General features: G+C 39.6%; 4 protein-coding genes across 4 annotated transcripts; 2 read left to right on the plus strand and 2 right to left on the minus strand.

Moving 5' to 3' along the window:
- Window positions 1-60,677: 60,677 nt before the first annotated feature.
- LOC306774573 (beta-1,3-N-acetylglucosaminyltransferase lunatic fringe-like) lies at window positions 60,678-67,484 on the plus strand. The gene is made up of 8 exons (XM_079264668.1): window positions 60,678-61,142; window positions 63,610-63,658; window positions 64,061-64,163; window positions 64,253-64,406; window positions 64,627-64,712; window positions 64,795-64,954; window positions 65,056-65,141; window positions 66,061-67,484. The coding sequence occupies exons 1-8, from the start codon at window positions 60,783-60,785 to the stop codon at window positions 66,161-66,163; spliced, it is 1,101 nt and encodes a 366-aa protein (XP_079120794.1). The 5' UTR covers window positions 60,678-60,782; the 3' UTR covers window positions 66,164-67,484.
- A 4,043-nt stretch (window positions 67,485-71,527) lies between these two features.
- On the minus strand, window positions 71,528-93,516 carry LOC306774499 (protein tweety homolog 3-like). Its single transcript, XM_079264568.1, has 15 exons — window positions 93,181-93,516; window positions 91,971-92,156; window positions 85,053-85,249; window positions 81,187-81,298; window positions 80,866-81,086; window positions 80,461-80,556; window positions 80,269-80,341; window positions 80,070-80,145; window positions 79,182-79,237; window positions 78,947-79,039; window positions 78,269-78,361; window positions 78,040-78,176; window positions 75,630-75,803; window positions 73,964-74,039; window positions 71,528-72,412 (listed from the first exon to the last, which is right to left on the minus strand). Exons 2-15 carry the CDS (start codon window positions 92,094-92,096, stop codon window positions 72,278-72,280), a joined length of 1,665 nt encoding a protein of 554 aa, XP_079120694.1. The 5' UTR covers window positions 92,097-92,156; window positions 93,181-93,516; the 3' UTR covers window positions 71,528-72,277.
- Window positions 93,517-95,673: 2,157 nt separating this feature from the next.
- On the minus strand, window positions 95,674-106,943 carry iqce (IQ motif containing E; the record flags this gene model as incomplete). The annotated part of the gene is made up of 20 exons (XM_079264567.1): window positions 106,806-106,943; window positions 106,544-106,585; window positions 106,394-106,439; window positions 106,153-106,302; window positions 105,573-105,674; window positions 105,377-105,447; window positions 103,093-103,206; window positions 102,958-103,008; window positions 102,812-102,882; window positions 102,639-102,711; window positions 102,483-102,523; window positions 101,720-101,871; window positions 101,403-101,458; window positions 100,473-100,702; window positions 100,147-100,254; window positions 99,565-99,829; window positions 99,371-99,457; window positions 98,839-98,966; window positions 98,660-98,751; window positions 95,674-95,798 (listed from the first exon to the last, which is right to left on the minus strand). The coding sequence occupies exons 1-20, from the start codon at window positions 106,875-106,877 to the stop codon at window positions 95,674-95,676; spliced, it is 2,076 nt and encodes a 691-aa protein (XP_079120693.1). The 5' UTR covers window positions 106,878-106,943.
- Window positions 106,944-112,190: 5,247 nt separating this feature from the next.
- Window positions 112,191-119,254, plus strand: LOC306754219 (fascin-like). Its single transcript, XM_079238148.1, has 5 exons — window positions 112,191-113,168; window positions 115,375-115,531; window positions 115,621-115,742; window positions 116,751-116,921; window positions 117,939-119,254. The coding sequence occupies exons 1-5, from the start codon at window positions 112,346-112,348 to the stop codon at window positions 118,142-118,144; spliced, it is 1,479 nt and encodes a 492-aa protein (XP_079094274.1). The 5' UTR covers window positions 112,191-112,345; the 3' UTR covers window positions 118,145-119,254.
- The last annotated feature ends 12,479 nt before the right edge of the window (window positions 119,255-131,733 follow it).

A 131,733-nucleotide genomic window follows, 5' to 3' on the forward strand; every position in this document is an offset into this window, starting at 1 on the left:
TCAGGTCACTGTACAATCAGCTCTACCACCTGAGCCACTGTCACACCTTACAACTGGAGGTAACCTAAAAAACAGTCTTCACAGTAATTATACTGCTTTTTGCTACATTTTGCACAAACTTGTGTCATTAATAAATGACCCACAGCTGATCATCAGCAGTAATGCTTGCAAGCATCCACACTCAACACATCTCGGTACATAGCAGGGGTCAGTATTTAAATGACTGGTTGCATCTGTGTTTAGTAGCCTGTGTAGTTGTTCCCTGGAGAAACAGCCTCTTCTTTCAACACTTTCCCTGGATTGTGGCATCGCATTAAATTACCTGGTTAAAAGGCAGGCGTATTAAAGTTCCTGCCTTCGTCCAAAACATTAGTTTCATCCTAAACCGTGACAGGATGAGACAGGGGCATTTATCTATTTGCACTGTACTCAATGCAGGATATGGCCAAAATGGACACTGTGGTACTTTTAAGAGGAGATGGCAGAGATTTTTCAATTGTTCATGATTACCCTGGTAATGCCACTTAGTGATAAAAACAACGAAAAAAAAAAGAGACGTTACCTGTTTTTTTTTCTGTCTCGCAAAACACACACTCAACTATTACACATAATTGTAATAAGTTTAGAGTCAGCAATTATCCACAGCTAAATTAATTATAAAAAATATATATATAATTTAAATTGTGCCAGACAAACATCAGCATCCTTGGCTTAGCAGGGTAATTTGTCTGTTAATTTGGCTGAATTACATCTGGCAGAGCACTGACCTCCTGCAGGAGCTCTCCAGTGTGCCAACATGATTACATTCAGTTTTTGGAGACAACAAACAGGACTCTTTCGTTTTTTGGAAAGTATTAGACAGTGTTTTTAAGCTTGCGTTTGCTTTTACCCCCTGAGACACATCTTCTCTCTCCTGTTGGGTTTGTCCATCATCCAAAGTCTCTCAGGGATCAACGAGATTCCTCTGTATCTTTGGTACCTCTGATGTCTCTCTAAATCAATATCACAGCATTTCCTTTAGCGTTAGAGGGAAGGCAAGTTTTATTTCATTCATATAGAAATACTTCATATTTTAGAGTACAGTAGCTGGGACAAAGTGTAAATTGAAAGTAAAAATCATAAATGTTTAAATGGAAATTTCTTTTTTTCATGACAAAAAAGGTTCCCTAATTGATGCCAGCAGCACTTTAAAAACAAAGACAAACGGAGACAAGGTCATGTTTACCTCTGTGTTGCATCATCTCCTCTTTTAACAACACTGTGTGGACTTTTGGGAACTGAGAAGGACAGCTGGATTTTGAAAGCAAAATGTTTCCTATTTTTGACTGATGGAGGGTTCAAGCAGCTCCACCTTCTTCATCTGCCTGATTTATGTCAAAATCCGGGTAACAGGTCTGGACTGCAAACATCTCTGTTTAGCTCCAGGACTGTTTCACTACAGAGACATATTTTATAATTCAGTGTGATTGTCTGTTGTTTTCACTCATTCTCTCACATCTGATCTGAACCATGACCGTATTGCTGTAAGGTAATGGTGCTTTTTAATGAGTCGTTGTAAGTCCCAAATGAAAGTTGTGTGATGAGAACAAATTGCAGACAGCAGTACATATCTACCTTCTGCACAAAAAAGTACCCAATGCCATGTGAAGGAGCTAAGTCTATATTAAGCTACTGAGATCGCATGACCCAGGAGTAAGTTGACGTGTTGCTAAACTGTACGTTGTCTATTATGATTGATTTTCCACTTGGATTTGATTGTGCATAAAAGTGTCTTCATGGCAAACAAACAGTGTTAACTCACACCCTTAAGATGAAAAACTCTTTTCCCTTCCAGGCCAAACATCTGCTGTCCCAGGGACTTCTTCCGCTTATATACAGTACATATACAGGTCACCTGCCCTCCATGACGGCAACAAGGTGAATTATAATCAACTGGCTCTTATATAATGAATAATCAAAAGTAAAACAAATATATGTGGTTAATTCTGACTTCTATTTGAAAGAAAAACACTGATATTTGACATTTTAAAGAGATTTTAAATCACATCAAGTGTCAGTAACTCCTAAATTTAGAGTTGCAATAAAACTCCTTCATTTGAATCTGGATGGATACAATTTCAAGTTACTAGTTTTCGCTCCAGAAAACTGTTATTAATATCGCTATTCTATACATTTTTAAAAATGTAAAAATCTATAAATCAAGAAATTCTCCAATAATAATAAAAACACCATTTATGTCCCAACATTGCAGAAATAAGCACCTTGCTAGTCAAACTGCAACATAATCTGATACATGGTGAAATTTTGAGGTTAGCGTGTGGAAATTATAGCCTCCCCTCCAGCTTTAACAGCCTGCAGCCTGGGAGTCTGGCCAGTCATGCTGAAGCTTGTGTTTGCCTGTGAGCCTACTGTGCTCATGTGGCCTGGGGAAACAGGTTTTGCTCATCTATAGCTGCAATACTGCATTCAGCTTTAACAGTGAGACTAAATTTACAGTATCTAGGACAACTATTGATCCGAGCCGTCCACTTTTATATAGGAGCATGTAAGTAAAATCAGCACTAAACAACCAACAAACAAATTACTCTTTTTTTTGGAACTTTCTCATTTCTGTCATATCAGTGGCTAATGACGTGTCACTGTGCACGTCATTAACCACTGATAATGAAGAACCATGACCTATTCCACTGTGAAAAGTACAAGTGAACTATAACATCTATAATGGCTGGATTCCATTTAGCTTATTGAGACTCAGGGCCTTGGTCCTGTAAAAACATGCTCGCTGTCATTACCTAATCCATAATATTTCAACAGAGCCATTGTTGACATTAATACATGTCCTTATCTTACCACTCATTAATGCTATAAAGAATGGGTGTCTGTGATTCAGGTCCTGAAGTGAGATGTTTCCAAATCACAGGGATGAAGTTTAATCTCAAGCCTTTCAATGTCTGAAAATGCTCTACATACATGTTCTCTTTCACATTGTATATTTAAGTACAAATTTGAGTCAAACTACGTAACTTTCCAACTTAAAAACGTTATAAAAGGTTCCTGACTCACTTGATCACATTGAAATTGATTATGTATGTTTCTGGAGCCCCCCTCAGTGTCCAGAGGCTGAGAAACTGCATTTCACAGATTTTGTTTCTGGGACACAGCAAGACGTTGCTGCTGAGTTTTGTTTTACACACTGTATCACATGCTAGAAAGCGAATATAGATACACTGGCTGTTTTAAACATGGTCCATGGCTGATTCAGCGAAGACACATTAAAGGACAATATCAAAGGAAGAGAAAGGCAGACAAAGCAACAGATAAGTCAGGAGAGAGCAGCTTGAAAATGGTTTTTGATCAAGGCCGATCCAATAGGCTGAGGTGTTTATATGGCACATTTTTATTTTGATTGGGCGTTCAATCCAATCAAAAGTGTCTGTTGTTAGTACAGCTAATGCCACCCTGCCAACTTCTTTCTCACCTTTGCTGCCCCATTTAAATTTTTCTAGATCTTCCACTGGATCTATACCATGTCAATTTAAGTCAAAAACGGAAATGAAAAGACACGTCTGTGGTTAGAAAAGTTAAGATGGCAGTTTCAGAGGACTGCAAAGCACTGTGTGCTGATGGCTGCATGAACCAGGTAGACCCAACCTTAAAAAGAAAGTTGAAAGCTTCTTAATTCATTTCTAAGAACTAAACTAAAATACTATAATGAAGCAACATCGGCCATCAGTGCTTATTTTGTTCCTGAGATGATGAGATTTTTATATTTTCTGAAAAAGAGCATAATCTCTGTATGGAAACTTTTTATTCAACAGCTTCACAGATGGAAAAATCAGCAAATTTGGGCATTTCTAATGGCAAGTTGTCATTGAAAAGGTCTTGCCCTCATATACAGTGTAATGTCAGCAATTTTAATCTCATGTCCTTGTCTCCTTAGCATGGACTGCACCCCACTGTGTGCGCTCTTTAGTGTTAAAAGGACCTTGTGTTAATGGACCGTGAAAGGAAAAATGAGATTCTGAAGGAGGTGAGTGCAAAACATGCAATTGTTAGAATGATTTCTATCACTTGAAGAGCAATAATGCAAGAAGACTGGAAATTATGGAAATGGACGAGGAAGATAAAAAGGTGAAAAGGGGAAGGGGAGAAGGACAGGGAGAACATTCTTGAGAAACTGAACAAGAACAGATGTGAAGATGGGCTTCAAAGGATTAAAAGGCTACATGTCCAGATTAACTAAAGCACTCATTAAGTAATTCATCATGAGTCCTCAGGATATCTGAAATTGGCAAATGGGTCAAATTTAGGTCAAATACTACAGAACTTTAACATTGATTGTCACAGTTATGCAGATGATGGACGACTGTGTCTTTGTCACTAGGCAACGGCAGTCCAGCATTCTTACTCTGTCAGTGTTTGGAGCAAAAGAAAAAGAAACAAAACATCTGGATGAGAGAGAATTTTCTACAACAAACTTTATACTATACTATGTTAAAGTAAAAAGTTAACACGCACTGCCTTAATGGGAATTAACTCTGCTTTGGGCAAATTTTTCTTCCTCTTCCCTCCTTCCTTTGTTTTCTGTAGGCAGCACCTGACAGCTTGGAGAGTCTTTTCATTAATTTTTGTTGTTGGCAACACACAAAAAGGTGACGATCACGTCTTCCATTAGTATTATTATTATAAACCTGTATGCCCCTCCCCCACACTTCCTCACCTCGCCAGCCAACAGCAGCAACAGCAGCAGGTCAGGCAAGGCTGTCATCATTACAGAATATTGGAGCTTCTTTAAGTTTGTATAATATATGCCTTGGAGCTATTATTTTCAAGGACATGGAATGGATTTGATTTCCTTTTCTTTCTTCCTTTTCTTTTCTAACGGCAGTTTGGCGTCCCTTCCAGCAGTCAGCGTAGTTCTTACATCCAGATAAAGAAATTTCCTCCAGGTCTCTGCAGGAGAACTGAGACTATAAATCATTTTATATGAAATGTACCATCAAAAAAATAAAATACAAGAAAGGTCGGGTTCTATAGATTAATTTATATTTATTAGAGATAAATAGATATTTAGTAGTGACAGACACCTCTTTCAGAGGTTTTAAATACATCTGAAATGTACTTGAACAAGTCTTTGTTAGTTTGGGCAGGAGATTGACCTGGGGAACATCACTCCCTTCTTGTGTGGGAGGAAAGATCTTTTGGTTCAGATTTAGAGTTGAAAATCCAGACCAGTTTCTTTCTTTCTACTGGAATGCAACAATCCTTGTGAAGATGTAAGATAGTTCTCAGTTTACATGAACATTAATTATTCAGTGAGAGATCCATAATGTTGCCGATGCTCAAACGGTATCCTGTCAGGAAGGGTGAATCTCCTGGGGTCTGTGTACAATCCGATATCCACAAGAATGCTTTCCTAAAGGGTGAGTCTCTGCTTATCTGGGCCCTTTCATCTTCTGGATATGGTACATAAATCTCTCCATTATGAATACACATAGATGTTCTGATCACTTTATCTAGCGTCCATTTAAACAAGTCGCTGGAATCTCTAATCAGACTAATTTCAACTGGATAGATGACATATTTATTCAAGTCAACATAACAAATGATTGCCAATTTATTCAACTGCAGAGTTAATGCATTTATTGAATAAGCAAGTCAGTGATGCTTTCACTGAGACGCAGTTATAGTAATATGGTGGGCAGTGGTGCATACTTTGACAATTATAAGGCGATGAACTCATGTTGCCTCCTGCGCGGGCTGCTGTATGTCAACTCCCCTTTTGTGTGAACACAGACAACAGTCCATAACTTTGGTTTAATTAGACGAACAAGAGGAGATGAAGTGAGCTCTGCAGAACCATCGCACAAATCCTGGCTGCTCACTGGTGTTTCTTCAGAGGTAACCAGTAAAATCTTATTTAACCAGTTATCTGATGGCTGATAATTTGATAGCTGGAGAGAGATCAAACGACTTACTTCACTTATTGATGGCACTTGTCACCTCTTATATGCAACAGACAACTCGCCAAAAACAGCCTGTGTAACATTGATGTTTGACTGAAAAAAGTTTTATGATAGTCAAGTTAATGTTTTGATTTTTTTGTTTGTTTATTTGCTTGTTTTTTATTTTAAGAATGAGCAATTAAAATAACATTAAGAAATTAGACTCTAATTTCTGGAGTATTTCCTATAGCAAGGGTGCCCAAGTCCAGTCCTGGAGATCTACTTTCCTGGAACTTCTAGATGCATCCCTTCTCCAACGATCCAATGTTTCCATGATATATTCCTGTATATTTTATGACAGCATCAAAGATGAGGGATCCCAAAAAAAAAAAAAAATGCAAGTAAATACAAAGCTTTTTAGAATGATCTTTAAAGCCCTTTGCATGTAGTTTGTGAGCCTAATCATGACCTTAAACATAGAGATGAAAGGCCAGAGACTTGGGTATTATTGCAGCTGTAATCTGGAACAGTTTTAGATTGTACAAATCCTACAAACAGAATCATCATAATTAGGCAACACTTGTTTCCCAATAGCCCATTTTCATCATTTATGCATGCATTACTCACACATAGTTATAAATATCTAAGAAGGTCAGAAAGCTTGAATATCCATTGAAATCGGCATAAAAAGTGGTCTTTACCAGGAAAATTAAAACAATGCCAGAGTTGTTGTGTGTTTGACTGTTCCAGTCAAAGAGAAGTGATAATTCTCTTTTCTTCAGCTTTTTTAAATCCACTTCCAGAGATCTCCAAATCCGTTCCTCATTGGCCGGTATCCTTCGGGTATTGTCTGTTTCCCTGTAGCAACACCACATTCAGATGAAATGGTCCTTAACACATTTGTGCAGAACTTAAAACAAGCTGTGGAGATCAATTTTATTAGAATCAGGTGTGCTGCAGTGGGGAAACATTTAATACCAGAACAGCCCTTAAAAACCGGATTTGGAGATCCCTAATGTGAGCCATTTCACTGGAATTTTGAGAAATAATCTGCATTCATGGGAAAAACACAATGCAAACAAAGTCTTCTGGTCACCTTTAATAGTTACGAGCATGCTCATGTGACATATGCATAAATTATGAAAATGGATTCTCACCCTTTTTAAAATGCATGATATAACTTAGCTTTTTCTTTCTTTTACTAACTAAAGCATCTCCCTAATTATTAATCTCTCCCTCAAGTAACCTGTTGCTATCCTGATTAAATACAAATATTAACTGTGCACTCAAAGCATTTTTATACATGTCATGTTGCATTATATTGATATCAGCTAGCAGCATCAATGTTACATTCCTTCATCCATTTATTCCATCACTGTCACACAGAGCTTTATTAAACTTTCACAAAAATCTCATTTTTTTTCAAGTTAGAAAAATACTTTTTAAGGAGTCCAGTTTCCTGAGACTGGAGGGTGTGTAGTGACATTACTATATACAGTATATGGTTTATTCAGGAGATCAGAGTTTGTTTCACACCACAAGTTTGTTTGTTTGTTTGTTTGTTTGTTTGTTTGTTTTTTTGAGATTCCAGATCTTTTTTTTGGGGAAGAAAATAGATGTTTAGGCAGGAACAATTAGTCAAAGACATGGAAACATTATTACTAGCTTTTAGGTATTGTAGATGCTCTCACAGTGTCTGCTATACTGTGAGTGAATAATATCATCACTCATGTACCTGTATAGAGCTGCTGCTACACAGTTTGAAAGAAAAGGACATTAGCCTGAAGATAGCACAGATTTTAATCAAATTAGGTTTTGTTGCGGAAATCTGAAATATAGTCTTTTCACATAATTAACAAGTAAAATGATCATGTCAACCTTTTACCACAGTTACTAATCAAATTTATGAAGACCATAATTATGTGGCTCCTTCCTTTGACATTTTTGTAACTTTGACATTTTGTAACGTCAGATCCCATTAAGATGATGCATCCCATAAGCCTGAGAGAACACGTGAAACTTACTGAAAGCTTGTGGAACTTATATTTATCTACATCAGGCCATCTCCCATTATTCCTATCTTTGTTAGCTTCTAACAAGATGTACAGTCCTAAAATTGAGCTAAAGAACTGTTCTGCTGCCTTGCTATAGAAACGTAACCATCCTGCAGCATCTTGGTCGCAGTCACTCCGATTAAATAAATAGTTTTTTCCACCTTTGAACTGAACACACACAACTTAGTACACATCACAGAGCAAAACTGTGTATGACCCCTTTAAATTCTAAGGTTTATGTATGATTCTGCCTTTATAAAGGTGATTTCATTTGCTAATGATTACCTATTAAACATTTACATTTAAATAACAGTGGTTGCTACTTACCAATTAAATTCTCATGGAAACAAATTTAGTTTCCTGCATTTGTTCTTTTTTTTTCAAATGAAAATCAACAGGATACAGTATGTTATATTGCTTCTCTCAGGTGATATTTACTTTGTAATTAGACTGGCAGTGTTTGTGAGTATTCTATGCCCTGATATATAAAAGCTTTCCAGCTGAAAGTGAAAGTCAGCAAACCAGACATTCTTTTCCAGTCATTTATTGTCCAACTTGATGAACATGTTGTAGCTTCAGTTTCCTGTTCTTGGCTGGCAGGATTGGCACCCGATGTGATCTTCTTCTGCCCATCTGTTTCAATGTTTAACGTGTGGTACATTTAAACATTGTACTGTGTATAACTCGGTTATAACAACTGGTTACAAGTGCTGTTGCTCTTCCATCACGTCCAACCAGTCAGCCCTTTCACCTCTGACCTCTGAAATCAACAAGGCATTTTGTTTCAAACAGCTGCTCAATGAATATTTTCTCCTCTGTAAACCCTGCAGATGGCTTTGCAATAAAAATCCCTGTGGATCATCAGTTTCTCAAATAAAACTGAACAAGTACTTTCTTTTTTGGCACCAGCAACTGTGTCACGTCCAAAGATGCTTTAATCCCCTTTCTTCCCCATTCTGATGCTACCCTTAAACTTCCGTATGTCATCCTGACAATGTCTACATGCCCAAATACACTGTGTAGTTGCCATGTGATTGGCTGTTCAGTTTAGTTCTATTTAAATAAAATGGTCAGCGAAAATCAAACCTGTTCTTAAGAGTTAAGGTTCTTTAAAATACATTAAAATGCAGTAGCCTGTATTGGTGACATAAAACTCAGTTACATCACAGTTATTCTGTTCAAATCAAAAACAGTTTTCATGCACTGCATCATGTGCAGTAACTGGCATCTGCCAGTTATGTGAATGATTGTACAAACTGTCTCTGTGTGTCAGATTTCTATCAAAATAACATATATCCATAAAACTCAATGCTGTTTAGAGACTCGCAAAATTATTCCGCAGTGACAATGGGGAAAAAAATCCTCATTATTTTAATTTTTTTCCTGCTTAATTCAAACAGCAGTCACACATCTGGTTGCAGGTTTCCAAGTAGACATTTTCTTTTAATGTAAAGTTGTCACGGTTGAAGGGGTTCAGGATACTTGAGCTAGAAAAAAATACATTTTATTAAACTATATGTGATAAACAAGCTTAGCTGGTAGAAAAGATGTTTTCTGTTTTCTTGTGTTCTGTGTTTCAAATACTAATTCAGGAAAAAGAAGAAAAAATCCCAATCCTTCAAGTTGTTTTTTTTTTTACATGGGGAGCAGTGTTGGAAAGATCAACATGTTGTTTTGAATTATTACCAAACCAAGTGGTTTTCCTACTGAATAACTCTAAAAACTGTAACCAGAAATGCTATTAATGGCAGCAAATAGCAAATGAAAAAGAAGCTAAGCTGCTAAACAGCACAGAGAAAACTCAGCAAAAACTCCACAGGAGATCATATCTTTATAAAGCAATAAAAAACAAATTGTCATTAGTTTCAAGTTCTCAACTTACCTTCTGGTTTTATAATTTGATCTAAAACCTGATGCAGCTCTTCCCTTTGTATTCAAATGCTACTTAGTGCAGTGCACACACACAAAGCAGTCCATCTTGCAGCTTTTTTAAGACAGAATTCAAAAGCTTTTCCCCTAAATGAAAAAATTGTTTTGAGCATTGATTTATCTAAAGTTATCTATTTACAAATTCTAAAAAGAAGACAACAAATAATTTAGCTTTTTCCTTTGCAAATCACATAAAACCTGCTGAGCATGTTTCTTCCTGAACCGCTTTTATACCTTCCAGATCTTGTCTTGAAACTATATATTCAACGACTCCTGAGAAAACTAAATTAAATCAACATATTATAAAAGAGCCTTGTGTCAGCTATTTTTCTTCTTTATCCTTTTCTACGAGGACATACCGCATATGCATGTTCCGTTTCAAGGCCTACATTTGTTGAATGCTGAATATGATAAGTGTTCTTAAATTAACTACAAGGTACACATGTGACTGTACTTGGTCTTCTGAGTCATTTGGTTCTCTTAAAGTTGCAAAAGTCATATAATAGATACTTCATGCGTTGCCTTTGATGCCCGGAACTCGTTTCATTTGTACTACATTGCAAAGCAGACATCGATAGTTACAGTTCAACCCGTCAGAAACACAATGATACAACGTAGTTCTCATTTTGCACTGTAACAAAAGTTTTGACATTTTCTGTGAGCAGCAAACACAATCAAAACCATTAGCAAAGCAATGAGGAATGAAAATTAGAATCTACACTGAAAACTCATTAAACTGCTGCTGTGTTACTGTTTTTGCAGATTATAGGGACTGCTGCGAGTATGATATAAATCCCATGTTTTAGCAGACTGTTGTAATCTATCCTTCTTCCTGATAACTAGCTAAAACAACACCCCAGCTGTTCCCCTGCAGGGTTCCCTCAATCACTGCTTCCTCCACATGCTCTTTAAAAACCGAAAATACTGAGCAACTCTTACATTCAGAGGGAGGGAGAGTGCAGACCTCCTCAATTTATCCACAAGACAAACGGTTGTTTCTGCAACAGATTAATCCACCATCTCAACTATAAACCTTAAATTACGAGCTGCATGTTTTCACTCCCTGCAGGACAAACACACAAAATTCCTCCCTGCTGATATGACCGATAATCTGCAGCATTTATAAACTGGTCATATTTGATACCTCATCCGCCATGACCTCTTCATGAGAGAAGTTCTGTGACAACTTGCTTAGATCCTGATCAGTGTAATAGAATGCATCTCTGTCCACAGTAATGGCATTTCTCTTATCAGCCAGCAGACCATAAATTCTGTCTCCTGAATGCCTCCTCAGAGGTAGCAGGTCTATTTCCACAGGTTCAATTCGAAGAGGTAGCGGTAATGCAATCTCATTCACTGAGTGTCTTCTTGCTGGCAAGAATCCTGCCTTGGAGTGTTGGAGAGAAGGGAGCTGGCAAGGGAACAAGTAACTGTCGCACACATTGGGACTAGACCGACACCAGTCCGAAATACTGTGGTCCGATCCCGCTTGGCTGTCTGGACTGTCTCTGACCTTTTGCCCCAGTCCCTGGACTCTGGCTAAGTTCAATAGTCTAGGGATGGTAGCCATAGATGCAGATGCTGCCACAGCAGCTGCTATATGGTGGCGTTCAGCCGAAGTTACTTTGGTGTCTGTAATCACTGTGGCAGGAGACATCACTGCAGCTGAGCCGGAAAACGAGGAAGTGCTGAAGAGAGCGGCAACTTTCTGATAGTATCGCGTCCGTATGACCTTTGCTGAGCGATATAGATCTCCAATAAAACAATAACAAATAGGGTTAAGGCTGGAGTTTGTAAGGCCCAACCACTGAGCAAATGGCCGCGTCTGCAGGAGCCAAGATGGTAGCCTTTGTTCACAGTCAATCCAAAGGTCAGCTAAGTAGAGCGGCAGCCAGGACACTGCAAAGAGAAGCACCAGACACACCACCATTTTAGCAATCTTCTGTCTTGTCTTTAGGCGTGAGGTGTGAAGAGCTTGGCTGCGAGGATCAAGATCAGCAAAACTGGATTTCTTTCCTCCCCAAAGCTGTCTTCCAGTCAGGAAGCTGATGGTGATGTTAAATGTCACTGGCAAACAGTAGAGCATCACAAACAGCAGTACATTGTACCTGTGAAAGAAAAGTGACACAGTAGAAAGACATTAATTTCATTTAAGTTAATTTCAATTTAAGTTCCTTCCTGAAAACATTTATAGGTTTTTATTTTGTCATTACAATAAGGAGCAATAAGCAATTTAAAGAAATATTTATAACAGAATTTAGCCTTGAAGTTTAAACACTTCACTTCATTCTAGTTACTCATGGACTTTCTCAGGGCACAGTGCTGGACCCTAACTTTGCACCCTAAGCATACTCAATCTTTGCAAGAAACAAAACATAATTTCCTGCTTATTTTCACACCCTGCTATGATCATCCATAAAGACAGATTTAAAAAATCCTAAAGTTAAGTTGTAGACTTTCTGAACAACATTGGGACAATGTGACTCTCTGCCACCATCACCCTACTGTGTGTTGGTTTTGGGTTAGAGGATTTACTCTTCAGGGGAATTACATTTCAGGGACTGGGAACTGTTGGAACCCCCTCTAAACAAAAGTCTACAAAATTACATTTAAAAAATGTCAATTATAATTTGTTCATATGTTTGATTGGAAAAAAATCTGGGTCTTTGGTTACCAACTTCATTGTACTTTCAAAAGATACACAAATACAGAAATTGAAGCCAGCAACACACTAAAATCAAGAGGTTACTTTGGGTTACGTCACACTTTTTTTTTCTTGGAAACCGAAAATAATGATTATTAAAATTTGCAAGTGGACTCGTTTTTGTTCATTAAAAATATCTTAATAGCTTAATCTCTTAATAGTCCATAATATTTTGATAACTATTTATTTTTTTCTAATCGGCAATTCAGCAATGTTGACATATCACTGTGTCAACGTGTAGATCTATCTATCTATCTAGCTAGCTAGCTAGCTAGCTAGCTAGCTATCTAAGCACAAAACAAAGAGAAGAAGAAAAGAAAAAAACTCCTAATGGCTGTTTTCCTCCTGCTCATATGGGTGTAGTTCACTCTGCTCGCAAGATGACAAGGACTGGAGTGTTTACATTGTTGACAGGTTTCTCAATACTTACAATTTGTTTGTGAAAAAAACAAGAACAGCATTATAGTGAACTGTAAGTTGTGCTTACGTAATGCCAGAAGTGAAAGAACTCTTCCAGATATAAAGAGGCACTGAGCACAGCTCAGCTATGTAGCTAACACTGCTAGCATCACCTACAGCGACAGCAGCTGCTAGCTTTTAGTTTGGCTAAACTTTATTCAGGAAGGGACATCAGTGCTGCTTATATAGAGGTGATACTGTCTTTATCGACTAGATTCTAAGCTAAATCATTGCTAAAATCTCTACAACTTGTATTTGCATTGAGCTCCACATGCTTGCATTATTATTATCTGTTAAAATAATCATCAATAAAGCACTATAAAGGAACTTTGGCATCTGTCATTCCTGTTCATAGCCTTGCAGAGTATTGATTTATAAACCATAGAACAAACTATGCAATGAAGCAGAGTCAAATTCAGGGTGTGAGGCACTCTAATATACCAACTGACTTCAAGCTGCACTGCACATGGTGTGACAAATGGATATTTGGTCATCTAAAAGCACTTCACTGACTTATTTTTCTCAGCAAGTAACAGTCAGAAAACCAATTACTCTTTAATTAAAGTGATTGTGTAATCTAATGAGATACTGAAAATCCTACATATCCTTATCCTACATATGTTAAATGAGTGGTTTTTATGGCATACTTGAGCCCATGTTGGCACATTGACGGTGTTGGCTTAGTTTTTACACACATGACATTGTATTTCCCCAGTATTTTGCAACAAGTTGTAATGAGAGGAGCTTCAAGCGTGTTGATAAATCTGGGTTAATCTTTGTTCTGGTTTGCTCTTTGTAAAAGTTGGCAATTTGTTAAGAAGATAATATGCTTAAAAAAATGTGTCCTACTGCTATCATGATGTGGACTGTTTGATCTGTTTATAACTGGGAGTAACTTATACAGATTTTTCTGTTTATGTGTACAAATATGTAGCCTGGCACGCTAGACTGGAATGCTCTATATATTCAATACAGAGCGACTCAGTCTAGAGTCCCTCCCCTTCACAGAGATTTGCATCAGTCTTAAACAAACCGGCCACTCTGATTGGTGGATCTGAGGAGAGTCTTGCCTTTAGTGTCACTACGTATTCTTCAAAACATTACAGATGGCGCACGGACGTAGCTTGAGTTCATTTCTTTTTGCCATAAATGTTGTTTTAAATGACCAGGAAAACATCAAATCCTTAAAACCTCCCCCTCAACCTTTTTTTACAGCAAAAACGACACATGATTTATGTCTTCTGTACTGAACGCTATGTTTAATTTCTTCTGTTGCGTTCGCTCAACTGAACACTTCCAGATATTGAAGGCTTTACTGATGTCACGTCCGTCATTTTTCTGATTGGTTTACTCCGTGCTTGTTTGTCCCGCCCTAGAAATCCTTTGATGTGAATGAGTCCCCAGACTACGGTAGTACAGCGAGAGAGTCTGGCTTGCCAGACTAACAAATATTAGTCAGCATGAGGACATGGCAGATTTATTTAAAAACATTTTCTTCAAACAAATAAAATTGACATTTTCTTGAACATAGTCTCATATTTAAAGTAATTAATGGACTTGCCAGTATTAAACAACTATATTTATTAAAAATAAAAATAATTTTTAAAAGCCAAATCACCAGAGCATTGTATGTAACATTGTATGAGCTATACAGACAGATTTTAACCAGATAATTATGAAATGAAATGAATTGAAAAATACTTTATTAATCCCCAAAGGGAAATTCAATATTGTAGTATATAAAAATAATTAATTTGAGGAGGTCTTGTTCCGGAGGCTGATGGCTGATGGCAGGAATGATCTTCTGTATCTTTCAGTCTTGCATCAGACCTGAAGAAGCCTCTCGCTGAACACACTGTTGTTTCATCACTGTGTTTTGGAGAGGATGTGAAGAATCCTCCATCATCTTCATCAGCTTGTGCAGCATTCTTCTTTGGACAATCAGCTCCAGCGGCTCCAGAGTTACTCCAAGCACAGAACCAGCTTTCTTCATCAGTTTGTTGATTCTCTTCAAGTCTCTGGTTCTGATGCTACTACCCCAACAGATGCTGCAAAGCTGACTGCACTCTCCACAACAGACTTATAGAAGATATGCAACATCTTGGTGCAGACATTAAACAATCTCAGCTTTCTTAAGAAGTAGAGTCTGCTCTGACCTTTCTTGCAGATGTAGTCAGTGTTGCATTTCCAGTCCAATTTTATGTCCAGCTGAACTCCAAGATACTTGTATTCCTCCACCACCTCCACCTCCTCTCCCTGGATGGAAACAGTGCTTTGTTTATTCTTGTTCCTCCTGAAGTCAACAAGCATCTCTTTTGTTTTGCTGGTATTTAATATGACATGATTGTTACCGCACCATTTAACAAACTGACTGACCAGTTCTCTGTACTCTGCTTCTTGTCCATCACTGATACACCCCACAACTGCAGAGTCATCAGAGCATTTCTGCAGATGACAGGACTCAGAGTTGTTCTGGAAGTCTAAGGTGTACAGTGTAAATAGGAATTGTGAGAGTACAGTTCCTTGTGGTGCACCAGTGCTGCTGACCTCCATCTCAGACACACAACCATTCAGTCTCACAAACTGTGGTCTGTTTGTGAGGTAGTCATAGATCCAGGTGGTTGTGGAGCTATTCACCTGGAATTTAAGGAGCTTCTCACATAACAAAGCAGGCTGCATGATATTAAAAGCACTTGAGAAATCAAAGAACGTGACCCTCAGAGTGCTGCCTGAATGGTCCAGATGAGAGAGTGCTCTCTGGAGCAGGTATATGATGCCATCTTCAACCCCAAGTCCATTAAGATATGCAAACTGTAATGGGTCCTGAAAGGTGTTTACTTGCTTGTTGAGGTGAGCCAGTAAGAGTCTCTCCAGGACTTGCATGATGTGAGATGTCAGGGCAACTGGTCTGTAGTCACTTGATTCAGCTGGTTGTGTTTTTTTAGGCACTGGAACAAGGCAGGAGGTTTTCCACAGCACTGGGACTCTATTTTTTCTCAGACTGGTGTTGAAAAGGTGCTGGAGAATCAGACATAGTTGTTTTGAGCAGGTCTTGAGAACTCTGGGACTGACACCATCTGGACCTGCAGCCTTGTTCTGGTTCAGTTTCTCAAGTTGCTTCATAACCTGATTGCAGGACACAAACAAGGTGGAGGTCTCAGGATGTCCTGATGTGGAGGGAGATGAAGCTGTGTTCTGGTCCGTGACTGAGCTGCAGGGTGACAGATTGGAGGCGTGACAGGAAAGCAGTGAGCTTATGGAGGGTGTGTGGTGAGTTGGGCTGGAGGTAGGGGGTGAACTGAACCTGTTGAAGAATATGTTCAGCTCATTAGCTCTGTCCAGACCTCCATCAGGCTGATCCCCCTTTAACTTGAAGCCGGTGATCTTCTTTATTCCAGACCACACATCCCTCACGTTATTCTGCTGGAGCTGACTTTCTAACTTCCTCCTGTAGTCCTCCTTGCACTTCTTAGTTTGTATTTTAAGTTGTTTTGTGTTGCCCTCGATAACTCCTTGTCTCCATCCTTGAAAGCTTTCTTTTTGATGTTCAGCAAGTTTTTCAGGTCACTGGTGATCCAGGGTTTGTTATTGGTGAAGCACCTCACTGTTCTTGTTGGGACAATGCTGTCCACACAGAAGTTTATGTAATCTGTCACACACTCAGTCATGGCGTTGATATTGTCTCCAGGAGGTTCACAAAGGACGTTCCGGTCTGTAGCCTCAAAGCCTCCTCTAAGAGCATCTTCAGCTTCAGCAGACCAGATTTTGATAGTCTTCGTTATGACTGGTTGCTGCTGAATGATCTTCCTAAAGGGGGCAGGGCAGAATAACTGTATCCATTATTCATTTTTGCATAAAATAAGTCCAAGATCTTATTTTCTCTGGTGGAGCAGCTGACAAACTGCTGGAATGTTGGAAGAGTAGCAGAGAGGGAGACGTTATTGAAGTCTCCGGAGATCGCCATGAATGAGTTTGGACGCTGTGTTAGTAGCCGGGCACCAAACACAGGCTGTGTGTGGTGCGGTACCAGGTATTATATAAACCGCTACCAAAATAATACAGGTAAATTCTCTGGGTAAATAATATGGACGGAAGCTCACAGCTAACAGTTCGATGTCCCTTGTGCATATCTTCTCCTTGACAGTAACATGTCCAGGATGACACCAATGCTGGTTAACCAGCACTGCAATTCCACCACCCTTTAGCTTTCCGCTGTGTTATCTACTGCAGTCTGCACAGATCGTTTTAAAGCCCAGTACAGAAACATTACAGTCAGGGATGTGTTCATGCAGCAATTTCTCGGTGAAGCACATAATACTGCACTCTCTGTATTCTTTCTGAGATCTTGTTAGCATCTCGAGCTCATCCGTTTTGTTAGCTAGCGATCTCACATTACCCATGATGACTGTCGGGAGAAATGGTTTAAATCTCCATTGCCTTCTTCGTTCTCTGACTCCTGCTCTGCATCCTCTCCTCTTTCTTTTCAACTCCATCGGGATTTGATGTGTTGTTTCGCTGATAATCCTGATTTGGGAGAGGTTAATCAGTTGATCCCAATTGTAAACAAGTCTTTCGTTGCCATGGAGACTCATAACAAGAAAGAGCCTTGAAAGAGCAAAATATGCAGAAAAATCTTCCTTCCAACACACCCTCCGAACTGGCATAATATCCTCAGAAAAAAATACCTAATTTGAGGTAATATCTATGCGAGAAGACTTTGTACTTTAAAAAAAAATCAAGATAGCAAGTCAGAGCTACTACAATCTGCTGCCAACAGACGGCGCAATCTAGAATGGAATAAATAAATAAATAAATAATTTAAATTTAATTAAATAATTAAATAAATCTATAATTATTTATTAATGCAGCCATTTGATCTTATTAGTTTTTCTTTTTACAAATATTTGATATATCAATATTGTCCAGCTCTATTTCTGATACCAATATCAACCAATACCTATAGAGTATGTTGTTATAAAGGGTGGGACTTTAATGATAAATTAAGTACAGAAAAATTAACACATTAAAAAAAAATTAACTAATTTCAGGGCATGATTTCCTGGTACACCACTTATACTGTTGTGCATGTCAAAGCTCAGCTAATCACTCAGCAACTTTGACTTTTGCATTTAGTGAGTTTTGAGACCACTCTAGCAACTCTAAAGAAAAAGTGACGATCAAAAAGTCTAACGACTGTAGCTGCTCATCTCTGTGAGCAGCAGCAACTCCTGCACCCCCGTCTAAAAGAACATGCAGGAAGCTTAAAAGTACTGAAGAATGTGCCATTGTTAATCAATGTTAATTAATTAATTAATTCATTAGAAAGGCTGTAGTTATTTTTTTTAAACAAGCCTCAACTCTAGTTATTACATATAGTTGTCTATGTATTATAATATTGTACGTTTTTGTTTTTTGTTTTTTTTAAAATGTATTATTAAAATTGAAACTGATAGGTGACTTTCTTCACAAAATTTGGCACAGACAGGTGAAGAGTAGGTCATCCCTGCAGGGATACTTTTTTAATTCCCTATCCTAACACCTTCACCAGCTCTCAATTGATCTACTACTTGTATAATCCTCCATAACGGTGTTGTAGACTTTGTGCACTTTTTCTTCTTTTGTTTCCTCTCTCCTACTCCACACTCTCATTTAGCTGCCAACAAATTCAAGATTTTTTTTTCAAATATAATTAATTCAGTAAAGACTGAAAACTATTTCTTTTAACTTACATCTGTTGAACAAAAGTGTAAATGAGTTAGCAAATTACTACTTTGTTTTAAATGTTTTCAAGTTTTTTCTAATATGAAAATGTCACTTATTCTTAAGTATGTATACCCTCGCATTGCTCTGACAGTAAATATTCTCTTAGCATGGAAGAAATAATCAGCTACGTTTCTGTATTTTTATTTACTGCCAAGGGTGCAAGAAGAAAAGACCCTTAAAGGTATTTGCTTCTTAGGAGGAACTGCATACTTACTTCATGCTGTTCCTGGAGCTTTGATAATCTGAAAGTACTTTTGTGATGCTCCAAGTCAGGGGTGGCCAGCTCCGGTAAGCCCTTTATCCCTGCTCCAACACACTTGACTCAAATTAATCAGTCATTGTGCAGAACCTCTTCGGCTGTTGGACCCATTTAATGAAAGCCAGGTGTGTGGAACAGGGATACAATGAAAACCTGCAGGACAGCAGCCCCTAAAGACTGACTTTGGACACTCCTGCTCTAAGTGTTCTTTCCATCCTGCTGTCCTTTTACCCCAGCAGGTTGAGGCAACCTTCCCTGAGTCTGCCTCTGCCAAAGGTGATGCATTTTTCCTCCTGGGGAATTGTTGGGTTTTTCACTACTATAAAGTGTCTTGAGAGGAGCAGCCGTTTGGTGTTAAAGTACATGAAAAAAATATACCAGTAAAATGAAATGTGTACTTTCCAAAACATTCTATCAACCAGCACTTTTGGATAAAATAGAAAAATAAAACAAAAGTCACATTTTGCATCATATACACATTGTTGAACTGGTGATGTTTTTATTACATTGTTGTTTGAATTTCATCTATCCATCCATTTTCTATACCGCTTAGTCAAACTAAGGGCTGCGGGGGGCTGGAGCCTATCCCAGTAATCATAGGATGAGGCAGGATGCACCCCGGACATGTCACCAGTCCAGGTCTTAAACTGTATTGCCACTTAAATCTGGATTTCTTGGACTTCTCCTAAGACTATTAGATTTTCTTACTGTATATTAATTGAGTGCAAGGTAATATTATAACCAATGTTATATAGTCCTAGGTGTTGGGTTTACGGGTTTAACAATCAAGCTAAGCCAACTTAGGGCAATAAAGCTCTTAAAAAACAGCAGTAACTGCTGACCCAAGCGCTAAACATAGATATCAGTCTTTTGGGAACTGATTCCAATACAATTAGTCATAATAACAAAGCAGCTAAAAATATCCAAGAACAGATAAATCTGAGTTGTCTGGCCCATGAAAAACCAAGCCAAACTGTAATCACTGATAGGGGCAGAAATGGTGTGGACTTGACCAACTCAAGGCTATATGCCACATGTCAGACAGACATCAGTCACTTGCACTGCTAAGATTATAGATAAAGTTTATGCACTGAGAGACTGGCCTGAATATCCAGAGATCTATGCCAGACAGTCTCCCATAATTCTGTTTGCTCAGCTAAACATTAGGAGACATTTACTGGCAACCAACTGGACAACAAATGCAAGTGATGGATGCCCATTTTTCACGATAACCCTGCAGAATTCTTGGCTGCTTCTCAGCTCAGTTATGCACGACCCTTAAGCGCCATTTCATACATCAATGGATGGACTCAGTCTTAAACTTTTCATACAAATGAGATATTTCAACTTGAGTGTTTTATGTAATGTGTCACAGTACTTACCCCTGTTTAAGGCGGTGCTGAGGCCACTCCTCCTGACAGACCAAGATTGTAAAAGTCTCAAATGTAATCTCTCGCCTCCGATTCATCACTGCAATTGGAGCACACATCAGAGAGGACACTGTCCACACTACAGCAACGGTTGCCAAGATCCGGCGGCGGGTAAACATGGAGCGAGCTCTGAGAGGTGATCGAACACTGTAGTAACGATTCACACTGATCACAGTTAGTGTTAGCACACTGGCTGAGACGGAGACAGCCTGCGTGAAGGGAACGGCTCGACACAAGAGGTCACCGTAGACCCAGGCCGTGTAGATCTGGTTTCCCAGAGTGATGGGCATGCAAACACACACCACAGCCAGGTCACACACAGCCAAGTTCACCAGGAGACTGCGTGTAGCACTGACACCAGCTAGCCGCCGACTGCGCCTGCTGGTAAGCACTCGCAGGGACATCAAATTCCCAATAAATCCCAAAATGAAAGACAGACAATACATGATTGTTAAAGCAATGGTACTGGGTTCATGGAGGGTCCAGAGTAGCATACTCTCCAGGTCTGCCATATCATTAGCTGAGATGTTGGGCAGAGAAAAGGGAAAGGAAGAGGTGGATGTTACCCTTAAGGCTGAGGAAGGGGTCATAGAAAATGCAGGAAAAGGGAGGGAGGAGTATGGAATAAGGGAGGAGGGCAGCGGTGAGGGCAGAGGCTGATAGATAGGAACAGTAGGGGAACTAAAAGTGGACATCAACATTATGCTGTGGAAGCTGTAGGTGTGATTGGGATTTTCTTGCAGCAGTGGGAAGAAACTGGGCTGAGTGGTGCTCAAACCCAATGGTTGGTCTTGGGACTGATCCATCCTGCTTCCCAGCAGAAAAAAGAAAAAGAGAAAAAAGTAAAAGAAGTGCATATAAAAATGAGAAATCTCACTTTATTGGTTTCCTTTTGTCTCTCATTAAATCCAGCATAAAACTAGGGAAAAGTAAAACACTCCAAATCAAAATCATAAGCAAAAAGTCAAGAAATCCTCACCAAACGTGGCACATCAGGTTTCCATTTTAGTTTAGTGGGGTTGCAGGTCCTCCGTTTGCATGTGGGTAAAAGTCTCAGAAGAAAAAGGAAAATCATGGTCCCGCATCTTATGCCACATCCTGTGAGTCAGCTGGAGTCATGATGCTGCTCAGCTCTGGTCCCAGTGCGCTTCTTATGCAATATATGTTTTATCATTCCTCTAGGGAGTGGCTGTTTCAACCTGATAATCCCCCACAACACATTTATAGACTTTCTCACCTTCAAGGAGGGTAAACCTTATGCATACTTCCCACTTCCTCACTCACTTTTCCTCTTCGCACCTTTAATCCATCACACAGATGAGAACAGATCTGTTTAAAGAAGCATTATCAGTAGCAGAATGCAGCTCAAGCTGTATTACCAGCATCAACAGCCAACAATACATTCCTGGACACAAAATACACTGGAATGCCTTTAATATCTCTTTAGATTTGATTCAAAAGTATCTAAACTGTATTATTAGTCTGTTATTGATCCCAGAGATTATTATGTTATATGGAATTGATCTAATTATTCTATGATCTGAGATTTAATGGTAGAAATCAACATGATCAAATGTCAGAATCTTAAAAAAAAAAAAAAAAAAAAAAGACCAAGGCAAGAACATTACCTTTGTAAAGACATGATGCGAGGAAGAAAAATAAATCTATCAATAAAATAATATCGACTAATAATCAGTTAACCCATTAAAAAAAGGAAATATTTAACATTTTTGTTTATATTTACTGACCGTGCATGAGGGGATCCTCTGATGCTGAAAGCTTCGATGTGTTTAGGAAGCTGTGAGATGCTGACTGAGGATCTGCACCAAGAAAGAAAAGAAGGGGGGAAAAGAAGAGAAAGAATGGCAAAGTTGCTCCGTTTCGCTTACAGTCCGACTGTGCGGCTTTTGAACCACTTGCTCTTTTAACGCTGCGGTGAGTCTTGTTGAGAATCTCTCTGGGTCTCTGCAAGCTGCTTTCTTGCTCTTCGGGTTTCCGCGCTCCTCTCGACGGGAGCTCCAAGGACTGGAGGACTGTGCGAGATCTGAGAGAGGAATGCAGTCAGGGATGTGCACGCACACGCGCTCGCATCGTCGTGCACTTGTTCTCATCGCACCCACAGCTCTCTGAAACCCTAAAATCAATGAGAAGGTGGCAGTCAGTTGACTCTGCAGGCTCATCTGGGCTGAAGTCAGAATTCTTCCATTACAGTAGTAAAATTAGATGGTTGGGTAGTTGGCTGGTGGTCTGATGGGGGGAATGGACCATCTATTCCTCTGATTAAAGCCGAGACTTTACAAGATGATTATTTCCGTGACATATTCAGACTGAAAATGACAACTGAATTTTTTTGCGACGGGGTTTTTAAACATTTTCTTGCTCATATTTCCTTTAGAGCTATATTGTTGGGAATTAATGTCTTCATTTTTAAAAGCATCATTACATTTTTTTTCCCTTATACACACAAGGGTTAAATAGAAACATGCAGAGTGCTTTTCTTCTGTTGCATAAGAACAAAGACATTTAAAAACAGGTAAGAAAATTAAATTAAGGCGACAGTGATGCCATCCATCCATCCATCCATCCATCCATCTTCTGCCGCTTATCCGGGGTCGGGTCGCGGGGGCAGCAGCCTAAGCAGGGAAGCCCAGACTTCCCTCTCCCCAGCCACATTTTCCAACTCTGCGGGGGGGGATCCCGAGGCGTTCCCAGGCCAGCCGAGAGATGTAATCCCTCCAGCGTGTCCTGGGTCTTCCCCGGGGTCTCCTCCCCGAGGGACGTGCCTGGAACACCTCACCAGGGAGGCGTCCAGGAGGCATCCTGACCAGATGCCCGAGCCACCTCAACTGGTTCCTCTCGATGCGAAGGAGCAGCGGCTCTACTCTGAGCCCCTCCCGGATGACTGAGCTCCTCACCCTATCTCTAAGGGAGAGCCCGGCCACCCTGCGGAGGAAACTCATTTCAGCCGCCTGTATACAAGATCTCATTCTTTCGGTCACGACCCACAGCTCATGACCATAGGTGAGGGTAGGAACGTAGATCGACTGATAAATCGAGAGCTTCGCCTTCTGGCTCAGCTCCTTCGTCACCACGACAGACCGGCGCAGAGCCCGCATTACTGCAGACGCCGCACCGATCCGTCTGTCGATCTCACGCTCCATCCTTCCCTCACTCGTGAACAAGACCCCGAGATATTTAAACTCCTCCACTTGAGGCAGGACCTGACTCCCGACCCGGAGAGGGCAATCCACCCTATTCCGGCTGAGGACCATGGTCTCAGATTTTGAGGTGCTGATTCTCATCCCAGCCGCTTCACACTCGGCCGCGAATCGCTCAAGCGAGAGCTGGAGATCACGACCAGATGAAGCCAACAGGACCATGTCATCTGCAAAAAGCAGGGACCCAATCCTGAGGCCACCAAGTCAGATCCCCTCAGCACCTTGGCTGCGCCTAGAAATTCTGTCCATATACGTTATGAACAGAATCGGTGATAAAGGGCAGCCTTGGCGGAGTCCAACCCTCACCAGAAACGAATCCGACTTACTACCGGCAATGCGGACCAAGCTCTGACACCTGTCGTACAGGGACCGGACAGCTCGTACAAGGGGGTCCGGTACCCCATACTCCCGGAGTACCCCCCACAGGAGCCCCCGGGGGACACGGTCGAATGCCTTCTCCAGGTCCACAAAGCACATGTAGACTGGTTGGGCAAACTCCCATGCCCCCCCCAGGACCCCAGAGAGGGTATAGAGCTGGTCCACTGTTCCGCGACCAGGACGAAAACCACACTGCTCCTCCTCAATCCGGGATTCGACTATCCGGCAGACCCTCCTCTCCAGGACCCCTGAATAGACCTTACCAGGGAGGCTGAGGAGTGTGATTCCCCTGTAATTGGAACACACCCTCCGGTCCCCCTTCTTAAAAAGGGGGACCACCACCCCAGTCTGCCAATCCAGCGGTACTGCCCCCGATGTCCACGCGATGCTGCAGAGGCGTGTCAGCCAGGACAGCCCCATAGCATCCAGAGCCTTAAGGAACTCCGGGCGGATCTCATCCACCCCCGGGGCCTTGCCGCCAAGGAGCTTTTTGACCACCTCAGCGACTTCAGCCCCAGAGATAGGAGAGTCCACCCCTGAGTCCACCAGCTCTGCTCCCTCATGGGAAGACGTGTTGGTAGGATTGAGGAGGTCTTCGAAGTATTCCCTCCACCGACCCACAACGTCCCGAGTTGAGGTCAGCAGCACCCCATCTCCACTGTACACAGTATTGATGGAGCACTGCTTCCCCCCCCTGAGCCGCCGGATGGTGGACCAGAATCTCCTCGAAGCCGTCCGGAAGTCTTTCTCCATGGCCTCGCCGAACTCCTCCCATGCCCGAGTTTTTGCCTCGGCAACGGCCGAAGCCGCATGCCGCTTAGCCCACCGGTACCCATCAGCTGCCTCCAGAGTCCCACAGGCCAAGAAGGCCCGATAGGACTCCTTCTTCAGCTTGACGGCATCCCTCACTGCTGGTGTCCACCAACGAGTCCTGGGATTACCGCCACGACAGGCACCAATGACCTTGCAGCCACAGCTCCAGCTGGCCGCCTCAGCAATAGAGGCACGGAACACAGCCCATTCGGACTCAATGTCCCCCGCCTCACCCGGGACATGTTCGAAGCTCTGCTGAAGGTGGGAGTTGAAGCTCGGTCTGACAGGGGACTCAGCCAGACGTTCCCAGCAGACCCTCACAACACGTTTGGGCCTGCCAGCTCTGACCGGCTTCCTCCCCCACCATCTGAGCCAACTCACCACCAGGTGGTGATCAGTTGACAGCTCCGCCCCCCTCTTCACCCGAGTGTCCAAGGCATGTGGCCGCAGGTCCGACGATACGACTACAAAGTCGATCATTGAACTGCGGCCCAGGGAATCCTGATGCCAGGTGTACATATGGACACTCTTATGCTGGAACATGGTGTTCGTTATAGACAATCCATGACGAGCACAGAAGTCCAATAACAAAACACCATTTGGGTTCAGAGGGGGGGGACCATGCCTCCCAATCACTCCCCTCCAGGTCTCACTGTCATTGCCCACGTGAGCATTGAAGTCCCCCAGCAGAACAATGGAGTCCCCAGAAGGAGCACCCTCCAGCACTCCCTCCAAGGACCCCAGAAAGGGTGGGTACTCTGAACTGCTGTTCGGTGCATAAGCACAGACAACAGTCAGGACCCGTCCCCCCACCCGGAGGCGGAGGGAAACTACCCTTTCATCCATCGGGGTAAACCCCAACGTGCAGGCACCAAGCTGGGGGCTGATGAGAATGCCCACACCAGCTCGGCGCCTCTCACCATGAGCAACTCCAGAGTGGAAGAAGGTCCAGCCCCTCTCGAGGGTACTGGTTCCAGAGCCCAAGCCATGCGTCGAGGTGAGTCCAACTATATCTAGTCGGAACCGCTCAACCTCGCGCACCAGCTCAGGCTCCTTCCCCACCAGAGAGGTGACGTTCCACGTCCCTAGAGCCAGCTTCTGCAGCCGGGGATCGGACCGCCAGGGTCCCCGCCCCTTGCTGCCGCCCAGCTCACATTGCACCCGACCCCTACGGCTCCTCCCGCAGATGGTGAGCCCACGGGAGGCGGGGCCCATGTAATCCTTTCGGGCTGAGCCCGACCGGGCCCCATGGGCGAAGGCCCGGCCACCAGACGCTCGCTCTCGTACCCCGCCTCCAGGCCTGGCTCCAGAGGGGGGTCCCGGTAACCCGCGTCCGGGCAAGGGAACATTCATGCCCAGGTTGGTCGTCATCATAGGGGTCTATGAGCCGTGCTTGGTCTGGTCCCTCCCCTAGACACCTGTTTGCCATGGGTGACCCTACCAGGGGCATAAAGCCCCCGACAACATAGCTGCTAGGATCTTCGGGACGCACAAACCCCTCCACCACGATAAGGTGACGGCTCAGGGAGAGGAGAGGTTTGGTCATTATTTGTAGACAAATGCACATGTATCACATTACTCTGGTAGCCTGCAAACCTGAAACAGAAAACCATTTAAATAAAACAACTGCTTTACATCCATATTTTTAGGCATCCAGCACAGCTTAAAACATAATGGATGCCAGAAGAAGTTGTTTTTTGTTTTCCTTTGTTTGCTCTTGACCATGTTTGTTTTGCGAGAACTTGATATAAAAATTTTCAGAATACCAAATTTACTGCTTATAGACCGAACAGTGCCTGTATTCAAAGGTTATATGCAAGTTTCAGGTTTTTTTAAACTTACAAGATGGTTTTAGGAATCATGATTATGTCAAACGATCCTGTAGGCCTACACACTTAGCAGGCAAGCAAAATACACTGCAATATTTAGCATAAAGTAAGATTTGCTGAGCTCGTGGACCACATAAACCTTTAAATGATTCTTTTCGTGACTTCTACATTATTACTAAACCTGCACTCTGTTAGAAAGCTGCAGGGGGAAAAGAAAACCTTTTCTTTATGTATATATAAAAAAAAATAAAAAAAAACTTTTATTACACTATGTCTAACAATGTAACTGAAGAAAGAAAGAAAGAAAAAAAGAAACTCTTAAATTTTGGAAAAGTACCTGCAAGGCTAACCAAAGAATACTCATGAAATTCTAACCACATCACACAGAAAAGTGCACATTATATTTGTGCTTATGATTACAAAACTATGATTACAATAAACATTTATTTATTTATTTGTTTGTTTGTTTGTCTGTGTTCACCAGCACAATTTTCAAAGTATATATTTCAAAGTATATATACAAAGAGTGTGTCTGGTTCATCCTTTCTGAGGAAGTTGGCCTCAGGAAATTCAGAGAAAGGATATTAGGATTACATAAATTTGGCCTCTTACTTAAGATGCAAACGTTAATCCATGACATTTTCACAAAATGCTGTGAGAATTTGTTTCTCTGTGGAGTTGTTTTCATGCTGGGTGGCATGCAAATCATATCTGCAGACAGGTATGCGAATGAAAGCTTTTATTGCCAGAATTTGCATTTGTTGTTGGCAGAACATTTCAAACCAGAACCTATTACACTACATAGAGTTCAAGTAGCAAATACATGAGAAAACTTACAGCAGCAAATGAGACTTTGAAGTTTGAACCTCTGCAAAGAAACCTCATGATGAGGGGGTGTAGTAATAACAAGAAAACACCTTGAAGCCAGAAAAACAAAGACATTAAACTTGTGGAAGTATGGATGCAGAGAAGGTTAATGAATTATATCACGTGTGGCTCTTTGAAGAATGGAGAAGCGTGATTGCTGAGAGGTATTTTGTTAGTGTCACTGTTCCCCATTTATCCTGAATGCATAGCAACACTCTACAACATGGCTACCATAACATTTGACAGCGACACTGTCTGATCTGGTTTGAACTCAGTAGGAGCCAAAACACACCTCCAGGCTCTATAAAGGGCTATTTGACCAAGAAAAACAGATTTGAGTGTTCCATCAGATGACCTGGCCACAGTCTAGACCCAAGGGAGATGGCTGCACAGCTGAGTGAAAAGAGCAACCATTCAGTACTCTGCCCATGCGGTCACAAGTCTGCGAAAAGAGAAAAGTGGGATTTCTTCAGGTATAAATTGGCTACTTTATAATCTGACCAAAGCAAAAAAGACTGTTAAAGACTGTCTGGCTTTCTGTTCAGGATTTTTGTGGCAGGTCTAACAATACAAATACATAGTGCGTGTTTGTGTGTGTGTGTGGGGAGATACCTTACCTCAAGCTACCTTACATCTGCGACATGCTTTTGGGTTTTTCTATCAAAGCCATTTGCTTCATTTAAATGAACCCAGCTCTGATTTTCTTTTGTTTTACACTTTTATATAAAGTGGGGTTTGGTTCAGGTTCTTTATTAGATCACAACTGCTGATTGTGCCGCTTTCTGATGACGCAGCAATCGGATCTGGAGTTTTTTCTGATGAGCGAATCAAATCCCATCAACATGTAAAATATAACAATCAAGGAAAACATTCTTGGATCATCCCTGTTTTCCTTACAAATGTACCTTTTTTTTTACCAGGCACTAGAAATGAACATGAAAATTGGGTACACCAGGGTGGTCTAAAAAGGTTTCCTCGACTATAAAAACACCGCACATTTATTTGGCACATGAGTCGAACATGTATTCCTACATCATTTAGAAACTGACCTTTATTGTTTCATAATAGATGAATTACTCTGAGTTTTACAGAAGTGGACTTTCAATAAAAAGTCAGATACCTGTCAAATTTTCTAAAGATATTTTAGAGATTTAAAAAGTAACAACGTTGAAACACATAAATATGTGCAAATGAATTATAACTACAGGAAGACTGTGTTAAAGATAAACTTTGTCGGTTTCTTCAGAGATTAGAGTTGAGATTTGTTGAGTTTTTTTATGCTGTGGGTCATTTCAAACTGGGAAATGCAAAATTATAAGAATAAAGATCCACATTGTGTGAGTCTGTCTTCACTTTAATTAAGTGGGAAATAATAATTGAACAGGGCAGCAGTACTGGTCTCATCACAGCACGTTTTCTGCTAGTATTTAACAGAGCTGAGAGATTTCAATACTCTGATGCACCGGATAAGCAAATCATAGAAGAGTAACTCTCCCATTCTAATTATGAGATGATATGGGGAAAACACATAAGTTAATCTGATTAACATGGAATATTAAATTAAAATATCAGATGTGCATCAGTTGCCCTTTTTTCTCTTTTTTCCAGCCTAGTATCAGTGAATACATGATTCCTCATCATATAAAATGCTTAATAAATTAGCTGAGTTTCATTTTATCCTGATATCATTCTGTCCACAGTGAACTCATTTATATAGTCCCAGGTCGATAGGTTACATCTCTCATCCATTAATAAGCAGGAAGTTCATGGCTGACGGCAAAAAGCCCGTTCTCACACTTTAAATGTGGAGTCAACCAAGCAACACATTTTCTGTGGCACATCTGAGCATCAGTGATGGTAAATTTAACTTTAAATGTTACATGCATGATTTCATTTGCCTTATTGCACAGCACGTTTTTTTTATTAAGTTATTTTTTATAGTAACTTTGAAAGCTCTGATATATTTTGTGGGAGTTATTCTGTCTCTCACATAAAGAGTGAAGGAGAAGTTCTCTCCTTTGTCATGGTAAAGATATTCTCCATCACTGGATCTAAATATCCATCACAAATACAGACAGCCATAAAATGAAAAACTACTTCCAAAATGAACCAGCGACTGCTGACACAAGTTTGTGTTGAAAGTATGAGTCAGCCCCTCATATTCATTATTTAGATCCATCTTAAAAACTAAATCATTTATGTTTATTCCCTTACCAAAGTGAATGTCAGGTTTGTATCTTTGTGTCAGTCAGGAGCAGCCTCACATGGGATCATGTGATTCAATTCCTTCTTTCACTTTGGATTGTTCAAGAATAAGTAGGTTTATATTTGTTGTGATCTAAATCAGCAAAGAAAAGGAAACACTTCACTCAATATCTTCATATAGCCCCTTTAAAAAATGATGTTGTTTACGTATAATTCTGATTCAGTTTTGCAGATTAGAGCTAAATATACCGTTACTTTACAAGTAGCCTGAAGCAATGTAGAAACGCAAAGTTAATGTTGTGATATTGGAGTTTTAATTGGCAAAAGGTTAGCTGATTTTTGCATTTTCACTGAACTTCACATATTTATTTGTGTAAGCAAATAAGTAAAAAAGTTAAATGAGTAAAAACTATGACCCTACGCTGCTTCTTCTACCTTAAAAATATACCCAGATTTAGGTTACTTGCTTCTCATTTCGAACTGGAGATGATTATTCATGCCTTTATCTCCTCACATCTTGATTGTGTCATTAGACCACCTTTAGTTAATCCAGAATACCACTGCCAGTCTCCTGCTCAAACACCATAAACTTATATCATTCCAGTCTCCGCATTCCTGAACTGGCTTCCTGTAAATTCCAGGATCAATTATGAAATCCTCACATTTGCATACAGAGCCCTCAGTGGTTGAGCTCCTCCATATTTAGCTGATCTCCTCTCTTTGTTCCACTCTGTGAGGTCATTGCAGGTGGAAAAACCAAAGGTGATTGAGCCTTTCAGTCTGTTTCCCAACACTTGTGGAACTAACTTCCTCTTGAGCGAAGAGCATCCTCTTCTGCCGACAAAAAGCAATTAAAACATCTGTTTAGGCGGGAATTTGAATTAGCCTGATGCTGCCTTTTCAAATGATTTGTTGCGTTCCTTTGTCTTTTATCTGGTGCATTAATTATCTGATATTTGATGTATTTTTATGTTTTTTTTTCCTGCTAAGCACTTCATGAGTTTTGTCTGTGAGAAGAGCTATATAAATCATAAGTATTTATTTACTTTCGTTAAGCACAGGAAGTAGGAGTGTGCTTTTATTAAACTGGTTGAAAATATTGTGACCTTGGATGTACATTGCTCCCTAATATGAAGTGTGAAAAAGCCTATGCCAGGTATGATATTCCTTCCATTTATAGTCTATCTAATGATGACTGTTTTGTTTAGAAGCTCCACATCTATGTTTCAGGAGGAAAAGGGCAAAGAAAACAAAAGGTCAGCAGCTTTCTACCAACTACTCCCGAACACGTTCCAATGGACATGTTTTCTTGCGTCTTTTCTGTTTACGTCATTCTCAACGTGAAACTTCTGGGATATTTTCGTTCACCTCTGCAATAGTTTTTGATGCTTCCTTGAAATGAAGACCTTGATTTAAAGAGTTTATTTCAGAAACGTTGGTCACATTGAATAACTACTTTGATTTCCATTTAAGATGATACCTTACTTTATGCATCTTTTTATTCCCTTTGTTGGTCTTGTCTTGGGTTTTGGTAATTGACTCCGTCTATTATTCACTCTGGATTTTCTCTCTTTTTCTATTCAGTAGAAGTTTCCTGTGTTGTCTCTGTGCTAGTCTCCCGCTGTAAACAGCCATCTCCAGAGCTCACAGTCAACTCTCAATCCTTTCAGGCAATCCTCTTGCCTGATTACCCCCAGCAGTGCTTAGACTTCAAGCTTTCCTGAACTCAGTTGATTTTTTGCCCTCTCAGTGCAGCGTGCTCTGAGCAATTTCCTGCTGTCCAGATGAAAGATGACCAACATGAAAGAATCAAGGTAATAGTTTTAAAAAAAAGGGAAGAAAGCAGCTCTATTACAGAAAGTGACAAACAAAGGGGGGAAAAAAAAGAAGAAAAATAAAATATTTTCAGGGTCGTGTGACCAGATTTTATTTCATTGGATGCCTACCACATAAAGTGGCATTCAATAGGCTAAAAGCTTATTTATTTAGTTTGTTGCTGCCTTACATTCATTTTAGACAGGTGTCTGTGGGTGAGCGGATGAATGTGTGTTTAGTCAGTCTTTAGTAAATTAAGTGTCTTTTTTGTATGTTTTATTTATTTATTTCTATGTTTTTTATTTGTTTAATTTTCAACAACCACACATCCGGCTAGATGCAAAGACCTTCTTTAATTAAAATTCTCTTAAATCAAAACTTTAATGATTTCCTGCTGCAGATGGCATTGCTACGCTTTTGCACATTAATTTATTGCTTTGCTCACTCCTCACTTTTAATCACACTTTGTCATCTATATAAAAACAATTACACCTCAAACACGCATACCAGGCTTTGTGGGTTGGACCATGTGGTACATGGCGACGGAGTCTTTCAGGTAGGAGGATCTGTCCATCGGTTTGTCTCTAATGCTGTACAGTTGACAGCTCCTCAGTTTTAACCGCTTAACCAACCAATCGCTTAATACCCCAACCATCAGTGAGCGAAGGTGGTGAGGGTACGGGGTCTTCCTGTACCCCTGAGTGCTATCTGTGCTCAGTTGAGGTGTTTGGCCAGGGCTGTGAGGTTGTCACCAACACACTGCAGGTTGGTGTCTGGGATAGTCGGGCCTTGTGCGGTCCTTCCCTGGGGAAGTGGGTGGCTCTCAAGGCCCCTGGTCCAGCTCTCAAATCTGGCTCTCATGTCCGACATTCATGTTCAGGGAACCAGTTCCTACCAGGGCTGGCAGGCCACTAGTTCTCCGGGGTCCATTGCTATGGGTGCTCTGGTAATTCTGTGCCTCTTTTTGTGTGTGTGCACACACACACCCATTTACACACATACAAGAGTACACATACATGTTACTGTTGTTAATGTTTGCATGTTAGTCATGATTTTCACAGTGTGTCTTTCTGCAGGCTCTACTGATGAGGATTTCCTGCTTCTGTTTTCATGTAAGTGTCCGTGTTTTCTGCTTTAATTTTTTGTTTGTTTATTTTTTGGTTTTTGGGTTGTTGTTTTTTTTGTTGGTTTTTAATTGTCACTATCAGGTTCAATATTTATGTGTAAAATTAGAAAGAAAAAAAAAACTAAAAAAAACTATCTAAAACTAATTGAAATACTAAGTCTCAGGAGGAGCTGTACATCCATGAAGCTCCTCTTGGCAAAACAAATTTGTTGGGCACGACACAGCAGCCATCAGTCTGCTTGACACCATGCTGGACAGGACAAGTAAAAAAAGCACACACGAACAAAATGTATTGCTCTGCAACTCAATATTAGAATAAAAAAAATGTAAACTACTCCAACACCACAGCTTTGATCTTGATGAACACTGAGAACAAAATAACATAAGAATGACTCATAGAAAGCAAAGCCATCAACCCATGTAGGTCTGGACTCACAATCATACTTAAAACAGCAGATCATAGGCTGACCCATCTTCTGTGGAAATATCTCAAGACCATTTTAAAATGAGGTTTAGCTGTGTATGTGACCTCCATGTGCCTGTGCACTCCCTACAACATCTGGGCATGCTCCTAATGAGATGACTGATGTTCTCATGAGGGACCTCCTCCCAGAGCTGGATCAGTCAACCTCTGACAGTCTGTGAAGCGACATGACGGTGGTGGATGGAACAAGACATGATGCCCCAGAGGTGCTTAATTGGATTCAGGACTGATGAACAGCCAGGCCAGTCCACAGCATCAATGCCTGCATCATGCAGGAAGTGCTGACTCACTCAACACGAGATCGAGCACTGTCATACATCAGGAAGGACCCAGGTCCTGCTGCAGCAGCACATGGTCTGACAATGGGTCTGTGGATCTCTGTAGGGTCTCATTCAGATGCCTAATTGCAGTCAATTGCAAGACAACTGTAACATGTACTTCTGCAACACACAAATAACCAGTAAAAACATATATGAACTGTTGTACCTACTTTTTATTGTTAATTAAATACTGAAAAACTTGCATATCTCGCTTACAACCTAACCTTATTCTGTATTCTGGTAAACTAACAGAATTAAAGAAGAATTCACAAAACCACCTTATTAAAAGGTACAATGCAGATGTTGCACAAAGTTCATACACATAACTAACGATGTCCCAGTTTTCATCTCTCTGGGGCAATAGTATCTTCACACTTTCTAAGAATGATTAAGGATTTAAAATCTAGAGTGAAAAATGTGTTGGTAAACTGTAGATGTGTTTTATTTGACAAGAACACTTCTGTGTATTTCAGATTTGACCCTAACCTCCCTAACCTCGCCACCATTGGAGAAACATCCATAAAATGCCAAAAGGGGTTTAATATGCTATTTTTAAAAACATATTTAGAGCTAAATCTCAAGCTTTCTCAAAAAATAAAAAGACAGGTGTGGTGTGAGGCCAAATCTCTGTTAGAGCATGTTTGGAAGCCCAGAAACAGTTCAATTTCACTTCAGATTGATCCAATATTTATGGTTAATGAAAACTTATGTAGTACCTACTTTTTGAATAAACATAATTCTCATACCCTAGATCAGGGGTCGGCAACCCGCGGCTCTAGAGCCGCATGCGGCTCTTTGGCGCTGCCCTAGTGGCTCCCTGGAGCTTTTTCAAAAATCTTTTTTTTTTTTTTTTTTTTTTAAATGGAAAAAGATATATATTTTTGTTTTGATCTGTAGGAGGACAAACATTCTTAACGTTTTCAATGCTGTAAAAATGTGTAGAATAAATATTAAATTTCAACATTTCTGTCAAGGAAGATTTGCGTCATAGCCTGCGACACACGTAGCCTATCAATCAGCAGGGCGGGAGGAGGCAGGTGGCGTTGTAAACAAACCGGGGGTGTTTGATGCGCCATGGATCCCAAAGGGAAAAAGAGAAAAATAACCGAGGAGAACAGAGGATTCGACGTTTCTTGGACCGAATCATTTGCATTCATTGCCAACGCAGAAGGATTGCCTGAATGTTTGCTCTGTAGCGAGAAGTTGTCAAATAACAAAAAGAGTCATGTGGAAAGACATTTCCAGGGAAAGCATGCTACATTTGCAGCCAGTACCCAGTTAAAAAGTGCGATTGCATTACTTCTGGAGAAATTAGAGAAGTGCAAAAATAGATTTAAGTGGATTGCATTTCCAAACTCCACTGCTGCAAGTTTTGTTGCAACCCGAGAGATAAAGCGTAGAAAACCGTTCACAGATGATGACTACATGAAGGTGTCAGTCATCAACATATCAGCAGACGTATTTGCTAACTTCAAAAACAAAACCGAGATAATATAGAAAATCAAAGACATGCCCCTCTCATGAAGACAGTGAAGGAAAGGGCCATTAAAATGGCGGCAACATTACCGATCAGCAAATTAAGGACATTAATTCAGCACAACGTACATCTTACATGTTGAGAAGCTGACCAGTGATGTCCGAAAAACAGAAGTCACATTAAACGGGTAAGAACATAATCCTTCATACACACATACTGAGCAACAAAGTGGCTGTTTTTATAAAATTATTTCAGATTTCTGTCAGTATATATTTGGAATGACACTTGGTAATGGTGCTCAGGTCGGAGGATAGCTGCGTTGGTTGCGTGTCTAAAGAGAAGAGGATGCTGCTGCGTTTTACCCTTGCACTGACTTGCTTGGCATTTGCACAGTAATCAAACTGTATTAATTTGATTTATTGGTATATTTTTTATAAATGCAGGCTGCGTTTTATTGCGCTCTGTTTGTTGATTAGGGGCGCGTTATGCACAAGCCATTTTGTTGGGGTTTTTTTTTCGAATCCTCAAAATAAAAATTACATAAAAAAATCGGATTTCTATACTGCATTTTTTTAATTTCATCAAAGCAACGAAACATAACTCATTAATATAGTAATGAAGTAAACAAGAGACGGCATCGTAATACAGAGTAATCACGTGGTGCGTCATTCCCTACAGGATGCGCAGCGGGGAAAATAAACATTTTATCATTAAGGCTCATAATGTATTTGTAGCCAACTTAGTCATTTTGATAGTAGGCTAATATAGATACATAAAGCATTGTTGCCTTCATGATAAGGCTTATATAAGGCTTTTAATTTTTTGCGGACATATTTGTTTTTTGTTTTTTTGGTCCAATATGGCTCTTTCAACATTTTGGGTTGCCGACCCCTGCCCTAGATATATGCATTAAATGTGGAGATAAAAAGTTTAGACCACTGTCTATGGGAATATCCCCAAATGCCAACCTTCTGAACAGAAGTGCTAAATATGCTTTCATTCATCACAGGAGTGAAGTTAAAACTCCACTTGGGAATTATGTCTGTAAAATATGTACCGAATTAAAAAAAAAAAATCTGCTTATCACAAACAAAAAAACACAACAAAACTAAATCTTGAAAGTCAACTGATAAATTGAGCATTCAAGCCTGGTTGGCTTCATTATCAAACTCTTTGAGCTCCAGAAAACATTGTGTTATTTTACAAGTAAATATCACACATTTTAGAAGGTATGGGGGAAAAAAAGTTCTTCTCATTTTTAATAATGGAAATTCAAGGTATTTGTTACAATATATTATATGTGATTCTGTTTTGTTATTTTTTTATTGCCCGATACCAACTCTGGACTATCAGAAACAGGATGGCGTGTGACCCTGTTGCAATGATTTGTATTAGATGTGATTCATCTGCCCAGATATTTCTGAATGACACTTTACTTGTTTGGGTTTTTTTTTTAGTTTTGTTTTGTTTCATTTTTACTGTGTTTCTTGTATGTTCTGAAATATTCCAAACTTAAATAAGCAAATTTTTGTTTAAAAAAAAAAGTATATTGTATATGTAAAATTGTTTCCAGCTGCAGCCACAGACATACAGTTCTTTATGTCCTCAATGGTTTTATCGTTTCTATGATGTGAAAAGGTTTTTTAGTTTTTCTAGGATGAATTTCAAAGATGTGATGGCATAATGTCCTAAAAAACTGGCTTGGAAATTGTGGAATGATAAACATTATTTGAAAAGAAGGTAAAGGTCTTTTATACAAAACATGAATTTTATTTTGACTGAGTTTGAAAACCTGAAATCCTTCTTAGACACTTTGTCTGAAGACTTCTTTCCTACACAGAATGAAGTAGTGCTCAGTCTCTGCTCAGCTGAAACAAGATTAGTTCATTGCTTTTGTCAATAGCTTCCTTGCTCAGCAAAGCAAGCAGAAATAGAAAAATCCTGTTCCAAAAAGCAATTTACCATGTGACCTGTAGGGTTTGTGAAAGACACGATGACTTAAGTGTGCCTTCCGAAGAAGCTAAAATGCTGGTATTGTAATGTAAATGGCATATTTTCATTCAATCATATCACATGGATCTTCACACAAACACCATTTGCACCAAAACACACATTTTACCAACTGCTGCTTGCTAAAATGCAGAAGCTTTGAAATCAGTATCTGTCTCAAAGTGATAATCATCACAGCAACTTCAACATTAAACTTTAAATGAGATGTTAATTAGGAAATAGAAACTCTTGGTAAGCTTGTCAGCTTTGCTGGAAATGGGACATAATTGCTTCCTTAACTGAATCCTGTCTAAAAATCATGCAGTCATAAACAAAATTTTACAAAAGAAAGAAGTAAATAAGCTAAGAGACCGCAATGAGTTGTTCTATTTTGAGCACACTTTGACACTTTAACATTTCCATTTCCTCAAAGGTCAGCACTGTCAACACCACTGGCTGTTGGTCTACCGAATAAATTCATCTAAGATATTTTCATACATGTCCTTTGACACCGTGAGTAAATGCACTGACTGTAGTCATTTTATTCTTTTGTTTTTCCTCTATAAAGGAACATTGTTCTCTTCCCGTGGTTCTAGCCGTTTCGGGTCAGTATGTCCTTGACCGGAGAATCGGGCTGAAAACACATGCCGAGTTCAGTATAATACTTTTCTGTCTAAGCCGCTCCATAGATTCAGAGGAGGCTCTTTGCTGGTTTTGAGAGGTAAGGAGATTAAACTGTGAAGAAATTTGTTAGAAAGGTAAAGAAAAGAAGTTTTTAATTGGAAAATGTAAGTTATTGAATTTCTGAGTAAAAGTCTTCAGCAGTGATTCCAGTATGATGCACACGAGAGCAAACAGACTGTAAATTACAGATGTATGGAATGACGGAGAGGCTGTTGATCTCTATTTTAGGCTGATATGGACAGATAACCTCCCCCCACTCAGTCAACAACCAGAATACAATATTTATCGTGTGTTGGACCAGTGATCATTTCCAGATCTTATCATAAACTTTCATTAACCGACATTAAAATTGCATTGTTGAAGGAATATAAAGCTGACGGAGATGATTGATTTGACTCACATAGCAGCAGCAGGATCTTGTTCTGGTGGTCATTGTGCCTCTACTAGAGTAAAAAGCTAAACATTCTGTTCATTCAGTTTTATGAACACAAGAAGTTTGTGTCTGTACCAAAATGATTCTTGTTGATAGATATTGGTGATGGTTGGGGAAAAAAAACTACAGATTGCCTTCAAATAGCCATTCATTTTGAAATTATTCAGTAATCAATCAACCCAGGATTCCAGCATTGAGCAGGGGAAATGAAGTCACACACTTGATATAAATAAAGCATGCTATGCACAGCCCTGACCCAACACCCGCCCAGTTATAACTGCACCCCACCCTGTGGGATGATCTGCACGAAATCTAAAACTAATCAGACCCTTCACACACAAACAAACACATATACATTATTAAATATTGAAAAAACGTTACTAAACTCACCCAGGTTCTGAGCTTGGCGCTGGTCTGGCCCACCTACGGGGATCGTTCATGGTAATTGCCAGTCCAGCATTGTGAGGCCTCTACACAGACTGCAGGAGAGCCTCTTCCTCACACTGGAGGCTGGTAGGAACACAGTCATAATTCCCTTCTAACTAACCCACACTTAACCTGCCTATACTGCAGATCTAACCCTCTATCCCTGCTGGCCATCTTTGCCACCGGCAGCCCTACCCAGCTGCAATCAGCACTCTCCGGAAAGGACAGATTCCCTGAGCGCCTACAGTTTGCCCGGCGGGCTTTCAGTCGTTTCTCTGCATGATCCTCGTCCAAACTCACACAGCTCCTTCTCATACCATGCTTTACATTCGTAACCAGTGATCCTCTTCTGGTATCAAGGACGTCACATCTACTCAGTCTTCAGACACACTGCCCTCTCTACCTCCAGAGAGAGAGACAACACGTTTGTCATTAGTGGGAGACCGTAGTGGGAGGCAGCGGTTGGTTGGTTGGTTTCTTCAGCTGTGACTTCTGCTCTGGCTGAATTCTGCACCACTGTCACAAGTTTTCCACCAAAAGGGACCCCCTCAACACCTTTGCCTGTATGTGGAAATTCTGTACATGAAAGATATAAAACATATCAGTGATAAAGGACGATCTTTGTGGCGTCCAACCATTACTTAAAATTGATTACGCTTACCTCCAGCAAAGTGGCTGTGACATCGGTTATACAGGGACCAACCAAGCTGGTTTAAAGCGTCTTCACACCACCGTCGGCTCTGCTGAGGGTTTTAAATGATTTTCTTTCAGCTACATATTCTGGTGACTATGTGATCTTGGTTTTATTGGATTTAACAGCAGCCTTTAACACAGTGGATCGCAACATTTTAATGACACATGGTGCAAAATGCTGCAGCATGTCTGTCAAGTGGAACATGAAAAAAAGAGCACATTTATCCAATTTGAGCCAGTTGTCAGCACTGGTTGTCTGTTTTTTAAAGGTTCATTTAAAAATCTGTTTATTAGTTTTAATTCATTAAATGACCTTGCCCCACCTTACATCCCTTAACTACTACTCAGTCAGTCATATTAATTCTTCTAATGAACTTAACCAAAGAAACACTCACAATTATTTATTTAAAATAAATTAATCTGATTACCTTTTGTCAGAAAAAAAAACATATTTAAATAAATTAAACTTAAGATCCCATAATCCCATAAATAAAAAGAAACTTTTTTTTTTTTTTTTTTACTGTTTTGTTTTGAAGGTTTAAAAAGTTGAGAAAAGTAACTAAGTAGGATAAAATAACTTGGTTTTTCACTAAGTTCTTAACCATCATCAGGCACCCTTTCTGTCTGTCTCTCTGTATGGTCACAACCCCTCTTCTTCTGGTCCTGTCAATTCCTATTGAAATGTCATAATTTATGTCGCACTTCCTTTAGTCACAGGAAGTAATTATCATAAATCATAAGGGCTTCTCTCTGCACTAAAACTGGGATCTTTGCTGAAGGCACATATGAATCATGTTGCACATCACACATGCACTCACAATCTAATTTATTCAATGTTGGAAATTAATTGAATCTCCTGAAGTGTTTAACGAACCATTGCAGTCATCACGATGTGTATTAGAGGGCAACCAGTTTCCTCAGGCACCGTTAACCCCTGTGCTCCACACAGATACAGAAAAGTGCCCACCAACCTCTATCCTTCATGTCCTGTAACCATTTCTCATGTTGTTTTCAGCACTGTTGGCACTGCAAACAAACAAGCTTAAGCTCCAAAATGAAAACAACATTTACTGATTTCTTTCCTATTTTCTGCCTCCTACTGCTCAAAGTGCTATTTTTTATCTTTTATTACAGCAGCAATGACTGTCAAAGAAACTGCTAAAAGATCCTCTACTGAACAACATGTAAGCTGTGTATCACTGGCTGAAAACACACGTTTTCATTTTATTTCTGTATCATTAACATTCCAGATCTATTCCAGGCTTCCCATGACTATGTGCCAAAGTGTCCTTGAGCAAGACATTGAAGCCCAAGTTGCCCCCCTGATGTGCCTACCGCGGTATGTAAGTTGCTTTGGATAAAAGCGTCTGCTAAATGACTGTAGAACAGAATAGAACATGCCAAGTTGGAAAATCTAATACATCTTCTTATTAAGTGACATGTTTGGCCCTCAGGCACCACAAAGTGCCCATGAAGAATCTAAACTGGAAGAGTATGTTGATTACTGACAGTGTCCACTCCAGAAGTAATAGTTGATAGACAAAGTCTTTTTGATGTTTTATGTGAAACGTTTGACTCCTCAGATCAAAATGTTATCACTGCGATGGTCAGTCTTAGATAGCTGAACATAATAGTGAAAACTTCAATATCATTACTTAAAATGATGAACTAAATTATAATAACTGGTATTTCCAGAAGCGTCATGTGTTATTTGTGATCATTTTTCAGTCTGAGGAAGGGCTGTAGCCCGAAACGTCACTCACTTGTGTTTTGTTAATAAAACATGAGGAGCTAAGTGTGTGCGGACCTACTTTTCTCTTTTTGTCATCACTTGCCTTTAGATCCAGCACCTAGGTTTATCTTTAATGAAGATGTGCGTGATTTAATCTTTTTTCTTCTTGACATTTGTTATCATTTTCTCTTTTGTCGCCATCTGTGATCGCTCTTTCTGAACTGCACACTGGTCAGGTCATATAGTACTCGTACTGAGTAAGTTCACCTCATGCCAGAGCGTTGGACAGCAAACATTCAAGGCTGTCTGACAGTGTTCATTATCAAGACAAAATAAATCCTTTACTCTTTTGAACACATCAGATTCTTTGTTATGTTCCTTAAGCAGATTTGCAAACATTTTAAGGTGTCTCAGTTGTCAAAGTAATATTTGTGTGAATACCAAAATGCTCTGTAACAATCTGAGTTACTAATTTCAGCACTGAAACGCGCAATTATAAAATACCAAAGGAGACGTTTTTTAGATTTGATTAACATCATGAAATGTGAACACTCTGCAGGCACAGAATGATCATTTATTATATCAGATGAGAGGTGAATGGAGCAATAGAAAGAACTCCCTGTATCGTTAACCACTGGTTTGAATACAGCTTTTATATTTAGAGATAAGATTTAATCTAGGAAGCTCTACTGATAAAAAATTAATATATCCTGTAAAAAAAAACTTTTGGCACCCACAAAGATTTGAACCAAACCTTGAGTGTGACTTAATATTCAAAATTATGCAGCAAATCTGGCAGAATTCTTCTCACCAATGAGGATTGGAGGTGATTAAAATGGATTTGAAATGGAAATTTTTTGCTCATTTGAGCTTGGAGAGTCATAGTCAGTGGCTAAGGAGACTATGGATGATACTTACCCTGCACTAAAGGGCACACATATCACCTTGCAGCCGTAACTGCTTCTGTCTTCAGCTGTTATTGACAAATCCCTCCTGTACAAATCCAATTCTGCTGAATTCAGCTGACCTTTAAACTAAAGTTTATATGATAAATGTTCAGGCACACCATACCAAAAGTATTAATGAGGCACTTTCCTCATGCTCTTTAAAAAACATGTTCTAGGTCTGCAACTAAAGCCGAAACTACTCTTCGTCATGCTGACCAGTTTTGAACTGTACACTCATGTGAATGTAGTTTATTTATCAAAGTAGACACAATAAACATAAATATTGGAACTGAACATATTATCAGGATTATATGTTCTGTTTTTCAGCTATTGCTGACCAGATACAGGCTACATTGATTTGTACTGTTCCTGCCTTGATGGTAAATCAAGCCTGTTTCAAAAGATGGGAGTCATTTTAGGACCTCAGACATACATGCAGACATACAGACTCCCATGGATACACAGACACTAGTTTTTAGATAATTCGTCTATTTCAGATAAAATAAGGAAAAAAGAGGGTGCAGCCTGGACAGGTCACCAGTTTCTGGCAGGGCCAGCACAGAGAAAAGAAATACAAAGGAGCAACAGAAATATACAAACTCTAAAGAAAAGCCCCATCTGACACTCAACCCAGATTTCTTCTTGCTGTGAGGCAACAGTGCAAAACAACACACCAGCAGGGAACTTTTATTCATCTGTAAGTGTATGGATGGGTGTAAGGTGACTTGGGTGTTATGGCTTCTGTAAATATATTTTCTGTCAATTCATTTGCTGTTGTAAGGCATATTATGTGTCCCTTAGTCTGTTTTGCATCTGGAATCAGTTGGGTAGCGGGGATTAGCTTGATGGCTTTTGGGGAAAGCACCTTCTTTGGAATCTTTGCAGCTTCGCTGCAACATAAAGTCTAAATATCATTCAGCAGTCATGTCTGAGCCACAAGACGCCTCAATGCTGTTTATGCACGGACTTGCTGAAGCAGTTCCTCACTGGCATCACAAGTATTTCATTTCTCCTGAAGACACTTTGGCTCTTACCCCCAATTGTAGTGACTGTCGAAGAGAGACTGTAACTCTAAGACAACTGCATGCTTGTCTAATTGAATTAAAGTTCAGAAATGCAATTCACTAATATGCTAATATGGATGGTTGAACAGCAAAGCACCTACAGAAGTTTAGACAAACATGAAGTAACAGAGCTGTAAACATTATATTTACAAGTCTGCTGCTGATAAACAAAAGCTACATGGTCCAACTACACTTGTTGGTGTTAAGCTGATCGTTTCTCAGTTTGGCGATTATCCTCCTCCATCTGGCAGAGTCCCCCAGTAGAACTTTGCAGAAGTAACCCTTGTCTCCTTGAGGAAAGTTTCATCTCTTCCCCTCTTTCTGATTTGTATTTGACAAAAGTCCTATCAGTTTTTCACCCTTCCATTCACATGTTCAGGAGGAACTGAGTGGGTCACAGCTAGGAAAAAATTTAACCTGGAAGGATCCTGTGATTGTAAAATTCTTACCTTAGTCAAGTCATTGCAAGCCAGTGTCATGGAAGACTGCTGGAGTCAATAATAATGCTCGAGTTGATTGTCTCTCACAGCACAACAAGTCATTATGTTCTTCTGAGCCAATACCATGAAATTAAGTTTTTAATTCATTTCAAGTGATGATTTCTGAATGCGTCGTTGTCATCAATTCTCCCTCAGTTTATACATCTCTACAAATTCCTGTTTTATTAAAAGCCAAGTACCAAATGACAGCCTTTGCTCATCAGTGGTCCTGTATGACAATATAAAATGAACAAAAGGCTGCCACCTCATTCACTCTGCCAACTCAGTACTGTGGTTGCCACAGTAGCTGCATTTAGTCAATAGATGAAATACTTGTCATTTGGATACTTCTAAAGTTGTAAAAGTTTATGTGAACCTCGTCAGGTTGTTTGATTGTAGATGACTTTTCATATTTTATGTATCTATTCTTGCTATTAAATTGAACAGTAGCCTTTCTGGATTGAGTCTGCATGTTATCTTCGCGTATTTGTGGCTTCTTCCCACCATCCAAAGACGTGTGTTAGATTCACAGGCCACAGGAGTGAGTGTGAGCATGAGTGGTTGTTTGTCTCTGTGTGGTCCTGCGATGGACTGCCAAGCTGTCCAGGGTGTACCCTGCCTTTTGCCCAAATACTGCTGGGGTAGGCTCCAGCTTCCCCGCGACCCGTCATCGGATCAAGCGGTTAGGATAATGAATGAATAAGAATAAGAATGATCATTAATAAGAAGACTATAAGGATTTTAAAATCCTTTAAAAAAGAAATGATACTGTACCAATACTAATCCAATAAGGGAAAATCATATTTCTATAATCTGACTTTACATTTTGGTGTTTAATTGGACCGTACATAAATGGACTTATAACTTCTAATCATAACTACTGACACAGGTGTTTCTGTGTACATTACTATCTTTCACACTGAAATAACAAGGGTCATCTTCAGCAAACCTCATTATGTCTCGTTGTACATTAAAGGAGAAACCAGCAACATCCGAAAACAAGTACTGGCCCTTTCTGATCTGGTGGCTACTGGCTATACTCTTCCACCATCATTTAACCAGGCAGTTACTGGAGGAGCATTGACACAACAGCCAGGGGGCGTAGTTACAAGAGAAAGAATGGAGGGAGAACTGAAAGATCCAGGGTGAGAATATGGATGTGTATGCATGAACATGGAAGAGGAGGTGGGGGGTTATCAGACAAACTGCACCAGTGTAATCCCCCTGTGGCACAACAAGATAATATTTTTTCTCTTGATATTTTCTTGTACTCTGACACATCCATAAGTCTATGTTCATGTCACGGAGGCGATGTATGAGCCGCATGATGAGTAGATCACATCAACTCCCTCCCTGCTTGTGAAAAATGCACTGCTCCCTCCATGTAAAAAAGACTGAGCTCAGGGCAGCTTGAGGAGGCGCTTTTTGTATGGTTGAGTTTTCAGAGCAATAACAGTGGATCGAATGGAGTCCATTGTGCATTTTCTTTAGAATTTGTGTGTGAAATGGAGTGAAATAGATGATGAAATAAATTTAAATGGTCATTAAAAGGTTTTAACCTGGTTTTAGATTTAGGAATCAAATTAGGACCTTTTCTGATGTCACCATTATAAGTAGAAAATCCATTATGTCTGTAGATAGACACAACAAAGACATAGAAATAAGGGTTGTAGGTGTGTGTGTGTGTGTGTGTGTGTGTGCGCGAGTGCGTGTGAGTGGAGCGTGGCGCTCATAAGCGTAACATTTCCCTTGAGGATTTGTAGTCGTGACTGTGATGAAGAAAGAAGCTGTAGCATCATCTAGTGGTGACAACTGTTTTGTCATGTTTAATCTGTGCAACAGCTCCAAACTTTGAAACCAAGTGTCTCATTATATTTATATGCACAAGCTGGAATTATTTTCATGGAACCACATCTTACTCGTCTGAACTTAGTTGGAAGAAAACAGACTATATTTGCGGCAGAAATTAACTGTACTCACAAGGCAGGTCTTCCAAAAACTTCCTTAAAAAGGTGCATTTAGTACTTGTGTCAATTCATTCATATCTAGCCTGTTTCACAGAGAATGTAACATATGAATCATATGATTGTGCAGTAATAAGTTATTGTGTATAATACATCTTTATCAAGGCTGGTAATTCAGAAAGTAAAGAGGAGAAGTTTGTTGTCACACTGTTCATCTACACTGCTCACACTCAACTAGAGGCCTGTACAACAAAGCTGGATTTTCACTTATCAAGGTAACTTCAGGATTAACCCTGGGTTTTCCATACTACTATGCTGGTTCATTTCTTACGGAGGTACATCACACCAGCAACTTGATCTAGGCCAGGTTATGTTTTTGAAAAGAGATCAATGGCTGTAAAAGCCCCACCTCAAAGGAACTAAAAGGAAAATAGAAAGGAATTGAAGGAAGAAACAACTGTGCCATAATAATGTTAAAGTGAGTAATCAGAATGTTGTCTGTTTATGGTCTGAATGAACCTTTTTTTCTTTTTTTTTTTTTTTTGTATTGTCATGAATTTACACATTAAAAGTCAGCAATTTTCTGCCAGCATTCCTTCCTGGCTGTTGCTGTGGCAACATTGTTGTTTTTGGCCTGCATTGTATTTTAATCATTCATATTTCTAAGAGCAACTGTCTGCTTCTCCATGGTAAAGGGTTAGGGTTATGCTTGCAGTTGGCTACAAACTCCACCCCTTTTATGTGAGTGTGCATTGATGAAGTTGGGAAAACCTCATTATAGCACTGGTCATCCAGATCCTGAAGCCTGAGAGAGGTGAAGGAGATAAATAAATTACAGTCAGTGCAACTGAAAATAATCATTTTTAAAGTTTGAACCTTCATGAATTATGGCTTCAATTATTAAGGAAAGCAGGTTATTTCACTGGATCATCTTTTCTACGAGAACTGCAGCTGTTTTCACCAGCATATAGATAATTGAACCAGCTCTCATCGTAGCGGCCATGAGAATACATCTGGGTCATTTACTTAGTTAAATCAGACTACTCATTCAGTAGCTATTATGTCTCCTGTTGGAATATCACATTTTACTGCTAACAGCTCAGTTCATAGTGAAAATAGTATGCTTTACACAGCAAAACTTGGTTATACAGCATGCAACGAAAAAGGAGATGCTGCTTTTAGATCAAACTAGACGTCAGCTGAGGAAAATGTGTTCTCTGAGGCAATCACCCATAAAAAAGTTAATGCACGCGGTTTGAGAACAGTGAAGCAGCTTTTGTCTGCAGGACTGCAAAGAGCCTAAAACACACTCCTGATATGGTCATAGGGCCAGTCAGTCTGAACAGAGGTTGCCTGTGGATCAAAGTTTGCACCGATTCTTCTCTTATTATTTTTAAGTCATGAGAAGAATGAACCCCAAAGATGGCTACATCTAGACAGCTTACACTGAATGCGTGACTTGCAGGAAAACTTTTAATTGTTAATGTATGAAGGTTTGTCATTATACTGTGTACATGTGTGAATTTACAGCTCATCAAACAGACAGGCAGTGAATGCTAAAGCAGGGCTACAAATGCTTCTGTGTCCCACGGTTTGTTTGCTTATCAGTGCCTGTGGAAAGTATCGCTCTGTAGGGGCAGCTGATCTTGTACGTGAGTGTGTGACTGTGTGTGAGAAAGTCGGTCTTCTCACGCTACGATGACTCGATGGTGACAGGTACTCGTCACACTTATTATGTTATCACTTGTCCTTAATTTAGTCTCTTTGGGAGATTATACATGCACACACAGGGAGTCATATTTCACACTCACACCTCTTGAACAAGAGGACACCCAATGCTTCCATCAAGGTTTCAAGCTCGCTCTGTCTTTTTGTCTGTGACCAAAACATGTTGCAGTTTGAGGGCGATAAGTTGCCAATATGCAAGATGAGATTTATGGAATCACAACATTGTCCAAACATATTGATTTTTTTTTGTTTGTAAACTAAACATATATGATAGAAAGCAAGCATGTCATTTCTCAAATGACTTTTACTCAATTTCAGTCTGCAGATAAGACAGTGATAACTGCTCACTCTCAGAGTTAAAGGTCGCAGTAAAGAGATGTTTGATCCCTCATTAATAACAAGAGCTTAAAGGATTTCTGTGGTGTCATATTGATGCAGTAAACAAATCAAGGGAAATATAACAAACCATCCATTCACTCGTTCAGAATATTTGGTGAATGGTAATACTTTCGGGGCTGATTGGACAATAATATTTTTACATTGTGTATTTTTCTGTATGAGCGAATAATTTAAGATTTTTTATGATGTTTTGATTCATCTTTTGGATTATACAAACAAACAGCACTGCTTTAGGATAGAGAGTCTCTGGGATATCTTGTATTTTCATATAGTTTCCATCCTGCTGTTGAACAGCTTCGCGTGTGTTATCTCCCTGTGTGTTGCTTCAGAGCAGAGTGTTGTTCCAAACTTTTATTATTATGCGGTTTGGCTATTTTATTCTCTCTACTTACAGACTAAATACTAACTTAAACTACCTCTTTCCCATCTAGAGTTGTGCACCTCTTTGCAAAGCAGTTTATTTAATTGTTGAATAATATATATTACTCTAAAAGCTATTCTGTAGTTTTGATGGTTTTTCCTGCATTTAAAATGTAACTACCTTTTATCACCATTTTTCTATTGAAAAAGATTTATAACACACAGTGACAACAGGCAATCCATAATAAATTGACCCAACCTTATCAAATGCACTGTTTGTTTTTAGTCTAACTAACAAAGATGTAAATTAGTTGCATGCCAATTGATGCTGGTATAAACAGCTGCAACGTGGGGATTAAAATAGAGAGAACAAATATTGGTAGGATGTAATGCATGTCTTTGTGATGGCTTCGTCAATAATGTGGATGTAATTGGCAGTGTCTGAGAGGAGATTTGCAGGTGTCAGACTAATGCAACACACCTGAGAGGCAGGCCTGCATGTTCTATACTGATAAGATAAGACTCTGTCACTATTATATTCACAGGAACTGAGAAGTGTCACTTCCTTTCATCCTGACAGATTAATGCCTTGCCATATTTGAGGCATCATTATCAAACTCACACCTCACATACACCAGGCACGTAACCTAGATTTTTTTTTTTCTACCCTTGAGTTTTGTTCTTCAGCTTTTCTCATTTAAATGTAAACAATGCGGTGAGATTCAACAGTGCTAAACTCACTTCTGGATTTAAAGATTATCATGATTATTTGTGAAAGTTAAATCATTTTCAGGACTTAGTTTTTAGAACAAATGTTGGTGTATGAGGCATTTAATGGCTTTCAGTCAGTACAGTTGCATGCCCAGTGAAGTTAAGCTACAGTTATAGTTCAGTCTAGCCATTTATCATACAAAGTGTGTCCAGTGCTCAAGACACACAGATGTGCAGGTTTACTCTGTTGGTGAAGACTTATTTGTACATGTAAGCATGTTTGACAAGAGACTTGACTTTGTTCAAGCCACTGCAATATGACACACGGCTTAAATGTGAAACAAAAAGAAAATAATAAAGTTAGTTTTGTTGAAAATTAGGTTAGGTTAATATGCACTTCTTGTACATTTTATTGTTTATGCGAAGAGATTGAGTTTTTTTTAGGAGTACCATAAGGTAAGTTAGTATTCATCTAAATTGATTAACGTTGGATCAGATTAAACTCTACGAAACATAATCAATAAGAAAACTAATATACCGAATGTCGAGCTGAAACACACAGGGGGAATCAAAACCATTTCCTCCAATCTCTGATGGGAAATCTGAGGTCGCTACCAAGCTAAGTGGATGAGCTTAAAGTGCTAACAAGGACATAGCACTATTATGTGTTTTACCTTGACATGACCAGAGAAACAAATTTTCCAGCTATTGCACTGAATAATGAGCAAATCAATACAGCAAAAGTTAGTGGAAAGCTAAATTTAGCAAATCCTTACTTTAGCAAAAGCAAAAAGCTTTTCTAACCTGAGCATGTCATGGTAAAGGAAACAAACTTCACATTAAACTGTTAGTTAGAGTTTTTAGGCATTTTATCTTTTGAAATTTCAGACCAAGAAGGCTGTTTCTGTGCTGGGGACAGAGGTAGAACGGGTGAAGCTAATTATTCTCATAAAAACGCTGCAAAAGCAGCTCACACCCATTAACACAATACAGTACGAAAAGTCATGTGTTCAGTCAGAGGCTACTTCTCTGTCTGAATAATCATGGACTATGCTTGGAACGTCAGAACAGGGATTGATGTTATAGCCAAGTTCAGTGTGTTCACATGGACAAAGTCAGAAAACTTGGAAAACCAAAATTAGCAACAGCTCCTAATGTTAGCAGATAGACTACATCCAGCTTTTATTTAGCGTTTTGGACATTTTGTAAACTCAGTTTAGAAGGTACAAAACACTACCTTTAACTCCAATTTATATACAATTAAATGAGCATATTCAGACATAAATGTATATTTGAAATTTGGGTTTCACTCACAGTTTGCTGGGTAGCCATCTTTACTGTGTAACCTTGTGATAAGTGGGTCTGCTTCGCTTTTCCGAGTCGGATTTTTTTAAACTTCACTTGGCGTTCACGTTGTATTTCTGACTCAGAAATCAGAAAATCCAACTTCCAAATCTGACAAATCGCACTCAGCAATTCACAGCTCTTACAACCCTCATTTACCACTGGCATCCAGTTAGGCCATTAATAAATTTGTTTTAAAGCCATTATCATTTACTAAAATATCATACAAACATCAATCAAACTAAAGTTTAGGACCATTTTCAGTCATAGACCACCAGAATTCGCCACGTAGGAATAAAGTCAGCTGTTTATAAAACTGGACAGAAGATAAAATTAATCCAGGGTGATTTTTGTGTACAAAGCCCAAGACTCAAAACTAGTATTACCTGTAATCTTCAAATCCTCAAAGTTCTGCATTTATCAACAAAAATATTAGAATTATCTAGAACTACTGTGTAAAACATTTTTTTATAAACAGCCCATGGGTATATCCACGAATAAAAGGTTAAATGCAACCTCTGCACATGAACATAAAGCAGGAAAGCCAGCAACTGGCTGTGGGTGCAAGCTTATTTCATGAGGACAGAAGTGAATCTCTGAGGCAATGCAAAAGATATCTGTGTTCAAAGAGGTCGAACTTGACACCATCTGCTACAAGTTTAAATGGTGTGTTTTTCAGACAGTATATTGTGGGTAATGTGTTTTTAAATACTTACTTTGTCATTTCTGGCAGGAGGGCTTATGGACCACATTTTTACAGCATGACATAATATAGATTTATTTAATTTAAAAGTCCCATGTGGCCACATATAAACACAAGGAGGTCAACAGTTGCCACTAGCATCATGTGCTGTAAAATACAATGTATATTTTACTGTAAAACACAGCTCATACACACTCTATCAGACAGTTTTACCAGATGTATGTGTTTACAACTGAATAAAATGAATCATAGTGAGACAAAACCTTATCTTCCCTTTTGTCTTCTTCTTTTCTTCCCCCATCATCCTGTCCTGCTCTGCAGTAACATCAAATGTTTCCATAAAGAATTAAAAGCTTTGTTAGATATATGTTCTGTTGCCAGAGGCAAAACATCACTTTGAAAATGAATACGTTTATTTTAGGTTCTATTTTTCTTGAACTTGGGTGAAGAAAAGCATAGTATACATAATGTCTATGAAAGCTGAATGAGGTTTGTTGTGTTCTTGGAGTCCAAATCACTGAAAGGTTAAATTTCCAGAAAATGATGCTGACAGTGTGATGAGGCTGGGGACTGGCAAACAGACTGGTGGCTCCTGGGCATTGGTCATGGCTTAGAGTTGGTTTCATAATGCCTGAAATTGGTGTTAAGTTGGTTGAATGTGTGTGTGAAGATCTGTGTGTGTGTGTGTGCGTGTGCGTGTGCGTGTGTGTGTGTGTGCTGAAGGAGGTTAGGGCAAATAGTATGGATTTCAGAGAGCAGGAAGGTGAGAGCTTAGACTAAATCACCAGGGGACAGTGAGTATAATCAGGCATTTCACAGGTCAAAGGGGAAACACAAAGGGCATCGGCTGCCTAAGGTGAAGCTTACAGGGTTGAAATGTTTTAGCAGTGGGAGACAAAAACTGCTTTAAGTTAACAACCCCATTATGTTTCACATTTTAGAGCAAATCTCTCAGGATCTTGAAGAAGTGCTGTATAGGGTTTTCAGTCTTTGATTAGAATTCAATTGTCCCACCAGCATTAATGTATATGTATAGAAAGTCACACAGCAAAGCAGCACAAAATTATATATATATATATATATATATATATACATATATATATATATATATATATATATATATATATATATATATATATATATATATATATATATATATATATTAATTTCTGGACTTCATCATTGTTATAACATTTTTTTAAACATCAAACAGTCAGGGAAGATTTGACAATAACTAAAATAACATTTTTAAAAATATGCTGACATAACAGTTAATCATATTGTAACAACAGTGAAATGGTAAAAACTTGAAATAGTTATGGGATATGAGACAGACACTGATATAATGCCAGTGTCTTGATTGAAGACAGAATCATTTACGGAGAACACATATAAATTAACTCATGGCTGCTATAACAATGGCTGACAGCCAATGAGTTCATTATTAATCCTGAATTCATCAAAGATTTTACTATTATTATTTAATATAAATGGATTCCTTGTGACTGCATCTATCAGCCTCATATCAAGTCTGTCCTAGATGCTAGGGATGAAGTAGTGTGAAGTAAAGGCTGCTCTGAAGGTAGTGAGGAGGTGAAGGAGAGGAAAAAAACTGAACAGAAAATAGAGAGGCTGAGCAATGCTGAAAAGTGGCATAAGACCAAGAAGCATGGATAAACTAAGATCATGTTTACTATATTTGTCATATAACGTGGGAAAAGTATGTTTGACAACTATTGATGAAGTTTGCATAGTCCTACCAAGAAGGCTTCTACATAGGGCCCCGAATTTTGTGCCAATATATTGTGATTATAGTCACTGAAAATTTTGCCCTGTCAAACTAAAAAGCAGGAAGTGAAAGATAAGGACCACCATCAGCACCCAGTTAAAAAAAAAAAAACATGCATCTTTGTTGTCTGGCAGGGCAAAATAAACTCCCATGGCGTAGTCTTAAACAATGCTAAACCTCATACTGGATCCGTTACAGCAGTGTACCAGTCTTTGGGGAATTTGGGGTGTTGAGAGTGATGTTGACTTTGCATGTTTCACTGTTGACAAGGGGAGCATGATTCCTTCAAATGCTGAACTTTTCTTTTGAAGTCTTCCTTTGTTTTATTCTTTGAGTCCCCAGAAAACAGTTTGAACTCTAAATCTCCTATATCTCTCTCTTCCCTGTTCATGTTTTCTATTAATTCTTTTTTTTTCACCATTTCTATGTGTATGTCATGTGTATCAACGTTAATCCAGACTGATGATTTGCCTTTTGGCTTTGGATCAAATGAAACATCACTCGGTTTTCCTCTTCCTCCCCACAGTATTTTTCTTCTGTAGTGCTGTTTCTCTCAGGCGACGCTCAACCACACACACACACACACACACATACACACACTCGCACTCTCAGTGGCCAATATGATCAGGCTGCTGTCTTTGATGTAAGAGATAATGTGGAGTAAATGGTGGGAGTCTTGCGAAGCCTGCGGTGCAGACGTGGGAGAGGTGACGACTCTCTCTGGTGTCATGTTTTGCACAGACAAGGTCAAAAGTCTTGCTTTCCATAAACACGTCAGTGGATGAATCAAATGTGTCTGCACAAAACTTCACAGCTCATCTAAAGCTTCTCTGACTTAGTGGTTCCCCAGTCTCTCACAAGACGGTTTTATTAGATTGCAAATTCACAGTTCTCATAAAGCACCCATTCATTATTTGTATGACATTTGTAAATCAATCCTTTTTTTTTTTAACATACGTTTTACAGTGCCTCAATATATCTTAGAATTGGGGTTTATTTTGGTAGGGTTACAGTTTCAGTGAAGTTGTTATGTTCCACAAAAAACTTTGAACACTGATACTTTTTCATGAAAATGAGGCGAAACTAATCAAGCAAACTGTGAAAAATTAAAGCTCACAGTTGTCTTCAACCATCAGCTAACTTGTTAGTCTGTCAGTCTCTCACATTTGCTTCCCTCTAAATTTGTGTTACAAGGGCGCATATTCACAATATAATACACTATGCAGTCTACACACAGTGTACACAGCAGACTTGTTAAGGGGACTGCTGTGAAATCTTGTGATCAGGGATCCTGCACTTCAAATCCCTGCAGATCATACTTAGCCTCCAACAGCTCCAGGGAGGCGCCTTTGACTCACACAAACAGATGCAATGGCACACAGAAACACACACATGCTGGGTGGTATGTGGAGTTGCAATATCATTTAATGGGCTCACATGGTTAAAGTTAATCAGCTTTTCATAAGTAGCTACCAGGTCATCCATGAAGATTTATTTCTGTTTTTCATTAATCATATGATTATCACTCGCATTTTTCTCATGTGACTTTGAGCCATTCGTTAGCAGCTGCAGCAAATAGCAACTATCCAAATACCCTTTTGTCTGCCGGGTAATGCCATCCAAGTTTGAGTCCGATACAGTTCAACCCTTTCCACATTAAACTTTTTATTGATTTTAACTGTATAACAGTAACAGCAGACCACAAGCACAAACTCGAGGATAAGCACAAGTTGCGCATTAAGCTGATTTCCTAGAACCTAAAGTCAATTTAACCATTAGTACTCCATAACTTATAATCATATCATCTTTGAACAGAAGGTGCATTTTGACTGCACTGGAAAGGTGGACTCCTACATACAGTATAAGTTTTTATCAGCATATTGACTGCACAGCATCAGTCCTCTTATCCGAAACTGAGGGAAATATTTTAATGAGAAGCACATGACTGTACAATCCTTGTTAAGATGACAAGACCTCTTGTTTTAGCTGCGCACACACATGGTATGCAGAGACACCTCATATCTGGAAAAAACAGCCTGAAAAGTTAAAGGGAAATTATTTTCTCAGACTTTATCTATCAAGGAAAAGAAAGAGACAGACTAAGAGAAAATAAAATAGACATGTCCCACTGGTAATATGGTTTTAATTGCATTACACTAAACTAGCAAATTGTGTGAAACACAAGCAGCGAACAAAGAGCTTCTGGCATGATCCCTCAGTCATCTCTATTTCTGCTCCACTGAGATGCTCACACTGAGAATGACAAACATTAAATATATGAGGAGTCACAGACAGCAGATGAGATAATGGGAGTAAAGTAAGATGTACTGTAAAGGTTTTCAAAAAAAAAAAAAGGTCAAAAATAGCAGAAAGACAATAAAAGTCCTGTGATGACTTAGCTTCAGGCAAAAGCTGAAAGTGTTTTATATTGCCTGTCCTTAAAGCAAAAACAAACAAAACAGATATTGTTTTCAGTGACTATATGTGCAACACTTTTAGCTATGGCTCTTTGTAATATGTCAAGTTGAAAATAACTTCCATTACTTCACAAACAAAACACTTTGTACACTTTCTTTTAAAAAAAAATTCTACTTTCCCAGTAGAATTAGAAAACATCCATGGTCTAAACTATATAAATACAGCAGGTTAATTTACAACCTTCATTGTTATGAATATGACCATAGAGGTTGCCATAGATACATGCAAATGCTACATGCTATAACAAAACATTTGTGATTTAGGCTGCAATGTGACTTGTTTCGGGTGCATGGTGGCATAGTGATCAGCAAGAAGGTTGCTGGTTCACCCCTCGGCTGGTGGGAGGCTCAATCAGCGGCCTTTCTATGTGGAGTTTGCATGTTTTCCCCAGGTACTCCGGCTTCATCCCACCATCCAAAGACATGCATGTTTGGTTTACTCAGTGTTTCTAAACTCCAGTCCTCAGGTCCCCTGCCCTGCATGTTTTATAGGCAACCCTACTTTAACACACTTGAATGAAACAAAAAGCTTGTTAACAGGCTGCAAATAACTTGATGAGGAAGTTCAATAATCTGACTCAGGCGCTTTGAAGGAGGATCATGTCTAAAACAGGCAGGGCAGAGGGGGCCTGAGGACCAAATCTGAGAAACACTGGGTCAACTGGTTACTCTAACTTGTCCCTGGGAGTAAGTGTGAGCATGAATGGTTGTTTGTCTCTTTGTGTTCTTTGTGCTAGCCCTGCAATGGACTGGCGACCTGTCCATGGGTGTACCCTGCCTCTCGCCCAAAGACGGCTGGGATAAGCTCCAGCTCTCCATTCCCTTAATCGGACTAATTATCTTTGTAATCATATAAATAAAAATATCCAAGACTCAGCAATCTGGCTTTATTCAGTTATCTGATGACATGAAAATACACCTAGACACAAAAAATGACATTGTTAGAGAGGAAATTGTATATCACTCTTAAACCAACGAAATGATGATGAAGATGTTTTTATCTGAATTTCCTGCCTTTTTTGTTGTTGTTCCTTTGGAGACAGAAAAATTCTGATGTCAGTATTTGATGTGAGTCATGCATGAGTAGGAATAAACTATTTCACAGAATCAAATGTGTATTATTTGTATAGCCAGCTGGAAAATGAGCTGGAGATGGATATGTTGTACATAACATCATCTCTTTATATGGGATTTACCAAATCAAACTAAAAATATATGGCACCACAAGCCTGCCAGATTTACACCAGACAGTTTCTCACATGGAGTGATGACATGGATTATGTTTTTATAAATCATAATATCTGGTTACTTTCCTGTTACTAAACCAACAATACCTTACTTTAACTGAGACAGCATTGTAAGTCACAGAGGGTACAGTATTGCTTCCTTATCCTTTTATCAATTAACATCTTCTCTCTTTACCTTCACATTTGTCCCTACCTGTTCCTGGAACACTTAAGTTTACGTCCAACCCTGTTCACAAAAAACTGGATCAAAAGGGGAGAATTATTCAGCTGAAGAGTTGGAAAGGCCTCTACAGATAGAAAAATTCAGATTCCTTCTATATCCATTCTGTCTGTCTTTCTCTCTCTGTAAAAAGGAAACCTTTAACTCATTGGCTGCCATTGATATAGCAGACTTATTTTGCACGCAGTGAGTTAATCAGGATCACTTTATGAATCAGCATCCCTTGAACCTCAAATGATGCCACAAAGCTTTGTTGCAAACTAGGGCCTGGGACACAGCTGCATTCCCCGTCTCCTTATCTTCCTACATCCGATCACTTGCTTTCATCATCACTAACCTCCCCCTCACCACTCTCCATCTACTCCACTAGATGTGGTCAGAGAACAATCTATTGCTCTGGCAAGAAAAAAAATAAATAAAGCACTGGGCTTTATTGCTGCTGGGATTTATATGTTCTCCCTCTCACTGGTATTAATAATGACCCACAGTTTTGTCTCAGTCAAAAACCACATTCAAGCTGCAGTTGAGTTGCTTCAAATGAAACAATCAAACAGACTTTAAAAGTTCAAGAATGTGTGGTTTATTTTTTTCTTTTTCCTTTTTTTCCTCTTTGTGTTCCTGGAGTAAGTTGAGTGAGAGGAAACTGGGGAAAAAGTCCCAACTTGAAGCTTGGAAAACATTGACTTTGCACTCTAAATTCTGCAACATATTGACAAAAAGGAGAAACAAGAGAGGAGAAAGGAAGCGGAGAGGAAAAGAGAAAGAAGATGAGATGAGAGAGTGGGATTAAACCAGGTGGAAAACACAGCAGGATTCCTACAGATGAAAGAGAAACAGATGGAAAAACAGCATGAAGTTTGGTTTCTATTTTATTTATGAAACACGTTTTATCACTTTAAAGGACTGCTCTTTTTCTCTACAAACACAGACAAAGAAAAACTGCAACACATATAAAGAGGGAAGTCTGGGCAGCTGCCCCCACCCTGGATAAGTGGTGAAAAAATGAATGGATATATAGACAGATAAACACAGTTTCTGTCAAAATTATAAATTCTGATTCCTAAATTCACACTTTAGCTCACACTGCTTTAGCTTTAGCTTGAGAGGAAACTAGTCATCATATAGAGTGTGTGATTTTGTCTTGCTTTTTTCTTTGATAGGAAGGGAAAAAAGAGGACTTCATGACAAGCAGACAGGCACACAAGGACAGAGAGATGGGTGATAGTGATGGTGATGAAGATGGTTTCTTTCTTTCTACACCTACTGATTCTATCAGTCTGTGTCAGTTAGCTGTTTGCTCTAAATATTGATCAAAACCAGACACTTACTTGACATCAGATCATGAAATACAAAGACATAAGCTTTTTGGGACACTTGCCACTAACGCCAACAGCAACATCTTCCAGCAGGACAGCAACGGGACTTGCAAAAACTGCAATAGAGCTCAAAGAATGAAGAATCTGAGATTGGATATGATGGCTTCTGGCAAGCAGAGAGACCTCACTACACAACCCAAAGGTTGTGCAATATAATCTTTGTAAGTCAAAGACTGCAGGAGACCCTCAGATTTTCTATGTTCACACCTGGTCTGGAGAGCCTGTTTGGCAGTATGAGAATATATGAAACATTTGTTAAATCCGTGTAAAACAGAATACATAATTGGTAGGTTTTCTCTCTCCTGGGGTTTTTTTTTTTCATGGTATTTCTGCTTCTTCCCAAAGATATGGCTCAGAAGATACATAATATTTATAAGAGCTACAAGTGAATGAGCCACAAAAACAGTTCCAGTTTATCATCTGAGGCAGAGGATTTATTCAGAAATACACACTGCTAAAAACACTTTCCAATTGGAATATCCCCTGGAAAAGAAAGCTTGAAAACCCAAACTTCTTGGATGGACCTTTTTTTTTAAACATACCTAGGCCTACTTCTTCCCCATCAGAAGTAAGTCTGGGCTGTGGGAGGGCATGTACACTGTGGATAATTTACCAGTAGCCTACACCACAGGGTATCCCAACAATATGATGTGAGAAAGAAAGAGGTAAGATTAAGAAATATTATATGACAAACAACATTAAGAGAAAATGAAAGCTGTGTTTGACTGTCTCCTGCGAGGTGTTGTAGTAACATACAGGTGAGATAGGCAAGCCCAAGTATCTTCATAGTCTTAATGTCATGCAATTTTTCACAAATGAAAACATAAATATGAATGTTGCACTTCTGCCAACAGATCACAAACATACTTGATAACCAATACAAAATATATTGTGCTTTTGTCTCAGAGAATTGAGTCAATAAAACTGCAAAGATTTAATGAAAGTCATCTTTCATAGTGATGTTAAAATATCTTTAAATTTAAATTCCAGCAGCTTAAACGTAAAATTCAGTTTTCACGGTGGAGCTGAAGTGAAATTCCTACATTACTTTTTTTTTTTCTAACATCCTCTGGATAACTGAATAGTATTCATCCACTCGTGAAAGATGTGTAATGTGGCCGGAAGCTAAGGGGTTTTGTGGGAGAATTCATGATTATTCTTCATTGTGTGTGGGGACTGACTGTGTGCTGTTCTGTTTTATGATGAGACTTTTATGTCCTTATCATACTTCATGACAGTAATTTTCTCTGTACAGCTGTCAGAGACAGGCTCATAGCTTTGTGTACTATTTGAAATGTAATATACACTGACTGTTCCTGAGGGATCAGCACTGATATGCTGCACAGACAAACTGCACATTATTAGAGAGGAAACATTCCTCAGATTGTTGGCGGATCTGGAAACCTGGCTGCTTGGCACGTTTGTCTTCTGCGTGTGGAGTTGGCAGCACTACACACAATCCAGTGTCACGGTATTTTTCAACATCTGTCCACCATGAGAATGACCCACCAGGCCTCCACACACAAGAACTCTCAAAGCAGATGGCTCTCACAGGAGAGCAAAGGACAGCTCCTACTTGTATCTGAAAACGTGTGTTATGAGCTAATTAAGCATCACTTTGCAAATGAAAAACAAGAGATGTAGTCCTCTTGTCACCATTAGGAAGGTTGCATATCTTTTGTGGAGTAATTTTACAGAATTAGCACAGCGTATTATCACAGATTTTCTAAGATGAGTTAAAATGATAAATCAAAATAACGTTACAAAACCCTTCCACTGGAAACACAAGGACCCGGTGAATGAGTAATGACACAGATGCCAGGCATTGGCCTTCACAGTCATTATTACACAGTATTACATTTTTAATATCTTTGGGAGATGTTGTTGGGCTGTATTCAACACCACTGCAGAAATACTATGAAAACCATGAAATTTTGAATGAGCATATTTTTCCTTAATATACAATTTCTCAGTTTAAACTATTGACCTGTGATTTATGTTGTATTCTGAATAAAATATTAGAAGTTGGCACCTCCACATCATTGCATTCAGTTTTTATTCACAATTTCTAAAGTGTCCCAACTTTTTTGGAATCCGGTTGTACCTGCAGATGAAAACCAGCTCTAAAATCTTGGGTTGGCACCCCAGGAGCCCCTCCAAGATTAGACAATACAATTCTGACAAATATTCAATATAAACTGATAGAGGTGGGAAAATCTCATCGAAAAATCAAAAATTGGGATTTTTTGCGTCACAATGTTAAAATAAATTTTTGGGTAAAAAATTGATTTTTTTTTTTTTTTTTTTTTTTTTCAAATAAATAAAAATAATCCAAAGATCTTTTTACTTGTCTTCTTGGGCATTATAGCAGCAGAATGATGTTTTTTGTTTTTTTCCCTAATTGAAATAAAGTAAAATGACGAGCAAAAATAAATAAATAAATAAAATATTTTTTTGTTTGTTTTTAACCTTCACTATGGTGAACTTCAGATGTCCGAGTGTCAGTGAATGCAGCATGTACTGCTGTATGTTGTTCTACATCAACACTTAATGTTTTTGACCATAATGAAGCATTCATACAGTATCATGTCACCAACCTCCTATTTGAATGATGTTTTGCATTATGTTGAGCTAATAGTCACATGTGGCGACCTTGCAAAGTAAAACGAGCAACAAAGCTGATTAAAAAAAAAAAACAAAAAAAAAAACCTGTGATGTAGCTTAAAGTATGTTTGGCCAGCGGTGGATGAAGGTTGTCCGGCAGCCCGCCCACTGGTGGAGCTTACAATAAATACAGCCGAGAGGTGTTCAGTGGGAACTTCTCCACAGGCTGAAACTGCAGTTACCGTAACAAGTCTCTGTATGGCGGTGCAGCCTGGACGGAAGTATTTTTGAAACTTTCTTTCCATGAACGAAGCTGTGAACTCCTCCACGCAGCCAGAATGTGGAAGCCCACCGGTGGACCGAGGCTCTCCTTCAGCTCACCGGGACCTCGCGCTGTTGGCGCCGCGGTCACCTGTCTGCTGGTGACTGGGATGCTGGCGGTCAGTGGTGGCAAACCGGGAAGCAGACACCTGGAGGAGAGCGCAGGAACGGGCACAGATGTTTTCTCTACCTATTTCAGGAGACTGGCCCGGGACAGGAGAGAGGTGAGCGCCACTCCACGGAGCGGCGCTCCGCCTCGACCGGTGGAGCATCTCACCCCGGCTGACCTGTTCATAGCCGTGAAAACCACCGGGAGGTATCACCGGCAGAGACTGGAGCTGCTGCTGGACACCTGGATCTCCAGGAACATTCCACAGGTGAGTCAGAGGCTCACCTGAGGTCAGTGCTCATAACAAGAACACAGGTCAGATGTAGGCTATTTAAAGTAAATGCGCTACACAGTTGCCATAAAATCATTGTAACTAGATTTGCAGATTCTTTGTTTTGAGAAACTGACAGACACTTTTTGCAGTGGAAATGCATGTTAGAAGAGACCGTGTAGGCTTATGGATGATGTTAGACTCATGGATGAATGAGGAGCCCATAAAGTGGGTTTAGAAAGATGCAAATTTGTTTTACAACTCCAAATTCAACAACACATTTGTTCAGATCAACAATATCCAAAGTATTTTCCTGATGATGGAAAAAAATAATTACAAATCAAGCAACATTGACATGATTCTTTCAGTTTAATGGAGACTTAATCCAATAAACTCAGTAATGTCACTATGAACTAAAGAAATCTGATCAGAGTTGCAAGTAAAAGTGATTTTAACATTTATTTAATTAGATTAATAAAAATCTTGTCAATGAATGGATCACAGATGAGGAAAAAAAATAGCTGCCACAAGATCATAGCAACAGAATGATCTTTTTGCATAACATTTGTTTTAGTTTCTTGAGGGATTAGAAATGAAAGTTTATTCCATTTGTGCTTCTGGCATATAAATTCTTGATTTAACTCTTCAAGGCCAGTCACACTTTTAAAAAAAAAAAAAAAAAAGAGAGAGATCTTTATTACCTCTAAACGAATAGCTGGTTGAAGAGGAGTTTCCCCAGATAAATATTTAACATCAAAACATGGTGGACAGAAAGTTTTTGGGTCTAAACCGCGAGGATGAGTGAGTCAAAGATGCATCTGTTGCAGTAAAACATATGGGACTGTGGTAAACTGCACCCATCAGCTTCAAAGCTTATAATCAGAGACAGACATGACTGCGGATTACACAGCGAGCTTTCTGACTTCCATTAAAACCTCAGTGTTTGAAGAGGAACCCGGTGGAGAAATCTGCTGCTGCGCTGCCCCCAGGCTGTTGACATGTAAATATAGTTTATGGTGTGATGTGTGTGTGTGTGTGTGTGTGTGTGTGTGTGTGTGAGTGTGTGTGTGTGTGTGTGTGTGAGTGAATGTGTGGGGGAGTGATGACACATTCTCAGTCAGGTGTTTGTAACTTTACCTGATTCCCAGACACACCTCTTCACCATAAGACTGCTGAGTAATGGAAATACAACACACACACACACACACACACACACACAAATCCAAGTTACCTTCACAAAAACAGCCTGGGAACTTTTTGGGTTTCACACACACACACACACACACGCACACTTGTCACTTTCTCCTATCTTAGTTGTTACCATCGCCAGCATTTCCTGCGTTGTAAAGCTCAGCTCCTGACATAGCGCTGCCCTTCTTAAAGCCAGATTTTCTCCTCCCCCTCCTCCGTCCACACTGCTTGGCTCAGTCACACAGTGGAACGACATGCATACTCTCACACATGTACAGATGCGGAAGCTGAAAAAAAAAAAAAAACACTGATAGAAACTCACAGCTGGCTGGACTTTGGGTCTTGAGTCTCTTTTTTTTTTCTCTCTCACTCTCTCTTACTCTCAACCACAGGCGGTAATCACATAGTAATTGAAGCGCAGATTTATTACATTTGGCCTGCTTGGCAGGCGGGATGAGAAGTGGATTCTCTGTGAGTCTGATGTTTCCACTGGGACAGTCTGTGCAGTGATGTCAAAGTATTTTTGCACTGTTGTTCCTGGACTCAAGAACATAGTGTCTGAATTCATGTAATGCGGTGACCATTTCTGCATAGTCAAATAAAACCTTCACACATCAAAGTATTACTTTAAAAACACACACCACACATGCGAGCGCCCCACAGTATTGAACAGTAGATGGATCAAATGAGGGTCCAGATGCATCCCTCGGGTCCTCAGTCAGGTCTTTCTTAGATTGTTTTCTGTTTCTTCTTCATTGCTTTGAGATGTTGTTTTTCTGCTACAGACCATCTTTACAGCTGTCACTTCTTTTGCCCTTCGCTTGTCCCGTTTTCCTACACTCATTAACTTCATCTTCATTGTTTTATTTAAACTCTATTGTCCTGGAATACAAAGCCAAAAACCACATACTATTTACAGCACCCAGGGTGTGTGTTCACTTCCTGTGGAAAATAATGGGTCCACACAGCTTCCTGTATGCACGGTGACCCTCATCCCCTATCACTCGTCACAGAACCGGTCACAGTCACCCATTGCTGCAACCGGCTGCTGTGCTGCCGATAGACAGGAGGCTCACCTTTGACTTGGCTTCCATCCAGGATCAGCATTGCTTGCTGCTGGTTTGTGGAAACGAGGTGGGGGGGGGTATCACCTGAAATCACAAACTGTGATCCACAAACAATGGCAGTGGAGCTGTGAGAGCGGCTGTGTGGAGGTGTTTTTCTTCTCCTGGCCAGTAGAAATGATATGAACAGTTGTTTTTCTCTCCCGCAGACGTACGTGTTCACGGATGGAGAAGATGAAAAGCTGAGGAAAAGAATGGGTGAGCTGCGCGCACACAGATGAGTTTCGCTGAGTAGCTGCAGTATTATCTGTCGCATCAGAGGCAGGAAAGCAGGCTGCTGACTGGGCAAAGCTGGTTCCACGAACCGCAGGAAACCACTTAGTTTAATCAACACACGTTTTCCTCTTCTGACTTGTGTAGTCGTTCCACTTTCAATGAAATCTTCTTCTTTTGTCAATGACAAAAAGTGCCGTTAGGTCATTCATTAAGTCTTTCAGTCTGTTGTAATATAATGTCATTACATATTTAATGGCTATCCTGCCGCACATTCAACAACATAGTCAAATGTTTGCTTTTTAGACAGAAAAATGTATTTTCTTTGACTCGTGTTCCTGTTGATAAGCTTATTCCTCAGCTATTTGTTGTTCTATTGATCATCAGGAGCTCATCTGATCAACACCAACTGCTCAGCCGCACACAATCGGCAGGCCCTCTCCTGTAAAATGGCTCTGGAGTACGACACTTTTTTAAACTCTGGAAAGAAGTGAGTCATCATCCACACCACACAGTGCAGCACATGCTGTAAACACACAGAAGATGCTGCTTACTAACCGCCAGTTTCCTGTGCTCCAGGTGGTTCTGCCATGTTGATGACGATAACTACCTGAACGTGGGCTCGCTCCTGAAACTCTTGTCGCAGTTCAGTCATGTGCAGGATATTTACGTCGGCAGGCCCAGCCTCGAACGGCCAATAGAGGCTACAGAGACGCTCGGCACCAGTGAAACGGTGATTTGATGTGGTTTTCTAACTTTGCCTTGAAACTAAAATCCTTCATGTTGCAGTCACGCTGCAAGGAGGCTCCTATCATTTGCTCTATGTGAAATTTCAAAACATTAGTCTGGATGCAACTGTGAAGTTGCTTCTTCAAAGTTTGCACTGCTTTACTATGATCAGTTTCTCAAGACTGATGCATATGCTCATGCTGCGTATGTGTACTTGTGTGCAGAAGCAGGTGCGATTCTGGTTCGCCACAGGAGGAGCCGGGTTTTGTCTGAGCCGTGGCCTTGCTCTAAAGATGAAACCGTGGGCAAGGTAAGTCTTCATGTATCAGTTCTCTTTTCACTGCGAGATTTATTCTCCCGTTCACTGTGCTTTTTTGTCTCTTCCTGCCCAGCGATGGCGCTTTCATGGCCACAGCTGAGCACATTCGCCTGCCTGATGACTGTACTGTTGGTTACATAGTGGAGGCGCTGCTTGGCAGGAGCCTCACGCGCTCGCCATTGTTCCACTCCCACCTGGAGAACCTGGAACTGGTGTCAGACATACACAAACAGGTTCAGACAATCACACAAATAGACTCTTCGTTCTTCATGTAAGCCAGGATGAAGTGGAGATCAGTCTAAGTAACGTTGTGTTTGTGTTGTCCTCCCATCAGGTCACTCTGAGCTATGGGACTGTGGAAAACAGCAGGAACACTGTAAATGTGAAGGGACCATTTTCAATTTATGAAGATCCCACTAGGTAAGCTAAATAATTACATGGGGAATAATTAAGTCATTTTAATCTGTCATAAAAGTTTCTCATTTAATCAGATAGTTATCATCGTTCCTGCTGCCGAGTGATTTTTTTTTTAACTAAGTAACTGTTTAAGCTCCAATCGTTATTGGAAATTACTTTCTCAGTTATGAGACAATTTCTTGGAATCAGCTACGAGGCTAATACTAAATGAATGAAGGAAACACATTAGTGCAAAGAATAATATCCTTTAGTGTCAGAAGTTTTGATCTCTGCAATAAAATCCCAGATAGTCTAACACAAGATGTTCAGGTGGATATTGAAAGTAAATGAACCATAACGCAGCACATCCAAGCTGACATCGTGCAGCCAAACACAACGGATTCTGTCTGTCTGACTTGTACCAAAACACCCCCCCACCCACCAACCCTTTTTTTTCTGTTGATCACTTTTGTTCCTTCAGTCAGAAACTCTTGTTTTTCCTTCAGTCTTTATCTCACACTAATAACAACAGAGATAAGTATGTTACAGCCTAACGGCCATAAGGTCTTATAGATTAAATCATTATCACTATTATATACAACTACTTTGGATTTTTCTTTTTTGCATTCAATGCATCTAGTAGAAGCTTAGAGCAGCTTTGGAGGTGTGTTTCAGGGGAAGATTTAGTTTTACAAAATATGTGCGCTGCTGTTGTGCTTTATGTAAGCACCTCTTTTTGTGCATGTTCAACTACTACAAGTTTCCTGGCTTTGTTCATTGTATGTGTGTGTGTGTGTGTGTGTGTGTGTGTGTGTGTGTGTGTGTGTGTGTGTGTGTGTGTGTGTGTGTGTGTGTGTGTACTAATTGTATTTACGGCTTCATTTTGAAACCTCCAGTTGGTAGCTTCCAGGCATTGTGACACTTGTTTCCCTTGCTCTCCCAGATTCAGGTCTGTCCATTGTCTGCTGTACCCAGACACCCTTTGGTGCCCCCGCGCCTGGCGACTTCATGACCCTTCCAGAGACAAAGACGGGGGAATGAAATAATGAAATAAGGAGGATGAAAATGTCTTAAGGAGAATACTGTTGCAGACCTCTGTTACCTGCTACAACAGCAGACAGACTTGAAAAGCCTGACTGGAAAGGCCTTTAAGGAGGAGTCGCTGCTGAATTGATTTGAAAGCCATGTTGTTTTGTTTTAAACCTCCTAAAAAAGACAACAGCAGCAGGAAAACCAAAGGTCTTGTAGTGAAAGACAAACAGAGAGAAAATGTGGGAAAAAATCTTAAGGATTGAGGCTGAAGATCAAGTTGCGATAGGACATCTCAGCAGGGCACTCGCTCTCACCACACCCTGCCATTTGCTGCCCCATTGTTTAACTTGATCAATAATCTTGCTCAGAAGTTCACCGAGCTAAATGCAACATAATCCTGTGAGGATGGAACTTGGTATTGACAATTGCAACTTCTTTCTTTTTGATTTGGACTAATTGTTTTATCCGTTGTGATGACATTTCACTTAAACAGCTGATATTTAATGTAGCCCACAGGATGTTTCCACAACCTTGCACATTTCCAGCATCTTCATCCCATTTCTTCATCTGTGGAAATCATCCTGTGTAACATGGGACTGTTGCGGAGTGGGTGAATATGAAGGAAACTATCCCAGAAAGAGGATTCATTTATCTGTTGTGTTTTAGTATTACCAGGCAAAAAAAAAAATCCTTCTCATGTAGTCAATGAAGAGATACTCTTTATCTCACCTGTGTTCAGTGTTAATCTCTCTCTAAATTATGTAACATAACTTTAGCACTTTGATGTTTCGTTTCTGGTTGTTATTGACACTTTGATAAGAACACATTGCTGAAATGGTCTGATATTTGGGGACATATGCTTAGTTGCTGGTCTTGTTTTTGTGTTAATGTTAATTAGAGATGAACTGGGAACAGATTGTTTGTAGTCAATGGGTGAAGATCTGTACATCTTCCTAATTTACATACCAGAGTGAAATCTCTTTTATATGATTCCCCCAAATGTCAGGCTTTGTAACAATTCTGCAGTAACTAACTCTATATTTCCAACTCATCCAGTGAAGCTTTTAATCCAAAATACTTTTCAGGAAAAATGGATGTCTTGCATTTGTACTCTGAGTTGATGGATGGATTTTGACGGCACAATTTTGGCTGCTTTTGAGAAGTTGCAGCAGTGTAGCATCAACATCCACGTTGACGTCTTTATTGAGAAATGACTCATGTTGAGTCGTCGTCTTTCTTTCTGTGCAGTGAAAGTAGCTTTTGCTACCGTGCTGCAAGTTACGCTGAACCGTGGTGTCAGAAGCAAACCGGCTCTCTCCAGTATCTGGATTGTATGTGGACACTGTGGTTAATAAAGTTGTTTGAATTTCTTTGTGTACCTAATGTGTGCTATTTTGAACTTTACAGAGTTGTTATTGGACTATAAGCTTGTTTAGGAGCTGTTGTGCTCACTGAATGAACATGTTACTGCTGCACATATCCCCTAACTGAAAGATAAACATTTCTCTTTATTAACAGTGGCAACATTTACTTGCAAAAATGCCCCTTCACAGTGTTTCATGTTGCCTATTGGTGTGTTGACAATGACACCTGCTGGCAGCAAGTGTTACAGAACAAGGTAAAAACACTCCAACTGCTGAGTGTGCACACAAAAATTTGTTAAATGCAAAATAATTCCTATCATAATTTACCAGTGTATCACCATTAGTCTTCTACTATGGATATAATATTTTCCACCTGTTCCTTAACATTATATTTATTCCATACATTAGCATCGACAGAATAAAGAGAAGAGCCTTGACTGCTGACTTGCAGCCTGCAAGCAGACAACTCAGCCGTTTAAGTCAGGAATTTTCTCCTAAAGCATCAGTGACACGTTGTTATTGACAGTGATTTTTTGTTATTTATTTATTTTTGCGGGATTTTGTTGTCATTGAAAGCTCAGCATATATAGCGTGTTGAGAGTAAAACTGAATCTTCTCTGCATATTCATGGTAGCAGATTTTCAGGCCGTGAGAGACTAAAATCTTCTTAAAAGCTTTACCTTTAAAGATGATAATGTGACTTTGTGTGGGTTCAGCCCAGGAAACAGCAACATGAAAAATGAAAGCCCCCTGCATCACCTGAATTCCTGAACACATTAAACCACCCGTCTGGGGGGCTGCATGGTGCTATGTGGTAGTTAGCACTGTCATCTTTCTGAAAGATTTCTGATTCAAACCTCTGATATGGCCATGTAGGGTGAAGTTTGCATGTTCTCTCTATGCATGTGTGAGTTCTCTGGCTAAACCATGCCTACGAGCTTAATTGGTGTTTCTAAAATCTCCCTAGTTATGAAATGTGGTTGTTGTCTCTCCGTGTCGGACCTGTGACAGACTGGGAGAGACCCTGCCTATTTCCTGATAGTGGCTGGAAAATTAAGACGGTATGGCCGATGGATAGACGGGTGGGCAAACCTTCTGATGAGGACCACTAGGTGGAGATATCACTACAAATATTACCTCCTCCAAGGCTGAGTTCATGTATGGTGTCGGTCCGTTTGTCACCAAGATAAAATCCTTAATAATTTTCTGAGTTGACTAAATTTTCAGGCAATCTCAGAAAAGGATGAAGGAACGGATTATTACATTTTGGGGGTGATCTGGATTACCACCAGTATCCAGGAACATGTTTAATAGGATTTTTTACTAGGGGGAGATAGGGACAATTTTGACAGAGCTTCTGCCCACAATCAAGGGCAAAAAAATACAGTGGCAGGGTAGAGGTCTGCGCTCTGAATGCATCACATAAACATAATGTGGCGTTATGAAATGCTTAGAAACATATCAGGAGGAGTTAAAGCATTAGACATGAACATCTTGTATTGCATTTTTACCAATCAATTGATGTTATGTCTCTGCTTGAAGTTACTGGTTGATTTCAATGAAAGGGTAACAATAATTAGTTTGCATGATGGCAAACTGGTAGTAGGTACTGGTAGCTTAATGGTTGTTAAGTTTAACAATAAATATTCAAGTTCAGGACTGAAAATGTTTGTTTTCTGTACTAGCACACAGAGCTGGAAATTAAGACATGCTACATTATATATAAAGTGTGGTTTTTCCTCATATTTATGACACTCGGTAGGAGTTTGATCAAATTCAAGCTGGTGTTACAAATTAAAAGAAGCAAAGTCTTGCTCAGTAAGTTAAGGTTGCTTTAATTTCTTTTCTTAAACATTTATTCCAGGCTGAATATCATTACCACAGTTTTGACATGTATATCATTAATATCTTAGTTAAACCATCAGAAAATAAAAACAGCCATAGAAAACATTGTTTGTCTGTCACAACTAGACACGGCTGTATTTGAAGTCCTGCAAGTACCATGCATACACACGCACACGCACACACACACACACGTACACACACATATTACTGACCCTTTGTGCTCCTTGAGCATTTTTTTCTTTTCTTTTTTTCATCAAGATGTGATTCAACAGATTGATAAAAATGATTTTACAGAACTTCAAATACAGCTTTAAGTCAGGTGTGCAGACCACACTGGAATAGTCTTATTAAAACATTGCAAGACAGAGTCATTCACCATTAATAAGAGAGGAAGAAGTCGCTCTTGCCTTTATTCTCCTACAAAAACAGCTAGCTATTATGTTATCTTTAAAGTTGGACTTTTATTTTACAAGACAGAGAAAAAGAAAAGAACGTGTTGGGATATGAAGTGTTTTAAGAGCTTAAAAACATTATGAAAGGCCACTAATCAGTGACTAGTCCCACAGATCTGAACACTGTTTGCATCCATGGTGCAAGAAAACACTGTAAAGTACTAGACCATAGGTAGCATTGTTACCATAACATGGACATTTCCTTTCTAGTAAAATCACACATGTAAGATTGTCTCGCTAATACGAGAAGTGGTCATTGGTTAATCGTATAATACTAAAATGCTGTACAGGAACGGTGGTTTTGAGCAGTTTTTTGAACGCTAGAGCTCTGCTCACTCAGCCAACTACAAGATCCTGGTCTTCTGTGAAATGCAGTCACTACCTACTACATCACGCACAATGCAAATCAGTGTGGGGAGCGAGTGCAGCGACTACAGCTGGATGTGAATGTAAACAGGCAAAAGTATGGAAAGACAGAGTCTGAATGATGAGTGCATATACTGTATACGTGTGCGTTACTGTGTGCGCAGCGGCAATGTAGACATGACTTAGGCTATATAGGCTGACCCTCACTAGCAGCCAGTCAGAAACACTGATCAACTGTACTCACATAGAGTAACACTGAGATAGAGCAATAGCCAATCAGGTTACAGTGATGTCACACACACACGGGTTCACAACTGCTTTTTTGATTTGTTTTTGTTTTTTTTTTACACTGTATACATTTTCAAAGCAGAAAGAAAAGCATCTGGCAGTGTCCCAGGCAGTGAGGTTCACTTCTCCATCTTGTAGTCATTTTAAACAGAAATTGTGCTTGTATGTGGCAGAAAAAAAAAAAAGGGAATAAAGATTTATTCTTGATGTTGCAATCCAGATCCCCCGCAAAAAAAACCTAAGAGGGACACACAACAGTATAGTAGGAGGAGCTAAATACTATGGTTGGTCACAGTTTCATATCCTGAAAATCAACTTACCATTGAAAAAGACAAAAAAAAAACAAAGAAAAACATTTTCCTTGACACATTTTTACCATAATTTTTCAGGTTTCAAGACACATATTTCATTCAGTCATGAAGGAAAGCTGCTTTTTTAAGCTTATTTCCATATTCCTGAATGGGGGGGGGGAAAAAAAATTCCTGTCCCTCTCAGTCCTGATCTTCTTCTGAGACCTTGACAGCTTTACATAGCACCTGACAAACGGTAAGTCACAATTATCTTTCTCTTGCTTCCTTTTCAAGTCTTTCCTGTTCCCTTATCGTCGCCAGTCAGAGGGAAAACGATTCCAGTTTTGTTTGAGTTTAATTTTCCCTTTTTGTCAGACCGGAGGCAGTGGGAGATGAGGACAGAATCAGGCATCTTTCGTTAATAGTTTTCAGTTTTTTGGCACAGGTCGAGCCTTCTTTCATCCATCCTCTCTGACTGCGTTTTCCAAAACCCCAAGAGTTAACGTCACGGCAGCATTCCTGGACCGTGTGCAGAAATGCATGAATCAATGCGCACGCTGCATGTGCACGTAAACAAGTATGGAAAGAGACGTGTACACTTTTTTTTTTTTTTTTGTGAGTTCACATTTCAAGTCTGAGACAACAATGTTAAGTTAAAGAAAGGAATGTGGTGGCACAGTTCACTTCCTATCTAAACATGGCTTTTCTGATTCACTGGCTTGCTATTTTTATGCAGGAGTATTCGGTTAGTCTATCCGCAAGTTTGTGTTTGTTGTGTGAGTGTGTGTGTGTGTGTGTGTGTGTGTGTGTGTGTGTGTGTGTGTGTGTGTGTGTGTTTGTTTGTTTGAGAGATACAGCAAATAATTTCCATGATAAACACGCAGAACACCACATAACCAGTTAAGGATTCAACAGTCTACTTTTCATTAAATCAGAGTAAAGCACATGTTCACTATTTACAGCTCTGTACAGTGCATGTGTGCGTTTGTGTATGCACTTGTGTGTGTGTGTGTATGGTCTGAATGTTAAAGTGTCCTGAAGTTGAGAGATTGGCGTTACCCAGATGCCTCCATGGGAAGGCAGCATACAGATCCCGGCGGAGAGGGAGACGTTCGAGAAATAGATTCAGAAATGTGATGTGTCAAGGTGCTTCTGTTGCTGTGCATTGTGGGAACATGAGCAGATCCATCACAGCAGCGGTGGAACAAATAGCTGAGTGCGTGTGTCCATGAAGAAGAGGAGTGGAAATAATGTTGTTCTAGGGTGATTTTTTTAAGACAAATGGAGACGAGAAGTTGACTTGGAAAGTGCAGTCATTTGCTGTGGTGCCTAGCTAATGAGTTCCAACTTGCTGTGTTGTTTCTGATGAACTGGTGGTAAAATTCTGTGGAACTTGACAAACTGGGGACCTGTTGGTGCTTAAATGCACTCAGCGCTGGTTTGAGCCCTGGCGTGAGCGCTGTGTCGGGTCTTGCTATTGGCTGTGAGAACTGGATTGAGGCAGCACTGGGTTAAACTGGTCTTTAGTGAACTGAGGACTGTGGTCGGGCGGCAGCATGAGGTCGACTAGCTGGATCGAGTTGGTCATTGGGAACGGAGCGCCGATTTTGGTCTGGTCGGTTGGTGGCCAGGTACTTTGCCCTCATACTGGAGGTGTACTATGGGAGGAAGAGATAGACACAGGAAAAAGGAAGAAAAAAGACAAGGAAACCAGCAACAGGAAATGATTAAGCCTTATTACAAGATAGACAGATAGATAGACAGAAAGACAGAAAGATAGACAGATAGACAGATAGACAGATAGATAGATAGATAGATAGATAGATAGATAGATAGATAGATAGATAGATAGATAGATAGAATGGTGACGGGATGCAAACACAGACACACAGAGGTCAGCAGGAATACTGTGACCAGTCATTTGGACAGCCGGGGTTCAATAACGACACTCATTCATCAATTAACAGCTGATTAGGTTTGGATGATGTTACTGTGAATTAGCGGATGTGGTTCATTTATAGTTAGTGCTCTACTTCTGATGTAGGAGGTTAGCCTGGTGTGAGTTAGCGGTCTCGTGTGAGCACCTAGGTAGTCACAGTTGCAGGTCTTTGGTTTCCAAATCTATGCAGGAGACAAAAGAGCAGCTCTGCACAGAAAGAGGTCCAAAACAGCTGCCCTGTCTAAGAATAAAAAAATTTTTTAAAAATCATGGCCATATTACTGGTTGCTAAACAACAGTGGAGGTGGGAAATAAGTACTATTGTGCTTGTTCAATGGTGAAAAGTGAGGGAGCACAGAAACAGAGGACACATACACCTCAACCAGAAGATGCACACATAGACAAAGTGTGGGAACAGGAGGGAGGGGAGCCAGGAGCTTTAGAGGTGTGGGTTTGAGTTGCTCAGGGGCAAAATAGTCGATTATCACCAAGCTCAACCGTTCAATGTTCGGACAGACGGCATAGAGCGAATTATGCATCTTAAAAGGTGCAAAAAATATTCATGCTAGGTTTTTTTTTTTTTCAGTCCACAGCATTGTAATGCATGATGTGTACAGTTGATACAAGTTGATGGGAAACAGTCACAGCTACAAGCCCAGCAGCACCTTTGTGAAACTACAACAATCAGTTCTTTTTTTTTTCTTTTTAGAAAAGGGGTGTCTGTGATTCCACAGTCTCTCTTTTTTCTTCATCTTTTTTTTTCTGGTCAGCAGCAAAAAATGAAATGTTAGCTGGTCTACATTCTCCGCAAACAGCTCTGACAGCTACGGTGAAACCAACCAGACTCTTTACATCAGAAATAGAGGCCAACTTTGAGCCCGTAACACAGCAATAACTCCCTCTTTTTGATGCAAGTGCAAATCTCTCTGACAACAGGCTTCTTTTCCAACTTCCACTAATCCCAGGCTGCCAAAATGACGTTCATGAAGGAAATCCATGACCACGGTCTAGTTTGAGCACATAGGACACTTGCAGTGGTGCGGGGACTGGGGGGGGGGGGGGGGGGGGGGGGGGGGGGGGCCTGGCTACCTTCCAATATCCACAGATAGCAGGCCGTGAGAGATCAGAAGTCGGATGGTTGATGCATCACACCATGTTTCGTTGTTAAATAACGACACCATCCTCTGTGGGGTTTTAGATGTTCTCTAGCTGCACTGTGGGTATTGGAAGATAGCTGAGGGAGAGTGTGTTCTAGAAAAAGTGCACTTACAGAGGGTGGAGGGGACTCCCTGCCAATCAAGGGGGTGTTCTCACACCGAGGGTTCTGAAAGTTTGCGTTCTGGCTCCTGCATTATAGAATAAGAGGTTACTGCATGCGGTCACCCTGCCACTGTGCTCGTTAGCTTTTGTTGATTTGCTCTTCATGACTCTGATAAATGCCCTTTGATAAATGACCTACCGGTACACAACACAAGAATCATATTGGAGGGACCTAAGCTTGTCACAATATCACACGAAAAAATATTCACTGTAACAATGAGACAGTGACTCAGAATAATAATGTCTTTTCAGTGTGGGGTGTCACAGAAAACATGTTCTAAGTATGTAAGTGCATATGGTTATTTACAAGGAAAACGTTACAGTTTCTAAAGGACTGAAAGGGCCAATTAGACATTATTGTCTAATTGTCTGGGAACAACAAAAAAAACTTAAATGTGGTTCATCTTATGAACGCAAGAAAAAGCTGGGTAATATCTATGCTCTAACAGAAAATAGTTCATGTAACTGTTCTGTTTGTGTGTGCTACACTAATGCCTGTCAGTTTTATGCAAACAAATACAACTCAGAAGACATTTGTCCTTTTTTAGCAAATGAAGCTTTATAAGTAATGAAGTCCACAACAGTTTACAGGCAAATTAGTAATGTTGCCTGGTTTGGCTCCTTAACTAGAAATAAATCATTTAAAACACGTAGAAAGCTGTTTGTAAAGTTTGTAATTATAACACACTTAAAAGGATTTCTCCGAATTATGTTAATCAGGTTCTGAGCTGGTAGTTTTGTTGCTGGTAGCTCTACCATATCCTTTAGAGTCAAATCAACAACACACTAAGGGGAGAAAATATATGACACTGCAGAATCAGACTCAGCTTTGATAGAGAAGTAAAACAGGTGTAATACCTATAGCAAGAGACTGTCATAATCAGGCTAATTTTCATACTTCTCTGGAATAAACCAGAACTGACAGTTTCAAAACTATGAAAGGGAAATGTCCTTCGTTTGTATGATGTGCTTTTAATGTAGTCATGCAGATTGTTCAATTGTAAAGCCTTTTATGTCGACAGTCCAAAACATGAACAACGTGGTCCTTTAGCGTTCCAACATCTTTACAATAATACAGCACAGTTACTTTCTGCTTTCTGATTTAAGACATCACAGTCACTATATTGTGCTTGATTAACTTTAGGTCTAAATAGAAGTGTCAGAAGCCATATGTGCTAACATGCATGCTGTATTTTTTTATTGGTGTTGTTATTTTCAGAGCAAGCAATGCAATCCTGTGGCAACAACACGGAGCAAGCGAGGTGAAATTATTTCCTTATTCTGTGCGAGTGAGACTGCATTTGCATTTCTTAAAGCTTTTCTGCAAATACTGTGGGCATGAAGTAGCAGGCTGGCTGATGCAGGGAGCAGCTATTTCTCTATTCACACTAATAGGAAATCTAGTGACGGGTTCTAAATCACTTTGTGACCAATATTACTGACACGCGTGTCACGATGGACATGTGAGCCATACAGAAAAATCAAACTACTCTAATATACTGTGTAATAAGCAGTGAATGCTGCAGGTCTGGGTCACAAGGGGCAAGTATCAGCTACCTATCACAGGCAGTGTATTGATCCTGCTAGCCTCCAGCTAGCGGTGGGTGCTAACTCACATGTATTCAGTGACGGGGGCATTGCTGACAGTGTGGGCGGTGGCGGGCAGGCTAGCTTCGCTACCGTAGCTGGAGCCACAGCTGTAGAGACTGGGCATGTGAACGCGGTACAGGTTATCGTGCACACCGCCCCGTGAGGCACCCGACTCGTCCTCTCCGTCCTCCTCATCCGTCCTTCGTTTGGTCAGGTTAAGGGCAAGGGCAGGGCACGAGAGGACATGATGCAAAGGAGGGGAAAAGGTAGAAGGGAGGGAAATCCAAGAGAGACAACAAGAGTGTAAACAAGTGACTGAAGAGGAGATTAGGAGAGGGAGGTGTACTTATAATACCGAGAGAGCTCCCCAGAGACAAAAGACTGGGTAAGGCATTGTCTCCAGCCCCGAAGTAGCTGAACGAGAAGAAATGGAAAATGGGCAGCATACTTCTACAAAACAGATTCACTAGAAGTACAGAGGAGTCGAAACTGAACACATGAAGTTGTTTTTCTTTTAGGTGTGTATATTGTTTAATAATGTCATAGTGGTAGACTCTCTAATATCCTCAAAATAATTAGAATACTTAAAAACATGCAGTCATTTTCCTCATGCAGTCATCCTCTATTGGCATAGAGGATTCGCAATGTCTGGTACTTTCCAAATCCAAGTGTCATAAATAAATGTCAAGAATTTCTTCTCTTAAATAGAGCCCGTGCAACTCTGTGTGCTCTATGAGAGTCAAAGCAAAAACATCAGGCAAAAATAAAAATAAAAAGACAATATGACTGAATTGAGCAAACCATTTTCAGACATAAAATGGTCAGAAATGTAAAACAGCCGGCAACGTAACAAACTGAGGCATTAAATAAGATGTGTGCTGATTTGGAAGTTGGATCTCTGCAAACGGATAAGTTGATTAATTGCGTAGTGCATGCTCAAGGTTTGAAAGTTGATCCTGTTATAAAACCTGTTATGCTATCCACACACATAATACCACTTTCTAGAATAAATGTTTTAAATAGGTAAAGAGGGAGGAAGCTGTGTAGAAGATTTTAGCCTGGTTCTGTGTTTACAGAGACAATAAGCAAGTGGAGCCGCTGCTACTCTGACTGACCACCAGATGGCGGTGTTTCGCTTCGCAAACAAAAATGAAGTTAAAGTGTGCAGTCCATCAAACAGCTGAAGCTGCTGCAGCACATTCAGTTTAAGAGAAAATGACCTAGTAAGTAATATTCTTAAATTCAGGGAGATCACAAATTACTTCAAATCTGCTTCAAATCATATTCTTGAATGACTTTTGATCCAAACCCAATGGACAGTGGGAATTATGGCACAGCTGTGTTTTATAATTCACATTATTCATCAGAGTTAAAAGGATTACTGTATGCGTGATCTACACTTATTGCATTGGTTTTACCACTGAATGTTTTGGTTGCTGGGAAGGCTTTTTGCTTGGACTGATTATTTGACCAAAGGGTCGCTTAATTTCATCTATATCTACCAACATTCGCTGATGCCCCAAGCATTTCCAAATCAGGACAGGGAGAGAGAAGGAAAGGAAAGAACAGAAGGAGGAAGTGGGGCACAGAAAAAAAATGTGTGGTGACATACTGTCTAACACAACAGTGGTGCTCCGAGTCGACAGAGGAGAAAAGAAAATGAGAGATATGTACAAACACAAAGAAATCATCAGCTGGGCTGGCAGAGCGAAAGGCAGACAATAAAATAAACAAGAAACTGCATGGATGCAAAGACAGGCAGGGAGACGACAGATACAACAGTTTGGGAGGTGAATACACCCAAAGTAATGACATGCATGGGCAGCAGGTAGATTCTTTACAGGTCTTTCCACTGTTTTCTGGTCCTTGAGGTGGATTCAGTTAGACAAATACAGTAGCAAGTTCAAGCTAGCACTGTCAGTTAGTGAACAGGTTAGCTGTAGACATTCAGGTTAGGGATGTCAAGAAGGGTGTGGCAGGTATATGGCTGTTTTTCCATTGCATGGTTCAACTCGACTCTACTTAACTTTTAACTATAGAAAATGTACCCTTAGCCTTGATGGAATCTGCAGCTTATTATCTGTGGTTCATTGTGAAATTGCCACAGGGACAGGATAGACAACCCTGCTGCCACATGCAAACACAGCATTTGAATTACTTCCACTTTTTATTCCTGGGTCAGTCTTAAGCGGCTTAGCAAACAAAAAAAGCAGTCAATGTCTGAAGAAAAACAGTTGAAAACTGCTGCGTAAACGGCACAGAGATCGCCACATGACTGTTGTAAAAAACAAGTAAGTCGGCTGTGTGTTCGGAACGTAAAGCCGCCTGCAGAAACTGGAGTTGAGTAGAGTTGAGTTGAGCCATACTCTGCCATGATAAAAGGATGAAATGTAAAATGTGAATATGAGAAGTTATGTGTGTGTGTGTGTATGTTACCTCTTCCTAGGCCAGGTATGTGGCACACTGCACACAATAGAGGAAAACATCAAAGCAGTGACAAAGGAGAACAGAACCAGGTAGATGAGACCCTCCACTCCATCATAACACAGCCCAGTCAAAGCTTGGACGTAGTCCTGCAAGGAGAGGAGAGACAAACATCCGCTGCTATGAGAGGCTAAGACTTGAGGACTTTTTGTTTTTTCAAACAAGGCACAAAGTGACTCACCATATGTAGGCTGCGGCAGTCAACCAGAGCTGTCAGCTGGTGAAGACCAACCTCGGTGGAATTCAGCACAGACTGGATTTTTTCAAGACTCTCCTGCACACACAAAGCAAAGGCTTTGCAGGTTCTCACAAATATAAATAGACAACCTTCATGTGCATGCCTAAACACGCAAGACGTACAAATGTGTGCTGGTATTTTGCAAATGACATTTTAAATACACACAGCAGAACTTTTGCATTTTCCCCAACATGCGTCCCTTATCGACGGTTATATCGGCATCCATCTTGCGTCCCACCTGACCTGTTAGCTCTCTCCAGCCAGTCTTACGATGACTCGTTTTGTTCCTTTCCTTCTTTTAATCTTCTCGCGTTTCTTTGCTGAGTCAGCAACGGTGCGCGTTCAAAACAGCCAGTGAATTTTCTGGCGTGAAGCGAAACTCTGCTGCAACATTACGCAGGGTCCCGGATCAAAAAGTTCTATTGTGCAGTTTCTCAGCCTTTGGATGCTGCTGGACAGCGGCGGCAACAGAAATACACGATATGTCACTATGTCATCCAGAATGCAGAGTTTTAGGGCCAGAAAGTTACATAATGCGTTTTTAATGTTGCTCCAAATGTTTCAAATGCTTTCATCTGCAAAAAAAAAAAGGACCTAGAGATCAGTGTGCATAACACACACCTTGGTGTTGGCATAGTCACGTGTTGCTGATCTGAGAAGCTCTGCCACATCATCCTGCATCTCCACCAATGCCTTGTGACTTCCCGACAATCTCTATAAAAATATGCAAGAACACATGAGAAGCACGCAAAACGAAATAAACAAATGCACATTTTGTATATTAAACTGATTCCTTTAAATCTCAAATAAAGACGACAATGATGTTTGGTAAAATGACAAAGATCTGCAAAGTTACCTGCTGGAAGGGGTTAATTTGTCCAGAGCTGCACCTCAAGTAATACTGCAGGATATCTGGGAATGTACCAATACATACACATCAGTATATCCTTCCACTTGGAGTGTGAAGTTTCATTTATAAAAAGTAAACTCTGCATGTAGAAATATTTCTTGCTACTGAGGCATGCTTGCGGTTTTATTCAGGCATAATGAAGTGTGCATATGTGTCTTTTTATCTGTGTGGTCACGAAGGCTACATCTGTGCGGTACAGCGAGCAGATAGAGCGGAAACTGCTGACAGACAACAGGACTCATTAGTTGTGTGGTGAGGAGGATGGGAACCCGGCAGAAGAAGAGACGAGTCAACTGAGCAATGCAAAATGGTGAAGAGAGAACATATAAGATGAGGATAATGATTTTTTAAAAAAAGAAGAAGAAAAAAAGCTTCCAATTTGTTTTTTGGGGATGTTTCCGAGGTACAGAGGAAGAAAAGTGAGCTGGGAGTCCAGGGTTGCTGATGCATTGCAGTTAGCAGAGAGGAAGGCTTTTATATACCCGAGTGTCAATCAAACACAATCCTGCTGGATACACACTTGCGCGCACATAAACATGCACCCTTGTTTCCAAAAATAGCAACCACAATGTTGGGGTGAGATTCAGTTGTCAGTGCAGAAAATGGAGCCTAGTTTGGATGTTTTTGCTTATTTGTCAACCAAAAGTACTCACATATGAAAGAGCCTGATGTTAAATATCATTTTACAGATTTACAAACATTTAATAATTTATTAAATTTACATATAATCAAAAGTTTTTTATTTAAGTAGACTAAATGATCTGCTTTTTAATTAAGATCTGGTAACAAAGTCTAAAAATCTTGCTCCTCTGTTGCATTGTTTTGTCTGCATACCTTGGTTGATGACAGCATTTTCTTTGGTTACCCTGGTGATGTAGGTATCCGGGGAAACGCAGAAATCGCTGGCAGACTGTAAGAGGGTATGCATACATGACACATCAGGCTACAGTCAACACACTCACTCAAGCAGTGGGTAGAGATTACATCATTGCAGAGCCAGAGAGCTCAGTAATGTTGCCATGGTTACACTTACAGCAGAGACAGCCAGTTCCAGGCCTAGAGACCCCCAGCTGATTATTAGAGTCAGAACCCCAAGCAGACATACGCTGAAAGAAAAGAAAAAAAATCCTTTAAAGGTCAAGATTCATCTCTCTGACATGACATGCATGTAACAGTCTAATGAATGCAGATCAATGAGCTTTTGGAAAAAGATGATGTAAAATACCCAATCAGAGTGCTTCTAGAGTTACGTATCAGCCCAAAGAGCACCAGAAGACAAATAAGAACGTCAAACAGAAGCAGACCAAGGTACCCCAACCACCTGTAAATATGCAAATGACCACAAAGTTGTATAAAACAGGCTTTTTACCACCACATTTCACTTTTACCAGTAACCGTTAGATCACTCACTTGTTGCACATTATTACCATTTGCCATTACAGTCAGATGAGTGTGGCTGAGTTATTTAATATTGTATCCAAACCTAAATGCAGTATTCACCAAATCCTTATTGATATACAATGTTATTAAACAAAGGAAGGCTATATAACACTTATTGTGTGCAAGAATTCATGAGTAGTTTTTATGTTATCTGGCAAATATTCTTGTAATTCCAAACATTAATACAGACCTGTAAAAGTCAAAAGTCTCCGTTTTTCGGGCCAAGTCCTCCAGAGAGATGTCAGTGTTGGACCAAAAAGGAACATCAGCCACCAGTCTCACCAGCTCATCCAGTTGTCCCTGCAGCTTTTGGACAATGGACACATAGTCTGTTTGATCCTGGAAGGCCGTTTCTAACTGGTTCAAATTCTCCTCAACTGTCTGGTTTAAGGCTAATGCATTGTCAGACACCTGGAGACAAAAAAACAAACAAAAAGAAAGTAATCAGTCACAAATTATATTGTGTGTTCTGTTTTTCATATTTAGTTTAGTGCTGTAGTAGATTGCTGACCAGTTTTTCCACTCCGGATACAGTGCGGTTGGCATGACGAAGGGAGTATGCCAAACGATTGGCTCCATCGCTCGACTCTCCATTTCCATAGAAACCTACAGCGATGCCAGCGCTGGGAGGTAGGAAACAGGAAGAGCCTAATGTTAACTCTGTAAGTAATTCAGTTTTTAAATACACTGCAATCATGTTTGTATTTTGCCGCTTACATACTTGAGATAAACTAAACTAGCATTGGTAGTTAACTAGTTGGGTGTAGTTCCTTTGTTAACCAGCAACAGGCAGCACTGAGTTCTCAGATTTTTGCTATGGTGTCACCCTAAAGCCTGGGGCAAACACAGGACTACCAGAGATGATTCACACAGAGTCTACACAATAATTGGGTCACCAGACCGCAAATAATAAGAACCTTCTGCAGCTCTAAACTCACAATCACACACTGCTCATGCTACAATATTTGGGGTTTTTTGTCCCTGCATCCATTGTTCCAAAACCAAGTACTCCTTAACCTTCATATGCAACAACAAACGCCACAGTAGACATTTTTTTCCCTCAATCTGTGTCATCCAATCTAATCCATTACCCCCTACACACCCCACCACAGTGCGCTTTCATTTTCTCCTGCACCCTATAAAAGCCTGCGTGCCCCCCTGCCCTCCTTTTGTGTGCTCTGTCTGTGCATGTGTATAACTGTATGCTCCGTATTGACGTGGCTGTCTGCATTTGTATTGAGAGAGATTTGTAGCCACTGTTAAGACAATTCACTCTAGCCCATTAGATCTTGAATGGGCCTGTGTTTTAACTGGGTTTCCATTGTGTGGATTTGTGTGAGTGTGTGTGTAGAAGCTTTATGATGTACATGGGCCATAAAACAACAAATACAAAAGAGGCAGACAGTAAATATGATTTTAAAAAAAAGCCCTTGGACATGCGCTGTGTTGAAGCACACATCAGCTCTTTGATTTGTTCGTTTCTCCACCCATTCCTGCCTCCTAATATCACACTCCACCATCTCTGCAATCCCACTTTATATAGTAAATCATCCTTCTCTTCACTCATCTCTTTCCTGTCCCATTCTTTTCACTTCCCAGTATCCCATTCCTCATTTTTCCTCCATTAGTAAGTCCTAAAAGGGGATTTCACAACTTTATTAAGCAAAAGATTAGACACAAATTTTTGCTTCAGAGATGGAATGACTGAGAAAATGTCTGCCAGCTTAGTCCAAACAGAACAAATTTTCACACAAATACATGGCAGATATACATGTGTTTGGGGAACAGTAAGGCGTTCTGAACAATGCTTGCTCAGACAGACTGAGATGTTTTATTCTCTGCATCGGTGCACTTTTACATGAACTGAAATCATAAACTAAAAATTCTTTACAGTTCTTAAATGAGTGCACAAAAGGGAATCCAGCTGGAGCTCAGCAGACAAGACAGTAATTTCTGAACTCAGTCATGTGAGTTCACAGTGAATTCAAGTCTAAAACAAGCGGTTTCAACTGAATCCTAAATATGCGATTACTTCTAACATTTCTATTTTAACAAGGCGTCCACAAGCTGCTTTTTTCAAGCAAACAGAAGGCAATACATATTCACCATTGTCCATAATTATAGTTTTGATTCCAGTTTCTTAGTCACTGCAAGATAAACACAATTGTAGCATTTTCAGTCATAACCAGCCTTAGTTTTCTCATCCAGCAGCATCCCATCCTTCATATTATATTACTTATAAATCATACTGTGATTTATAAGAACTGTAGCTTAGTTTATACAGCACACAAGAAGAACATTGTGGTACACTCAGTTAAGATACTGCAGGGAGCATTGGTCAAGAAATGCCTAAATATCATATATAAAAAGCTCCTACCGCTGATTGTGACAGAGTATAACTATGTATCTTATTCCATTCATTTATTCTGGGTTGGAATTTTCTTTAATGATAGTACATAAGAATCCCTTTTCTCAGTACAACTACAGACTAATTTACAACATAGTCATGAGTATCTTCTGCCCAAAGACGCTGCACCTGCACAGTATTGTCCACTATCCACAGGCAAAAATAGATATGACATCGTGTTAGATTGTGACTAAGAGTTGAACAAACACATGGAAGCGCACACAATCACAGATAACGGCATGCAAGTATGCTCAGATCCATATCAAATATTTAATAGGAATATTATAGCCAATTATAAAATATTTAAAACCTACAAAAAAGCTTCTTCAGCCTGGAGTCACACTCACTCACACACGCAGAGAGCTTTCCCTGACTGTATAATTCATTTCTCGTCTCTGCATCAAATCTGCTTCTGTCTCCATGGCAACCTTTCTAGGCCAGGGAGAAGGCCATACAGAGAGAAATAATAAAGACAGAGATGGAGCTGTGGCAATGGAAGTCATACGAAGAGCATATAACCAACAAGAAGAAAAGAAAAAAGGAAGAGTTTGTGTGTTCATGAGCATGATTGTATCATTTTAGGTACCTTTGTGTGCCAAGAAGAGCACACAATCCTTCATCTGTGATGTAAATACACTTTGCTCTGCTACTGCGTCACTTGGGTGAAGGACCTCAGTGTTTATCAGAGATAAGCAAACCAGCTTGGTCCCATCAGGCAGAAAGAGACGTGGATGTGAACATTAAAACAGTCAAATTTCCACCCATAAAATATCTGCAGCTGAGTAATAATTGCGCAATTGTGTAAAATAGAATTTACTATACACTAATATAAGGTTTTTCATGATACATTGGGACTTACACGCTGAACAATCCAGGCATTCACACTTCTTCTGTCTTTAATTTTAAGAGCTTTCTTATAAAAATGGAATAAAAAGCAATTTAAATCTTTTTCTGAAGAAACAAAGTGTAATCCAGTCTCATCATACTAAAGGAAAACTGGATGACCATATTCCTTCAGTCTTTGAGTCAGCATTTTTTCAGGGATTATTAAAGTATTTCTGATTCTTATTTATATTTCCAAGAACAAATATATTATTCAATCAGAGAAACCAATGTTTTTGCATTTTCCATGTTCCTGATAGCTTTGTCCATGGGCAACTTTAAAATAAGCATTAAAATAACACACAATAAGCATTAAAACATAAGCAGTACATTTGTCACTGTGGTATCAGGGTGGCCGGACACTGTATTGCATAGGGATGGGCAGCTGGCTGTGATGTTGTCTCATCTGACAAAGTTAACATCAATAAAAAGTAAGTTTGTCTGTGGCAACAGTTTGGTTCCTCCTGGATAACTATTTGTGCCGTCTTCTTTCTGTCTGTCTTCCATGTGTTTATGAATGAGAGGCCCTACCTGTAATTATGCAGTTAAAACAAATTCAAGATTACTAACATATAATAAAGAGAGGTCTAAATGATAAATATTTCTAAAGTCAGCTGTCAGTAATTACAGCCAATACCTAAATATGCATGAACCTCACTGAAACACAGCCAACTAAGACAGTAGTGCAAAGAAAAAAACTTAACTGTACTGCGTCAGATAGAAATAAAAGCACACACTTGAAGCTCTAAATTGAGGTTCAGAAGCACTTGTTGACACTGATCGCAGATTTAAATAGATCTGCAGGGGAAAGTGAGGAGATTCAACCTACAGGGCAATTCCTTAATCAGGGAGTAGGATGAACTGAATAAAGCCTTACTAATTCAGGCTTCCCAAAAAAAAAAAAAAAAAAACACATTTTCTAACCCTTGCTATGGATTCAGAGATAGAGTCTATGATTGATGGTCCAAGGTTGGCCCTGCTTCTTTCCTCATAGCAGCTGGGACAGGTTACCCCCTTTCAACCCTGCATTGGAATCAGTGGGTATCAAAAATTGATGGATGGACAAACTTTCTCGTATAGCCTCTCACCTGCAGACGAGCGTAGCAATGATGACGCACCAAGCGGTGCAGCAGCAGTCAGCACTAGGCTGCTGGGAGTGTGTATGGGAGTGCGAGGACTCATCACTCTTGCGTCTTCTGCAGCAAAGCCAGAAGGAGTAGAAGAGGAGGAAGAGGAGGTCCAAGCCCAAACACACCAAAGCCACAGAACCAATGAGCAAAACAGACTAGAGAGAAGAGAAATGGGGAAAAGAATCATTAAAACAATCATGACTTCATAATACACTTTACATTTTTCCCATTATAGAGTAAAATATTTTATTTTTTGGCTTAATTAAGTCAGTAAACAAAAGGATTGCGTTTAAAATTTATCATGCAGGAAGTGGACAATTTAGGATGTAGGATAATGACACAGGAAGCAACTTAGCTGATATAAGCAGAAACCAGATAACCAGACAGCCCATATGATTTAGATGCACACAGAAAGTGACCCTCTCCTCAGCAGTTTGATGCCAAAAAAATAGTGGCTCTCCAGTGGATGTTTGATGTTAGTGATGCATTGTGCTGTATTTGTTCAACATCAAGCACACACACCTCCATAGAAGGAGCGGAAGTGCTGCTGGTGGGGAGCTGTGTACACCAGAGACCTACCACAAAGATCATTCAACCACCAAAAGCTTTGAAGTGTAAACTAAGGGAGGGGTGGCAGGGGCAGACAGAAGGAAGAATGATAGGGAGTAAACTTGGAACAAAAGAAAGACAGACAGACTGGAAATGCATACGAGGAAGATGATGTGAAACATGATGACTGAACTGAACACAGAAAAAGGAGAAGCAGTTAAAGACAGAAACTGAGGGATCTTGCAGCAATCGGGGAAAGAAACTGATGAAATATCGTCACGCACACACAGACACAGAGAAAATGACAAGTTGATTTTCTTTCCCATCTGAGGCTGCCTGACAAAATCATTGTGGTGCAGAAACATGCAGAGACACACACATGTTCCTGGAAATCTTCATTTTCCACCTGCAAGACTACTTAAAATGCAGAAAGGAATCCTGCAGAAAACCCTAATCCTTAGTAGCAGCAACGGTTCAGCCCTGGGAAACCATGGACACATGGACACAAAGATCGTCTCACTACAACTTCCAAGTTCCTTCCAGACCCCATGGCTTCCCAGGACCTCTAAAAACATTGCCTTTTGTTTCCCATTCAAACATTGATTTGCATATATTTGTTTGATGATTAGAATATCCTGGCAACAATCAACATAAATTCTCAGACAACTAAACCACAGAAGAGACAATCCATCCAGATGTTTTTAGGATATTGTATTCTAGCATACCAACATGACCATCAACATGACTTGCATGACTAAATCATCACCACTGAGACTACTAAAAAGAATATTGCCTGAACATTGTACATGACCATTCACAATAACTGGTCACACTAAAACCAAGAGAGGTGCCATCTTTACCTTGTTTTTGTAGGCACAAGTCTTTTCACATTGTGATAAGTCAGTATTTCCCAGTGAAATCCGATCTGTGACAGATGTGTAACTAGGACAGCAAAAGGCATTTTACCAACATCTGTAGGGGTGTGGCCAATCTTGGCAGGTTAAGAGGTCAGTAAACACTACAGTAGATGTTATAAAGGATGTGATCTGCAGAAACATACAGTAAGATGACTCTAAACCACAAAACCTCAGAGTGAGCTGAAAGTATGAGTGTAAATCTATTGTTTGAGGTCTGCCTGGTGTGGTTATGTCATTCTCCTGAGTGCTAAAGGGATGTATGCCCTAACAAGTTTGTATTTGTGTCAGTTCAGTGGTTACCTTGGCTATATCGTTATATTCTCCAGAGAAGCAGCCGCTAAGGTATAGGACTGGATCGACTGGAAAGGATCCAGATGGGTGAAAAGGGGAACATAAGCTCTACAGATTCCTGGTCTCCTCTAATATCCCCTCTTATTATCTATAGGATTAGTCTTCGAGAATTTGGGTTTTGGTAAACCCAAACTGTGCACCACTAATGCCCCTACTGGACATAAATGAACTTTTCTAAACAAAAAACTGCAAAGGACATGCGTGCACTAAGAGGACATCATTAAAACTGTATAAATTCTCAGTCACTGAGCTTGATTAAATGATGTGGAAATATGGACATTTATTTTTGTCAGCTGCTTTCAAAAAGGTGCCTGAAAACAGCATGTGGCGATTACCACGTCAACCGTGTTAAAAAAAAATAGATAACAAGACACCATCCTAAAACATCATACCAAACAGACTACAGTGTGTGAGACAGAAAGGTTGTGTGTCAAAGATAGTAGTCAGCAATACCACACAGGAGTGTACTCTCACAATTTCTCTTCACAATGTACGCCTTAGACTTCTAATACACCTCTGAGTTCTGTCCTCTGCAGAAACACTCTGACAACGCTGCTGTTGTAGGGTGGACCAATAATGGACAAGAAGCTGAGTTCAGACTGGTCAGTCGGTTTGTGAGCTGGCGTGTAAACAATCACTTAAATCTACTCTGGTTCTGGAGGGCTGCCATGTTAGAGCTTTCCCTGCTGCAAAACACCTGAGACCAGACGTTGCCCACCCCTGGTCTACATCCTCAGAGTTCAGCTGGACAACAGACTGGACAACAGACTAGACTGGAAATGCAACACAGAAACTGTTTAATAGAAAGAACAGAGTAGACTCTGAGATCAATCATTCAACATCTGCACTAAAATGTTGCACGTCTTGCTATCATATATCTATAAGTCTGTTGTAGAAAGTGCAATCAGCTTTGCAGCATCTGTTGGAGCGGCAGCATCAGAGTCAGAGACTGCAAGGCTGGACAAACTGATCAAGAAAGCTGGTTCGGTGCTGGGGGATAACTCTGGAGCCGATTGTCCAGGGAAGAATTCTGCACAAGTGACTGAAGACCATTTGTGATTCCTCACACAGTGAAGAAACAACAAAGTGTGTTCAGTGTGAGGCTTTGTCAAGTCCAAAGCAAGACAGAAAGGTACAGAGATTCCTGCCAGCAGCCATCACCCTCTGAAACAAGGCACTTTCTTCTTGTGATTATTTGAAAAAAATTTTCAAAAAAACCTACTACAAAATTAATTTTCCTCTACGGATTAATAAAGTATTTTTCATTTCAATTCAAGATTACAATGATCTCAGTGAACAAAAGAAAACAACTACATGATTTGACCGCTAGCTGTGAAAGCCGTAATGGGACCTCAAACTGTGTTGGAGTGGAATGAGTGGCACTTTGCAGATTTACAAACAAGTGATAATAAGTGGAAAGTTGTCAACATGAAAGTACTCTGTTCTTGCAATGCACAATAGAGACATAGGTCATGGCAACATCGACACAGCGAGAAGCAGGATCACATCATGCCATGAGTTTTGTCTTCTGTCTGGGCTTTATTTCAATCTGCCTGCAGCTACCTCAGGTCTTTCTAGTGAGTTTGGTCGTTTCTAGATTAACTATCAGGCCTAGAAACCATTAGAGCAGATTAAGAGTGGCTCAATTAGCTACTAATAGGCATGGGGGAGCTCGGCTATACATGAGTGTGTCTGTGTGCATTCGTATCCACCCAACTGAAGATCAGCTTGCAGGCTGGAGGAGGGGCAGAAGCATTAAACACCCAGCCACACTGATCTACTTTCAATCTGCCCATTTAAGTGTGTGTGTATGTGTGTACCCCATGAATGTGTGGCGGTGAGTCTGAACTGACAGGATCAATCACTTCTACTTCTGTGAGTTGTCCTTGCTCTCCCTGCCTATGTGTTACTTTCTGTTGTCTGGCCTTGTTTACTACTGGGCTGTAACTTGCTTTCCTGAGGCAGTCGCTGACCTCAGGTTCACCGAGCTAATATTTACCTTCTCTCTGCTGGGTGCAACCATTGCACCACATCTAGGATTTAAACAAAGACCTTTGAAGATTGGATCAGTAGGTTGTTTTTTTTTCTTTTTCACCAGAACTAAAGAAAGAAAGTCGTCTTTGTCTGTCCTCTGCAAACTGTGATGAGAACATTTCTTCCACGATGCAAACTGTAGTATATTATCCAAAATGACAATTACTGACTTGCTCTCCGCAGCTGGGGATACGTGTTATTATGGGTCACATGATTTTTCTAATGTTCTGCAGCTGTTTTAACTGCGGATGGAAGCTGACTCTGCATTTCTACCGGAATACAAACAGATGAATGCACAGCGTACACGGACATGCGTACGGCACGCATATTCCAATGGCTGCAGAGCTTTACATGATAAGAACTCTTATTTCAGCTCTCCAGGAAAAAAAAAAAAAAAAGAGGGAAACACTTTTCCCCACAAAGCCTTGGAGTCAGCATCCCCGATAAAGTCAGAGTCATCACACGGATGCTGTTCTCTTAGACAAATATTAAACAGTTTTCTTTTCAAGAGTGTGCGAGAGAAGAAGTTTTGCCTTACGAGAGAACAATGAATGAATGTGTTGAGTGGAGAGTTGGAGCAGCTTCGGAGCTCAAGAACTGAATGCAAATGAACCTGAGCCAAATCACATCAGAAAGAAAAACACTACACAGAAGAATCTCTCTCTATTGTGAGAGAGTGTGTGTGTGTAATGTTGCGGTGACGGACACAGTGCACTGAAGGACACTGTGTAGGGCCTTGTTTGTATGTGTGTGTGTTTATGCGTTTCTCAGCTGGATGAGTGGATGCATGAAAGCCTTTGAGACAGATATACTGAGCCTGTCTAAAGATGGGCCTCAGTGAAAGAGTAAAAGAAAGAAAGAGAGCATTCTTTCGCAACAGACTACAGCCCTCCCTTTCCCACCCCCTTCCCTCCCAACTCCCTCTTTCCACACTCCCTCCTTCCCTCCCCCGGTCCGATTCAACCTCCGTCTTCTTGTGCTTCTCACCCTCTATCACTCGTCTAGCCAGAATTAATGATTTCACCCTGAATAGAACTCCTATATTCATTCACACACACACACAACCCGAGGGAGTTTTGTGACCTCACCTCGACAAACAACACCTAAATATGCACTGACACAGAAAGCGAGCATACTGTATGTGACATATATACACACACAGCATCGTATGCACAACAACTGTACACACACATAATGTACAAGCGTATGATCAAAGGGCAAAATGATCACTGGCATAGAAACGGACTCATTTGCTGAAATATGTCAGTATGTAATTAGTCTAAAAAGGGGGTCCTTAAAATTCCAGTGGGCACACACACAGTGACACACACATACACAAAGGTCCTTAGTTTAAACACTGAATAGCTCGCAGGAAGTGGCTATTTGGCAATTTAGAAGCACCTCCCATGGCTCACTGAACCCTCTTTCTCTCTTCTCGCCTCCAATCAGTCTTTTTATCTTTCTCACTCCTCCTCCTCTCTCCCTTCTTCTCCCTCTACTTCTCGTCTTCCTCTGCTATTCGTGACTGTGGGTGCCTTCCCACGCTCAGTTCTTGAACTTGCATCCCCCCAATGCAAGGGTGTAAGCGAACTACGTTAAGGGGTGACTGCAGCATATGAGATGGGGGACTCTAAATGATGCGTTTCGGCTTGGTGAAAGCTGCAAACGCTGAGCTTTCTGCTGCAGAGACCTGGAGGTCACTTTGTTTGAAGATCCAAATGAAATGCAGTAAAAGTGGGCCACATGCTCACATGGAGTTGGAGTTGCTCTCAGATGCAACACTGTCAACTCATTAAGTGATTCATCAAAGAGCAACTGAAAATAGTTTCATGCTTTTAACTAATTCTGGCAACGCTTATCTTTAATTAATAATTTATCTTAAGCCAATCAAAGTCTGGAAATTTGTGACATAACTAAAAAGAGAGAGAATAAACCAGAATGAGAGATAGTTTGATATTTTGCTGCAATTAACCACCTAGAAAGTTAATTGATTATTAGATTGTGTAATTATGGAAGTGTACTGGCAACGCTCATTATGTGCTTACACACCACTACAAATAGCAGATTTCATATACTGTGAGTTGCAAGGAAATTATCCGAAAGTGCCATTCACTTTAAAAGATTTAAAAACATAATAGACTAGGTCAATATGTATGTTTTTTCTGATTTGTCATTCAACAATTAAATCAAACAGGAACCTTGTGGTTTGAATATTAAGTCAATGTGGATGTACCGGAAACTGCAACTCCATTGGCTCCAAAAAAGTGTCATCTGCTTTGAGTCACACCTCACAGCTGCTGTCAATGTGGACCGGTAAAGTTAAGAAATGCAGCTACCTGCTACTTGATGCACAAAAATTCATCAGTTTTTTTTTTGTTTTTTTAATTTGAGTTTTCCAATCAGTAGTCCACAACTCAGTGGGCTATCATACCACATGTTCTCATATTCTCAACTCGCATGTGCTTCTGCCCATCTGTTGTCAATCAACAGGAGAACTGTTCTGCAACCGTACATCGCCCATTATCCTTCTGATGCAGTAAGGGACGCACTAACAGCAGGCTGTGTAGTTTCATAGAGTTGTTATCAACATGGTTTGTTTCAGGTCGTCAAAGGGGAAGAGGAGGGCAGTAAAAGTCTGTATGTTCAACTCTGGTTTAGATCCTTCACATTAATATGACAACAATTTGGTATCTTAACTTTCCAATCAAGAAGCAGCTAACCTGAGCACTGCATTTTTCAACTAACACTTTGCATGTATTATTTCTCCAGGCAGTGGTTAACTGGGAACACTTCCAGGTTAACTGTCTTGACTCAAAGACATTTATGTGCTTCTGCACTGATTAGTGCACTGAAGGAACCCACGACTTTGTGGATGTAGGACAGCCTGAGTAACAACTTGGCCAATCTGCTGTGAAATTACAGTGTGTGCAGGTGACAGGGTGGTAGGGTGAGGCAATGTTGCATGGTGAAGAAGAGGATGATGAATACTGAGTGGGAGGTAATTATTCCCCCATACTTTTCTTACCTTCTGGTACTCTGAGTCCTCTGGTCTGAAGTCACTGCTCACTACTTGAAATTCCAGGTTGAAATGAGGCAACCGGTGGAGGAGATTAACCCACCAAGGGGGAGAATAGTTTACAACGGCCGCCATCCTGATGCAGCTGCCTGCTGGCCGATGCTTCACTCTCTAACCTGATTCTTCACGGGAATACTGTAAAGAAATTCACAACCAGCTGTCATGGCTTTGACAATGCCAGAAAACATCCATTCACCACAAAAGTCAGATGAAGAAGTGGAGTATGTGCTTGCTTTTAATAGCCTACTACCAAAACCTGATACTATAATAGTAATTACAACGGATTACCATTACAACAAGGCTAATATGATAACTTGTTGGAGATCAGAAACAAAGGAGGGACAGAAATGCCAATCAACATTGTAACATACAAAATACTCTCACATATCTTCAGATCATTTGGCTTTTCATCAATTTTCATTATCATAAATTCTGTAAAACATCAAACCGTGACTTTGACTTCTGACACACTTGTACACACTGACTGAAGACAGTCACTTAACATCAGCAAAACCTTTCACTTAAACATGAAGCAGATAAATGATTGTTGTTCATTTAAAGGGTTTGTCTGGCTTCCCTCAGAGTGATGTATGGTGGGTTATTTGGTATCATTATCATCTGTGCCAGAGCCACGATAAATGCATGTAGTCGGCTGATAAAATCAATCAATGAGCCACCAAATGCAATTAAAGAGACACTTTATTTTGTATTTTTTTCCCCCAAATAAAACAGCAATTTTACAGTCGTGCACGTTTGATAGGAAACCCGCATCGCCCAATTTATGCCAGGTATGAGCCAAAAAAAAAAAAACACGGGCTTCGTGAGATGAATGTGGTCAGGAAGGGAGAAACTGATTATAAATGAAGCCCCACGCACCCACGACTGTATATCGCACACAATTTACTGTCCCAACACATGTAGGTCAGCTCAGACGATTTCGCCCTCGCATACTCAGGATACAAGCTTATTCTTTGTCACAGTGAATAAAATGTTAGCAAACCCGGATTAGCTAGCTTTATCCTGCTTTGTCCGTTCAAACTACCGCAGTCCCGCCGTCAAGGCAGCAAGGACGAGAAAAGACGTTCAGTCTCTTCAGGTCTGTGTGTCTGTCAGACATCAAAGCCCCGAAATGGGAAATGGGAGCCGTGTTTTTACCTACCTTGAGCAGCCACAGCGAATGCAGACCTCGTTCGGTGTGGTCGTGGGAGTCCACAGCGCCGTGTATTTCACCTATTGTCTTCCCTGCTCCGGTGGTGGATTTGAACACGAACACCGATCGCTGCTGCATCAACGCGGCTGAACCGAGCTAGCTGCAACGAGCGAGTCGACCGCAGTCGCAACCACATTGAAAACCACGGAAAACGGTCACCAACCTGGTCCGCTCACATTTCACCAAGACGCCTCGCCGCTCGGACTGCCTTCCCCAATGGCAGATTAGGGGTTAAACTCTTTGACCCGCAACCCAGCGTCTATTTATTGTTACAGTTAGGCGACTCCGTCGTTATCCTCCTTGTCTTGCTGATGATTTGCAGTCGCTCCCACGGTGCCCTGCCCGTCGGTTCAGTGCGTTTAGCTGTGTGGCTTTTCAATTGGATGATATAGTTGGAGGCAAACACGGTATTTTAAAAGCCAGGGAGGAGGATGGGGCTTTGCGGCATCTCTCCTGCTCTGCTTTGTGTGTATGTGCGCGCGATAGTGCAGTGCAAATAGTGCGCAAAAAGGCCTCCCCCTGATGTTATAATTATGGTGGTACAAGTTGTGTGGGGTCTAAAAATCTGGATGATTTAAACAGGGGCGGGTCTGTGTTTTTTTTTTTTTGTTTGTTTGTTTGGTTTTTTTTAGGGGGTTGGTATCGGTCAGGACTACATTAAAATAAAAATAAAAAAGTATATTTTAGGAAATAATTAACTGAAATATTGTAAAAGAAAATTATATTTTTTTTAAATCATGAATTATTTTATCTACGATGCTCCTGCACTTTGTTTTTAACCATTTTTAACCAATCATGCATGCTGTAATGTTTGGGGTTCAATTTTTGAGAAAAAAAAAAACAAAACTTTTTTTTAATGTTCACCACAAAAATCAGCCCCCAATGAGGCCCAAGATGCATAAATGCTATTAGATAAAAATACAATTTCGTTCTAAAATTTGAGAAAAACAATTTATCTAAATATGTTCAATATGCATTAACAACCAAAGTGATGGCCAGATTTAGAGGGGAAAAATGCCTAAATAGACAAATATGTCCTCAATTACGCAAAATTTAGTTTTGTTTAGTGCTCAAAGTAAAGTTCCAGATGTAGCGGGTACCATTACCCTGTCACAAAGTCACTCCATAGATTTTGTAACATGATTTTTATGTGCATAAAGAAGACAAAGCAAGTCAGTATGGGCAGATGTTACAGCTGTGAGCAGCTCATAGCAGAGCTATGCCATATGCTGAGCCATAAATGCCCCTTCGGTAAAAAAATATTGACATTTTTAAAAAATATGCGATGATGTCAATTGATGCATCATTATATACGCAGAATTTTACTGATAGCGGGACATGACTGAGACCAATTTAACTATTTCCAGGAAGCATTTGTGTTCATACAACAAATAAGCCCCTCCAAGAGCATTATAAACATGTGATGCCATGAGATGAAGTAGAAATACAATTAAAAAAATACAATGTACAAACCACAACTATAGATTAAGGTAAGGTAAAAGTGCTGCATAAGGAAAATCATTAGATAAATGTTTTACTTGAAAAAAAAAACAAAAAAAACAGCATTTTATTGAGTATTATAAAAAAAAAAAAAAAAACATAAGTTACACACACGTTGAGAAAAACTATACTCATTCATTGTTTTGTTAACCCTTCTATAAATTATTTGCCTATTTTAAAATACATTTATTATTGACATTGAGCATATTCCCTATGTATCCTACATTGTACTGACTGTTCAGTATTGCAGTAGAGTGATCTATAATTTATTCACAGTTTGGCTCAATAGTGCATCAGTCGAGTTTTGGCTCCCATTCACACCTCAGAAATCAGCCATAATTTATTATGCATATGAGAGATTGTTAAGATGACATGTATAGGTTTCAAATCACGTATATTGAAATGTGACCAGAGAAACTATAAGCAAGGCTGCCTCCTATGGCCTCTCTGGTTAGCAGAATTTACTACATTTAAGTGTAATATGAATCCATATGCAGTAGGCACTTCAGCACAGGAAACAACCAAGAGAAAAGTTTACCCAAATTAAAGAGACATATCTGGCGTAAAAGATTAAATTAACTCAAGCTGTTTCTTTTATGTATGCATTACTGCTCTTACCTCCATTTATAAAAGAACAACTTTGCATCAATGCCAGAACAAAATTGCATTTTGTATGTGTCATAATATTAAGTAAAATACTGGCATAATTACAGTATATATATATATATATATATATATATATATATATATATATATATATATATATATGCCACGTTCTGTATTTTCACCTTGTAAAAATATACAAATTGAGGGAGGGAGTCTGTTTATACCAACTTAATAAACATGTTTTGGTAAGTAAAGTATGTGCAAGCCTGTGACATACAAGCATTGAGTAGAAATCTCCATAGATATGCTTTCATATATTGACACACAAATCACAGTCTATAACATTAAGACCTCCCTGCTTCTCAGTGGGCGTGATGGAGACACAATGATGTCGTCAGAATCATCAGAATCATCGGCAGCATCTCCATCAAACTCTGGTGTCGAATGGACTTCTGTTTGGGCTGAATAACACATATATGTGTATCAGTGTCATTCTCTCCACTACAATAATTACAGTGCTATGCAAAAGTCATGAGCCATCATTCACTCCTTTATAGAATGCCAGGAGTACAGAAAAAGAGGTGCAGTAAGGTATTTAAAGCAGTAAAAACAGAAAGGAAATACAACATCTGAGGCAAAGAGAGTTTAAAGAATTCAAAGGACTGAAATGTGGGTATTTGGTACAATCATTATTATTCTTCAGCACAGCCTGATCCCTCATAGATATTAGACAAGCTTTATTCTATCCAGGAATATTTCTCATGACTTTTTGAATGACATTTCAAAGCTCTTCTTTAGATGCTGGATGTTTTGGGTTCTGCCAAAATGATCCCCATGTGCACTGGGGAGGATTCATTACTCTATAAAAACCTATTGCCAAGGATTTTCAGATGAGCTTGTGTGTACTTCGGCACACCTAAGCCATTTCACTTCCTTAAGAATGTCTTTTTGACAATCACTCTTCTACAGATTCCTTAGGTAAAAAGTAGATGGATAAACCAAAGGTACAGATGCAAATCGTATGTCCTGTGCCAAGTCTTTGTTGGACTTTTTACGATTTCTTCTCAGAAAATTATTTATAGTTACTGTTCAGTAGCTCAGATTTTAGGCCCCACAGTTTTTTTTTGTCCTCAACTGTTCCAGTTTTCTCAAACTGCTTAAGGACACAAGAACACCTGAGATGTGTCAAGTTTTCAGTAAATAGCTCTTTGGTAATCACCTTGTTGGAGGGAAAATACAGTAATCTGTCTGTGTGTTATCTTTGATTTTTTTTTTTTTTTTTTGCAGAAACAACTAAATAAATAAAGCCAAATCATGTCCATGTCAGGCTGCTAATAAAGTTATAACTGAGACTTTTACTTTTGAAGGTTGGAGAAAAACAAAGGCCATGTTAACACTTTCAAAAGACCAGTGAAAAAAACATATCTACAGTCAAATCAGAGTGACTTAAATGCTATTTTTTTATTTCTATTTCTAGTTTCTGAAACAGTGAAAAGTTTTAAGTGTTCTGTTCATCTCTGATTTAAGAAATCTGCTTTAAGTCTAACATCTAAATAGGTTAAAACATGTTCTTCTCAAGTTGTCATGAGAAAAAAACAACACTAGTTCACCCCCATCCTAGGGTATGAAAAGTGCCTTTTGTAAATTTAAATGATTAAATGATAAACAATTTTCTAAAAAATGATCCAGTACAGGGGCTGTAAACGCTGATAAAGAAGCCAATGTCCAAAGAAAGACTGAACAACATTCAGAAAATAATTGGATTTATATGGAGCTTTTCATTCACTCTACATTCAAACAATAGTGATTACCTATATGAGTAGCCAGAGCTGCCCTGGGCCAGACTGATAGAAACGTAGCTACCAACCTGCGTCAACAGCCTGTCAAACCACCACCAAACATTTACTCCCAGTAAAACACCTGTACTGTTAACAGTGGAAAAGAAGTAGATAAAGTATCTTGTCCAAGGATACAACAGTAGAACTATAGAGGCTGGAGAACAGCAGATTGGATAAAGAGGTCAAGGCTCTATTAGCACTGTCAATCCACCAGTTACTGGACTTCCCACACTACTGCATGAGTCACTCAGGTATTGCTCGAAAAGAATACAAGTAAGTCTGGTTTCATTGAAGGCAAAATATTAAAAAATGAGAAGTTACGTTACTGTATTCAAACCAAATTTCTCCTAGATATCATTAAAGATGCTCAAAATAAATGCATGAAAACCACATTTGTACAGTTAACGCCATGAGATATAGACATTATTGTTCTCTCTTCAACTCTAAGTGCTTGCCCTTTTGGAGATTTAAGTACTAGAGAAAGTAATTACGTTACTTCCTTAGCATAATTATTTATAAATGAAGCATCTTAAAGACCAATCACCACATTGCACCTAGTTAACTAGGAACTATTGAGATACACCCTCAGAGAGACAAGTAAATAATTTAGTTCATGGTCCTTTTAACAGGATACAGTTTAAAGTATGGATGATTTCAGTCATATTTAATCCAAAGTCTATTTACACTCTGCCACAAACAGTACAAATATTTTTTATCCTGTAAAAAAATTAGATGTTCCTACCTGAACGGAGGAACACTACAATTAAGAAAGATGTCTGCCTTTAAAATCTTTAATAGCACATTCACAGCTACAAAACAAGTTAATATGATGGAGTCTAAACTCTCTGAACAGAAGCCTATTATGCACCCAACAGACGGGCAGCCTGTAGGCATGCAGGATAAATTATGACATTGCAGTTTTTTGCACACATCTTGATTAAAACTCAGGCAGTTGGCATATAAAATTTTGGGTATATAGAGGGCTCTGGATTCTCACAGTCACATTGGTCACGGCAATAACAATAGATCTTTAAAGTTCTAAAGAGATCATACCATTACCAGCCAGTAGGTCTGCTAAGTGCTCTCATCAGTCTTTGATAAAAGGCTGTCAAAGTTCTGGCTGGTGTAGATTACACAGTCATCAGAAAATTAAATCAGCATGTCAACTAGATCCATCACAACTCATAAAGTTGTCAGTGGGGAAATTATAAGTGATTTTGAGGTTCAAAGCAGGGTAATGCAGATGAGTATGTATCAATCCAGAAACCTGGTGTACAGTATGTGCTTATTTGTATTACCTGTATGTTACACCATTAAACCTAACATGAGAAGGAAAAGCTATCTTTAATAAATAAATAAATAATGAGCATTTTATCCAATTTTTTCTTGTTTTCCTGTTAGATAAAGTTTTTTGGCATTTGCATTATACTTTGTTTACTGCTTTTGTTTTAAGCATAAACAGCACACAATTACAGGAAGCTTACATGTTCTGGTGGTATTGTGTGTCAAGCCAGTTCCTTGCAGTACCGGAGTGGGTGGATTGCTTTCCACTGAAGAAAACACAGCAAACTCTGAACTAAGACAGAAACATACACATAATTCAGCAATTTGTAGTATTGTTCCTACATCATATTTTATTTTATTCTGTGTAGAAATTAGTGACCTCTTTATTGCAAAACTATTACGAGCCAGATGTCCCCTGAAAGCAGACTGTATCATCGTCAAGGCAACCAGATCCAGCTCTCCACTGACTGAGTCAGCAACATCACTGCAGTTGAAGGACACTACAGCCTAAAAACATGAGATGAAGATGGCACAGGGTGATGTGGTGCTTTCAGTGGGTGAGACAGAAACTAGACTCACTTTAAATGACTATGGGAGCCATCTAGTGGTTCTCTACATAAACTGAACCAGATTTATTTTTACACAACACTATCTATGATATTCTCTTTGGTGTTGTCTTTAAAGTGAATTATGGCAGTGTTTCACATAGTCTGGCATCAAAAAATACTAATTAGTGTGCAGAATTAAAGACAAAATCCCACAAATAACTATTTCTATTACTACTGGCTTGAGGTACAAATTTTGAAATACTGATGACCGTGACAACGAACTCCTCAGAAGGACAGATTTAAAATGCAACCTCATTTTTGTTCCTTTATTTAGAATGATAAGTTCAAGTGTTAGTGGAAAACCTTATTCTGTGCGTCTTTCAGCAGGTCATTGAGCTGGGATTCTCTGAGGAGATGGCCTCTTAACGCTGACTGCAACCTCACAAGGTCCTGAAGAGAGACAGAGGAATTGGAAACTGTGTTTTGGACATTTCTTATGTAATTGTTTCAATCACACATCAGTGCCTTCCTTAACATAAGAGTGATATGTCACATACCCTCTGTCTGTGCCACCTCCAGTTTGTCTGAATGATCAAAGCTGCTTTTTCTCTTTTTTTCATCTCCGCATCAATCTGAGATTCTTCTCCATCAATCCCGTTCTCTTTGCATCCAGTGTCCTTTTTCTCTCCCTCTTCCTGACCTGCACTGTGTTGAGCTTCCTCATAACTCTTTGTAGGTGGGGGAAAGGAGAACTCAGTCTGTGCAAGTTTGCGTCTGTCCTCCAGAGTATGAATCCTCGCCCACGACTGCTCCAGCTCCTGTCTGGGAAACATAAAAGTAGTATATAAACAGATTTGTAAATGTCTTGGAGAGACACCGTAGATGTTCTCTTACAGATCTTAATTTTGGCTGAGTTATACATTTTCTAACAGAATTTGGAAACTGAGCAATGACAACATGTAAGCAAACAGTCAAAATGAGCTGATCATATCAAACAGTTTCTTTGCAGTAACAAAATATCTAACAAAAGCCCAATCTTATGAAGTTTATTTACATATGTACAGGAAAGTTAAACAAAAAAAAATCAATAAATTACACATTATATTCTGAAATGAGGTATAGAAAAAGTAAAAACATACCTATGCAACTCTCGCTCCTTGTGAAATTGTTCTTCCTGCTCAGCTTTCCATCGTTCTGTCTCCTTCTGCTGTTCTTCCCTTTCTGTCCTGAGCTGTGTCAATTCATCACTGAAAACACAAACAGGTTGATTCAGAATTATGAACAAACTGGGATTTTATACCTGTAACTGATTATCTGTTGTAATGCAGCTCCATACGTCCAATAAACTCTTTTAAGCATTTCTTTCATGGGTCTGTCATTCATTTAGGATAATTACATTCATTTGGATAAAAACAGATATATTGCATGTTTGACATATTTTACTTTGATCTGATTGGTAACTCACTCTTTTCTTGCCAAAGTCTCCTGAAACTCCACCCTCTCTTTCTCCAATTGGCAGAGACGTTCTCTCAGATCAGAAATATCTTGTCTTTCCTCAGTGATCGTTCCCACAGAGACTACTGCCTTTGTTGCCATGGTAATCCCCAGAATCTCTGTGGGTGTGGCCTGGACCTCCTGGTCCAATCTACTGCTGCTCTTTGCTGATTGGGTGTGTCTTTTTCTGTCCTCCAGCCTCTGATAGGACAACATAGGAGCCCGTCTGTGATGAAGTCTTTGAGCCAGAAGTCTGACACAGAGAACTGCATGTATTTTCATAACCAACTATTTATTTATTTTTATTCTATTTAGCACTTAAGAGCAACAAAAATACCTATATATATATATATATATATATATATATATATATATATATATATATATATATATATTTTTTTTTTTTTTTTTTTTTTTTTTTTTTAAATCAAAAAATGTAAAATACCAAACAGCTTTTCAAATATGGTATATAAATGCAATTTAATTAATCCTTCCAACTCAATTGTCAATTAAAACTCCTAAAAACACTCAAAATTACTTCATTATTAATGCAACTTTTTATTTGATAACTAAGATTTTTTTTTATTTCCATCAAATACTACAATACTACATTTTTTAACATTAAATGACAACCGATTTGCTTTGAAACATTCAAAATAAATGAGATTCTTATTTGGGCATTTGTTAAGAACAATTATATAATATACAAGGGTACAACTTGGCATATGTTTTAACTGAGAAGATACTAGGCCCGTTTTTAAAGATAATGCAAAAATATAAGTGAGTAAATCAGTCATTTTAGATATAACATGTTTTACAATAGAAGCACTCATGCCTTCATAACCAGGGGCAGATGTTTTAGTTTGTTGATGTAACAGAAACTAGTAACAGTTTCTCTTACCTTTTCCACCTCTAACAGCCTTCTGAACAGCCTCTGTTTACTCCACTCTCTGTAACCTAGGAGACACAATCACACACAGACATTTTTATCAACCTTATCGTCCAGGATATGAAATATAGGACAGTGCTGTTGCATTCTTCAACGCAGGGTTGGGATTAATAAGCGTTTGTTTACAGAAATTTACTTATGTTTGATCAATATTGTCAATCAGTTCATCAGCTATCAGGCAGGACCCAACAGAGGAAAAAAAATAATTCAACCAAAAGATATGTTGGCTCTAGTACTACTTTGAAATGTGGTGATGAGTGAACAAAGACCTTTAATTCCACCAGCAGGGCTGTCAGTGTTTAGCTCTTCTCTGAGGGCTGCATTTTCCTGTTCAAGCTGCTTCAGGTTCTCCGAAAGGCGATGAACTGTTGAGCTTAAAGCTTTCTGCTGCCTCTGAGAACATTTACTTTCGGCTCGGCTACTGCAAACACAGATAAAGGCTATAAGTAGGTATGATAGTATTTTATGTTTTGATCACTATGCATCGTACATTAATTTACCTTACATGGCCACACTTCAACATCTGGAAATTTAGAAATTAGAAAGAAACTTTGAAGTCTTATTAACAACAATTGGGAGATTTTTATTGAAACAAGTTCATGACGATGATGATGAAACAAAGTGGTAAACATGCCTCTGTCCCAGCTTTTTGGAACATGTCGCAGGAATATTCAAGGTATTCGAAATAAGTGAATATTAGAAAAAAATAGCATAAAGGTTTTCAATTTGAGCATTAAATATTCTGTCTTTGCAGGTTTTTAATTAAATACAGGTTAAAATAAATTTGTAAATTGTATTCTGTTATTTTATTTTTATGTTTTACCGAACATCCCTACTTCATCAGAACTGGGGATGTACTTTGTGTCTTTCTTTCTGAGTTTGGCTGAATGGTTATTAACACATTTTTCTGTCATGTAAAAAACTGATAAAGATGCTTTACTCAGATTTTAAAAGGGCTTATTTTCACTTAACCTTGTAAAATTGTATGACTTTAAATGACTGGTTTTGTGTATTAATAATGCACATCTTTACCTTTTCTCTGAAGCCTCTAGAAGCACCCTCAGTCTCTGGATCTGAGAGACATGATAACACTGGCTCAGTTTGCAAGTTTCTTTTTCCATAACCAAAATAAATGCTATAAATGTAACTGTAACAGAAAGACCAAACATATTCATATTCATATTCTACCTCTTCATAATATGTTTCTACTGTGATCTTCAGCTCCTCCAAGTTGGTTGTCCTCAGTTCACTCTGGAGTTTACTGGATTTTTTTTTTTTTTTTTTAAAAAGGAGAAAGCTGAACATGATGCTGCTTTACAACCAAAACAAATGGACGACCAGAAAGTGAAAGAGGGTGTTACCTTAAGGCATTTTCTTTCTCTCGACACTGCTGCTCTAGTTTCAGGATCCTTTGCTTCAGCCCATTGATAACCTGGACATATATAGCATGTTAGATGGGATTCCTACTGTGATTTCTCATACGCTGATCGCCACACTGAATACTCACCACACTTCCTTCTTTTTTCTTATCTACCAAACTGCGAGTATATTCAGATCCCTAAAGGGATTAAAAAAGAAAAAATCAGATTACAAAATTTCAAGTTTGATTTTAAAAAAGCAAGGGATGATTGTGTGATTGTACCTTTGTGGGGTCCAAAAGTTCCTCAATCTGTTTCTCCCTTTTAGCATTATCTTCCTCCAGACGCCTCAGCTTTGCTTTCATTTGCTGATTGTCCAACTTCTGAGCCTGAAGGTTCTGTGGATAACAGACTAATTAAACATTGTGTTCAATACCTAAAGAATAAACTAAATTTTTTTTATTGTATGGTATTGTTATGGTATAGTATAGTATGGTGTTGTTAGGGTATGGTATGGTATGGTATGGCACATATTAATGCAATGCAATGCAATTTTATTTATAACGCACTTTAAAAACAACGTTGAACAAAGTGCCACATTGTGGGGGTTAAAATTAAAAACAGAATAACTAACATACAAAAGGGCATTGAAAATGTAAAATATTACAACTAAAAGTAAAACCATTACAATCAAGTAATAAAAAAATCGAAATCAAATCAGATAAAAATGTCAACTTATCATTGCGTATAGAAAGCCAGCGTAAATCAATGGGTCTTCAGCGAAGATTTAAAAACAGATATAGAGGAGGCCTGTCTAATAAATAAAGGCAGCTAATTCCATAGTTCAGGTGTTGCCACCGCAAAGGCCCGGTCTCCCCTGAGCTTCCATTTAGTCCTTAAGTATTTAGTATTAAACACATATGCATTCTATGAAGAAATCACACATGGACTGGCAGAAGACCAGCTCTGCTAAACTGTTCCCTGCCAATTATGACTGAACCATAACAGCAGATAGGTGCAACTTTCTCAAAAACATGGAAACGAAAATACACAACATCCAGGTTTGCTGCTTGTGTTGCTTTGTTTTGGTTCCCTGTGAGTTCCAGAGAGGGTTGTCAGCGTGAGCCATGACAATAGAGGGAGAATTATTCTTTCTAAACAAAAACATTAAGTCCTTTCTTGTCACACTTTTCTTTATCATGTCATTTGCTATTTCATAATTATGTTTGACCAGGTTGTTCTCCCAGTGCAACATGACATATTCACTGAATGTGATATTATACAGTTGAGAGAAAGAAACTAAACTGTTGGGGTTTTTTTTAGGTTCAAACAATCTACACGACATGAGGGCTGTGGCTTTTAGTCATCAGTATGAAACGGTCATTGTCTATAAAACAACATGTTTAATTCCGTTTAATTAATTCCAGTTTAATTGATTTCTGTGAGAAAAATCCATAGTTAACATGTTAGGTGTTTACACAGCAGAGGGGAGTTTACTTTATTGGTTATATGGTGGTTATTTTATTGTTATGTTGGGATCAAAAGAAAGAAAGAAATAAAACTTAAAGGGGTCCTATAATGGTATTTCGAGTTTTCTGAGCTTTCTACAGTGTTACAGTGTTGAATCCTCATCAGACATGTGAACGGCACCGTTTTTTTATCACCTAAACGCATGTTTGAGTTTGAGTTCCAGCACTCTCTCCATTCGGTTTCCATGGCGACGAAAAACGCGTCGTTTTAGAGAGTTTTTTCTACTTGGAAATCCTTGTGACGTCCCGGGGGATAAGGTTCGGTGATTGGTTACCTTCTACTGGTTAACAAGGGCATGTACAAATACATCAGGCGGGTGGAAAATGTCAGATAAAGTTATTTCCAACGATGGCTGGTGAGTTTACCAAAGAGAGACATCCTGCTGCATTCGTTGCTGTGGGTTGCTGTTTTCCACTTTGTTTTCAGGGTCTGATTCAGGTTCCAACATGTAGGGCTGTATGCTATGTGTTGACATTGTATTTTGTTTTGTTTTTTTATTGAGTTCATATGAGCCTAATCCTTCTGTTTATGAGATGTTACAATGACGGCGAAAGCAGGTGCGGTGCGCGCTCCCGATGTAGTGCAGTGGCGGGAGGCGGGGCTTAATGCAGAAGAGTCTCAATCCACTCGTTTTGCCCACAGGCTGATCTGACAGCCTACGGAGAGGGTCGGTCTGAAGTAAATAAAGCGATTTGTGACAATAACTGGATCAATCCCAGCCCTTCTGGTCTCAGAAATAAAAATAAATTAGCCTGAAATGCACATAATAGTTCCACTTTAAAGACCTATAAGGAGTGTCCAGTGCTTTTACACATTTATAGTGTTGGGAAATTAATTAATGCCGCGATAATTCTAAAATCCTGATTATAGCTTTGAAAATAATCACATCTAAAAAAAAAATTTTTAAAAAATCGATAATTATGGCATCCCTAATTGAGCTATTTTAACAGATAATACAGAAAGAGCACACTTGGAGATAGAAAATGTCAAACTTGAATACAAAACACACAATATTTGAGTGTACTCTAAATCTTTTACCTTCTTGAGGCGAATGATCTCATCATACATATCCTCCTTATCTCTGTAGTCACTTGTACCTGAAGTAAAACCTGCAAAACATGGGGAACACCATGGAGATGATGCATAAGTACTAGAATTTACCCATATTCCCAATAAGCCATTAAGAAATAAATTAAATGATGTGGCACTGTAACACACCCACAGATTCTCTCACCATTAGATGCAAAGCGGAGATGTTTGTATTTCCTAATGCTAAAGCTCTGTTTGAGAAGCTGTGGACTGTCATCACACTCTGATCTAAGCATCTGAGATACATCTGAAAAATAGTCAGGAAAAAAAGTGACTCGAGAAGCCTTTTATACTTCTTAATCAACTCAATCCTTTCAATTGTTTGAAGACCTTTATCAGATGTCATTTGCAAAAAAAGTAGTGTAGTTTTTACATAGATCCAGCGTATCTTAACTCATAACAGTTTGTTTTTTCCCTTGACATGGCAACAGTGTTATCAAAAGTCTTGTTTGATTTGGAGAAATAAAGAAGTGAAATTAAAAGAAATTGTGTGACATATTGTGGTAATGTTTGCTTTCAATTATTACACTGATTAGCCAGTCAGTGAGTTCTCTCATCAACAGACCATCTGATTGAATTTGTTTACATCAGCCAGAGAGATAGATGCTGCAGACATGCCAGGTGTGCCCTTTGGCCAATGGTCAGCTTCTTGTACAAGGGTCTTTAGTCATAGCCGTACAGCTTCTAAACGAATGAAGCGTAAGTTGTGTTTTAATGGAGCCTACCATGGCCGTTGCTGAGGGATGCAAGTTGAGCCGAGCATGTCTCACCACAGGTGTCCCCTCCGGTGTCTCCCAAAGAGGCCCTAGGCAGTCTCCAGGCTCCCACTGCAGCTCTCCGGGAGTTAATATTCAGACTGGAGAGGTATGGAGACTCTACAAATTCATAAGCAATGACTAAATCTGTTTAGTGGGTTTGTTGCAATGTCTGCAAATGTTTCCAACATAGCAGCTCAGCGGGTCTTACTTGGGGAAGGAGGAGGCTTGCCAGAAGATTTTTTCCTTCTTGTTCTCTGACAAACGCAACACACATACATTTTTATTTTTATAAAGAACTAAAATATAGAAGAAAAAAAGACTAAAGCTATAGATGAAATTTACGACCCAATTCTCTTACCTTTTCTGAAATATCAGCAGGAAGAGAGAAACCATCCTCAACCTGGGTTGAAAAAGAAAATACACTTTATGAAACCTGGTTTTACTGAAAACAAAGTTAGAAAACAATGAGAACAGCAGCTGTTTTGCGTTGAAGGCTCGAAACTCTGGTGTGATGGCCTATTTGAATACGATTAAAGTGTAAAATGGAGGGAAGGGCTTTAAAAACGTCATATTTTGAACTTATGAGCAAAGTGGATAACTGTCTAAAGCCAAGGACTCACCAGATCCTCGCAGTCTTCATCTGTTTGAACGTCACTTGCGTCCAGAGACATCTTAGCAGCTGAGCTAAACATTGCTTATAAGCGAACCTTATGTTAAGCTGAAAAACTTGACTTTTTCTTCATGTAATCCTCTCATTTTTCCAGTAAAAAAAAAAAAAAGAAAAGAAAAGAAAAGAAAAGAGGCTCACCTCACCTTGCCTCTTCCTAGTAGTAAAAACATGGGACAACAAAAGAGACGCTAGCTATGCTACGAGTCAAATTTTTCGTCAAGGAAACTCCAAGCCATCTCAGGGTAAACACTATTCATGCAGTAATAATGACTGTAAACCATTCTCCTTCAAATGAGCGTAAATGTCGTCGTCTTTCCGAGCACAGGTTATGATTTTCACTTTGGTGTTGCGGACTGAGTCGTCTAGCAACCAGGCAGTTATTAATGAGCTGCGTCAAGTTAGCTAAGGAAAGGCAGAGCAGCACCAGAAGTCATAAGCATGCAGTTTCACATTTAAAGCATGAACCAGATAAATGAGAGAAAAATCACATCAAATAGCATCTAGCTCTTAAATGTCTAAAAGTAATAGAAATATATCATACAGTATATGTACGATTTTTACAAATGAAAGCGTGTTTTAGTGAAAAAGCAGATTTTTATTCACAACTCACTATAAATTTGAAAATCAAAACCGGATATCTGCGTTTAACTAGGTGTTGTTTGATGGAGCAGATCTTTACTGTACACTCCTGCCTCTCAGCGGACTGCTGAAAGTTTTCCTGTTTCTCTCGCTTCTTGTCACCCAGACCTGCAGAGGTCTTGAATGGAGGGTCTTAAAGCGAAAAGACGACGAGGAAATTTTCAGGTTCAGGGATTTTTGGAAGTTGTCTTCGTCAAGCTTAACTTAGTTTAGCACATCAAAATTCTTACATTTTAGAAATATTTCAAGTCCCAAAGGCATTCAATCCAGCCTGAAAATATACTTTACTTTTTGTTTATTTATCAGGGCATTCCCATTGTTGCATTACATAGATTGTTGTTCCCTGAAACTTATACAGCAAGAATATTTTAGTGATGCAAGAATTTAATGATTCGCTGGTGTTTCGTGACCTTTAAAAAAAAAAAAAAAAATTAAATCAAAATAAATTTAAAAAAAAAAAAAATAAAGTTCACGTTCGAAAATGTTTAGTTGATTGATATGAGATAGTTTATATATTTTTAAAAAAAAAAAAAAAAAATGTGGATCTATAAAATATAGCAATAGAAAAACCTTTGAGAGAAACCAGGGGCCTCTTTTCCCCGTATCAAGTTCTGTGTTAATTCCCTGTTTATACAGCTGGTGGACCATAGGGCAGATCAGCATGTATTCATTCTGGGAAAACAAACTCATTCTAGACCTTTATTGCTATTGTGGTAACTGTGATGTTAAACAGTGCTGTAAATAAAAACTAGTCACCTCCTTAGTGCATATTTACAATCATACTGCATGCAATGACTACAAACACTAGTAAACACCCAATGAACTTAATAAATTTGCACAAATAATTGAGGGAAAAATTAACTAAGTTAAAATAAAATCAACTGGGTACCTAAGGTATTTGTATGTGAGTTATGAGCTGTGGAGTTGTGTAGGACCAAGACTATGGAGGAACATAAGGCTCTGGGTTCTTTATGGAGGGATAGTAGGGACAGGACATAAGGGACTTGCTGAGAACAAGATAGTTGTCAGTAAGTGTCAAAACTTTGCCAAAATCTGCAAACACATTAATCAAAACCAGACTTTTGTTCATTACAAATGTAGAACTTGTTTGCCATTACACCTCAGGGACGAGAGTAATACACAACACAGTGATTAGGGGACACAGTTTTAGGCTAAGTTGAGTAAGGTTGGATATGTGTTTAGAAAAACACAGTAATAAAGTATGTTATAAATGTACCAGACACTGATTATGGCTTTTTAAAGAGAAAACCTTTGAAAGTATGAAGCCATAGATGACATGTGATTGAGTTCAGTAAAATTTGGTTGAATTTAGTTTTAGAGTTCAGTATATGTACCGCTTGTAATGAGTTACCCTGAGGATCCTTAATACAGCCACACACAGGGAGTTCTGGACAAATGACCAGTTTATTGGTGGAGGAGTATGAACAGAAGATCAGTCCAGGGGAATGGTCTGCAGAAGAAACCAGGCAACTGCTGGGAGGTAAACAGGATGGCAAAATACTCGTCCAGGCAACGACAAGGCTCAGAGATCCAAAGACAGGCAGGGTCAGTAACCAGAAGATCCGAAAAGTTGCGGTGTCCGTCGAGGGCAAGGCAAGGCAAGGAGGGTAATCCAGGGGCATAAAGCAGAAGGTCAGCAACTGAGGATCAATCCGTAGAACGCTGGAACAAAACTAGACATAGGTCTGATTATTATCTGGCAGAAAAGGAGGGATTGGAGGGAGCTTAAGTAGGCAGTGAGAGAAAAGGAAACCAGGTGAACTGAATGAGGTAGCAGAGGCAATTAGGAAGCCAGCAGGTGGATCGAGTAATCAATGATGAGCGCCAGGAGATCAGGGTGGCAAAAACATGACACCGCTTTCCTTTACGTCTCCAGATGGGGGCAATATGGTCTAAGATAAGGAAAAACCAGTCCCTCATGTCCCTCCATAGTCTGGGACCCACACATCCCCAGAGCTCATAACCTACATACGATCTCCTGTAGGGTTATATCCAACTACTAAACTAACAATCACTACTTTAGTTTGGTTCAAAAGTTGAGGAGTTTATGATTTATTTTTCGTCTTACTCTATAGTTTTAATGCATATAGTCACACATCCAAACTCCTAGTACAACTAGGGCTGCAACTGCAGATTTACATCTTGAGACAAATTAATATACAGGAACATCCCAAAGCAGTGACAGAAATCATTGTGTTTGACCTTTTTTCTTTTCTTTTCTTCTCTTCTCTTTTCTATTTTTTAAACACTGATTTAACTGTTTTCAACCATTTTTTGAAAATGGCTATATGGACTGATTTTCATTGCACTGAAATAAATAAATAAATTCCTGCTAAGAACCACAGACATATTCCATAACTTTTTGCTCAACATGCCACTTCCTTTCTTGAATACAGACACCAGAAAATTATACATGTAAACATATACAAATTATAAAACCCAGAGAAAATGTGTCTAACTCCTGTATAAAGGCGATCTGAAGTATAAGAAGTCACATTACTGTAGTTGCTGTTCAATGTAAGTGCCACTCAACTGGCATTTTAAAGCAACATGGTCAAAACTCAATTCATATAAAAATATGAGAAATGCTGCCATAGCAGAAATCACAAATTCCAGTATAAATCCAAACACCTTAACCAATAAATCTGCCATTTTGGAACTTTGCATAGTTTTGGTAATACAGTTGCTGCGTGGGAAAGATTAACAACACCCCCGTAACTCTGTTCAGTATTTATAAAGGTGGAAGTGTGGGCAGGAGTCATGGAAGAGCCCAGTGGAAGTGGACCAAAGAGGCCAGTCAAGATGACCACAATAAAAAACAGGTAAACGTTTAATGTTGTTGTGGATATATCGGCCTCTATGCCTACCTGTTCTTTCATATTATAGAGTTTCAAAGAGGGAAAGAGAGAGTGCACAGACTGACAAGGAGGGGCATTCAAATAAATGAAGAAAGGGAAAGAGAAGCCCCTGAATTGAGAACTACATGCTGGAGATAGACTTAAGTTTGGGGTGTTTTTCTCTTTATTTGATCTATTTTGAGATGTAGGACCAGGTTAAGGCTAGGTGTTAGATGTTACTTTTTAAAACTAAATAAAGACATCTGTTTTGTTTTTGCTTTGGTTTCTCTGACTCCTCTTGGCTTCATTTCCAGTAGCTTATTTTAAACACTGTGTCAATAACCTCAGGGTTTAGACTTGACAAGTTAAGTTTGTTGTCAAAAACAGGCATTTTTGCTCTGAGATCTCTTGCCAATATCAAGTCATTTCTTTCTTTTGTTATTTTTTTTTAAATGTCCTGGATCCTTTTATCTTCTTTCGCTTAGAATATTGCACCTGTCTTTTTAAAAGTAAAGTTTTTGTCTTATTCTCTTCCAGTTAGTGCAAAATTTGTCTTTTAGGCATGAGTAAAGTTTAGTACATATCCAAATCCTTGTTTCCTTACACTGACTTCTGACCAACTCAATTCAACTCCTCTTTGTTTATAGGGCACTTTTAAAAGCAATCAAGATTTGCCAAAGTGCTGAACACACACACACACACACACACATAGCCACATAAAATAGTTAAAACACTGGACAATTTAAAATACGTAGAATCAAAGTTACATGTTTTTTTTCCCTCGACCCTCTATGATCCTAATGTATCTCTGTTCTTATATGTTATGAGGCGGTGCCAGTAAAACTTGCTGCGGAGCCTAAACTTCAGTTTGGTTCTGTAAATTTGTCATTAATGTTACACGTCTGTATGTCAAACCTTGGACGAGCTGGCTTGAACCTTGAATTTTCCCTTTCCCTTTCCCCAAACAAAATATAAAACAGTAAAAGCAGAATCCAATAAAATAAAGTAGAATAACCAGCCTCTCAAACTGATTTAAAAGCCAGAGAAAGCTAAAGATTGATTTTGTTTGTTTTTAAATCCCATCATGGTTTAAATCCATCTTTTATCTTTTATGCAATTATACTCCACATAAACATTCGAGGTCCTCAAAGACTCCTGGTGGTCCCCAGGTATAGCTTGAGCCTGCAGGGAGGTCTATGCTGCCCCCAAACACTGAAACAACTTTCCCCATCCCATCAGGGCTGGACATTTTTTAAAGTTTGCTGAAGACATGCTTTTACTTGTCAGCCTTTCCTGATGTGCAGTAGTTGACTTTGTTTTATGTATGTGCTTTATTTCTACTTTTTATTTCTCCATTTTATTTTTGTTTTACATATATCAAGGCTGTTTTTGTCTGTTTTTAAATTGTGCATGCACTGGTCAATAGGTTGCTTTTAAATATGCTTCATAAATATATAAAACGGCTTTATGTCTGGGGGAACTAACCACCAGTATTGTACAGTATTGTCAGACTCATATGCATGGCATGTAGAGAAGCATAAAATAATGAAAAGAGGGTGCAGTGTTTGCCGTGTGTGTGATGGGCTTTTTGAAAGTTTGGAAATGACAATGGCCAGGGGAGGACTTTAAAAAATAGAAGCGGTGGTCTGGATAACTTATAGTGTATAAGAAAGAGTCATTGCTTTTAGGGGTGGGTTGGTTTGCTAAAATTGCAGCACTCTCCCTCCAGCTCCCGTGACTCTACTGGGGCGTGTACTGCCGTTAGAAAAAAAAAAAAAAAAAGAAAAGAAAATTCCAGTCCTGCAGCTCCAGCAAGGCAGTGTGGATTTTCAGTCAGAGCAGAGAATATTCTTCATCACCATCATCATCTGTCAGAAGACAGCAGCTCTCTGTGCATCACTGCACCGGTCACCTCCACAACCTGTCTCTGTCCCTGTGTGTCTCTCATTTTGCTCAGCAGCTCTCCTCTTTTCTCCTCTTGTACGAGACAATCATGTCCGACGGGGACCTCCTGCAGATCCCTCTGGGGCTCATCAACAGCGCGGGGAAGTATCTGACAGCGGAGTCCTTCGGCTTCAAGATCAACGCCTCGGCCAGTAGCCTGAAGAAGAAGCAGACCTGGACCCTGGAACAGACCGGAGAGGACGGCAATGCTGTGTTTCTTCGCTCCCACCTGGGCCGGTACCTCGCCACTGACAAAGACGGCAACGTGACTGCGGACAGCGAGGCGCGCGGCCACCGGGACTGTCGCTTTGTAATCACTGCGCACGAGGACGGGCGGTGGTCTCTGCAGTCCGAACCCCACGGTCGTTTCCTCGGTGGCAGCGAGGACCGAATCACCTGCTTTGCTCAGACCGCCTCACCCGCGGAGAAATGGAGCGTTCACCTGGCCGTGCATCCGCAGGTTAACCTTTACAGCCTCGCGCGCAAACGCTTCGCCCACCTGAGCGCGCACGGGGAGCGGCAGGAGGTGTCGATAGACAGGGATGTCCCCTGGGGGGTGGACTCGCTGGTGACACTGGTCTATCGTGATCAACGCTACCACCTGGAGACCTCTGATAACCGCTTCCTCCGCAACGATGGCAGCCTGTCCACCAAAACGGACAAGGACACCGGATACATGCTGGAATTCCGCTCTGGAAAAGTGGCATTCCGGGACTGCAACGGGAGATATCTGGCCCCCGTGGGTCCCACCGGTACAATGAAGTCTGGGAAGAACACCCGGGTAGGAAAGGATGAACTGTTTGGCCTGGAGCGCAGCCACGCGCAGGTCGTACTGACTGCAGGCAATGAGAGAAATGTCTCCACGAGACAAGGTGAGCTTCTGTAGCTTCATGAGAACAAAAAAAAGGAGAGAGAGGAGTGAATTTCTGTCTACCTGGCACACATCAGGCACAGCTGTAGTATGATTTTGGTGCATGTCTGTGAGAAAGAATGTTGAACAGACAGCCTACTTCATTTCTCCTACACCATGTGTTTTTCATTATGGACCCCCCACCTCCCTCCCTTCCTTTGGCCTGTCTTTGCCTAGCTTAACATTTTCCGCAGTAATTCTATCACTGCATTGTGGTTGCTGGTCCGGGGGAACCTCAGTCCTCAGATATCTATCATTCCTTATCTCTGAGTAGACAGAAAATAGAGCGGATTGCTTTTGGAGACAAAGGGCTAAAATGGAGGAGATGCAAAAAGAACATACCGGTAGGCCACAAAGGGGAGTGAGGTGTGACTGGAGAGCCTGCAGAATGCAGCTTCTTCTCCTTGTCACCGCTCAGTCTCAGCAAGATCCTGCTGCCATGCACATGGGACAGATCATTCACAGTATTTTATCCAGAAAGTCAGTATACCTTATTGTATTTAGAACCTCTGTGTGTGTGTGTGAGAGAGAGAGAGAGAATTACAGGGACGATACAGAGTACAATGTGGTGAGTGACTTGTGATCTGCAAGAAGCTGATTTCTCACAAATCTTTACACATGGCTTTGATCTCTGTGTCTTTCGTAGAGTGACTTTCTTAAGAACTACTTCACCACATCTTTCACACCAAAGCGTCCTTCATTCTAGCAGAAAATGCATAACTGAACTTTTCTCCAGATGGTTATTATTGCCCCTCTTATTGCTTACATTACAAAGTTATTAACAAACCACAAATTATTAATCATGTTTTCTTCCCCTTCATCAGCTAATACCAGTTGACGTTGCCGTGGAAACACAGATGGTTTCAATTAAACGTGTGTCAGCAAAGTTTAGACCAGCTTAAAATGTCTTTTGTTAGAAGGATTGTGACCATGGCTGGTGGATTGGTTGAGGAAGTACATGTGTTAAAAAGCCCAGAAGAGTTACTTTTTCATCCAATGCTGTTTTCCTACTTTTAAAATAACCAGCAGCGCTGCCCACTTATCTCTGCACCAAACCTGATCCGAAGTAGGTTACATTTTCATCACAAGTTCCCATGGCGATAAAGCCTTGATCGTACATGAAGAGCTACTGGAGCTACTTATATCATAGTATAACATTGTTTATGTGGTAGACTTGTCAGCATAGGAGCTGGAATTGCTTGGTAGAGATCACTTTGATGGGTCCAGAACAATAAGTCTGGAAATATATCTTGTATTTTGTTAGTCCCTGGCATCTGTGGAGTGTGTCCACTGTGAGTACATAACACGTTGGGTAGTGTGAACAGTACTATTAATGATCATTTCAAAGCCTGACAGTGAAGCACACTTCTTTCCATGCATATGATTGTATTCACAATTTGTATTTCTTGTACAATTCAGTCGTACCATCTGCAGATATGCTCTGCAGTTGTGTGTTGATGCTTGCCTGAGTACAGGGATTGGGAGTATTGTGGCACCATTTTGAGAATAAACACTTCACAAATAAGACTTAAGGAGATGATTGTGGGTTTCAGGAATATGAGGAATAAGCCATGAACTATTTCTTTACTTTTTATAAGAACCTAGCTTTCTAAATTTCATTGCACTTGGTGCAGAGGCAGAGTGCAAGCAAAAAGAACAGCGTTTTGCTACTGGTGTCTTTAAAATAGCTAAATAGGGCACTAGTCTTAGTGGAGTATGCACGCGGACTGTCTTTCTTTTACGCTTCATCTAAGTGTTAGTTTTCATCTATTTTTATTTCCAGTCTTCATTTGTTAGAGTAGATTATGTGCTTCAAAAAACGTAATGTCAGTGTCTTCACAGTATCCCAGTTAGTGAAGAATGCAGTGCAGTCACATGGCATTTTTTCTGTTCAAATCTGCTGCTTTCATTTAGAGCTCATTTTACCATGGACAAAAGCATGCTATCTCAACATTACTTTGTTGTCATCATCCCACCTACTGATCATTTTGTGTTCATGGTGGTAATAATAAACCAATCTCAAAGGCCTCTTTTCTACAATCTGCACCCTTGGAGTTCTGGGTAGCCTGTTAGTTTGGGATCTATTTTGGCGAACCGCATGAATTACTAGGTGGAAGTTTTCATCTCCAGACAAATAAAAACTCAGATCAAACTACTTGATTTGTCAGGCATGGACTTGTCAGCCAATCAGGATGAGGAAGGTGACCAGGAAGTCTTCCAGCTGGAGATGAGCCGTGAGGACAGGAAGTGTGCTTTCAGAACTGCTGCTGGAAAATACTGGACACTGACAGCTACTGGAGGACTGCAGTGCACTGCCTCCACTAAGTAACCACACAGACACAATCACTTGCATAATGCATGTCATGCACTAAACGGTTTACCAATGAATCTTGTGCTTTATGGATGCTGTCCAGGTCTGCCAACACTTACTTTGAGCTGGACTGGCGTGATGGTCGTGTGTGTATTCGTGCGACTAATGGCAAGTATGTGACTGCAAAAAAGAATGGGCAACTGGCTGCTACTGTTGACAATGCAGGTAAGTCCTGTCTCGGATATTTCTCAAATACTATAAATTCATAGCAAAGGTCATAGAAGGAAAAATAAGTAATTACTAATGATAATATAAAGATTTTATTTGAAATCAAATTAGGAAAATGATTGATAAAAAAAAAAGTCAGATGTTAAATGTACTTGTACAGCACTTTTCCGGTCATGCCAACTATTCAAAGTGCTTTTCACTACATGTCAAAGTCACCCATTCATACACACACACTCTCATACCCTGATAAGATTATAAGGGGGTTCAGTATAGAGTTCAGTATTTTGGCCAATGACACTTAGGCATGCTGGAATCGATCCATGAACACTGGTTTGAAGCAACAGCTCATCTTCCTGAGCTACTGAGCCACAATACTGACACAGTGTGAGAAAAAAAAAAACAAGTACACCCCATGACTCATTAGAACTGTCTCAGTTGGGATGAGGTCTGGACTTTGACTATTGCAGCGCCTTCACTCTTTTCTTATGAGGCCATTCTGTTGCAGAGTTGCTGCTGTGCTTGGAATAACTGTCCAACTGCATGACTTCATATCAACTAAGCTTTATTTATCTGACAATAGTGTCACATTTGACACTAAAGTAGATTGATGTATAGAGGAGTTCACGGTTTACTTGATGACTACAATGGGCCTGGTCCTGTGCCTGCAAAGCAAGCCAAAGGTTTTATGTCTTACATATTAACTAACCCTATTAACTAAGGCCTGAGATGTAGCCTCACAATTTAAGTTCACAATTGGATCGACAAAAACGATTGCTTGTTGAAGATAAAAGCATTTGTCTACTCTCCCACTGGACTGTTGGTCTGTTCCTAAGAGTTCACAAACTAATCTTCCTGCAGGGCTGTCAAAAACATAGAAATGTTCCTTCCAGATGTTGTGGTATGTGCAAAAGCACCTTATAGGCAGGCGTTTCATATGCAGTACTTTGCAATACTTGGAATTTATGAATTTGAAAGCGCTTTCCTCTAATCACCTTGTCTCTCCAGGGGAGGCTGAACAGTTCCTGATGAAGCTAATTAACCGTCCAATTATTGTCCTCCGTGGGGAGCATGGCTTCATTGGGGCTCGTAAAGCCGGATTGCCGACTCTAGACTCCAATCGTGCATCTTATGACGTTTTCCAACTGGAGTTCCATAATGGGGCTTATTCCCTGAAAGGTGAATGACCATGTTAAACACTGTCCGTCTGTTTGTCCATCTGTTCTGTGGTGTTGCTGGAGCCCATCCCAGAAATAGGAGCAGTCTTCTGGTCTATCACAGAATCAGAGAAACAACTTCTCACATTCACTCCTAGGGTCAATTTGGTATCGCCAATTAACCAAGTTAATGTATTTCAACTGTATGACTAAGCTGGTATATGTGGAGACATGCCACATTTACATTGCGGGAACATATAAACTTCACACAAAAATTGGTTTATACCATCTGTTATTGAGAAGAATATATATATATTCTGGTCCATTTTAAAATCTTCAACGATATCGTCTTTGTGCTGTTATATCCATATACATATATATATATATATATATATATATATATATATATATATATATATATATATATATATATATATATATATAGATGTATGTATATATAGATGTATATATATATATATATATAGATAGATAGATAGATAGATAGATACGTGGGTGTGTATATATATCTATATATATATATATAGATATATATATATTATTGGGTGTGTGTATGGACATAACAGCCCGAATTTGTCTACAACTTTCCCTTCAGAGAGCAGTAAGTGCTGCATACTTCAGCAACGATGAACTCTTATTGTTGAAATGTGCTGCAACAGTTGTCTGCTGCAGAAACATTGTTGTACTTACACAGAGTTGTTTCCAATTGAATTTGCATTAGAAGTGTTTACTTCGAACCTTAACTGACCAAAGCACCTATAAACTACTGTCATGAATTAATTAGTTTGATATGTTTTTAATAGCTATCTTTGCAACTCTTCCCACTAGGGCTATATAATGAAACTGCAGTATTGTAGTGTTGATAAGTTAAAATGTTTGAAACGTTTGAAGTAAATAAATGATAAAATACTTATTCCATTGCCCATTTTTTCACTGCATCTTTCCATATGCATATCCAACCAGCTATACATGTAACGTATAGTATACGGACAAGGCTTCATTAAACATGTTGTTTGTCCAGATTCCCAGGGGAAGTACTGGTGTGTTGAAGATGACACTGCTGTTGTATGCAGTAGCGCCACACCTGTCCAGTTCTTGCTTGTGTTCTGTGACCTCAACAAGATGGCCATCTGTACAATGGGTGGAAAGTATCTTAAAGGTGACCACGCTGGGGGGCTGAAGGCAAGTGCAGATTCCTTGGACAGTGCCACCCTCTGGGAATACTGAGAAAGGACTTCTCTGTCCAATACAATGCTTCAAACAATTGCTATAGACTGTAGGTAGCTGTTTTTCTTCCTTTTGTTTTATTGTGCCTGTATGTATGTATGTATGTGTATGTCTTTGTTTGGATGGTTGTATAATACAAATTGAGTTTGATAAACTGGACATCAAAGCACCAAAGCAATGCAATTATTAGATCTTTTTTAATATCCTTTGTATGTGTATTTTTTGTCCTTACAGTACTATTAACCATTGTTGCTGGGCTTTTTACTGGAGCATTGGAATTATAGTGACTTCTTGTTTTACCGAATGTGCCATTGCACATTACTTCTCTCACATCCAGTTAAACCTACACAAGCTTTGCAAATTAGTTGTGCCTATCTGTGATAACTATTGGTGTAATCAACATTTACAGTGCTACAATTAATGACTTAGAATATCTAACTTCATGCTGTTAAATATGCAGTTAAACTGATGTATGGTGGCTCCATACACTGCTTTCACCTCTTCTAGCCATACAGTCTAGCAAACATTGGATGAAAATATGTTACTGATTTCCATTCCTCTGCTGTAAATAATGCTTTCTTTGTCTCTGAATGCATCAAAACAGTAACCATGAACATTTGGAAAGGGAGATGGGTGGCAGATTTGAAGTGCTTTTTGCTTGTTCGTTCTTAATTTTTCCTCCTTTTCAGTGGTCAAATGTTTTCCTTCAGAGCTAGATTTCCTCGGTTTTCTCTGTGTCTGTGGATGAATGTAAGATGTTCAGTAATATACAAAGACAGCGTTTGAAAAAGATCTTTAAAATCACCCATTAAGTGAGTGTACTCTTAAGAAGGAGTGACTGGGAATTGAATGGGAAAGTTTGGTTAGTAAACACAGCACACTGGAATCCACATAAATACTGATATGCAGTCATAAAACATTAACTATTAGTGCAATAATAAAGTGCCCACTGAAACATAGTTAAAAGCACATTTTCTGATGAATTTTATAACTTCAATTGGACGCTGCTGATGTAAAAACAAAACTGTACAATTGTTCCTCTGGCTATCATTTCATCTGTGCCTTCCACAGAGCATTCACTCTTTTCTCTTTCATGCTCTTACTTTTAAACTGAACTGATTAAAAAACTACAATAAAGTTCTTTGTCATCTCTTTACTTTCTTGGCTCATTTTATTTTTCCAACGTTATGGTTTTAGCAGCAGTACTGGCTTGGTTCTGAAAATGGCAGTATCTGATATTGGTTCACCATTTCTAAAGATCTGGTGGTCTTTTATTAAGATTTACATTGATAAAAGGCATTTAGGGTTCAGCTTTTGTATCATAGATAAGTTGATTTTTGTTTTAAGTTCTTCTTTCCCCCCCAAAAAAAATATAAACATTTAGGAATTGATTAATCTTTTACTTTGACTCATTTTTGTTTCTAAATTTCAATTGGTCCCTTTCTTTGGTTTATTGCCCAAGCTAATTTAAATCAATCTGATCTTTCATGAGGCTGCAACTCTGACCTGGACTAAGAAAGTAGAAACTGGATGAATTCATATTTAATTAACATAATCACAATCACAAAACCTTGTTAAACCCTGATGGGAAATTGTTATAGCAGCAACAACAGCTGAGTTGCTAAAAAAAACCAAAAAAAAACCCCACCTGTTTGGACCATTTTATAGGTGAACAGGCAAGTCAAAAAATACTTTATAATACGTGTGACCTTTGATGCTTCAGGTGGCAATACATTAAAAACTATCATGATTTTGTAATGGATATTATCATGAGGGCACAGGAACACTTAAGAAAACCATTGCCAGTTATCACAGTTTGTTGCTACATCTTAGCGCAAGTTAAAATTCTCCCAAGCAAACCATGTCTCAACAACACCCAGAAAGTCCACTGGCTTCTCTGGACCCAAGCTCACAAAGTGTGAAAGCATGCTATGGTTTGACAAGTCCACATTTCACATTGTTTTTGGAAAAGTTCACAGTTCAAAAGAACTATCTGGATTTTTCTCACCGCCAGCAGGTCAAAAGCCAGCATCTGTGATGATATGGGGGTATATTAGTAGCCATGGCTATGGGCAGCTTGCACATCTGAAAGATATATGCAAGTTTTGGAACAAAATATCCTGCCATCCAAGCAATGACTTTTTTAGGGATGTTCCCGCTTATTTTAGCAAAACAATGCCAAGCCACATTCTGCATGTGTTACAACAGTGTGACTGTAGTAGAACAGTGGAGGTAGAAAAATGGCCTGCCTCCAGTCCAGACCTGTCTTCCATTTAAAATATGTAGTGCATTGTAAAGTGCATTGTATAACAACTGAGACCCCGGACTGTTGAGCAAATGAAGTTGTACATCAAGCCAGAATGGGAAAGAATCCCACCCACAAAGTTTCAACAATTAGTGCTCTTGGTCTTCGGTTTTTATTTACAGTTTAATGGGTCAGAATTCATATTTCAGATTACCTCTTTAATTAAAATCCTTTACACAGTTAATCCCAATGAAGCTACCATTTTGCTATGAGAAGAAATTCACTGTCATGGTTTGATAATGCTGTTGTGTGTGGGAGAGAGATAAAAGAGCCTACATTATGTACCCCCTGAGATTTCACTGAGCCAAAACTGTAGAAGTATGGCAAGGAGAAGAGGGATGTAACCTACTCTACTTTCTCTGTGCCTTTGCAGATGAATCATAGCTCTCCTCTGCAAGTGAAAAAATATAGATTTCAAAACAAAACAAATTCTTTGTGCTTAATGTGAGATTCTCACAGAGAGCAGCACAAAAATCTACTGCCAAACTAATATCTTTCATTTTTCTTCACATAATGGCTGCATGTTGCCATGGTAACATGTTATCACAAAAATGGGAATTGTGACTAATTTGTAACAGACGTGCATAAATCAATAACCTCAAAAACCTTGCATTAGTCAGTCATGTTTCTTTAGATATGCATTTTATCAAGTACTTCAAGAACCAGGTAAAGATTGTTTATTATAACAACAACAATAGTAATAATAATAATAATAATTATTATTACTATTATTATTATTCATAATAATAATTATTCAGCCTAAAAAAGCACTTATCCGCGACTTATCCAATCCCAGATAAGTGGCAGACAAGGAATGGCTAGATGAAGATACAATCTTGTATATTCTTGAACTTCTATTTTATATTATGTTCACACAGAGGAAAATGATTTTTCAGTGGCTAGGTTAGTAAAAGAAAATGTAGATGAATGAGTTGACTCAACCATCAAGATCTCCTACATTATACAAAAAAATGCCTTGTCAAAAAGTCTTAAGCTCCATGCAGACTACCAGTGGGATAATTCCATTCAGTACGGGCGTGATCTTTTTACGCACCTGTCTCCATAGGTCAAGTATTCTTTTAACCATTAAAAACTTGTACCACTGTTTATGGGGTGGCTGTATGGAAAAGCAGGAATGTTTTTCATGTTAAGAAGCTTGTCATGACATCAAAAACTGGACATATTGTGAAGGAATAGGTAAGTATTGGGACTATGAGGGTCTCATTAACCTTATTGAAAACAGTTTTGCAGGTTGATGAGTTACTATCAATCTTCTCAACAACTGATGATCACAAAGTCTACTGCATCTTTAATGAGAGATGCAATCTTCATATTGTGTTAGTGTAACTACATCAGTCACTATAATTATGACAACAGCTATAATCATTGTTAAACTGACTAATCAAATGGAAGAATAACTAATTATAAAAGGATAAAAATGTATGCACATTAGACTTGATGGAAAAATACTCCAGGATTTATAAAATCTAGCTGTCAGCCTGGTCTGGACTTGTTTTTATGAGAGCGAGTCAAGGATTGGTTAAACCAGGATAACCAAATAATCCCGTCTTTCATGAGAAAGAGAGAAAGATTAAAGAACGTTTATATTCATGTATTATTTTCAATACACAGATTGCATACAAAAGAGGTTCAATAGCAATGACTGTGGAGGGCATTATGTGCACACTGTGGTATCTAAACCTACCGCAAATGTATCAGCCGAAGAAGAAGATTTTCACAGACTTCCGGTGATGGTGGGTTTCAGTTCAGCTGGCGCGAAAAGTAATATTTACACAGCAACATTAACTTTTCGCTGTTAGGTAAGAAAACTATGTGATTCGTGTTTTTACACAAACGTTTTCAATATTTTTTTTTGTTCATTGTTTGTTTAGTGCCCGTTTGGTTACGATAATGTTTTAAAGTAAAAAAAAAAAAAAAAAAAAAAAACTTGATTCTGACTTGACGTCAGCGTTATAGTCATTGAAGGACGTTTCAGTTTCACTTGGTTGTGAAACTTTATTTAGTAATAATTTCTGTGATACGGGGGAGTGATAAGGTTTCGAATTTACCATCCAAATTGTACTTTTAACATTTCCCTCTAACATTCAAACAAGTCTTGTGGAAGAAAACATGCGGAGTGTCAGATTTGGTCACCCAACATACTCAGACGGGGTGAAATAATTTTTGTTTGAATGTTTATTTGAACTGAATACGTCTCACCTCTTGTTTTGTGCCAGACATTTGTGATGTGCTCCATGGAAAGCAGTGGAGAAATAATTATTCTCAGTGATGACGATGAAAAAGATCCTGAAAATGATCTGTCTTGCCTCATTGTGGAGGTGGAGGAAATGAAGAAGACTGGTAACAACAGCTCTACTTTGTACTCCCTCTTTCTGTTTGTTTTTTCTTAAGCTTTAAATTGTTAGGATTTCTTCCTCTTATGTGTTTCAGATTGCGTTTCACCTCCAAGTACTCTGGAAGAGGACCTGGTTGTCACTTTTTCCCGTCGGGCTGATGTGCTACCTCACGCTCGTTACGATTGTCCTGTTCACCCCTTCACGTGAGGACATGACCACACTGACCTTGTAACAGCAGTCAAAGCCCCTCATATGATCATACTATCTCTTTTTTTGTTTCTCTCAGGACGACAGATCGTGACACTAGTGCTCCTGTGGCCAACAACCAGCTCATTTGCGAACAGTGCTTCTGCTATATCTGTGATAAACTGGCTTCATCGGTATGTGTCATTTGTATGTTTGTAATCCATCCATCCATTTTCTTGGGATCCGGTTGCAGAGCAGCAGCCTACACTCTAAGCCCAGACTTCCCTCTCCCCAGCTACATTAGCCAACTCTGCGGGGGGTGGATCCCAAGGCGTTCCCAGATCAGCTGAGAGATATAGTCCCTTCAGTGAGTCCTGGGTCTTCCCCAGGATCTCCTCCCCGCAGGGACATGCCCAGAAAATCTCACCAGGGAGGCGTCCAGGAGGCATCCTGACCAGATGCCCGAGACACCTCAACTGGTTCCTCTCGATGCGAAGTAGCAGCGGCTCTACTCTGAGACCCTGCCTGATGACCGAGCTACTCACCCCATCTCTAAGGGAGAGCCCGGCCACCCTGCGGAGGAAACTCATTTCAGCCGCCTTTATGCAGGATCTTGTTCTTTCTGTCACTACCCACGGCTCATGACCTTTGGTGAGGGTAGGAACGTAGATCGACTGGTAAATCGAAAGCTTTGCCTCCTGGCTCAGCTCCTTCTTCACTACGACAGATCGGTGCAGAGTCCGCATTACTGCAGATGCCGCACCGATCTGCCTGTTGATCGCCTGTTGATCTCGCGCTCCATCCTTCCCTCACTTGTGAACAAGACCCCAAGATATTTAAACTCCTCCACTTGAGGCAGGACCTCACTCCTGACCCGGAGGGGGGAATCCACCAAATTCCGGCTGAGGACCATTGTCTCAGATTCGGAGTTGCGGATTTCAATTCCTTACATTGTTTGTAAACAGTAAAAGCAAAAGACCATTTATTATTCCCTCTCTCCATTCCTCTCTCTGAATCTGGGCATCTTTGTCAAAAAATATTCAGCTTTTTGTTGCCTCTTGTAACACTGTAACTTGGGCACAACGTCTGAGCCAAAGCGTCCTACTTAATGTTGTTTGCTAAGATTAAACATAGAAATATTGCTTGATGGCCAAAAGCAGCAACAATAAGACATCATGTATCATATTGTCATATGTGAGTAATATGTTTGAAACCAAGTTCATTCAAATGCAACCTCAGAAAATGTTTCCATTGTCAAGCTTGTCATGTAAAATTGATGTTAACACTTGGTGGAAAGTTACCTGCTAAGGAACTTTTGCAAGCTGCAAATTTTGACTGTTACTGTGTTTTATTTGCTTTTATGTGTTTTAGTGTGTAATGTGGTCCTGCAGTGAAGTGTGTCATTGCAACAGCCACAAGAAAAGTGACTTCTGGAACGACCTCAGAAACAGTGCACTGCTGGGAGAATTGAAGATGTTCAACCTCACTTTGTCAGAAGTAGATTCTCACCTCCGACACGCAGGTGCAAAGTTAATGACATCACAAACTTAAATTTGAACCACTTCCTTTATGAATTCAATTATGAATAATTACTTTTTCAAATGTGTCTTTCTCACTTCCAGAAACGATGCTGCAGAACTTTAAACAAGAGCTGTGTACACTATTCTCATACTTCATGTTGGGACAGATGCCGTCGCAGGACAACAACATGAACCAGCAAGCCTTTCTCCCCAAGTGAGACTTCATTATTTTGTGCATAACTATATGTGATTTTTTTAAACAATATTATGAAGACAGATGGAAACATCTGGAAAAAAAAAACATTTAAATCTGAAGTTCCTCCAACTACAGCCCTAATTTTCAGGTAAAATTCATAATCATTATTATGAGGTATATTACTGCATTTCTAACCTTCTTGATATTTCTGACCGCTGAGTCCACAAGTCCAGTATTTTGCAACTGTTCCAAATGAGGGAAAAACTGATTAAAAAGCTAAATGGGGGCATAAGTTGTGTCCTCTAAACATTTAAAGCTGTCTCAAGATTGCTCACAGGTAACATGGGCTGTTTTGCAGATTCTTTGCCATAGTTTCATCCATGTTTAATTTTTTTTTAAATTTTTTTTTTTTAACAAAGCTCTGAATAGAATAAATATTGTTTACGTTGACCTGCGTGTACAACCAGAATGCTGACTGGGGTTTTCATTAGCTTCTTAATTTTAATATCACATTCCTGTTTAAAGTAGCACATAAAAGTTTTCATATGCTCTCAGGCTTTTCTTCCCATGATGTATAAATCGATTAACTTGCTTCTGGCCAGACTATGGTAGCTGTCATCCCCAAGGTCCTAACAGAGGCCTGCAGCCTTTAAGTCAAGATTAAAGGCTGAAGTGATCATACTGCCACTGAGAGGCAGCAGCAATGCTTCATGTTACAATCCCAGAAAGTTGGACCCTTTGGATTTTTTTGGAGCAGAACAATAATGCAATGATGCCTGTGTTGAAAGCTATTTTTGACAATTTTATACCATTTTATTTTCCAGTTATACCCCCGTTTTTGAGTTTGCATTATCTTTTCTGAACAAAGCGGACAAACAAGACAGCAGAGCTGCGGCCATCTTGAATCTTGGAGCTGCACAAGAGTTAGTTCAACATTTTCAAGTATCAGGGTACGCAAAACAAAATCTGTGGAAACAATTTAATTCACTTTCATGCTGTTTGTTAATCAGTTGTTTCATTAACATCAATTCCAACAGACCAACAAGACCATCTCCCATGGCTAATGTTTCTGCAGCTAAGATGATGCTAATGGAGAGGTACGCACAAACACAGTATCTCAGTGTTGTATTTATGACCATTGTTTATTTGTATGTTTTTATTCATTTATTTTATTGCCCAGAGTAATAAAATCAGTCCAGAGACTGATGGTGATGGGAGATTTAGCTCCAGATTTCATCCACAAACTGCAAGATTTCTACCTGAAAAGAATTAATCTACCAGCAGAGATGAAGAGCATGAGGAACAGGTGTGTGTGTCAACAAAGGGACTAAGTCTGGTATTAGGAGTGTGTGTGTGGCTGTACATGTCTGTGTGAGTTATTTCTAGTTTTTCCTAAGACTGCATGTTAAAATCTTTATGTTCTATTAATGGAGGGACATGTCTTTGTGCTCCAGCCTGTGTGTTCGTCCCTGGGATGACATCCTGTTGGTGTCTGTGCTGAGGGGGCAGAATGTGTCTGGCATCCGTAAGGACAAAGGCAGAAAGGACGTCCTGATGGAACAGATTTTTGTGGTTCTATTGAGAACTGAGCTACTTCAGCGTCAGTGCAGGTTCACATATTTATGGATTTTTATGCAATTTCTTCTACGTACTACAGTATATATGTGGAGAAATTATAGAAAAGTTGCCTTTGTCATTTGTGCCTGCAGGTACAGGGAGTTATGTCGATATATCAGAGTCGTTCAGACTGATGATCCCAAACTGTGAGTTTGTATTATTTATTGTTATTCAGAAAAGGCAAATGTGTGAAAGAAAATGTGCTTACATATTTTTTGTTAATCCTGTTTTCAAGTGTAACAAATGAAAATCTGTTTTTGTCATTTTCGAGAAAGATTTTTATATCTACATGTGTATTATATTTACAGACAGGATTGTTTCCCTTTCATCTAAACTTCTCATTTACATCCACACACACACACACATTGTATAAGCAAGATTTTTAGGGACCCTTATGAGATCAGGACCTGGCTTAATCATATGACCATGTCAATGTGTCTCTGGTCTATTAGACAAAATCAAATGACATTTTAGCTTTATTGCATTTGTGTTCATCAGAGGCAGCCCTTGGCAAAGACCATAAAGACATCCACCTAGGGCGCCACGTACCGTATAAAAAAAGAAAAAAAGCTCTGATTATTTTTGCAACTAATGAGTTATAAAAATAGAAATTAATGCAAAAAATATTAACCATCCCTCCAACCCCTCATTGTTTCTCATTGTTTAATTGACCTGGCCAGAACCTGTTCTTGTTGTGCTACAAGAGAGGGGGAGGGACAAGCTACATCTCAGGTAGAGGATAATATTCACAGATGTCCACAACTTGTCTTTGTGCACAGGAGTGGCTTTCAGACAGTTTAGAAAGGAGTAGGAAGAAAATAAATTCCAGTTTAGAGGTATGTGGTTTTATCCAACACAAAAAAATGCTGTTTAACTTCTTATCTGTACCAGCTAAAGACTATCTAAGGTGAAATAAATTAGTTTCACGATAATGATGCTGTATATAATGGGTCTCAAACTGGCTGGAGTTTATCCACCCTGAACGAGCCACCAGTTCATTACTGAACTGGCTTTGAACTGAGATTGTGCATGTTGGAATTTTGACCACACAGATACCAGAAGTAGATGGAGTTAAAACTAGAAACCGGGCCATGAGGAACAGTGCCACCCATTGTCTCTCTGTGCAACATTTAAACTGCACCACTTTTCAGAAATAAAACTATGCAGAATCCATGAAGTTGTTCCTTTGGCTGCAGTTGCAGTTTTTCCTTTTCATTTTGAATTAAAAGGAACAATATTTTTATCTGTCTGATAGATTCCAGCGGGTACTGGGTCTCGTCCCTTTCTTCTTCTGCATGGATGGGAACTTTGCATCGGCTCTCGCAAGTTTGTTCCCTGCAGTGAACACCCCCGCCATCCGCTTCACCTCACAACTCTTCCTCTTCTATCTCCGCATCTTTAAAACCGCAACTGCACCCAAGTTGATTGTCAGCCATCCAGGGCAACTCTGCAGTTCTGCTGCAGCCTGGGAGCCAATTAAAGGTCAGACAAAATATGCTAGATACATTTGTGTTTGTTTAATTCAATTTTTTGAAATGCCTTTAAATAATTTCAACTGTTCCCTGAGTAGATGCTGTCCCACTGAAGCATGTCGAGCTGGTGAAGTTTGCTCTCAGGGCTCTGAGATGCTCTTCTGATGTCTACACTGATGTAGGTTTACTACATCATTTCCACTTACACTCGGAAATGTTCCCTTCTTAATACAGACCTCATATATTGAATTTAAAGAAGTTTTTTTTTAAAAATTATTGTTATTATTATTATTATTATTATTATTGTTATTTCAATAGGAGCCCTATTGCTAAAGCTGCTTTGATATTTCTGAAGCAGTAATTTATTTGCCTTTTCTTGGCTGTGACTGTCTCTAGTCTCAGTGTTGGACCAGTTTACTGGCAATCGTCAACTCACCCTCTGGCTCGCTTGTTGCCCTACCTGAACCCAGCCCACAGTTTCTACATGTATGTATTTCCTGTTTAATGACCACTTCTCAGTTTTAATTACCTTGTCATAATTTTTTTTACTGGTAATGTTTTAATTCTATATTTTCTTACCTCTGTGACGAAGGAAGCACGGGATATTGTAAATACAATACTGTTCAGTCAGCAGGGCTCCAGCTTGCAGATCCCACCATCCTTTCTGGAGGTCAGTAAGTGGAAATTTGCACAATCAAGAAACCTCATCCATGTTACGACTGGTATCTACAGATTCTTTATTTACAGGTGTACCCAGATCAGGCGTTGTTGCTTTTGGTAACAGGAGCTTTCAGTTTCAAAATCCTTAACTCTGCTCTGAGACCAGCGCTGCCTGCACTCAGCACTTTTAAGGTAACTTCTCCTCACATTTCTTCCCTCAATCCTGTGACTGTTTGTGCTTCCGAAACAATTATTATATCACTGATGCTCTCTCTCAATGGAAGCAGGAGAAGCTGCTACATTTAACAATCACTCACTATGATTACTTGTGGTCTGCAGCACCTGTCATACAATTTGGATCATTTATCATTGTACTAAGTACTATATTGTTTTTTACAGATGTCTAATATCTATATTGGTTCTTTTTAGGGTTGTCATAAACATATGCAACAATATTTAAACGCACAACACTCTAGCACAGAGAAAGTTCAATACAACTGGGAGTTTTAAATGATTTCTCAGCCAGTTCACAATGTTGCATGTTGAACATATTTCTGCTAATAACTTTGTTTCTTTCCTGCACAAATGTAGTGGCACAAGGATGGTGAGAAAGTTCATTAGTTACATCAAACTTTAACTATACCTTGACTCAACTGTATGTGTAGTGATCTACATGTATGATTGCATTCCCCGTGACAAAAATGTTTTTAAAATAAGTGAAATGCCACCAACAGAATCCATGTTTTAGTTTTTTGCATTTCATCTTATTTTTCTGCTTTCCATGAAGCTGAGATTTTTAAATTTTGCAGGACAATTTATGGGCATTTCACTGGCTGTGTGAAGGGTTATCTTCTCATGGACTACGCCTTGAATCTTTCTCTCTGGAGATCGCACAGGAAGTGGCAAACGCAACAGGTATGAGGACAACTTCTTCTGATTTGTCAGAGCAACTTCATCCTGAGCTTTAGATGATCAAAATAACAGCTCAACTTGTGTTAGTATGAAATGATTTATTTATTCAGCGCAAAGAAATTTTAGTTCCATTGTTGCTCAGCATGAAGCAGTCCAGCGTCAGCAGGAAAAGTAATGAACTGTGTAGTGTTCACCCTCTTCTGGTGAAATGTAAGAACTGCATCATGCAAAGAAACTTGTCTGAGATATATACACTGCTCAAAAAAGTAAAGCGATCACTAAAGTAACTTGTAGATCTGAATGAATGAAATATTTTTATTAAATACTTTGTTCTTTCCATAGTTGAATGTGCTGACAACTAAATCACACAAAAATTATCAATGAAAATCAAATGTATCAACCCATGGAGGTCTGGATTTGGAGTTATACTCAAAATGAAAGTGGAAAACCACTACAGTCTGATGATGTAATGTAATTGATGTAATGTCCTTTAAACAAGTCAAAATGAGGCTCAGTAGTGTGTGTGTGTGTGGCCTCCGCGTGCCTGTATGACCTCCCTACAACGCCTGGGCATGCTCCTGATGAAGTAGCGGATGTTCTCCTGAGGGATCTCCTCCCAGACCTGGACTAAAGCATCCGCCATCTCCTGGACAGTCTGTGGTGCAACTTGGCGTTGGTGGATGGAGCGAGACATGATGTCTCAGATGTGCTCGATTGGATTCAGGTCTGGGGAACGGGCGGACCAGTCCATAACATCAATGCCTTCGTGTTACAGGAACTGCTAACACACTCCAGCCACATGAGGTCTAGCATTGTCTTGCATTAGGAGGAACCCAGGGCCAACCGCACCAGCATATGGTCCCACAAGGGGTCTGAGGATCTAATGGCAGTCAGGCTACCTGGAGGGCTGTGCAACCCTCCAAAGAAATGACACCCCACACCATTACTGATCCACTGCCAAACCGGTCATGCTGGAAGATGTCGCAGGCAGCAGAAGGTTCTCCATGGTGTCTCCAGACTCTGTCACGTCTGTAACATGTATTCAGTGTGAACCTGCTTTCATCTGTGAAGAGTACAGGGGCCAGTGGCAAATTTTCCAATCTTGATGTTCTCTGGCAAATGCCAAACATCCTGCAAGGTGTTGAACTGTAAGCACAACCCCCACCTGTGGACGTTGAGCCCTCATACCACCCTCATGGAGTCTGTTTCTGACTGTTTGAGCAGACACATGCACATTTGTGGCCTGCTGGAGCTCATTTTGCAGGGCTCTGGCAGTGCTCCTCCTGTTCTTCCTTACACAAAGAAGGAGGTAGTGGTCCTGCTGCTGGGTTGTTGCCCTCCCACGTCTCCTGATGTACCGGTCTGTCTCCTGGTAGCGCCTCCATGCTCTGGACACTGTACTGACAGACACAGCAAACCTTCTTGGCACAGCTGGCATTGATGTACCATCCTGGATGAGCTGCACTACCTGAACCACTTGTGTGGGTTGTAGACTCCGTCTCATGCTGCCACTAGAGTGAAAGCACCACCAGCATTCAAAAGTGACCAAAACATCATCCAGAAAGTATCGGAACTAAGAAGTGGTCTGTCGCCACCATCTGCAGAAACCATTCCTTTATTGGGTGTCTCTTGCCAATTGCCTATAATTTCCACCTGTTGTGTACTCCATTTGCCCAACAGCATGCGGAATTGATTGTCAATCAGTGTTGCTTCCTAAGTGGACAGTTCCATTTGACAGAAGTGTGGTTGACTTGGAGTTACATCGTGTTTAGGTGTTACCTTTTATTTTTTGAGCAGTGTGTATGTGTGTGTATATATATATATATATATATATATATATGTATGTATGTATGTATGTATGTATGTATGTATGTGTGTGTGTGTGTGTGTGTGTGTGTGTGTGTGTGTGTGTGTGTGTGTGTGTGTGTGTGTGTGTGTGTGTGTGTGTGTGTGTGTGTGTGTGTGTATATGTATGTATATATGTATGTATATATATATGTATATGTATGTATATATGTATGTATATATATATATATATGTATGTATATATATATATATATATGTATGTATATATATATATATGTATGTATATATATATATATGTATGTATATATATATATATGTATGTATATATATATATATGTATGTATATATATATATATATATGTATGTATATATATATATATATGTATGTATATATATACTATATATGTATGTGTATGTATGTGTATGTATATATATATATATGGTATGTGTATGTATATATGTATGTGTATGTATATATATATATGTATGTGTATGTATATATATGTATGTGTATGTATATATATATATGTATGTGTATGTATATATATATGTATGTGT

The sequence above is a fragment of the Telmatherina bonti genome (assembly GCF_933228915.1).
Source record: "Telmatherina bonti genome assembly, chromosome: 3".
Classification (NCBI taxonomy): domain Eukaryota; kingdom Metazoa; phylum Chordata; class Actinopteri; order Atheriniformes; family Telmatherinidae; genus Telmatherina; species Telmatherina bonti.

What these genes read in the sequence shown, in the direction of transcription:
- LOC306774499 (XM_079264568.1), bottom strand. Translation starts at nt 92,096, where the DNA reads ATGGCGGCCGTTGTAAACTATTCTCCCCCTTGGTGGGTTAATCTCCTC. An exon ending in AGGACTCAGAGTACCAGAAG is followed by an intron (nt 85,250 to 91,970) that starts GTAAGAAAAGTA and finishes TCTTCTCTCTAG; the next exon opens with TCTGTTTTGCTCATTGGTTC. An exon ending in AAATTAACCCCTTCCAGCAG is followed by an intron (nt 79,040 to 79,181) that starts GTAACTTTGCAG and finishes ATATTTTTATAG; the next exon opens with AGATTGTCGGGAAGTCACAA.
- LOC306774573 (XM_079264668.1), top strand. Translation starts at nt 60,783, where the DNA reads ATGTGGAAGCCCACCGGTGGACCGAGGCTCTCCTTCAGCTCACCGGGA. An exon ending in AAGATGAAACCGTGGGCAAG is followed by an intron (nt 64,713 to 64,794) that starts GTAAGTCTTCAT and finishes CTTCCTGCCCAG; the next exon opens with CGATGGCGCTTTCATGGCCA. An exon ending in TGTCAGACATACACAAACAG is followed by an intron (nt 64,955 to 65,055) that starts GTTCAGACAATC and finishes TCCTCCCATCAG; the next exon opens with GTCACTCTGAGCTATGGGAC.
- LOC306754219 (XM_079238148.1), top strand. Translation starts at nt 112,346, where the DNA reads ATGTCCGACGGGGACCTCCTGCAGATCCCTCTGGGGCTCATCAACAGC. An exon ending in CAGTGCACTGCCTCCACTAA is followed by an intron (nt 115,532 to 115,620) that starts GTAACCACACAG and finishes GATGCTGTCCAG; the next exon opens with GTCTGCCAACACTTACTTTG. An exon ending in TGCTACTGTTGACAATGCAG is followed by an intron (nt 115,743 to 116,750) that starts GTAAGTCCTGTC and finishes TTGTCTCTCCAG; the next exon opens with GGGAGGCTGAACAGTTCCTG.